The sequence below is a fragment of the Sphaeramia orbicularis genome, chromosome 3, assembly GCF_902148855.1.
Source record: "Sphaeramia orbicularis chromosome 3, fSphaOr1.1, whole genome shotgun sequence".
NCBI classification, from domain to species: Eukaryota; Metazoa; Chordata; class Actinopteri; order Kurtiformes; family Apogonidae; genus Sphaeramia; species Sphaeramia orbicularis.
In genome coordinates, this window is record NC_043959.1 from 20,902,873 (window position 1) to 21,047,051 (window position 144,179).

Below are 144,179 nucleotides of genomic sequence, written 5' to 3' on the forward strand. Positions count from 1 at the left end.
ATATATCATATTACCAAGAACACATACTTCTGAATTTGTTCCAATGTTAATTCCAAGAAATGTCTGTATTTGAACAGAAGTCCTGAATATTCTATGATCAGTGGAAACATGTGCAAAATGGCTTTAGTTTTGGAACCTGAATAATCACACATATGAAATTTATTTATGATCATATATGAACTTCTACGTCACTTATCTGATGTTGCAAGATTTTCTTTTGTATTGTAAAAAACACCACACCAAAAAAATTTTCCCCCTTTAAAACTGATCAGTTTTATGTTTTCAAGTTAACCCATAAAGACCTAAACATCCACCGCCGACTGAAACATCTACTGATGTAAACCAATACCTGTTGATTCATTAATCCTATCAATACATGTAAATAATTGGTGTAAAATACAGTTATCCATCTTTTCATGGTCATCAGATGTGACCCATCTGGACATTCAGAGGCTCTGTAGTTACTGTAGAAACATCATCATCTTCTACAACATTGATTCACCAGTAAAACCTATGGATTTGGATCAATGACAGCGGATGGAGACACTGTGTTGATGTTCTGTTAATGATATATTTGAAGGTCAAAGTCACTTTTCCTCAGTTTTTTCTCTTTTCATAAAATAACCTTTGAATTTGCTCTGAGCTATCATGAACATCTACATTATCAAGTGAATTTAATGTAGGAAAATACAGGATTTCATTTTTTAAAAAATGCAAAATGCAGAGAATAATATAATAAATGATGATAAATCACTTAGGAAAGGTTAAATAGAGAGAAAAATTCGTTTGGGAGCTGCCACAAAAGTCACACTGGGTCTTTATGGGTTAAACAGAACATGATATTGTGCGATTGATGATTGTTCTCCATAGAAGAGTGTTCTTGCTCTGAAATATTGGAGAAGATATAACACCAGATGGAAAACATTATGTTAGGGTTAAAGTTTTTTTTCGAAATTCTTGAAATGCAAATTTTCCCTCAATCCACGTTAGGCTCCCAGGGACTCAGTCTTTGGATGTGCATGATCCTAAATGAACGCTCTGTTATTTTCACAGCTGTTTTAATGACAGCAGAGCAATCATTAAGATGTAACACATTCAATGATTAAACCAAAGTGGCTTTAAATCTCACTCCACGGTTGCTGCTGTTGGCATCCTCAGTGTTTGTGCACCCTATGACTCCATACACTGTTGAAATCTAGGACTTACTATTGTGTGACCTGCACTTCTCACAGCCTGGAAAAGAATGTCCAGATCTAAGCAGCAGACATTTGGCCCCAGATGCCAGTTGCCTTGTAAAACCTTCTCCTGTTAATGTCCAACCACAAAGCAGCAGCAGAAGGAGGTTAGTGGGCTAAAGGGGGAGGCTTGTATACTGTGTGATACTTGTGTGTTCAGCAGACGAGAACCAGCAGAGGTTTTTTAATCCAAACCCTACAGCTGATGGAAAAAACACTTTGTCACGTTTCTCTCAGAGAGATGGATCCAACATCCCAGAGAGGCTGTTTCGTGGAACTGGCCGAGTGGCTCCGGTTCTGAGTATCCGACCCCCTGATCTCCTCCTTCTTGTGCGTCTTGTTATTTGTACTTTTGTGTGATTGAGTGAGCGCCGTCCCAGTGCACCGACCGCACATCCCATTAAAACACAAACCGGCGCAGGGCGGACGGCAGAGTCCAGCTCCAAAGGTACTCGGAGTACAAGTAAACACAGGAGGATTTATCTGCTCTTCAGTCTGCAGACGGTTAACACAGAGGCTGAAAGCAGAACTGGCTGTGCTCTATGTCTTAGATTAAAGCCCCCCACATGAGTTAGAAAACCCACTAAAAGGTATTCTACTGAAGCATACCGATAACGTGTCGGAAAAATAATATCTGTAAATATCAGTATGTTGTACCAAGAAAAATTTCTTGTTTTTACTTGAAAACTTTCACTCTTTAACACAGGTGTTAAAAGAGTGATGTTTTGGTTTTTTTTAAATGGAATTATTCATTTTCAAACATTTCCCTGTGGTCTACATAAACTGTAAATGCTCTGCTTGGGTCTGAATTCTTCATTAACTCAACTCCACAGGTCCATCTTCAACCCTATTTCTGAGTAATAACACCAGAAAGGTGGTTTGGAGCGCTGGCCCTTTAAAAGCACATGAACCACATCAGGCCCCGCCCCCTCCAGGTTGTTGGCTGTGCTTTCTGTCCCGTTCAGCCACTTGTGTTCATTGATACAACCAACAACTGAACATTTTGGGTAATCGGCTCCAAGTTTGGACATATTTTCCCTTTTTGCTACAACCTCTGCTGCTGACAAACAATTATAACGTACTCGGAGAAATGTTCGTCTGAAGTTTGTACCTTATATGTGCAAATGTTGTGACTACTAGGTATACGCTGCAAAAATCAAAATCTTACCAAGTGTATTTTTCTCATTTCTCGTCAAAATATCTCATCACACTTAAAATAAGACATAATCACCGAAAGAGAGATATAAGAACTTATTTTTAGACAATAGATCTTGAAAATCTTATGTTACGAAATCTTACCAAGATCGTTTTCACTTGTTCCATTGGCAGATTTTCTTTTTGCTTAATTCAAGTAAAGAAATATGCTAATGGAACCAGTGAAAATTAACTTGCAAAAAAAAAAAAAAAAACAACCTATCCACCGCAAAGGAGATTCCATAATTTAAAAAAAAAAAATGCATCTGAAAAAATGTTGTATCATGATGTTTCCAAAACAGACAATTGTTTAATTAAAAAAAAAAAGCCAAAACTTGGACTTTCCTGGGTCTCAGGAGGTTAAGCATGAGTTTCACATTTTTACATTATAGGCATTAACACTTTATACTCACTGAGTATAAATGCACAATTTTTTATGGATAGTTACAGATTTATTGATTATTTGGTTTGAGTTTGATGTTCAGTGATTGAGATTTATTGATTAACTAGTTTAGGTGTTATTCAGTTTTATTGATTTTATTATTATTCATATCATTTTTTTTTTTTTACTTAGATGTTGACTTCAACAGTTATCATTTACTAATAAAGCCAAAACAGATCATATAATATCGTAGTACTGACCAAATAATCAACTATAATTATTTTATTGGTCTATAAACATTCACTATCGGTCAACATCTACTTTACAGATCAGTAAATCTGCTTATATGACTGTTTTATCTTGATATTCTGAGTGCTGCGTGTTTATTTACAAGAAAAAACTGTGATAATCCTGTTTTGGGTTATTGTCCTTACCTCCATTTGTAACATCCAGATTAAAACCTGTGCTTTTGAAGCTCAGTCTGAATATTTTACTTCCTGGCTGAATGCTTTTTGAAGCATCATTCCAATGCTGCATCTCCTCTTTCTTCATACTATGTTTCTGAGCTGACAGAACTGCTGTGTTGTCCCGGCGTCACCTCATATTAACACATGCAAATGCTGTCAGGTTGTCAGGATTACTGCGGTGTTTGTCGTCCATCGTGACAGGCAGAGGATTTATCCTGTGGTGGAACTTAATTGACCTGGGATCAGTGCATGTGTACCATCAGTCTGCAGACGTATGAGCACAGTGGAGGGTGGCATTTAACGTCAGCTTGATGCTGTTAACAGCCTGACAGCAGCAGGAAGAAACACTGATGTTTACTTACTGAAAGCAAATACTGCACGGTCATATATCAGCTACTCTTAAGGTTTTTCTTTTTCTTTTTTTTTTTTTTGTCTGATCGGTCAGCAGGTCGTGTTATTGCAGCTGTTAAATTTTATACGTACAGTTCAGGACAATAAACTACACCTTCCTCAGTCCACCCACACTCACTCTGAAGGGTGTGAATGAGTGACTGATGAAGGTGAGATGGGAATTTAGGTCACTGGGTAAAACCTTAAACTGGAGGGCGGAATTTATACAGATGAAAAGAACATATGGAAAGTGAGTGAAGAACTGAAGAACAAATGGAAAGAACTAAACATTTTGTCCCAAGCAGTAAAGTACATTCATTCAACATCATTTTCCTGGTGTTCACACAACAGTATTTTTGCACACTTATTTGTCTACATGTCTTTTAATTATCATATTGATAATATTTGTCTAGTATATATTGTATAACTTACTGTTCTACCTGTGTTTAAAATGTATATTTGGTGTTTAAAGGGCTCATATTTCTCTAAACCGACTTTTATTAGTCTTTGGTTCATTTATTTGTGTATTTGGACCCTAATAGTTCATAAAATTTGAATTTGAACCCTCCAAAGTGCTGCAAAGCTATCTTTATATTCATTTGGGCAAAAATACAGTGGATTTCTACAACCTGTTTCAATTCCTGCTTAATTTATAACTAGCTACATCATGGCATTTGCGCATGTAAGGTCCAGACTTCCAACAAACATTTCTCAGAGTACAATTACTTATCAGCAGCAGCAGTTGTAAAAACTGAAAATATGTCCAAACTTTGAGCCGATTGCCTAAAATGTTCAGTTGTTGGTTGTATTAACAAACACAAGTGGCTGAACAGGACAGAGCAGCACAGCCAACAACCTGGAGGGGGTGGGGTCATGTGCATTTAAAGGGCCAGCGCTCAAAACCATCTTTCTGGTGTCATTAGTCAGAAATAGGGTTGAAGATGGACCTGTGGAGTTGAATTAATGAAGAATTCAGACCCAAGCAGAGCATTTACAGTTTATGGAGACCACAGGGAAATGTTTTAAAATGCATAATTCCATTAAAAAAACAAAACAAAATATCTTTCCTTTTAATACTATAACACACAATAATTTCCCCTGAGATTAGTAAAGTATTCTGATTGTGATTCTGATTCACTGATCCTTAAAAAATGTCTTAAATGTGATCGCGCAAAAATTAAGACATTAACCCTTTCATGCATGAATTGTGGGAACCTTAGTCAAGATTTTTTTCTTCAGTGTTTTTATTCCTCCTTAGGCATGAAAAAAAACAATGCGATCGAGTTTTTTTTCCTATGGAGTTACAAAAATATCCATGCATTTAATTTTTGAAGTAAAGAAACATATGTTTAAAACCCAATATCAGAAAGTGATATAAAAACAATGAAATAAAAACATTTTTAATGCTGCCAATCTGATGTCTTCTCACATTTTAACATATTCTAATGCTAGTAATTACTCACTTCATGGAGATAATATGCAAAAAAAAACTTCTTGTCTAACAAATAACTGATTTACACTTAAACATGTCACTGCAGATCAGGTTTATCAAGAACAGCAAAGTTACAGTAATGGTCTGAATGTCAGTGTATGGGATGGTGTGTAAGTGTCCACTGTGTTGGCTGATATGGAACTAAAACATCAAAACCCATTAATCTACAAGAGAGCAGCTGGAGAAGAACTGTCCACTGTAGTGGCCTATGGATGAAAGGGTTAATTATTGCTAAAATTGATAATTAATTCTTAAATCTGATGCTCAAAAGATCTTAAAATTGCACAAATGCAGTCAATGATAATATCAAGTTTTATAAGTTTTTTTTAATATTTTAAAATACAAAATACAATAAAACTACTTAAAATATATAGATATAAAAGATATGATATACTAAAACTGATAAAACAGATACACAGTAATAACAAAAACAGTATAAATACACAACCAGAAGATAAAATAAACTAAAAGTTACACACTTGTATTAAAAGTCAGGGGTAGAACCTCCTCATAAAGTTCTACCCTCACAGTAGCAGGTATTTTAAGTATTTTATCTCTGTAAATATCTTTATGAGGAAGATTGCAGAATATTGCCTCTGGTTTTTTTTTTTTGTTTTTTTTTTCTAGGTGTTATACTTCACTCCAGTGCAGAAGGTTGTAAAACAAAAAAAAAAAAAAACCTGCATTATATTTGACTGTATCTCAGAGAGCCTGTGATGTTCTTGCATAACTTTGAATCTGCACCATCTGTGGGCAGACAGGTGTAGATACTTTGTGGGCAGGTTTGAGAGCTGTACCTAAAAAATGAAGTGAGTTTTGCCTGGAATAGCTTCGCCAGCTGTAGTAAACTCATCATATCCAGCTACAGAAAACTCAGAACAGAAGTTGGAGCAGAAGTACAGAGTGTGCAGTGATACTGAACCCATACAGTTCGAGAACACAGTAAACTAGAGCCTTACAAGCAGCTGTAAATTACACCTCATTTTGTTGTAAATATTTGGTCTAAACTGGGCTTAATTTATTTAATTTCTGAGCTCAGTGCCCACATTTGTCTGCTACAGATGGTGCTGATTCGAAGTTATCCAAGAACATCTCAGACCTTGTGAGTTAATGTCAAATACAGTGCATTTTTTATTTTTCATTTTTTTGTTAAAATCTACTGCGTTACATGCTGGGGTAAGATGTAACAGATGGATAAAATAAATAAAAACAGTGACTACACTGTGTGATATGGTTCAAAAAGAAGTTCATAGAGATAAAAGAACTGCCACAGCGAAGGCAAGTTCGTGTAAAAACATAAGGATACAATATATTTGCAGAGGAAAAAGTTCTAAAGTACAAGCTCTGAAATGTACACAAACTGTAAAAGAAGTAAAAGAAGACGTTTTTGTGTAATTATGTCTTTTATATTGTTTTAATGGAGCAAAATGAGCCCAAAACCACAAAATCAGTGCAGACTATAGTTCTGTTTCTGTTTTCTTTCATCCTATTAGATATTTTATGTAGTTTCATTGGTTCTGTTTTGGACATTCACCAATGGATTCACAGAGACGTCGTCTTTTTTGTGTGTGATATTGTTCTATTCGTTTAATTTGAAATCAGTGTTGATGTTAAACAGTGATTATAAAGAACAATAAAGAACAATAATGGATAATTCCCCTCAGATTCATTAACAGTGGAAAAAATAGCAAATGTAAGGAGAAAGTAGAGATATTTGTGTTAAATGGAGTCAATGATGGTAAAAAGTGAAGTTTGAATTGGCATTTGTAACTTTAACTCCATATTATACATCTGAACAAAGGTTCTTCACAGTAATCCTGACTCATGTGGTTCTATCAGGTCTAGTTGACTGCTGGTTCTGAATTTGATGTGGTCTGGAGGATCACAGATCACTGTGTTCATCTTAGAGCTGAACCCAGATCCTTTACACACTGAAATACATCCAGATTCATGAATCTTTTCGTTCTGTTCTGCCCCGTAGAGGCTCAAATGTACAAATCCTTCCTTATTTTTCACATTTAGATTTTTTATTATTGAAAAATCATTCATGTTCCAACATGTTTTTGAATGTGTTTCAGCCTGAATGTGAGTAATCATTGCCTATTAACTGTTCAAGTGCTACAGTTGCAATATTGCGACAGGTGACGTAACTGAATGAAACAGACCATAGCTCCACATAGTCATCAAATGTTGTTACCACCTCCCACCAATAGATGGCGGACATGTGCCCCTTCAATCTTAACATTTCAGGGCATGTTTCTATTCAAAGAAAGGAAGAAAATCCAGTTTAAAGGCCTGGTTTAGCTGGTTTAGTAAGTAAGTAAAGGTGATTTAGTTTTAGTCTGGATAGATGAGGACAGATTTGTCTCCTCTACTGCTAGAATAAAAAGCTCCTAAAACTTACTGCATTTTACTTTCTCCCAATGTTTGAGTTCATTTATTTTAAGGATAAGATGAAAAAAAAAAAAAAAAGTTACACACAAAGAAAACTTCCATGTAAATATGTTTAAAGTTCAATTTTACTAAAAGTTACGCATTTAAATAATAAATTAGTGAATTAATTGATTAAAAAAAAAAAAATCTACGCAGTCCAATATGGCTGTCACCCTGTGATGTCACAATATGCAAATTAGATGAGTTAATTTACTCCCATCATAAACTTTGGGTCAAACCCAATATTTTTCTCATTTACAGTATGACTTTATTTCTAGACATTTCAGAGTTACAGATTTTTCAAATCAACATGAACATTTAATTAAAAAATAAATAAATAAATAAAAGCTCTGGCACCTAAATAGTTAACAAATGAATAGAAGTGAACTGGATAAAACATGAAATATGTGGTAAAAATCAAGTCAAATTATAGTTTAATATGACTGCTTTCTTCTTAACTTGGGGTTTTTCATACTGTTCCAGCTATTTCCTGTTTGGTATGTTAATGCAGTTCTTTTAACCACAGTGTAGAACATCTGTCCAGGCTCTGCAGGCGACCCAGAGTTGGTTCCATTCTGTCTTTCTTCGTCTGATGATGCATTATGCCGGGAGTAGATGTAGTGGTGTGGTTTAATTCCCAGCTCCCATCAGTCAGCGGGGGTCGACAGTGATGTTAGAGAACCGCAGAGACTCGTCAGTTACTTCACGCTGATGATGACTGATGTGGGAATATGAATCATCAGTTGTTAGGACTTCATTAGGCGCCATGACTCCTCGGTCTGTGTGGGCCGGGGTCAAGTTCAGGACAGGTCGACCCGCCATGATAGACCTGATCCGGGCTCTGTCCCCCCCCTCCCCTCTGCTAGAGCTGGAGGACACAGTTTAACAGCTGCTATTGTTTCCAGTAATGACGGGTATTTTAATGAGGACCTTTCATTTGTGATGACTGAGGAGGAGGAGGAGGGTGAGGCTGGAGGAAGGAAAAATGCAGCCACAGTGTCCGGTAAAGACAACAACAGGGATGCACTGATGTCGGGTTAAGTCATCAGAACAGTCTTCAGATCAAACCAACAGCATGTGAAGGTTGTTAGAGTTCAGGGTCCAGTACATGGAGGAGTTTGGACGATCCTGCAAAGATCTAACACTGTTTTCACACTGCAGGTCACTTTTGTGGCAACTCCCAAATGAATTATTTCACCTTTCTTAAAGGGGTCATATTTTGCTAAACCCACTTTTATTAGTCTTTGGTTCATTTATTTGTGTATTTGGACCCTAATAGTTCATAAAGGTTGAATTGGAACCCTCCAGCTGCTGCAAAGCTATCTCTATATTCATACTAACAAAAATAGAGTGGATTTCTACAACCTGTTTCAATTCCTGCTTAATGTGTTGCGTCTATAACTAGTTACGTCACAACATTTGCACATATAAGGTCCAGACTTCCAACGAACATTTCTTGGAGTACAACGTAGATGTTTATCAGCAGCAGTGGTTGGAGTAAAAACTTAAAATATGTCCAAACTTCGAGCCGAATACCTAAAATGTTCAGTTGTTGGTTGTATTAACAAACACAAGTGGCTGAACGGGACAGAGCAGCACGGTCAACAACCTGGAGGGGGAGGGGCCTCAAGTGGCTCTTGTGCATTTAAAGGGCCAGCGCTCCAAACCACGTTTCTGGTGTCATTACTTAGAAATAGGGTTGAAGACGGACCTGTGGAGTTGAATTACTAAAGAATTCAGACCCAAACATAGCATTTACAGTTTATGTAGACCACCTGTTTGTTAATGCATAATTACATTTAAAAAAAGCAGAATATCACTCCTTTAAGTGATTTAGCACCATTTGTTATAATATTATCCACAGTATTTTTGCATTTTTCAGTATAAATCATGTATTTTCCTACATTTAATTCACTGATCATGTAGCTGTTCATTAAAGCTCAGAGTAAATTCAAAGGTTATTATATCAAAACAGAGAAAACTGAAGAAAAGGTGACATTTACAGCAAAATATATCATTAACTGATCATAAAAACAAGTGTCTCCATCCACTGTCATTGATCCACCTCCATGGGTTTTACTGGTGAATCAGTGTTTTCAACCTTTATCCATCTTGTTCATTTTATTCATTACTTTGGCTGTTTTTGTTCATTTTGTTGCTTTTTTTCCTCCATGTTACTTGTTATTTTGCAGATTTTTTATTAATTTTTGGTTCTTTTATTCATCACTTTCACTGTTTTTGTTCATTTCGTTGCTCATGTTATTCTTTTTTTACTTCATTTTAGTCTATTAATTGCTTCTTTTTTCTCGTTATTTCTTCTTCTGTTTATTTTATTTGACATATAGATAAACCCAGTGTGTCCATCCACTGTCATTGATCCAACTCCATGGGTTTTACTGGTGAATCAATGTTGTATAAGGTGATGGTGTTTCCACGGTAACTACGGCGCCTCTGAACGTCCAAATGGGTCATATCTGATGACCATGAAAAGATGACAAACTGCTTTTTACATCACCACTGATACCTTTGGGAGACAGACTGGATTGGACCAGTATTATGGACAAATCCACATCATGTAAAGAACACACAAACACAACCAACACTAAAGGAAACACAAGTTTATAACTGAACTACACCTTCATGACAGATTAAAGCCTCTGAGTCTGACATGTTCAGTGTTATCCACGGTGTCCACAGGTTGGACAACAACAACTATGGTTTCTCTGACATTGATTCCTCCTCTCTACGCTGTTGTTTTTCTGTATGTGCTTGTTGTGTAAATTCAGTTCTCAACAGTCTCACATCCAGGTCTCACAGGAATAAAAACTAAGCTTCAGGCTGAGGTGTGTTATAAATACGTCCATTCTGGAAACAAAACAGGAAAGAAGAAGTAGTTTAAGGTCAAGATTTCCAGGCCTGGTTTGAATTTACCTTTAAGCACAGACTTTGTGAATAAAATAAAACGCTAAAAATTGTGAAATGTCTTATCTTAATTCAGACACAGTGTATATGAAATACGGAGCTACAGTTTACATTACCCATATCCTCCTGAGACGCAGCAATGCATTTTTGTCCTCTGTAGTGGACAAGAGTTTCACAGCTTTATTTGAAAAAAACCAAAAACCAAAACCATCCACTGCAAATGACATTTTGTTAAATTAAAAAAAATAAAGGATCTGAAATATGTGGCATCATACGGTTTCCAATCAAGGCAATTATTTAATGTAAAAAAAACAACAAAACTTTTACTTACTGGGTCTCTTCTCTTTATGTCCTTTCTGTTCATATTGCATTTGTTAGATTTCCGTGAAAAATGTCTCGTATTATTTCTTTCCTGATTATTTCTAATCAGGAAATGGGAAGGTAACATCGCTGCAGACCCCTTACACCCCAGTCACAACCTGTTTGAACTTCTTCCCTTTGGCAGGCAATACAGAGCACTGTACGCCACAACAGCCAGACACAAGAATAGTTTTTTCCCCCAGACCGTCATTCTGATAAACACTTCACACTTCATGACCCATCAAGTGTCAATACCCCCAGACTCCAATTCACCAACTCACAAACTTATATTTTGCACTCTTTATATAACTGTCTAATTTGTACTATGTAAAAAACTATATTTGCACTACAATAATTTATATATATTCACAAACCTATATTTTTACAGACTGTATTCCTGTACATATCCACTCACTGTATAAATACTTCAATTTGCACTTTCTGTACATATTACAATGTAAAAACCCACTGTAAATAATATATACATAAACATATTTTAATAGACTGGATCCACACATCCGCTCACTGTATAAAAACTCCATTTTGCACTCTGTACATATTACATTGTAAATCCGCTGTAAATCTCAACCCATTTTTGTCTCTATCTCTAGTGGACTGTTTGTCTATATTGTATCTAGGTCCACATGTTGTCTGGGTTCATGTCGGAACTGTATGTTGTGAGCAATGTAAAAACCGAAGCCAAATTCCTTGTATGCGTTAACATACTTGGCCAATAAAGCTGATTCTGATTATTTATTTATTAGAGTTATTTTTCTGTTTCTCAGTGTTAGTCAACAGTTTTAACCTGCTTTGACCCTGATCTTAATGAAATTCCTTAAAAATAGCTTTTAGGGCACTGCAATTATCCTGCTATCAGACGGAAATAGTATTCCGAGATAAAGAAACCTTGAACCTCAGCTCTTATAACCTCAAGATAACAGCTCAAACACACTCTTTCTCTGCTGTTTATTTTTCATTTCAAAGTATGATTAAAGAAACGTTCTGATTGTTCACCCACTCGAAGGCTGTAATGGCTGCAGCACATGCCACAGCGTCCACGGGGAGCCTTCTGCATGATCCGGTCTGCAGACGCGATGGCAGATAACAGACGGAGAAATGGGAGATGGGAAATTAAACGGAGCTGGACTGAACCCAGGAATGGTCGATGCCTCTCAGGAGAACATTCAGGCATCTCACTCCCCAGGAAAAATCGCTCTTTTCCAGGAACTTTGAGGGAAAATATTTATAAAGCATGCTGAAATTATGAAGCCATAAACAGTGGAGGAAAGTGCTTCGACTCAAGTACTTAGCTGTAATTTGAGGCAAATGTTGTTCTTTGAGGTGTTCATTTATGGGTCCAGTTTCAGCTTCTCGTCTCTGTTAACCCATAAAGACCCAAACATCCACTGCAAACCAAAACCATCTACTGATCTAAACTGTTTAATACCTGTTGATCCACTAATCCTATCAATGCATGTAAATAATTAGTGTAAAATACAGTTCTTCATTTTTTCATGGTCATCAGATATGACCCATTTGGATGTTCAGAGGCTCTGTAGTTACCGTGGAAACGCCATCATCTTCTACAGCATTGATTCACCAATAAAACCCATGGAGTTGGATCAATGACAGTGGATAGTGACACTTGGTTTATTTATATATATAAAATAAAATGAACAAATAAAAAAACAAAAAACATGCAGAGTAAGAAATAACAAAGAACAAAGAAGCAGATAATAGACTAAAATAAAGTAAAAAAAATTAAAAAAAATAATAATAATAATAAAATAAGCAGCAAGATGAAACAGAAACAGAAGACAAGCGACAAAAATGAAAAAGAAATTACAAAATAACAAACAACATGGAGAAAAAAGCAACAAAAACATGCAAAGTAATGAATATAATGAACAAGATGGATAAACACTGATTCACCAGTAAAACCCATGGAGTTGATGACAGTGGATGGACACACTTCATTTATATAAATGTCAAATAAAATGAACATAAATTAATAAAAAAAAAAAAAACAACAAAAAAACAAAACATGCAGAGTAAGAAATAATGTGGTAAAAAAGCAGATGGTAGACTAAAATGAAGTTAAAAGGAATAAAATAAGCAGCAAAATGAACAAATAAAGTGAAAGTAATGAATAAAAGGAACAAAAATAAATAAGAAATTGGCAAAATAACAAATAACATGAAGAAAAAGAAGCAACAAAATGAACAAAAACAGCCAAAGAAATGAATAAAATGAAGATGGATAAAACATTGATTCACCAGTAAAACCCATGAAGTTGGATCAATGACAGTGGATGGACACACTTGGTTTATGTTCAGTTAATGATACATTTGTTGAAAAAGTCACTTTTACTTCACTTTTTTTCTGTTTTTGATATAATAACCCTCAACTTTAATCAGAGCTTTAGGAACATTTACATGATCAGTGAAATAAATCTAGGATAATACATAATTTTCATCCAAAAAAGCTAAATACAAAGGATAATGTTATAATACATGGTGATATATCATTTAAGAAAGGTTAAATAGAGAGAAAAAAAATCATTTGGGAAGTAAAAGTAGCACTGGGTCTTTATGGGTTAAGCTAAACAGACTAGTTTTAACCTCAGTGGAATCATGTAAAATACATTTTAATAAAGATGAGAACATTGTGACAAGTTGACTTTTACAAATATTTGCAGAGACGCTGCAAACATATGATAATTTTACAGAGTATGATGCATTGGTCTCGATTACATTTGTACAGAAAGTTAACACAAGCTCTATATGAAACATGAACAGCAGTAAAATGAATCCAAAGCATCATATATAACAATAAAACACTGACAGGTACGACGAAACAAACAATAAAAAGGCCCCGAAATAATATAACTGTATAACTAAGAATGAACAGCAAACATAAATTCTCAACATGTAAAAGAATAACTCCTCATGTTTGGATGGAAGGAGGACACATACACTGACTATAATGGTCTAAAACTCAAATAATCACATTATATTGGATCTTACTTACTCATATCATCTCCAGTGTTAGTTAGAATATCAGAGTTTCACATCTGAATGAAACCACACAACTTTATCATCTTATATTTTTTATTTTCTTTGACTTTACTATGATTTATGTCAAATTTAAGGCACATTTATTCAGCACAGCTACGACAGGGACATCTGGTTTGTGCTCAGTAGGACTGTCATTTGTTTTCCAACAGGACAGTGACCCCAAACTCATCACCAGGGTACATAAGGACTGTTTACCAGGAAGGAGAGTAATGGAGTCTGGATCACATAAAACTTTTGAATGGGTCTGTACGTCTTTTTATTTCTCAAATGAGATGAAAATGAAGAAAATGATGCAACAAGAAGAAACTGGACTCTTTTAAAGCTAGACTGAAAACACACCTATTTAAAAAGGCTTATAACTGCTGATGTTTCTGTTTTTGGGATCTGTCCTTTTCTGCTGTAGCACTCTGAGATTCACTGAATGAAAAGTGTGTTATAAATAAGATTATTATTATTATTATTATTATTATTATTATTATTATTATTAGTGGTAGTAGTAGTAGTAGTAGTAGTAGTATTAGTATTATTATTACTAATATAATAATAATAATAATAATAATAATAATAATAATAATAATAATAATAATAATAATAATAATAAACTGAAGGAAATTATGCAATGAAAAGACAAAATGAAAGATGCAGTGAGTGGAAAATTCAGAAAAAGACATAAGAAAATGAAGGAAAAGATGCAACATGCGAAGAAAAAGGAAAAAACAACATGCGAAGAAAAAGAAAGAGTCATATCATGAAGAATCATAAAGTAAAAGACATGAGACAAAAATGAAGGAAAAGGAAAAAGAAAAAATTTAAATAAATGAAGGAAAATACTAAATATTAAAAAATTCAGGAAGAACAAAATTTTAAAAAAGGAAAAGATTAAACGAGACAAAAATGAAGGAAAAGATTAAATTAAAAAATGAAGAAATAAATTAAATGACAAGAAAAAGAGAGAAGTAAAAGATGCAATGAGAAAAAAATTAACTACAAGATGCGCTGTGGAGAAAATTAAGAGATGCAGCAAAAAGAAAAACGAGTTGAAAATTGAGAAAAATACCAAAGTGAGTGCAAATTGAAAACATAACAAACCATTTAATGACATTTATATCTTTAATTTGTTACTCTTTACATACTTTTACACAAGTAAAGTTTGTAACCTCATATCAGTTGTTGCATTTCTTCGTAGTTATGTACATGTTTTTGTGTATAAGCAATATTATGACGGATACACAATGCATTTGTGTATTGTCACTTGTTTGATATTATTATGTTATTTACTCTTTTACACAGTTGCTAAGGATGTAAAGAAGTAATTTTGTTAAATTCAAGCCTGTTAAAGGGGTCATATTTATCTAAACCCACTTGTATTAGTCTTTGGTTCATTTATTTGTGTATTTGGACACTAATAGTTAATAAAGTTTGAATTTGAACTCTCCAGCTGCTGCAAAGCTATCTTTATATTCATTTCAAAAATCAAAAATCGAGTGGATTTCTACAACCCGTTTTAATTCCTGCTTAATATGTTACGTCTATGACTAGTTACATCATGACATTTGCACATATAAGGTCAAGACTTCCTATGAACATTTCTCCGAGTACAACATAACTGTTTATCAGCAGCAGCGGTTGTAGTAAAAACTGAAAATATGTCCAAAGTTTGAGCCAATTACCTAAAATGTTCAGTTGTTGATTGTATTAATGAACACAAGTGGCTGAACCAGACACAGCAGCACGGTCAACAACCTGGAGGGGGCGGAGCCTGAAGTGGTTCATTTGCATTTAAAGGGCCAGCGTTCCAAACCACCTTTCTGGTGTCATTACTCAGAAATAGGGTTGAAGATGGACCTGTGGAGTTGAATTAATGAAGAATTCAGACCCAAACAGCGCAAATACAGTTTATGTAGACCACAGGGAAATGTTTAAGATGCATAATTCCATTTTTAAAAAAAAGCTAAATACACTTGGTAAGATTTTGATTTTTGCAGTGTATACCTAGTTATGTCACAACAGTTGCACATATAAGGTACAAACTTCAGACGAACATTTCTCCGAGTACGTTATAATTGTTTGTCAGCAGCAGAGGTTGTAGCAAAAAGGGAAAATATGTCCAAACTTGGAGCTGATTACCTAAAATGTTCAGTTGTTGGTTGTATCAATGAACACAAGTGGCTGACCGAGACAGAAAGCACAGCCAACAACCTGGAGGGGGCGGGGCCTGATGTGGCTCATTTGCATTTAAAGGGCCAGCGCTCCAAACCACCTTTCTGGTGTCATTACTCAGAAATAGGGTTGAAGATGGACCTGTGGAGTTGAATTAATGAAGAATTCAGACCCAAGCAGCGCAAATACAGTTTATGTAGACCACAGGGAAATGCTTAAGATGCATAATTCCATTTTTTAAAAAAAAAGCTAAATATCACTCCTTCTAACGTACTCTTGAGGCTCGTCAGTGTGCGCTGTGCTAAAGATTGTTTTACTTTCATTGTTCTTCCCACTCCACTGCTGACACTTTGACCTGAGTGGGGAATTTGATGATTGCTTCCATCACCGTGAAAGAGGCACAGATGATGTTTTGATTCTTCTTGTCAGTCACACACAGATTTATTCTGCTGTTCTGCTCCGAACGGATTTACTGCCAATAAAAGAAGGGGCTGATTCTAACTCTACACGGATGTGTGAGGGGTCGGGGGGATCCTCTGTGGACTGATGTCTGTGGACTAATCAGAGTATTTACTGCTTGAGATGCTCTAAATCACAGCATCGGGGGGCTCGTTGGGTTGAATCTCATCCAGGTCGCACTCTGGACTCTGTTACGTAACTCAAAGTGCTACAGCAGATCGACCACATTTCCCTCACATTGATTTGTATAAAACATGGGGCCCGCTTTGTAGTGGGCCCCCGCTGAAGGCCCCTGTGGGAAACACATCTGTCAGCTGAGTCAGACTTCCATCCCTTTTCCAGCCAAACTTTAACAGCAAAACAAAAACACAAACCTCTGGATCACTGTATGTTTCTCATTGAAAACACAGGATGGGGATCATTACATTTTCAGAGAAATTAAGATTCAGAAAACAGATACTCCATTAAAGCCCCCCCCAAGGAGAGGCTCTCTGTTGTGGAAAAAACACTTAACTCCAAACCCCAGTGGAGGAAATGGAATTTAAACAGATAATTAACCTAAGAATACTATAACTTGGACACATGCATTTGGGATAAACCCCAAAACTCTATGTTATGAAGTCGAATCAGTCCAATAAAACGTGTTTCTTTGATGATATAATGCAGTGCAATGGGTTGCAGATGGATTGAAATGCATTTTTATAAATAATGAAGCTCAAAAAGTCTGAAACAAATTAAAACCAACAAATAACTCAAATTAATACTTCTTTTTTAATTGCAGAGGGAAAATATTACATTTGCAGTGCAGTGTTACACATTTATGGCATCAGCTGTTATGTGCACATTCAAGCAGAAAAGAACACGTTTCGTTGCATTTTTTATGGCAGTAGTAATAGATTACCATTGGATTTATTTAATAATTCAATTCCAGACATCATGGAATGAATTTTTCCTTGATGCCACATTGGAAATTTAGCATTTTTTGGTATTATATCTATTTTATTTCATTCATGAAATAAAACAAAGACACAGAGGAAGAACATCTGCCTTTACACAGAAAAAAAATGTCAGCATCATGAATGAAAAGGAGAAGAAAGAACAATCATATTTTCTGCTGCTCTTTGCCCCAGAATTGTGAAATCAGCCTCTTAATTCAATATCTGCCATTGCTTACTGCTGTAATTAATTATTTACAATTCTTTTTGTCAATCAAGACATCATTGTGAGATTATATATATGGCTCAGGGGTTCAATATATGCTACACCAAACAGATAGAAATTTCACATATAATTAAAATAAATCTTTGTCTTATCTATCTGTGACAACTATCTATCTATCTAGTTAGTTAGTTACTTAATTATTGCCGTATTTGTTTGCAACAAAGAGGTATAAATCACCTGACTGCTCCTTTAACAGAATAAAATGACTATTGAATGTAAATGCTACCACCTGCTGGCCAGCAGACGTCATTGCTGTCATATTTATGGCTGTGTTGAAAGCTGATTTCAGACCAGTTTTAGCAAGCTGTGGGCGGGGTCAGAGCCCATGAACCAATAGGAGCCCGCCTGGAGCGTTACCAAGGAAACAGCGTACGGGGTTGTGAGACGGTGGGAGGCTAGTCGGCTAGCTAGTTAGTGGATAGTCACCATCGGGTTGATGAATAATTAATAGTCTTTCACGTTAAAAATTAAGCCGTCGGCTTTTGATTTGTGACCCGCGGTCTCCACTGGGCGCCTGCCCGTCTGACGGGGTTAGCCGCCTAGCATGGCTAGCGCCTGCTGCCTGTAGTCTGCCTTTGAGCAGATTAGCATGCTAACGAGCTACTGAAACAAACGTGTTAATCTTCACACCCGAGTTATCCGGATAATATTTATTGCAAACCATCCGCACGCAAGCTCAGCAGCACGATGGGAGCGGTTACTGGTTAGTCGTTGTTGGATAAACGTCTCTTCATTCGGAATGGATGAATGCTAACAGCTGGACGAGGGCTGGAGTTGACTGTGCGGAGTGTGTTGGACAACACCGAGCGGTTGTTCTCAGCAGCCCTGGTCCTCCAGGCCGGGACACGGTGGAGCTCCACGCCGCCTGTCAGGCCCAGAACCTGCACTGAGATGACATGCAGCGGACAGAAGGGCCATTCCGCATCCCGAGTCCCGTTAACCCGTGATAAACAGGTGAGCCGTTTCTCCTATGTGGGTGTTACAGTTCTGGGAACATCTCTGGTGCAAATTTACACCAATGAACACAGAACGCAAATCTAATTGATAACCAAATCTATTCAGCTTTGGGAATAATTTTACATTCGCTGTGACAAAGCAGGGGAAAGTGTACTTGTCATTTCAAATAAAATCATAAATCAGATCTGTAAACCCATCAGAGGTTTTTTGTGTGCAAATGTGAGGCAAAAATCCTATGAAATACACATGAAATGTTCACTTTACAAATTTACAAAATGAATAACATGTATTTAATGTCAACAAATGCCAATTTGTCAGTAGCAAGTAGCTCATAATGTAAATTAAGAGCATCTGGTGTTGAAAAACAATCTTAATCCTGCAAGAACACTGCCAAAGGCTCCTGTATTGGATTTCAAGTGATCTAATAATTATATCCAAAGCTGTGGAGATATCACAAGCATCCTTTACTTTAAGTCAAAGTAGACCTATCCCGTCATTTTCAACCTATTGCATCTTTTACAGCTTTTGGTCTGCTATATCATTCTCATCATGTGTAATAATGATGTTTTCATCTTGTTGTGTATTTTTACATCTGTCATTTTTTTCCTGTCATGTCTGTACTGTTCTTTTCATTTTGTTGCTTCTTTTGTGCTGTTTTCATCCGTATTGCATATGTTATGTCATTTTCATTACGTCTTATGTTGTTTTTGTTCTGTTAATCTTTTGTATCATTGTTGTCTTGTTCTGTCTTTTTCATCCTTTTTGTCTTTGTTTTTGCCTTGTCAGTCATATTTCTCTGCTTACATTTTTACATCATCTTGTTATGTCTTTTGCAGCTTGTTACATGTTTTAACTCAGTTCCTTCTTGTTAAATTTGTCTTGTGATGTTTACTTATGCAGTGTAGACTTGTCCTGTCTGTTTGTTCTTGTCCCAATTATTTAAAGTGAAATCAGTTTTTAATGCAGCCAATTAAGGACCATGATTTGAGATTTGTATTGAGTAGTAATTACAAAGAAAATCTGATATTATTTGAAGATAAAACTGTGCATTCATTTTGACATATACATATGTGTAGAGTATAATTGCATTTTCCTAAACATAAATAGTATTTTTTTGGGGGGGGTCTAACAATAGTACAATAATATGTTTCTCAATAAATAATACACATAATTTTGTGCCACTATTGCTCTGTTTCTTTATCTGTGCACAGAAATTGAGAGAAGTTAGGGCAGATAATGAACGACCCAAAAATTTAAGAACAAAACTTGCTGAAGAGGTCAATGGGGGCCAATCACAACCATTTGGTCTGGAAAAGTAAATTTGATTTAGTTGGTGCCCAGAATGTCTCGGGTGCCTAAACCCCTGCAGGTTATCTACAGTGAGGCTCCATCCACACAAAGCAGCCTCTTATGCAGCTTCACACTCCAGCTGATCTGCTTTGTCATGTGATGGAGACCAGTGACAAACAAAAAAGTATGCACATGTCTTTGATTTGCACCCAACCCAAGGCCTTTCTCTGTCTGTGTGCAGACGGCCGTCCTCCTCCTCTATGGATGTGTGCAGCAGTAACCCGAACCGCACAGCACCGGTCAGCGAGGAAGGCCCACAACGAGCAGATGTCCCCCTCTGCTCTCGAACCAACGGCTGGAGCTGGCCGCCACATCCCTTCCAGATGCTGGCATGGCTGCTCTATGCCTACTTCGCCATCACCGGCTTCGGCGTGTTCGTCCCCCTGCTGCCTGCACACTGGATCCCCGCCGGATATATCGTATCCTTGTTTCAGAGTGGAAACACAGCATGACTCACTGAGCACAATGACAGCAATCACATCATTTTTAACCAGCACTCAGTTAACACACAGGAATTTAAACCTTGAATTGAACTGTTTTCAGTGCTAATGTAGTTTAATGATAAAGTAGGATGTTGAGTTCTATTTTGACAGTTTTGGTTATCATTCTGTTTTGTTTGGTAATGGAGATCTGAGGGAAATACGATGCTTCCCTAGGCAGCAGCTCAACCAATGAGTCATCTCCCTGTCTAATGCTATCAAAGATACTGTGGAATCAAACACAAGGTGGACAGGGACAGCTCTTTTATTTCTAACCGCTCACCATATTACAAAACCTTGCACACAGAAGTAATTCAACCAGGGTATTCATTAACTCCGCGACAGAGACATCAGAGAAACAACTTAAACACTTGTTTAACTTAGTTATTTTTTAGCAAACAGTTAAAGCAGCAGGGCTTGATAGTTTTTTTTGGCAACGCTGGATATAGTGTTTTGATGGCAAACAAGAATTTTTCCCTCTTCTCTGGTCTTTTTTTTCCCTGGCTGTAGAAAACGTAGCTTGTGACAGGAAGTTTGATTTTTTTTATATGTCTTGCTGCTCGGAGGATAATCAAGGAAAATACACAGATTTTTCATTGTGAAATATGTGTTTTTTCAGCTTAAACATACAACCTAAGAAAAGCATAAAAGTGACAATAAATAATCAGTGTAGTTACTTTTATTTCATGACATTTCATCACACAGTATCACTGACACTGAATCTGTAATATCAACAGATACAACTGTTGAAATTCCAACTGCGATTTCATTACTTTTAGCTGTAACTGACAGATGTAATCGCTGATCACTGTTTTGGTTCAGTCTGACACATTTCCACTGCTCTGCGCCATGGAGCTACACACAACCTGTGAAAAATGGTGTCTCTTTATCACAGTGTTCAGTTCAGACAAATTTATTCTTCCCAAATGGGCAATTCATTTGCAGCTTTTTCACATGCATTAAGAGACGTCTATCAGCTCATAAAATCGTCAATCAATAAAAATCTACAAACAAAATTCAATGAATGAAACCAGTTGACTGAAATCCAAAAATCCATCTAAAAAATAGTTAATTTTATCTAAAAGGTGTCTGTGTTTAAGAGCTTAATAGCAGAAGCAATAAAAGACTTTACATAGTGATTTGTGAAAGATTTGTTTGTTATATTTGGAGTAAGAGGCGAGAGCTGCAAAGGGAGTATTTGGATCTTCAAATCATGGCTTTTTTTCTCTGGTTTGTGTCCTGGAGCTTTAAAGGGAACTTATTTATCTAAACCCACTTTTATTAGTCTTTGGTTCATTTATTTGTGTATTTGGACCCTAATAGTTCATACAGTTTGAATTTGAATCCTCCAGGGGCTGCAAAGCTATCTTTAAATTCATTCCGGTAAAAATTGAGAGGATTTCTACAACCCGTTTCAATTCCTTCTTAATTTGTTACGTTTATAACTAGTTCCATCATGACATTTGCGCATATAAGGTCAACATTTCTGACGAACATTTCTCAGAGTACGCCATAATTGTTTATCAGCAGCGGCGGTTGTAGTAAAAACTGAAAATATGTCCAAACTTTGAGCCGAATACCTAAAATGTTCAGTTGTTGGTTGTATTGATGAACAGAAGTGGCGGAACGGGACAGAGCAGCATGGTCAACAACCCGGAAGGGGGTGGGGTTATGTGCATTTAAAGCGCTCAAAACAACCTTTTTCGTATTCATTACTCAAAAATAAGGTTGAAGATGGACCTGTGGAGTTGAATTAAGGAAGAATTCAAACCCAAGCAGAGCATTTACAGTTTATGTAGACCACAGGGAAATGCATAATACCATTTAAAAAAGCAAAATATCACTCCTTTAAAGCAGTGTGGTTCTGTTTGGTTGTGTTTTTTTTTTTATTAAATGGACTGTAATCTAAATATCAGTATCAACTCATAATGTTGTTTTACTTGTGCCTGTTTCATTAGATGCATTTTGATAAACATGATGCAAAAAAATGTGAGCTATTTTATGGAGTTGGTGAAATACTGGGGCTGTTTTTATGAATGTCAAAGAAAAGCAATGTATTTGAAAAATGCCTTTTCAGTTGCATGGATCGGTTCCCCGTACCTATTCTAAAAACATCTTCTATTCTATAAATGGCTGAAAGACAAATGACTAACAGCGGCTATTCTAAAAATGTACAAAACAGCGTTGTACATTTTCACTGTAAAATGGCATCATGAGACGATAATGGATTTTGATTATATAATCAGAGTGCTTTGACCACCATTTTCTACATTGTACATTTGTGGAAGGCCTGCTATTTGTCATTAGGACTGACTTTTTCTTTTTTTTGTTCCCTTCAATCTACTGTCCAAGATTAGCACCTGGTTTTTCAGATGCTCATATCATTACTTGTACTGTTTTGTGTTTTTAAGCTACTGCATCCTTCACTATTGACATCTTCTATTCTGTTGATTTTGCGCAGTATAAATCTTCTCTATTGTAGAATCTGAATGGCTGTTATTTTTGCTGCCACAGTGAATATTTTCAGAGGTTTTCTGTCAAATTCCTGTTGTATCTTCTCACAGTCCTTCTGTAGCCCCAGAATTTGTGGTGTGATTTTGCAGATAGTCAACATACAGTAGTAGTATGATGATTTGTGACATGTGGTTACATATTTCCTGAGCTGCTTCCCAGTGCACGGGCATCATGTTCGTCTGTCATCTGTGCGTCCATGTGATGGCTGTGTCCATCGACCCGGCCGACTTCAACGTTAGAACCAAAACCAACAAAGGCCCAGTACCGGTGTTCGACCGCTCCAAACACGCTCATGTCATCGAGAACTGCCACTGCTATCTCTGCCAGGTGGACGTGTGAGTACCATCCACACCTCACAGTAAACACACAGGTTTTGAGACCATCCTTGTTTTCTTCAATTTCTTGTTCATTTTAATGCCTGGTACAACTAAAGATACATTATTTTGGACAAATATAATGACAACAACAAAAATAGCTCACAATAGTTTAATTTCAGAGCTGATATCTATCCATTTTCCATGGTTTGTTGATAATAACCAAAATCACTTCAGTTTTTACATCAATATCTATGGCATTGTACTGACAAAAACAGTGCTTCTAGACATTCCATGTTTTCTTTTCTGTCTGTTTTAGTCAGATGATACACACAGGAGTTAGTACTTGATTGCATAGCCATTGTTTCTGATGACTTTTGATGGTCTAATAATTTTTTCCGTGACTGTATAATGTAAAATTCAGATCAGCGTCAATGAGGTAACAGGAGCCATGACTGTCTAAACCATGGGTGTTAAACATACAGCCTGTGGGCCAAAACCGGCCTGCCAAAGGGTCCAATCTGGCCCGTGGCATGGATTTGTGAAACGCAAAAAATACACTGAACATATTAACAGTCCAGGGTGTCAAAATCATTTTAGTACTGGCAGGGTCACATACAGCTATTTTTTTCTTGTATATTTTTACCTCCACCAGGAGGTATTGTGATCGCTTTGCTTTGTGTGCGTGCATGCATGTTTGTTTGTTTGTTAACAAGATAACTCTAAAAGTTTAAGATGGATTTTCTTGAAATTTTCAGGAAATGTTGATACTGGCATGAGGAAGAAATGATTAAATTTTGGTGGTGATGGGGGGGGGGGGGGGGGGGGGTGTCACTCATCTGCCTTGGCAGAGGTCTGCGCTCTCTGAGTGCTTTTCTTGTTTTTATTATAGTTTTATTCTACTCTACTTACCATTTATATGTTCTATTTTAGATTTTATTCTCTATCTTCTTATGCAATGACAATAAAACTGAGTCTGACCAGTAAAATACTATCATAATAGCCTATAAATAATGACAACTCTTTATGAACTAGTTCTGCCGCGATTAGTGGACTTAATTAGTCTACGTAATCGACCATGAAAATTAGACAACAGCCATTTTTTTAGTGGACGTGTCATTTTACTATTGACCGCCTATTTATTTTTGGTCTCCCTCCTGTCTCAAATGCAGTAGGAACAGAATCTCCCTGTGACCGCTGCCAGAGACAAGCCACAGGTATGGCCTTTGTGCTACGGGTATGCCGCGGCACCTGGGCAGTGCATGCTGGCATTGGCACCTGCAGCTGTACGACCGTACCTCAGAGAGAGAAAGAGAGAGAAACCCCCGTCTTATAAGCATCTTAAGTTTCATTCCCCTGCCCGGTCTGCGGATACATGTGTACCTCATTCATTCTCCCTGTTCTCATATTTTAGAAGCTTTGAACGACCAACATTTGGCTTTTTTGTCTGAGAAATTAGAGCAGAAATTAGCAAAAAAATTTAACCTTTGCCAACTTAGTGAATTAAATTTTTGTCAACAATTTTTGACAACAAAAATTTAATTCACTAAATTGGCAAAGGTTAAATTTTTGTTGTCAGTGAAATTTTCATCCCAGATTTGCTCATTTTAATTTTTCTACCAATGAGGAGGAAAACATCATTAGATCATCAGCTAGTGCTTATATAATACATTTGCAGTTGCTTGCTTTGCAGAGTCTATAATGATCCTGAGGAAGGTCACTAGCTGAAACATGTTGGGCTATATTTAGAGTGAAATGAAGGTGTTTTAAACAACATGTATTCAAGAGTATGACATATGATGTTGGACTTCTGGACCTGAGGCAAGTTTTTCTCTTTCTCTATACACTTTATTCCACTAAGTCAGTGCACTTGTGCTCATTTTTGCCAGAACATTTTAAACATTGAAAATGCTGTTTTCAGGGATCCCTTGCCTTTTCAGAGACTATGTGTAGGATTTAGAATGTTTTTAAAGTCTGATTGAGTTAATGTCTCATCGCCCAAAGTGACATTTTTAACAGTTAAACACCTAAATAAATCTAATAATCATATTTGAAAAAGAAAACAATCCCATCCACTTTATTTATATAGCACATTTAAACAAGAACATTTCCAAAGTGCTGCACATAGAATCATAAAAACAATAAAACAAATAAAAGAAAATACACTAAAAACAATAAATAAGTTCACAAAACTAAAATAATAAAATCAAATAGTTAAAAGTAATAAAATAAATAAAAGACACAGAGGACCACACAACTCACACACAGTACATCGTTGTGTGTGAGAAGCTGCTCTGAAGTCGTTCCAGCTCGGTGTTTTCACTGGAAGCATCACTGTTTCTAAGCTCCATATCCTCCAGAGTGTGACATTTGATATCCCGACTGGGTGTCCTCTGGTGAGGGACGCTGTCTCCGCTCACTGTTTACATCATTTACATTAGTCGTAAGTCATAATTGGACCTCCTGTTGTTTAACTTAGATAAGAAACCTTCCCGCACAAACAGTATCTGGCCTCTTCAGCCAATCCCTGAGGATGCAGTCCTTATAACCAGATTACATTTCCCATCAGGTTGCGTTCTGTTCTAAGATATTCCCACTGTGTTTGTTTGACAAAGTTGCGTAAAGTTAATACAGGCTCTGCACAGCCTTGATTTTTGAGAACGTAATACACAAAATGAAAATTGAGGAACTTGCATAATGGTGTTTCTAATCCCATCCACACACAGTCACGGAAAAAATTCATAGACCACCCCTTGTTTTCTTCAATTTTTTGCTCATCTTAATACCTGGTACAACTAAAGGTACATTTGTTTGGACAAATATAATGATAACAACAAAAATAGCTCATAGTAGTTTAATTTCAGAGCTGAAATCTATCCATTTTCCATGTTTTCTTGATAATAACCAAAATCACTTCAGTTCTTACATCAATATCTATGGCATTATACTGACAAAAACAGTGCTTCTAGACATTCCATGTTTTCTTTTCTGTCTGTTTTAGTCAGATGATACACACAGGAGTTTGTACTGGATTGCCTAACCATTGTTTTTGATGACTTTTGATGGTCTAATAATTTTTTCTGCGACTGTACAGAAACATCACAAAATAGTCAAAATTCTCTTTGTATATATGTAGGCTGGGGTATGCTTCAGAAATGTTCCATAAGTACAGATACTGATAACTTGATTTTGTTAACAGTATGTATTCTCTGTGTTTTTTTTTTTTTTCATGCTGACAAAAACTAAATTACTGTTGACATTACAGTATAAATCTTTAGGTTTATTTGGCAGCAGCCTGGCATTTTCCCACTCAAAGTAACATAAAAAAAAACTATTTATGACAGCTTGGAGTTACCTGTTTAAATAAAGTCATTAACAGAAATATATGAGAAAGAGTTGTGCATGCTATATGTAACGATGCTAATGATATTTACTCCATATGTGGTGTTAAATTGTATGTTTATGCTGCCATTTTTAGATACATTCATTGATTTTTGGAAATGCTTCAATAACATTGTTAAAGAGGCTCAAAAAACTGTTCACATCTATAGCACTGTGCAAAAGTCTTAGTCCACCTTTATCGTATTTATTTCTCTTCTGTTTTCTTAAAAAATACAAGAAAATGTATAAATTAATGCAATAAATCTCATTGTCTGAACAGAAGGGTTAAAGACACATTAAGTGGAGAGGGAGGTCACGCTAAATACAACCACTTTGGTTTATAGAAGCTGTTTTTAACCTGAAACTGTTGTTTTTACTGCGGTATATACTTCACATATATCAGATTGGATTTAAATACATAGACAAATGCATATGTGCGGACATTAGAACTTCACAAACAGAATGTTAGACTAGGACTTTTTCACAGGACTTTATATTCAGAACAAAGATGGACAGAGATGTGGAACAAGGTTATTATTGTAACGAAAACTAACGAAATGACAAAAACTAGAATTGAAAAACCAACCAAAAGAAGAAGAAGAAAAAAAAAAAATTGAAAACCATTTTCGTTAACTGAAATAAATAAAAACTATAATAAAAAAAACGATAAGAAGCTGAAACTGTATTGTGTGCTTACATTTCTAACTAAAACCTATTAAAAAAAATTATGGATAAAATTCCCTTCGTTTTCATCTTTGTCAATGTCAGATTGATATGAAATCGATTTATGTCGCTCAAGCAATTTTAGGTGGTGGTACCATAGGCCACTTGTCTGTCCGTCACTTCTCGTCACTTGTCGTTTAGAGTCGGCTTCTCGTCCCCACTATACCTGGCAACATGGAGACTAAATTTGGGGGAAAGCAACAGAGTCCTGTATGGGATTTATTTGAATATGATGGAGAAGAAGAGAAAAGATGAAAAAAACTAATACTAAAACTAAGCATTTAGAAAAAAACGAAAACTAATAAAAAACTAGCAAACCTGCTCTAAAAACTGATTAAAACAAACTGAATTAGAGAAAAAAAAAGTCAAAACTAAATAAAACTAAACTATAAAATCCAAAAGTATTATAACCTTGGTGTGGAATATGAGCTGTCATTTCAGGCATGGCTAAAGAGCTAGATATTGATAAAAGAACATCAGAATCTGCACTGATCTGTAAACTGAAGGATCGCTGCCTCTTGCTTTCCACAAGGAAACGGCTCAGACTGCTCTACATGCATAATGCAGCATCATGTGTAGTATGTGTGAATAAGTAAAGCACACTGAAGGCCTCATACTCCTAGATCAGAGGCTGTCTGGGAGAAAACAGGTCAGTGGGCTGTTTTCTCCCAGCAGGCTGTGGGGAACTGGGTCAGATGAGTCAAGAAGTGGGGGAGGGGGTGTGTGCTCCGTTCCTTCTTATTCTTGAGGAATCGTGTTTTCCTATATATATTTTTTGGGTGGGAGGTGCTAAATGCAACCCATGAGCTTCAGCAGGTGAATTATTGAGGCGTCAATGAGATCAAAATGTAAGATGAGGAGGTTCAAACTAGGGCTGCACGATAGAAAAAACTGACATTGCGATTTTTTTAACCCTGCGGTATGATAAAAATATTCAGGAGGATATAATAGCTGTGTGGTGCCGACGTAAATAGTCAAACTAATTAGCTGTGTTACCTCTTGTTGTGGCCACAGGTAGAAAGCATTGTCAACACAGAACACGTGTTTCAATATCATCCTTCTTGTAGCCAAAATAATTCCAGATAACTGATGTTGCTTTTCTTTTTGGCACCACACTGCAAAAATCTAAATCTTACGAAGCGTATTTTTGTCATTTCTAGTCAAAATATCTCATCACACTTAAAATAAGACATAATCACCTAAAGAGTGATTTGTAAGTGAGATATAAGAATTTATTTTCAGACAATAGATCTTGAAAACGTTATTTCAAGAAATCTTACCAAGTTAATTTTCACTTGTTCCACTGGCTGATTTTTTTGCCAGAATTAAGCAAAAAAATCTGGAATTAAGCAAAAAAAATCCAATGGAGCAAATGAAAACTAGAAGCACTCGGAGAGCGCAGACCTCCGCCAAGGCTGATCAGTGCCCCCCCCCCCCCCCCCCCCCCCCGTGATTTTGATGAAATTTTCAGGGTTTGTTGGAAATGGGCCCCCCCGTGGGCCCCCCCAGCCCCGATCACCACCAAAATTTAATCATTTCTTCCTTATCCCATTTCCAACAAACCCTGAAAAGTTCATCAAAATCTGTCCATAACTTTTTGAGTTATGTTGCACACTAACGGACAGACAAACAGACAGACAGACAAACAAACAAACCCTGGCAAAAACATAACCTCCTTGGCGGAGGTAATTATCTTTGCTGGATCCTTTAAACCAGACCAGAACCATTAAACTAGACTGGGTCCTTTAAGCCAGACCAGAACATTAAACCAGGCTGGATCCATTAAACTAGACTGGACCATTTAAGCCTCTTTAATAGTTTTTAATTTTGTCCTCACAGATTGAGGTAAAACGTTTCAAGGCAGTGGTCATTCTGGTGTTGGTGACGTGTATCATATGTGACCAGAGTCAGTCTGCTCAGCTGTTTAATACAGAACTAGATGCCTCTACTTTCATGGCTCGTAAAATCATATTTTAACTTGACAAAGACCATATGTATCTTCTGTCATTGACCACCGTTGGTATTTTTCCCAAAGTTAGCTCACATGGGGCACAGCAGAAGGGGCGGGGCTTCAGCTCTCATGGATCTCAGGCTAAAACTGTAGTTAATACTAAGAAATTAATTTTAGAACACAGTTAACTGACCTTTGTGCTGACGATCGATCCAGGAGATTTTCACGTCCATCAAAACTGCCCAAAAATTGCTTCTTCTACTGTAGTTCATTATCTGGACTGGTCTGTCTTTACCTCAGAGTTTGCTATTTTTTATTTTTGCTCATCTGAAGTATCTGTTTAACATGTGGACTTAATGTACCAGAAATTGTGACAGCATAACTACTTTCATGTGGAAATTTAAAGCCTTGTTTATACATTGAGAATACAAACTGATGGATTGGAAGAGATGTCTTTTTATCTGTTTTTAATAAGTGTAGAGACCATGGCGTACACATGAAGGTGTTTGGTTGTGTTAGATCATTTCCATCGTCAGTGCTGTTTATGAATAAACCTCCTGTTTCTATGCCACGCTTTTATTCTGTTTCAGCTGCAGTGTTTTTATGATTCATCTGTGTGTGTGTGTGTGTGTGTGTGTGTGTGTGTGTGTGTGTGTGTGTGATGCGTCCCATTGACGGACTGTGTTGTGTTTTGTTGAAGGGGGCCCAAGTCAAAGCACTGCAGTGTGTGTAACAAGTGTGTCGCCAACTTCGACCATCACTGCCGATGGCTCAACAACTGTGTGGGGAGCAGGAACTACAAGTGAGTGTCATTTTGGATGTTTCTTTGCTTCACTTTAAAGGGGTCATATTTATCTAAACCCACTTTTAGTAGTCTTTGGTACATTTATTTGTGTATTTGGAACCTAAGAGTTCATAAAGTTTGAATTTGAACCCTCCAGATGCTGCAAAGCTATCTTCATATTCATTCCGGCAAAAATCGAGTGGATTTCTACAACCTGTTTCAATTCAGTTCAATATAATGCCTCTCCTGTTACAGCAGAACAAATATACCCAAAAGTACAAATACAGTTACCTTGACCTTGATCTAGTGTTGTATCCCATTACTAGTAGAGGACACATAGTAACTGTGTATTTTGATGTAGTAATATTCAGTTTACCTGTAGAATTCAGTTTATCTGTTGTATTCAGTTTATCTGTAGTATTCAGTTTACCTGTAGTATTCGGTTTACCTGTGGTATTCGGTTTACCTGTAGTATTTGGTTTATCTGTACTATTCGGTTTACCTGTAGTATTCAGTTTACCTGTAGTATTCAGTTTACCTGTAGTATTCGGTTTACCTGTAGTATTTGGTTTATCTGTAGTATTCGGTTTACCTGTAGTATTTGGTTTATCTGTAGTATTCAGTTTACCTGTAGTATTCCATTTATCTGTAGTATTCAGTTTACCTGTAGTATTCAGCTTACCTGTAGTATTCAGTTTATCTATAGTATTCAGTTTATCTGTAGTATTCAGTTTACCTGTAGTATTCGGTTTATCTGTAGTATTCAGTTTACCTATAGTATTCAGTTTATCTGTAGTATTCAGTTGATCATTTGTTGTGTTTGTGTTGCAGGCTCTTCCTCCACAGTGTGATCTCAGCTTTGTTGGGCGTCTGTCTCGTCCTCAGCATTGCCTTCTACGTCTTCATCGAGTTCTTCTTGGACCCATCCAAACTTCGCACTGACAAACACTTTCAAGGTGAGCTGTGACCTCTGACCTTTTAAACCATAACAGATGTCCTTATGTCTGAACCTTGGTGTCATTTTTATGGTTTAAATCTGTCTGGTGACTCATGGACTGATGATTGCTTATTCATTAATTCTCTTTTTTATTTGGTTTTCTTTCTGTCTTTTCATTGACCTGATGAAAAAGCTGAATTTCTCCCCAGGGATCAGTAAAATTCATCTGTATCTGTATTTTCAACCATTAACACATGAAACATCACAGAATGTTGATAAATGTTAAAGCATCAGAAAGTTAAAATAGAAACACAGTAAGCTTTGTACGGAATCTACCGTTCATTGGTTGTAATTCATTAGTCATTTATTGTACTTCCCTCTACCTATTGAAACTCAGTGAACCTTAAAATGAAACTAAATGCCTCAGAGTGAAACTAGAAACCCTGGTTAATCAGCACAGATGCAGTTAATATGTCCACAAGATATAAACAACATGATATTGCTGTGGGGTTTTTTTTCCTACTTAAATTTTTGACAGAGACAAAAGTTTCAGTATGTGTTGTGTAGGAAACAACAAATAACATTAAAGAACTGTGTCATGTTTGCATCTCTAGATGGTGTGTTAATTAAGTAAAATGTACAATTGTGTTTAAAAGAGTGAATGAGTGCCTGATACCAGTGAAAATTAAAAATGCAAGAAAATGCTAGCATATTAAAAAGGAATCAGAGGGCTGTATAATGACAAGTGATTCCCTTCCTTTGTGTTACAGAAAATCCTTGAAAAATGTCTAAATACTTGTGTGACCAGGCCATTGTACCTGTCCTGATTACATTTCTCCTGTTAATGACGCTTTTTTGACGTCTGAACAGTGCTGATGGGTGTTGCTATTTTCCCTCACGAGAAAAGATCAACCTCAGAAGAACTGTATTGTATCAGCTTTCACCTAATATGGAAATGGGATGACTGTCGACTAAACGTCTTGCTGTAATGAAATCTCCCCGTGAGTTGTGTGTAAGTGTGTGTTTTGTGTGTCCTGCAGTGCGTAATGAGACAGCCGTGTGGTTTCTCTTCCTTCCGGTGGCACCGGTCAGAGCGACAGGGGCCGTGATTCCAGGCCTCGCCGCCGTCACCATTGCTCTGGGTCTGCTGTCGTCCATCCTGCTGTGTCACCTGCTCTGCTTTCACATCTACCTGAGTAAGACCCAGCACCACCATCTGTATTTTTTACCTGTCTGTGTTGTTACCCGTCTGTGTCGTTACTTGTAGTTTTACCTGACTAAATGCAGTACCTGCTTTGTACTGTAACTTCTGTTGTTCTGGCAGTAACTCTGGGGTGTGTCCACTTATTTCCTGAGAGAAAATATTCATGTCAGATTCCGCAATGTGCATAAATTACATACAGGGATCATTTCAGTGCTGGGGCGCAGACTGTTTTTATCATCAGAGTTTATTAACTGAGTTGACCCTAAATCATACACACATGACTTCCTGCAGTCGCACTCAAGTGTTTTAAACTTATACAGCAGGTTGAGAGAAAAAAACAAACATGAAACATGGCTATGAAAACTGTGGGTCTTGCATAAGTTAAAGACTTACAATACGTAATTTGTGCTCTGTAAAAGAAATTAAAACTAATAAGAAATGTACACCTAAAAATGTTAGATTTCTTTGACATTTAATCACTTATTTGTAAAATACATTTCACAAAATTTGCTGAAACTTGATCACAATTCAGAATTTATTCTATAAAAAAATATAGTTCACACCATTGTAATCTTTCAGTGTATTGTAATTAAAATAATCGGAATTATGGAAAACGTTTATTTGCTTTCTTTCTTTCTTTCTTTCTTTAAATAATAAAAATAGAATAAATAAATGTAAATAAATAGATTTATAGGATACATCACTGTGGAATAAAAATAGATTAGTTCAAACACAGGTGAATAAAGAAAACAGCTACAGTTTGGTCAAATCTTATACATAATTGGATGGTCAAGTTCAATTCTGTATTTAACTGGTTTGGAAAAGTGATGATGGGTTAGAGCTTGAGATCGTCATCAACTATACCAAGATTTTTAATGTAGTAGTAGTAGTAGTTTATTCTGTCATTAATTACTTTAAAAAACAAACAAAAACAACATATCCATATCCAATGTGTGTATTTTTTTGGACTCAAGGTAAGCCCTAAGCACTGGCCCATCTTTTTTTTTTTTTTTAATTGTATCTTTATTTGGAATAAACAAGTAAATTCACCAGCATATCCACATTGGTAAAAAAGAGACAAATGTCATTCCAGTTTTTCTTTTGAGTTCAAAAGATGCACTTCACCAGCCCATAAGACAAACGAGTCCCAAAAATGAAAAGGCTCTGATCACGGAACAAAGTTTGTTCGTCATTGTAGTGACCATTCTCCTTCATCCTTCTATCTTAAATTTCACAGCAATTGCACTCAGATAACCACAATGGATATACATGATCAGCCCGTCTTCTTTATTGCCAAATAATAAATCACTCATATCTTTATGTAGTGTATGTGAGGAAGTTTTATTGCATATATCGATAAGATTTGAAACAGAAAGATGTCAGCAGAGGCAGGTGCAAAGAAATGACCTCAGTGTATGGGTATAAGATTGAGTTATTGGATGTACATAAATCCGTTTACAGTAATTTCACACTAAAATGTAGGTGACATTGTGTATATATCATTAAAACTCATGGTTAAGACTTGTTTTAAAGTGTGGGTGAGGTTAAGGTTAAATGAATGTAAGTGATGGAATCGTGTCTGTGTGTTCAGTGTGGAACAGACTCAGCACCTATGAGTACATCGTACGACAGCGCCACCGTTTGGACAACAGAGACAGCCGTAAAGGAGGGTCGGTGAAGGAAGCTGCTGTCCCTTCAGTGAACCTCATGAAGGTAAAAACTGCTCCTGAACTCGGAGAACACAGATATTTCAGTCTGTCTCAACAGTCGCCGTGTCACATCAGTGGACTTTAGACTCGAAAATGATCACTTGCGTCTTCTGTGATGTTTAAGACGCCACTCACAAGCCAAGAGATGCTGGTGAGTGACTTCATGAAGCAAGAATGTAAAAAATGGCATCTAATGTACAGTATGTATGTTAGTAGACCATTCTTCAGTTTGATTATGCACATACAACCTACAGACTGTCAAAGAAATGCTTCAGACAGTCTATCCCGCCCCCTTCAGAACACGCCAACGCCGTCTGTATTCCCTGGTCAAATGGCCTTTGTTGGATACTGATTCACTCATTTATAAAACTGTTTTAAGATGCTAAGCCTGTCATTGAAAAGTACAGTACACAGCGTTCTCTATATGGCTGCTTCTATGAAACTGGGTTCATTTTGGTACCTGGCACTTTATCAGCTTTTTAGACCCAATGATGAAAGAGAAATTTAGACATATTTCTCCCCAGGATGTACCTAATGATGACCCCAGATAAATGCACAAAAAAAAATTAGCTATCCCAAAATTAATACATTTTTAATAAAATGTTGAGGCCAAAAATAGGACCCAAATTGGGACATGAAAAGCTACCGAGGTGTCATTGTATTTGATCTGAAAATATGGCTGTAAATGGTCTTACATAAACTATAAATAAAGACGCCGTGATAAATTTGACGATCCTAGTGGTTTTTCTAATCCAGACATGTGAGTTTTTCATGAATCGGCAGTCTCATTCGAGGTTTTGTATGTAACCCATCGTGTCCACTGGTGTTACACGCAGAACCTGCCCATTTAAACGCATATAAATCGTGACTGATTTTGTAACAGCGGACATTTTTGTGAAACACTCTGGCTTACATATTTACTTCGATTCCCGAAATGTACCTGTAAGAGAAAAAAAGATATTCAAAAAAATAGTAGCGCATAATTTCCATGTCCTTTTTACCGTGTTACAAGCAGATTTTTGTATAAAAGAAATTATATTAAAAAATATAAAAATGTGTTTTATCTGAAAAATGGTTTCTCTTTTATCTCAGTAAATATTTATTTTTAAAATAGACCCAAAGTGCTTCCAAACTTGCTTCATAACATTAGTCTACCTCTGGTTTGAATTTTTAGCCCCCATGTCCTGATTTAGGGACCTGTTTCATAGAAGCACCTATATGCCTGTTGTCTTTCTGTTATTATTACTATTATACTTGATCTTATTTTTTCTAGTCCTGAATGTCTTTGCTTTTTGTCCCAGCAGGAGGTGAACTATTCAGGGACGCTGGGCTACACCAACCCTGAGCTGCAGGTGGAGGAACCCACCACCGTGGCTGCACGAGGAGACACAGAGTAAGAGTAGCAAAAGTAACATTTTGATATCAGTCGATAATTATCACAGCACATGTCAAATCATTATTTATTTCCCGTTTAAAGGGTGGATTTGGTCTTGAGTGAAAGCTGAAAAAGCATTTTTGCACTTTACAAATTCATCCTGCAGGCCAGATTGGAACCTTTGCCGGACCGGTTTTGGTCTTCAGGCAGAATTACAGAGTTAGTAAAAATAACTACTTTTCATCTGCAGTCCCTAGGCAGGTGACAGAAACAAGACATAAAAAAAAACTACACATAATGATGACATTGACATCACCAAACAAACACATAAACAAAAAGACAAATAGACATAGGAATAATACAGGGGCATTAGCCTGTACATTCACCACTATACTTACATACAACTTAACAGAGAAAGTGTATAGGTGATGAAATGTATGTCCATTAAAAGTGAGTGCATCTCTGGTTTTCTAGGAGCCACTGTTTTAAGTGAGTTTTAAAAGCTTTGTATGTTGGACACTCTTATTAGGAAGGGCAGGTTATTCCAGAGTTTACTTCCTACTATTGACAGTACATTTTGGCCACTACACCTACGTTATGTTTGACAACCCTGAATTAACCCATTAAGGTGCATGTGTTTGGGTAGTGGGAGGAAGCTGGAGTACCTGGAGGGAACATCCAAACTGCACACATTTTCATTTCATTTTATTTTATTTATTTATTTAGACAGGGACAATGCACAAAATACATTAACCTTAAAAAGGATAGGTTGCCAGGTTGTAGCACTATTCCTAATTTCCACCTGTAGTCCCTGGGCAGACATATGTTATCATTAAAAAAACAGACATTAATAAAAACTAAAACATACAAAAAGCAGTAAAAATGCATTTCTATAACTCCATCTATATAAAGAATTCATTCACACCCAACCAATGTGTGATAGTTTGTAATTGTTAGTAGCTCATGTGTTGGTCATGTGTTCCACTGTCGCATGGCCACACATGAGAACACGGAATTAGCAAATGCTGTTTTGTGCCTCGGAATCCTGCACTCGCTGTGAGCTGTTGATCGGGTAGTTCGAGATGTTTTTCCAGAACTCAAAGGGATAAACCTTTTAAGGGAGGAGCAGCAGATTTATGGATAACTTCAAACAAGAGACACACATTTGTATACATGATTACATTTTCAAAGCTCTTATATTTTGACAAAATTGGGCAGTGATAAAATGCTCATCTTTTTACCTCCGCCAAGGAACGGCGGAGGTTTTGTTTTCATTGGGGTTTGTTTGTCTGTCTGACTGTTAGCAAGATAACTAAAAAAGTTATGGATGGATTTGGATGAAATTTTCAGGAAATACTGATACTGGCTCAAGGAACAAATGATTAAATTTTGGTGGTGATTGGGGGGGGGGGGGCAGGTGCACACTGATCTGCCTTGGTGGAGGTCTGCGCTGCGCTGCTTGTGTAGTCTTGTCATGAATCTTGAGAGAATATTTATACAATGACTCCAGAGGCCTTAGGGCAGATTTACAAGCCTGTGACCATACATAAAGGTCCAGGCTCCAAACTACTGTGAGGCCACAGCACTAACCACTGCACGAATGAGGAAATGAAACCGCCAATCACAGAGCTCCTTCAGGAAACCTGCTAGTGAACAGATTAGCTTCACAGAGCAAAGTTGCTGCAGTTTGGAGTTGAACTATACCGTCTTTGTGAAACCAAAAACCTGGAGTTTCCCTCATTTCGTGGTAAACAGAGTTTTCACCAAACCCCCTTGGCCCTGGTTTGTTTGACAGGAACTAAACTCACTCCTCATTACAACTGGCAGCTGTAATTGAAAGCAGTGGTCCAGATAAAAGCTGATGTGATGTTCTACTGGGCAGGCAGTGATGCAGAGCCGTTAAACCGTTAAAGCGCCACCGCAGAAGCAGAGGCCGGCCGCTCACCGGTGTGTCGGTCCAGTATGAGCCCACAGTGTGTTGTGATTGGCTGCAGACTGACCCGGTCCCGACATGTTTCACGAGGCATGGTCCGCAACAGTCATTTCATAACACAATGAGCCTGGGCTGCGTCGCCATGGACACCGTTTTCTTTGCCTGAAAACAAAGTGTACGAAATGAAATTCTTTGGCTGTGACTTCCAAGAGGCAAACAAAGTGTGTATTGTGTGTGTTTTAGTGAAGCCGTGGGAGGAGAGGAGTCGGGTGTATTAGTCTAACAGAAGTTCCTCATAAATAACTCCACAGAGCCTCGACCACTGCGTCAGGAAGAAAACTTTATTTATATGGCGTGGTGAAGGACAGTGACGTGGTTTACACAGGGGACAACCGGAGGAGGAAACGTTAGAACAGAACGTCTGTGACAGATTCTCTGATGAATGGACCAAGGACCAGCTTTAGAAAAGATACAAATAGCACTGGTGCATGCATAAAGGTGTAGTCAGAAGGATTTAGAGATGGACTGAACAACAAAACGATTCATATAGATATCAATTTATTTTGATATCATTGCGCTGATTATACAATTTTCTTTTTGTCTTTAAGTTCAGTTTGTTGACATTATCACCTAAAACAGTTAAGTATCCTGGAGTGTTTTGTTGTTTTACTTAATATTTCTTATGCATATTTCATACTGAACCAACACTTCAATGGTGTTGAAGACTTTACCTTGAAAAACATAACCACCTTTGTTGAATAAAAGTACAGATGACACTGATTTTCCTTATTTTTATTTAATCAAATAAACATTTAAAGGAAAAGAAAATCAACAAATAACCATTAAATCATGAAATGTGTCTATAGGGGACTTTTTGTCTTCATTAGTCTTTTAGATAGCTCTCATCTTCATGTTATTTTCATTTTGTTATGTACCATCTTTCTTCAACTTCCACTCAGGACCCAAAACTCCCTCTTAAAACCTGAAAGAATGTCTTCTGATACTTACTGATATGTACTGTGTGGTTGTGTGAGGAGTCTTTTACCTAAACAGCCAATATTTAGTTAAAGCTATACCTACCGATATGGCATTTCTCACAGCACTTGGTAAAAGTTTGAACATGAACAACCCGCCTCCCTCCAAAGCCCCGCCCGCTCATCCCAAGTCGTCAGAAATGGACGCATAGTCAGAGCCCCGTTCGGCACTATTTGACGCAGGGGGTACCCCTTCCGCGTCGGATTTCAACGCGGAGGGCAGCCTGATAGAACTGCATGTAAATCCCTCAGTGTCGTTGCGCTCTGATGCTCCCCTTCTCTTACCTGATGCGCATGATGGAAGCGAAGGTGGAAGTGGAGGTCCGGTCCGCTTTGGCGTGTCCGTGGACCCGTCCCTCAGTAATCAGATAAATCATCCACCTGCTGCGGCCCCTGTTCCATCAGTAGACCCTGAATTGAAGGGTCTGGTCTGTGCAGCGCTGGGTCAGTGTCTTCAGCTGATGAGGTGCCCAGCACATGCACTGTGAACACGCGGCCTCCGCGAATTTTCCGTGGACATTTGAGGTTTCATAGTCCATACATTTATCATCCTACATAATCCTACACTGTGTGACACCAAGTACATGTACCTGTATGAGTCCCACCGTCATAAAAGCTGAGCTTTATGCAGACCTGTTCAGTCCAGTACAGCTGACTTCCGGACTTTTATCTCCATCCTTCATTCATCAGACTCCTGTTTGTTGCCCTTAGTTGTTGTTTCTGTTTATAAATCCGTTTTTCCCTTCCACATGTGCATGTCAGTTCTATCCAAACACATCCTAAACAGTAGACTGTGGTCAGTGTCAGGAGGAGCAGCGCGAGTGAAGCGTCAGATTCAGAGGGACACATATGGGATGCGGAGACGGCGATAATGGATCGGATGCAGGACGGCCTGAATGGATGATTGACAGAAGGCTCAGCCAAGTTCGGCCAATTATTTCATTCGGACCGACTAAAATGATTGGTCAGACTTTTATCAGAACTACATGAGAATTAAACATTTTTGAGTTTCAAAACCTGGTGGATTTCTTTTATATTTTAGTTTGACGCATGCTTATTAGGAGCATTTTAAGATGACAAAAGAAAAGTGTAAAAATGCCACATCGTACGGTATAGCTTTAATAGTTAGATCAATAATAATATAAAAGACAAAACTAAATCAAATTATTAGCGTGTTTTATACTGAAAAGTAATGCAGAACATTTTCAGACTGCCTTACACTCCCATTTTTGATCTCCTTTATGCACTTATCCTTGTTGAATTGCACTGCCTTTAGCTCTGATTACAGCTCATATTCACCATGGTATCATCTCGATGAGCTTATACGATCTCACACTTTCTAATTATAAAAAAACACACATGTTCATTAAGATAAATAATCATGACAGGTCCAAGAGGATCTTCACACCAATCGTTAATACAGACTTGAAGTGGGTGATAGTGTGTATATAACTGTGTCATCTGCATAAAAATGTACATTTGTAAGATTTATTTCATTATTTTCTGAAACATCCAAATCAGTTTGATGAGCGATGAACACCCTTGCCGGAAAAAAGTCCCACACTCTGTTTCGCTGAACTATCTGTATCTTTAAATACAGCATCATTTTGATAAACTTATGCAAGGTCACAACATTTATTTCAATCATTTTATGGACTTCTAACATTGTGAACCTAGACCTGAGCAACTGAACCAACCCCAGATCAGAACACTGCCCCCACAGGCTGGTACTGTAGGCACTAGGCATGATGGGCAATCATTTCATCCTCCTCTCTTCTCACCCTGAGGGACCATCGCTGTGGAACAGGGTCAGTCTGGACTCAGACCACATGACCTTTTTCCATGGAAACACCACTCTTTATTCTCTCCACAAACTGATGGTTGAAATGAGAAGCTCCTCATGCAACAGTGGGTCAATCAAGGGTTAAAGAACTGAAACATATTCATCACTGCAGTAATTATCCAATGGAAGGATCTGAACTGTTTGATTAGTTAAATCCAAGGGGGACTTTTTTTTTTTTTTTTAGCTTTGTTGTCTGTACAATGTAAAAAATGCAGATCTGCAGCTTGTGAGTTCCAAAGAGCAGCTGAGTTAACACAAACACACAAATCCATCTGCTTCCACTGAACCAATCAGATCCTCCCGTCTGGAGGCGGATCCCTGACACCAGATCAGATCTAACCTGTGCATGTGTTTTTTCTGTCCGTCTGTCTGTCAGGTTTATGGCCAACGGTAGAGTGAGGACGGTGTCTAGTCCAGTCGTGGAAGAGGAAGCCCCACCCACCATCTCCACAGAACTGAAGGCAGCAGCACACACACACCGCCGCACACAGGTGAACACACACACACACACACACACACACAGTCAGCTGTCGGTTGCCGGGTGGAGACTGGTCCGTTCAGGACAAACTGTCCAGTCTCCAGGACACAGACCCACTCCTGTTCTCAGGCCATCTTCATAGGATTATTTCACCCCAGACCCTGACATTTAACCTTTTTTGACTTCTTTAGTGACTCTAAAGAGAGGTTTAAGAAAGAAAAAAACATCAATAATAACACTCAGGATTCATAATTAATAAAAATGCAAAAGATGACATAAGATACTGTACTTTCTGGTCTATAAGCCGCTACTTTTTTCCACACACTGTGAACCCGCAGCTCTAAGATGATGCGGCTAATTTATGTTTTCTGGGCTGACGATCGATCCGGCTGACGAAGAGGGAAATAGAGCTGCTGCACATAAGCTTGGCATCAATGAATCGATGGTGAGACGTTGGAGACAGGGTGGGTCCGGCTTATAGTCAGGTGCGGCTTATGGTCCAGAAAGTGCGGTAATTAATAAGTATTCAAGTCTTTAAGTCTTTACAAACAAGGAGCTGTACAAATAAAGGACAAGAAAATACAAAATAGTCACACAAATATTTAGCATCAAACTGGTCATACTGGCTTTGATATTAATTGGTGAGAGTTGCAAAACTTGATCAGTAACAGGTCTGAATAGATTCATACAACTCATTTATCATAAATGGTCATAGATTCAGTGACTTCACTGTCTCTTTTCTGTTCTTTTGGTCTAGTTGTTTGACCACACCACTCTACACACTGTCCTTCACAAAATTGTCTTGATCATTTTTATGTCTTTATTGACCAATCCTCTTGTTGTTGTGGTTCTGAAAAAGCTCAGAAAAGTTGACCTTGTTCAGAAAAAATATAAATGAAAAAGGAAGACATATTTGTGTTCTTATGACATACACATTTTTGAAAAAATTTAAATGTATGAAGATCATAAAAAAGTGCTAGAACGGTAATAACAGTGTTTTTTTACACATACTGCTGCAAAACCTCAAACAGAACAAATGGGCTAAATCACTTTAGGGTTATTGTTACGTCTTTCAACCAATCTGTGTGGTTTAGGTGCATAGTACCCCAATTCTTTTACCTCATTAAAGTGATACACACTCTGTAATTCACTATGTGTGTGTGTGTGTGTGTGTGTGTGTGTATATATATATATATATATATATATATATATATATATATATATATATATATATATATATATATATATATATATATGATGACTGAGATTAGCCTCATGTTTTTGTGTTTTCACAGAAAAAAAAGAAGAAGGTCCGTAAAGTGCCAGCTGAGGTGACTAGGGAGCACTGCCCAAGTACAGGCCCGACCGGTAAACCAACACAATCACACAACAATCACACATTGCCTTTACACGTGTTTATGGGGCTTTTCATTGACATTGCTTGAATTAAGCAAAAAAAGTCTTGAAACAAGCCAAAAAATCTGCCAATGGAACAAGTGAAAATTATCTTGGTAAGATTTCTTGAAATAAGATTTTCCAGATCTATTGTCTAAAAATCGGTTCTTATATCTCACTTACACTCTCACTCTTTAGGTGATTCTGTCTTATTTTAAGTGTGATGAGATATTTTTACTAGAAATGAGAAAAATACTCTTAGTAACAGTTAGATTTTTGTAGTGATACTCTACTGCTCCACCTGTTTCTTCACTATGCTCACCATCAAAAACCACAATAAACTCTTACACATAACATGGACTGCCACAAAAATAATTGGACTACAAACTCCAAATCTGCAAGATCATCACACGCATCGCACATGCAGTATCACAGGACACCACACACACAAACACACACACACACACACACTCACCTGTCATTTCCCCTGCCATCTGGAAGGAGATTCAGCAGCATCAGATGGAACAAGGCCCACTTCAGCAGAAGCCTCATACCCTCAGCCCCCTCCACCTTAAACAAAACAAAACCATACACAAAACGCACTTTACATGCTTCCCCCGTCTGTTTTAAGTGAAAAAAATGTCTGTCTATGTTTATATGTCCCCCCATATCATATGTCCCCCTTGTTCCTCCCTGTGTGTCTATGATATGTGTGCCTTAACCTGCTGTCCTCTATGTGCCTTTAATATGTATGTCTGAGTCTAATGATACATGAATGCACCGAGATCTCTGTCTGTCTAATATGCCAATGCAAAGCCAGATATGGAGATCTATAAGATCTGTGAGGATGAATCTCTCTAAGGGGACAGTAAACAATCTAACTAACTATCTTAACACCCTCTAGACATTTCATAATTTTTCTGATACACTGCGTACATGGAGATAATTATCATAAATATACAGAAAGTGGCGTAAGCTTCGATCTGGGATATGTGATCATATCCAAAAACCTGTTAATATTCAAGTCTTTGATAATGTCATAAATAACATGGGTGTTTTTCCTCTTTTTAACCAGAAATATGGACTTTTATTTCTATTCCAGCCTCAAAAACTGTGTTTGGTTGTTTTGTGTCTGTCTCACAGAGACAGAGTCTCAGACCATAAAAAAAACTCCAAAGACTGATCCTAAATACTCAACGTCTGCATATCCCACATCCTCAACAGAAAAAGCGACATTCAGAATAAAGCTCAGTTCATAATCTCCAAACAGAATATGATTAATAGTGGAATATTAGGCTGTGTTCATGCTAATATGTTTTTCATTTCCCTTCTTCCATTTTCTGAACCTCGTAGTCCTCCTGAGGGTTGTGGGGGTGGGTGATTCTGTCCCAGCTTCCATTTCAAAACAGCATTTTAACAGGAAAACTGTCTTGATCCACGAACTTTCTAGCACTCCCAAGATTTTATCACATGACATTCCCCTTTTCCTGTTGTCGACGAAATCAGTGGTCTCATGACAAAATGCAAAGGCAGATGCTTTGACTGTTCAATACAAAGACTTTGCTCCTTTTTTAATTATTATGCTTATCAAACACTCATGGAATCTATTGACACTGGTTTCAGTGATGACACAATAAATGCAGCAGCAATAATATAGAGCACAGATGAAAACTCTGAATACAGCTCAGTCTAGATACTTGGATGGATGTCCCGACCAACTGACCTACATTTAACTGAACGATGTGTGATGACGGTGTACGCAGCACCAAAAACACACACAAAAAAAACAACCTGTTGTGTTTAGGGTTCCTGCATATTTTAGGAACGGACAAAAAACAAAAACAAACAGAGACATTAAGGACTGAATCACCTGTAATGGGTATCTGTGTTGAACAGCTAATCATCACAGACAACGTCTTGTTTTCTTCCAATAAGGGTCAATGATTCAGGGATGGAGATGTAGTTACTGACAGACACTGACAATGTGGTTGTCTTTACTGTTTTTCTTCCAATTTCCTAAAGTCTTCGTTATAGTTCATTTTAAACATTTAAACATCATCTGTTTTAAACATTCTTTTATCCCTTTCTCAATCAAGCTCATTAAAGGTGGGGTAGGCGATGTTTTCCTGGAGCATTTTTTACTATATTGTTTAAAATCCCCTTCACACCCCGATTGCAACCAACTGATTAAATTCTCTAACACAAAAATAAAAAGATTTAGTCACCTGTGGAACGGACAGGACTGAAAAAACACCATCCAATCATTTTAACCGGCCCATCGAAATGGCTGAATGGTGGCGGTCGGGCTAATTGATGCTGCGCAGCACTCGTGAACCCCCATGGAACAAGCAATGCACATTCTGGTACTCTGGAGGCGTGGCTTCAGGGGGGAGTTACTGCATTATCTATTTGTCGTGGTTTGATGTTAAAATTAGGAAAATATTGTTTGACTCTTGTATCAAGTTAGCGATAGAGGTGTAAAAGCACTGAGGGGTAGGATTAAATAAGTTCATACTTCTTCCTACTCCTTTTCGACCATGCAAAATTCAGACTTGTATGTGCTTGGAGATAGATTCTGTCCATTTGAATGTTTTATTTTGTTTTTATTTTGTTTTTGTTTTTTTTTTTTTTGTTTTTTTTGCATGTTTGAAATAAATAAATCAAATCAAATCAAGTCTGAAAAAAGGGGTGTGGACTTTGAATTGTGTATTTTCCAAATGTAGCTTGCTCGAACCGTTTTTTCAGGATCTCCTACCCCACCTTTAATGAGCAGTTAGTTGCAGGAGGAGGTAGACAAATGTTGAGTATAAAGGGATGTATACAGGGTGGGGAAGCAAAATTTACAATATTTTGAGGCAGGGATTGAAAGACAGTGTATGACCAATTAGTTTATTGAAAGTCATGAGAATTTATTTGCCACAAGAAAATTTACATAATAGAAAATGTTTTTATTCCATGTGTCCTCCTTCTTTCTCAATAACTGCCTTCACACGCTTCCTGAAACTTGCGCAAGTGTTCCTCAAATATTCGGGTGACAACTTCTCCCATTCTTCTTTAATAGTATCTTCCAGACTTTCTCGTAATAGTTTTGCTCATAGTCATTCTCTTCTTTACATTATAAACAGTCTTTATGGACACTCCAACTATTTTTGAAATCTCCTTTGGTGTGACGAGTGCATTCAGCAAATCACACACTCTTTGACGTTGGCTTTCCTGATTACTCATATGGGCAAAAGTTTCTGAAAAGGTATGGATAATAGTGTTAGGTATGATTATGACATCAATATATGTTTGGTTTCAAAACAATTGACGTAGTGCCTGCAGAGAAAAAACAACTAAATATTCATTGTAAATTTTGCTTCCCCACCCTGTATAGGTATGGGGGGGGTATTTTAGGTTTTTTTCTTTCTAATATTTTTAACTTATTTTAATGTATTATATATGACATATTTTATTTGTTTTTAGTAGCATGTGTTCTGTTTTATGTGTTGTAGTGCTGTTTGTTTTTGCCCTTGTCTAAGCCAAATTTCTCCCACTGGAGACAATAAAGTGAACCTTGAACCTTTATAAGAATCTGAAAATGTTGGTGTGGTGTGGACACTAGATGTAAACAGAAAAACATGCATTTTAAATCACAAATGTAACATCATGAACCAGGCCTTAGTGAGTGTAAACGTGGTCATTCTGTCTTCTGTCCTCCAACAGAGCTCACCAATGTGTCGACCGTGTCCCTGGGCCAGCGACTTCCCTTCCCATCATTCCCCCTGAGGGCCTCCCTGCCCCCCCTGGCCTCCGGCTCGGTCCCTGTCCAGGCCGCCGCGCCCCCTGCTGAGTACAACTCAGAGTCCGCCGAGTCTCTGGAGGAGATCCCGGTGGCTCTGGCCAAACTGGGCTCCTCATCCTCTGCCGCCGCAGCCAGTGGCGATGCCTCCACATCACACAGAGCCATCCCAGCATTCCCCCTGCCCTCCCCCCAACCCAGGACTAAGAGGAAGGTCTCTTCACGGGGCAATAAGGGCACGGGGGAGCTGAGGTTTGAGATGGCCTCCACACATCCTCCGACTGTGTTTGTCAGCAGAGCCAGCGGCGACACGTCGGAGCCACGAGACGAGGTCTTCAGCCTGAGCAGGAGGATACCGGGGTCCAGAACCGGGTCAAGACCGGGGTCCAGGACGTCGCTGGGCTCGGCGGCAGCGTCCTGGATGGAGCGGTAACCTTCACTGACTGAAACAAATAAAGTGTGTTTGTCCTTTCTACAATCACCTGAAGCCATGCACAACAAGCTTTTATTTTTTTGTATTTCTGTGTGTATTTATTATGTTGACAAAGAATTTTTAATTTTAAATGCCAAAGGTGAAATCTTGTGCACAATCTTTGTAAATGAAGGAATATGTTAATTTCTACAGTGAATGGACTGGATTTTGCAGAAGTGCGAAGTAGCTAAGTATAAATACTTCATCACTGTATTTAGGTAGATTTTTCAGGTATCTGTTTTTGACTTGAATATTTATTTTTCTGACACCTTCTCCCTTTCTCTCCATCCAATTTATTATAATATCTGTATGTTGTACTCTTCAAATTTTCTTTACTTTTCATGCACTTGAGGGAAGTAATTGATTATTTATGTTTTGTATCATCGCTCGCCTTGGTGTATCCATCTGTAAAAACAGAACAAGGAATCAGTGACATGAAACAGATGTAACAAGACTGAACGATGTAAAATCTAACAAGACAAACACCAGACGTGAAGGGGAGAGTGGACTGCAGACAAAATGTGTCATACTGTTTCACATTCAGTTGCTGTCATTGAAAACTGATTTACTACTTTTACTACTTTCTACTTTTACTTTTTGACTTTGACAACATTTCAGAGCCTGTACTTTTTCACTTTTACTGCAGTAAAGATGTTTAATCAGTACAACTTTCACCAGAGTCTTTTCTACTCGAGTATCTGTACTGTTACTGGAGTAAAGACAGTAGATTTATACCATTTCTGGAACTTGGTTACCAAACCTATGTAGTATTTATATATCAAACTCTGACCAGCAGGGGTCAGTCTGGTACCAGGACACACTTAGGAGCAAAACCACCAACGAATCAGCCCCATGTACCCACAGACTGAATCAGTCACTGAATAAAGTATAAAGCTCATAGTTTCCACACGTCTGTATCATAGTATCATCAAGTCTTCCTCAAACTAAATCTCATAGATGCGTATTTTGACAGTCACGCAAAATAGTTTCTTATAGTGTTGATAAGCTGCATCAGCTGATAGTTTACATTATAGCTCTGTTAGCTTAGCTCCGTTTTTAGACTGAAAGCAGCCACAGTAAAACCACTAATCACATCTGGGTCCCTGTGGTGTTGGTTTTCTTCACCATGAGAGATCGGCAGAGTGACTCACTACTCCCTCTAGTGGACATAAATCCCCCACCCCTTCACTGTAAATAAATTCAATTCACATCTCTACAATCCAATACATTGGCGTTTTTGGCAGAACTTCACAGGTCCTTATTCTAAACACTAATGATTATTTTAGGCAATTTTTAAAAAATATTTGCAAGTATAAATATTACATATAGACCCTGTAAGGTTTGATTTCTGCTGGTGTTTTCATCGACAGTTCCTTTGCTGCCCTCTGTGTTCAAAAGGGAAATAAGCAAGTTTTTTTTTCTTTTGTCCACTGTGACTCATCTGTGCTGTGCTTGAGCTCACAGGTCTGTGTTTCCAGGTGAACAGGTTCAGCACGATGAGCATCTCCTCCAAAGCATCACTTTGGTCTCTGTGGTTACGATGAACCAGAGCGACAGAGCAGAAGAAGTCATCGCCGTGAGCATTAAAAACACAGACACATCCAGTGACAGACAAATTAGACTGAACCAAAACTGAAGCTCACGTGGATTAGGGAAAATACATAACATCAAACAGTTTGATTCCTATGTTTTCCAACAACTTAAAGCCTGAAACCCATCCAGTTCAGTGTTTCTAGCGATTGCATTTTTTTTTAATGTTCTAAAAACTTGACGTGTACATTCACACAACTGACATCATGCTGCTGGTGTGTTCAGCTTTAACTGCAGGTTATTTACATCGTGTTGCCTCATTCTGTTTCACGAGACTATATTTATTGATGCTTTTGGTTCATCCTGCATTTTGTTCCTGTGAGATTTAATATAAATATAAACCATTAAGGAAATCCGTGACAATAGAGTGAATGAGTAACCTCTATGAGAATCAGAATCTGCTTTATTGGCCAAGTTTCTGCTCACTAACAAGGAATTTGACCCCAGCTTAACCTCAGCTTTAAACCTCACTAACTTAGTAATATGTAAACAACAGTGTTCTAGATCCCAGACTTCATCATTGTCAATACCAAGTGTGGGATGCAAAAATTTGCATTTGTCCAGCAGTCACTGCCAAAGCGTTAACATGATTCTGGGCATAGCAACATGAATGTAAGGCTATTGTATTCCAAAATTACTAATATCTCCCAAAATATTGGTCCTATCAGCTTGCTGTTTTTGCTAGTCTGTTCCTTGACCAAAAATACATAAGTATGCCAAACTGCAGCAGTCAGCTCAGTACAAATGTTATGTGATGCCCAAGACACACACACACACACATACATATACACAAACACACACAGACTCCACTTCTCTTTTAAAATATAAGAAAATATAGAATAAAGAATAAGAATTTTTCACAAAATTGTAAAAATAGTGTAAGACCAAACAGTAAACAATAGACACAGGGTTTCAAAGCAGACTAGGCTCTTCATACTTGTTTTTTGAGTCTTAGGCTAAATCCTATTTGTTGGTTTAGTTAAGTTCTAATGTCCACACAAATGCATTTGTCAGTCTGTGTATTTAAATCCAATCTGATGTATGTGAAGTATGAACAGCAGGAAAAACAAAAGTATCAGGCAGAAAACAGCTTCTATAAACTAAAGTGGTCGTATAGTGTGACCTCCCTTTACACTTAACATGTCTTTAACCCTTTTCTTCAGACAAAATAAGATTTATTTCATTGATTTTCTGATGTTTTATACCAGGTGTCATTCAACACGTTAGCAGTGCTGTAGTCCAGGGTATACGGAAGTATACGGAGTATACCTACTTATTTTTCAGTCAACATTGCGTATACCCACTTCTAAATCCCCCTGATGCAGTAGTATCTGAGCTAAATAGCCCATGTTCTCCCCTAGGATGGTGAAGCCATGACACGCCCTACTCTGCCTCTAATTGGCTAGTACTCACTACCTTCACTGATCAGATTGGTTAACTTTAGGCATGAGGACTGATGAGCCAATCAGAGGCAGAGTAGGGCGGGTCATGCTGAGGAAAATATTGCTAACTTAGCACCAGAGCCAGGGCTCTGCTTAGCGCTGTCCACCTCTAGAACCTGATTGGACACCTCAGGTGCCAGTGCCAGTGCCATCGCAGTTGATTGACAGGTCACTGCATGTCTCGTTGAAAGATGTGCGATTATTGGAAATGCGAAAAAGAAAGGCAGAATAAACGTCTTTCAAAAGAGTGACACATCGCGAGAACCTACTTTCATGGAATACATAATTCTGAGGTAAGTTTTACGGTGGTTTCAGAATGAGTCACTGTTTTAAACTACTGGTCATATGACTGCAGATTTAGAGGAGAAGAGATTTTGTCACCAATAGTTAAACTGTGTGAGTTTGCTAACGTTATGAAAGGCTAACATTATCCTATGTTTGCCTCATGTTGAATCCATTTCCATTCATGCAGCTGCTTATGTGTCCATTAAAACTACAAACTGCTCCTGATCAAGTCATGATCATTTTAGAATTGTGAGCAAATACCACTGATGGATTTTTAGGTAAACTAAATAGAGTAGTCTTATAGGGTTGGACAAAATAATGGAAACACCTTCACCTCAAGATGATAATGCCCCAATCCATACAGCTAGAATTGTTAAAGAATGCCATGAGGAACATTCTAATGAAGTTGAGCATCTCGTATGGCCGGCACAGTCCCCAGACCTCAACATTATTGAGCATTTATGGTCAGTTTTAGAGATTCAAGTAAGACGTCGATTTCCACCGCCATCGTCTCTAAAAGAGTTGGAGGGTATTCTAACTGAAGAATGGCTTAAAATTCCTTTGGAAACAATTCACAAGTTGCATGAATCAATACCTCGGAGAATTGAGGCTGTAATTGCCGCAAAAGGCGGACCTACACCATATTAAATTATATTTTGTTGATTTTTTAAGGTGTTTCCATTATTTTGTCCAATCCCTGTACATGTCACTGTTTCTAAAATGGAGTTTTTCTGGACTTAAAAAAAAAAAAAAAAAAAAAAAAAAAAAATTGAGAGTATACCCACTTCTCCAGGGACCACTACACCATTGCACATTAGATGTTTCTAATTGTTTGTGCTGCTTCTTGTCATGGATTCAACCTTAACAACAAATTTCGTTCAGTTTTTTTGTGTTTCTTTTAAGGCTGTGCATATATTTCCTGTGTTTTCTCTTGTATAAATATGTACGCTCATTTCAACCTTGAAAAAACAACAAAGATAACAGTGGAATAAGACTTTTACTCAGGACTGTACTTTCTACCTCCACTGAATGAACATGTTGGTTAACTCGTTACCATGGTGAACCATCAGCTCTTAGCTCTATTAATAATGACTTTTTTCATTCACCAGTCACACATGAACATACTCCACGATGACTGAACCGACTATGATCGGCTGTCAGGATTTAGAAACAAAAAGTTCCGGTTCAGCGATGAGTTTGTTAGACCTGCTTTATGGAACAGGGCCCTTCTCTGAGTAAGACTTTGCTTTGTACACATGACATATTGGAAGCAAAGATACAGTAAACACAGCACAGATCTGAGCCCATGAGTCAAAGATTCTGAAGATGGAGCGTAGTGGCTTGTGTTTGAAGCCACGACCAGCAAATCTGCATCCACATGCAAACAATACAAGAATGTAGAACAGATGTATCTGCATGTTCACGCCAATTTACAACCACTGTAATCATGGCCCCTTCAATTTTCTACATGAACAACACTGTGATTGTGGTCTGGGAATGATGAGTAGAGGTCACTTTAACACAGGGGTCTATGGGGATTGACTCTGCCTCTAGTGGACATTCAGAGAACTGCAGTTTTTGACTCTTCAGCATTGGATTCATCTGCCAGCCAGTGAGGATATCACTTGGGTTGGACAGAGATATTATCTGCACTCACAGTCAATAAAAACTTTGAGACCATATTTTTCAATATAATTTTTATTTTGAAATCCTAAACTGGAATTTTTTCATATGAATCATTTGTTTAGGATATTGGCATACAGAAACAAAAATCTAAAGTTTCAAGAATAATTTCAAAACGAAAAACTTAGCAAAAGAAAATGGCACCTGCCAAACACAAAGTCACAACAGTAGCAGTCCTGGTCTGCAGTTGCCACTCTCTCTCACCCTGGACGCGGTCTATTGTCAACAGATCCTGTGGTGTTGTGGCGTTCAACCAGGTTTCTGATTGTGGGTTGGGAACAGCCCATTCATAGGCCTGGCTATATCACTGTAGCTCAAACCGGCCTCCCCCATACCCAGTGCCCGGAGACGTTGTTCACGTGATAGACATGGCATGATGCCGTTCACTGGACCAACAATGGTGGCCTTTTTTGGGCCTTTACATAGGCCTTCAAAACCAATCCTCAAATTGTGCAGATACCCACTGAGTATTGCTCAATGTGTATTTGGTCCACTTTTGCAAAGAGACCAACCCATGTGTAATGAACCGTGACAACATGACAACTCATCATTATCTCAACTACCCGAGCACTAAGTCATCCATAAATCCACAATGAATAATTACAACCCCCCTAAAAATAGAAATATGAATACTGTGGCATGTTTGCCGCAGTGCATTATGGGTAGTGGGTACTATGTTGTAAATGTGTTATTTTTATGCTCAAAAATTCAGCGGGGTTATTGTGTTAGTACTAGTTTTGACTTAATATGTGTATGGCAATGCTTATTGGACTTGTTGTTTATTACCTCCGCCAAGGAGGTTATGTTTTTGCCAGGGTTTGTTTGTCTGTCTGTCTGTTTGTTTGTCTGTCCGTTATTGTGCAACATAACTCAAAAAGTTATGGACAGATTTTGATGAAATTTTCAGGGTTTGTTGGAAATGGGATAAGGAAGAAATGATTAACTTTTGGGGGTGATCGGGGGTGGGGGGGCCCACGGGGGGGCCCACTGATCAGCCTTGGCGGAGGTCTGCGCTCTCCGAGTGCTTCTAGTTTTTTCTGTATTTTTGTAATTTGTAAAGTTGCACCCTGAGTGAGAGCCATTGGCAGAACAATGGCTATCCTGTTGTGATTGTTCCAGTTTTGATCTTCCTGCCTGTCAAAATTAAAAACACAACTAGTGCTCATACCTGTCATTGAGCTAACTTCCTGCCCAACTTCCACCTACGCTACATTGGTGTCAAAAGTCCAATAAGCATTGCCATACACATATTAAGTCAAAACTAGTACTAACACAATAACCCCACTAAATTTTTGAGCATAGAAATAACACATTTAAAACATAGTACCCACTACCCATAATGCACTGCGGCAAACATGCCACAATACATTTCTACTTCAAACTTTCTATAAACTGTCGGTATATAATAGTCTTCTGCTGAAGTTGGTGTATCCAGACACTTCCGAATAGTTTTTACAGATTTTGGTCACATGGGAGCTGGTTATAAATGCAGAGGCAACAACATACATTCATTCCATGCGTTTACATGACAACTTTTATTCCTGGTTTAATCTGAATAAACGTTAGATCCTATTTAAGATGCCCATGTAAACACCTTATTCCAGTTGAAAAAGAATAGTTCGGAATAAATTTAAATCCGAATAAGGTCACTGGTTTAATCCCCTTTTAATTCCGAACTAAATTATTCCTCGGACATGTAAACCCTTTATTCTGTTTGGACTTTATTCCTGCCATTCTGCGCATGCTCGTTGTCTTGTCCTGTCGCGATGACGCACACATTCTGCGCTGGTGGAAGAATATAAAATGCAGTCCAGTCAACCCAAACCGTTCCAGTGGGCTATTCTGATGGGATCTACCAGCCTGGAAGACCCTGAAGGAAGAGTTCACCAATTGTTGTTTATTAATTCATTTGTCATGCACTAATGAGTTCAATAAGTGGGCAAATCAGTTTGCACTGCAGTCCTTCCGTTAGCTTAGCTTAGCCAAGCTTAGCATAATCGCTTCATTCCTATGGTCAGACGTAGCCAGGCTTTCATGGGTGATCCGTAGTATTTTATGACTGATTTCGTGAAATTCAGTTCTCCCTAATCATTACTTTAGTCCGCTGGGGTCAATATGATCACAAATTGAGACTCAAATCATGGCGATGTGACTTACTGCAGTAAGAAGATCTTGGGGAAACAAAAACTAATGAAAAGCTAAAACAGTAAAGCAAAGCTAGTTTAGCGCATGCATCCCTTCCAATAAAAAGATTTTCCAACTTTCGTCAACACAACAGTCCCAAGATTGTATGAGTGCAGTAAGTCGCGGATCTAAAGAAATAATTAGGGAGAATCGGATTTCACAAAATCACTTACAAAAGACAACAAATCACCTTTAAAAAACTGGCTACGTGTGACCATGGGAATGCAGTGACTATGCTAAGCTAAGCTAACAGAAGGGCTGCGAGAACCGAATAAACATTTCTCATGTAAACCTTTATTCGGGTTTAACATTTCCATGTAAAGAGGAGAAAATACTTTAGTCATGAATTAATTTCTTCTAGAAAAATAAATTGGATTTAAAAAACGTCATGTAACCGTACCCATTCCCTCCGGTCTCCATCAGACCTACAGCTGAAAAACAGTTTGTGACAGTGTCAGTTAAGCATCAGTGTTAGTCTGTGCGCCATTTTGCATTGAAAGCCATTCTCAAAAATCTCCATAATTTCCTCTCTTCTCTTAGTCTGTTTGCTACTGTCAAAGAACATTTAACCTACTTCTAAAAACTGAGGCCTAATCTTATTTTTTCTTTTTTTTCCCCCCATGGTATCATCAGTGGCACTTTATCTCCACTATGATGGACTAAAATCCATTGTCACAAAAGTACCAGTTATACCTCTTTGCTTCTCTCTCACAGTGTTAATTTAGTTAATTCGCACTATTAATTTTACGATACGACAAGATATGACTTAATTTATCCTACCATGAGGAAATTTTACAGTTAACGGCAGAAAAATACACAAAAGTGCAGAGAAAGACAGGTAGAAAAACAACAAATGAGTGAAAAATCAAAAAGAAAGAGAAAAAAAGAAATCTGGTATTTATATGAATATTTATAGAAATTTTAATTCAAGTTTATTTTGACAGAAAAGGCAGATCTCTGATGGGTTGTAGCTGAAGCAGATTAAACCAGCTAGATCTTTTTCTCTTTACAGCATCCTGTTTTGGTACAGCTGTTTAAAAACTGAACAAGAATGAATAATTACACAATAGTTTTTCCTGCTTTCTTTCCTTTTATTCTTACACTTCAACTCCATCTTATTTAAACTGACTTTGACTTTCTGTCAACAGGCAACAAGGACAGTTTTAGGACATTTAGACAGCGAAAATAAGGTTTTCTCCTCCTCTGTGTCTGTTTACATCAACTCTCTTCCAAACAGCTTAATAGAAAACATGTGCTGACCCTTCTGGTTTTTAGTTAATCAGTGTTAATGTCATTAAATCTGCCTCTCACATTTTCCACCAAACTCATGACATCACTGTTATCTGCTGTTTCAGGTCTGACTGTGCAACACGGTGGTCCAGAACGTGATGTGACCCTGAACATAAACCCGGTTCATTGTCGGCGATGAGGGCAGAGGCTCATTGTTATCCCACTGACGACTGATAATCTGATAACGTCTGTGTGTGTGAGCGTTTTGATCTTGTTGTGTTATTAATACATGCCATCAGCCCCCACCTACTACCACCCCGCCCCTCCAGGAAGTGAGGAGGAGAAGGAGGAGGAGGTGGAGGGGGTCACCACGGCAACGAGCCACTAAAACATCACAACAGCGTCAATCAAAAGGAGCAGCGATGAGAAGTATGTCACACACACACAGATTTGTCCTCATGTGGTTCCCGTGGCGACACCAGATCGCTGGGAGTAAAGAAACGAACACACACTCAGTTCTTTATTCAACGTTTCATCACCTTCCTGCTTCATGTTTCACTGGCAGACGCCCAGTTCCACCACAGCTGCTTCAGGACACCATCATCAGAGGCTCTGCAACTGTTAATAGATGGTTCAATTCAGACCAAAATCAGCCGGTCACTCTTTACATAGTTCACTGTTTTAAGTCAGTTTTCACGCAAAAAATGCAGAAATTTTGCAGCATCTAAATGTGAGATTTCTTTATTTGTCTTTTGGCAAATTATGCAGAGTAACTTCTTCTTCCTTCAGTTGAATACCAAGAAATTAGAATCATAATAGCCTTTGTTGTCATTGTATGTGCAGTGAAAGTGCAAGTCAGTGAAACGATATGCATAAAAAAACAATGTCAGAAAATAAGAATAGAGCAAATACAAAATTACAAAGAATAAAAAGTAAAATAAAAAAAAAAACAGAATATAAAATTGTGCAAAAACTAAAATAATAGAACTAAAAGTAGAATGACATAAAACCAGACATAAAATATGAATAGACACAATATTAGCAACATTATCAGTATGTATACCTATGAGCAAGTCTATAAAAATATGAACTTATTGCACATAATTCACATTATACGGGGTTATTGCACATAATTGGAAGTGATTGCACAAGGATACAAAACTAAAGAAATGATCTATCATGTATGAGCCAGCAGGAAAACACATAAACAAATTGCTATAGATGGTCATTTTATTGAAGTTGTAAATAAATACATGTATTTATGGACCCTATTTGCTGTGGGATTTGAATGCTAATTTAATGCACAAGAAGAGGGTAGAACACTTTTGCTTCTTAGAAAAAGATACTGATTCTTTTTTTTATTGATCATTTATGTTCAGTATTCTAACCTTTTGCTTCATTGTTTGGTATTCATCATCATCATCATTCAGGCACTTTGGCCTGCTGTAAAGTTCTTAAAGTGCTTTATAAATAAAGTTGGTATGGTATGGTATGGTATGGTATCTGTAATAAATAGGAGCAAAATCAGTAAGACTGTTAAAGGTGGGATAGGAGATCCTGGAAAAATGGATCGCGCAAGCTACATTTGGAAAATACACAATTCAAAAGTCCAAACCCCTTTCCTCAGACTTTCCCCCGAAGCCACACCTCCAGAGTACTGGAGAGCACTTTTCTTGTTCCTGAAGGTTCATGAGCGCTACACTGCATCAATTCGCTGTAATCTGTGCATTTTATTGTTATATTCAACATGATATCACGAATTACATTACATTGTTTATATTGCATTATAAGCTTTCACCTATTTCAGTATATTTACACCACATAAAATAACACACCATTAGCATGATTAGCGGCCAGCGGGATTATCGGTTAGGGTTAGCAATTAGCGCAATTAGCGATTAGAGCAATTAGTGGCTAGGATGATTAGTGGTTAGGTTTAGGGTTAGCAATTAGCTCAATTAGCAGCTAACGCATTGACATGCCATCAAATGGTGTTAAATAACATGCGAAAGGATGAAAATGCGTACGTATAGCACTCCAAATGCAATAAACTGGCGTCATATACAACACGATTTCATGAGATCCGTCTGTTATTACTTGTCAACAGAACAGCCCCAGTTCATACCTATCGGGCTAACGATACATTCCCTAGTGATTTATGTTAGTGACAAAACAACTTGCTGGCGAACTTTCCATCCTAATATAGCTAACATAGCCAAGGTCTGGCTCTGGCTTTGTTTCCTGTACAAGTGCTCCAAGCCTCTGGGAATGTGCGATTCGTGCACGAAGAGGGGTACGCACAGAGGGGGGAGGGACAAATGGCAGTTGAGTTTGATCGACATATCATCATTCAATCATTCCGATTGGCCGCTTAAAATGATTGGATGGTGTTTTTTCAGTCCTGTCTGTTCCACAGGTGACTAAATTTTTTTATTTCTGTCTTAGACCATTTCATTAATTGGTTGTAATCAGGGTGTGAAGGGGATTTTAAACAATATAGTAAAAAAAATGCCTCAGGAAAACATCTCCTACCCCACCTTTAATATGTCCAGCAGGATCAGTGGTAACACAGTGTACGTCTTTATGAGTTCAGAGTTGGATGGGAGTTAGTGAGAGGAGTGGTGAAGGGTGGGACGGGTGTTTGGGGATAGTAGCCTGATGATTCTTAATAGATTTATTCTTGATTTTCCAGTGGGAGGATGAAAAACTGAATGTGAGGACTGATTCCATGTGTGACCACTTCCAATCCCTTCAAAACAACAACTCTTTCATGTGAATAAACTGAAATGAGCACTGAGTTCATGGTTAACCCTGTAAAGCCTGAACCATTAAATCAATGACAGAAAATTCCAGTTCTTTGAAACTGGAGCCTTTATTGGTCCTTCTGAACAACCTTTTTTTTTTTTTTTAACCCTTTCATGAATGAGTCATGAGAATCTTCTTTCCTGGGTGTTTTTAATTCCTCTTTAGGTATAAAAAAAAAACAACAATGCGATTGAAAAATATTTTATGAAACTGTTTTACATGGAGTTGCAAAAACTGTCCACTCAGCATTTGATTTTTGAAGCAAAGAAACATGTATTTACTAATATACTGTGTGAATACTATGAAATAAAAACATTTTTAATGCTGCTAATCTGATGTTTTGTCACATTTTAACATAATCTAATACTAATCATTACTCACTTCATGGAGATAAAATGCAAAAAAAAAAGTAAATAAGCAATTGCTTTACACTCAAATATATTACTGCAGATCAGGTTTAGCAAGAACAGCAAAGTTACAGTAATGGCACTGTATGGGATGATGCAAGAGCGCCCAATGTGCTAGCTGATAGGGAACTAAAACAACAAAATCTATGAATATACAAGAGAGCAGCTTTGAATCGCTGTCCACTGCAGTGACTGCTGTGCATGAAAGGGTTAATTTTCACTTGTTCCATTGGCAGATTTTTTTTTTTTGCTTAATTCAAGATTTTTTGTTTTTTGTTTTTTTGCTTAATTCAAGTGAAAAAAAATCTGCGGGTGGAACAAGTGAAAATTATCTTGGTAAGATTACTTGACATAAGATTTTCCAGATCTGTTGTCTAAAAATCAGTTCTTATATCTCACTGAAAAGTCTTATTTTAAGTGTGATGAGATATTTGGACTAGAAATGAGAAAAATACACTTGGTAAGATTTAGATTTTTCTAGTGCTTTTATGTCTTTTCCTAAAACTTACTTCTACTGGGGGTCACATCTTGGTTTTATCCGGCTTTAGCTCTTGCCAGTTGCAGAAGCCAAGAGACTGGGGTTCTGTCTAAAATCTGATGATATTATGATCGCTTTGTCAAACTAAACTAAAAACCCATGACAGACTGTGCTGTTTGATCACATGTCCTGTTTGGACATTTAAAGCCACAATGAATGAGGATGAATGGATCCAAATGGTCCACACTGGCAAACTATGGGATGTTTTCATCTTCAGTTCAGGCTGTTAATGCGCTCAATCTAACGCACCGTTAAACAGGACTCGGACCTCCCACCCTCTGCACACCACCAATAAACCCTCCTCTAAATCAACCCCAAATTACATTTACCAAGAGTCTCAAACTGATGCTGTAATTTCTGACACATGAACATTTATGACATGATCTAATGGTGAAGTGCTCCAGCTCTGACATAAGCTCATATCCTGCCGTGGACTCTGAGCGTTGGTGTTTGTCAGTAAATCTCTCAACACGCTCACACACAGACGGTTTTCCCAGCGGACCATTGTTCCCATTCACTTCAGAAAAGCTAAACAAACTATTTACGCTGTGATCCGACCCAGTATGTGTGTGTGTGTGTGTGTGTGTGTGTGTGTTGTTACAGCCCTGCCCTGACTCTGACCTCATCGGGGGCCGGGTTCACATCAGTCACATGTAACGTGGACAAGACCTTATTGTGACCAGCCCAGAACAAACACACAACTCGGTCGTCACGGAAACGGGATGACACAACTACATAGTACTACCGTGTAAGTGGTAAGAGACAGAATACTGATAGAGAAATGTAAGAGTGATTAAGGTGACAGCAGTTTGAGTTTTCATTTCCGGATTTTTTATTTTTATTTATTTATTTTTTTAATTCAGATTTTGATTCCCCAATTTCATCTTTCACAAGTGTATATTTTCACCCTGTCTTCCCTGCACTTTATTTTTGTATTTGCTGCTGCCAACTGTTTTTCGTTTTTTTTTTTTTTTTTTTTTGTCATTTAAGTTTTAATTGATTTTATCATATTTTCAGACATTTACAAAGAAGTAAAAAACAAAGAGAAAAAAAAGGAAAGACAAAAAGAAAAAGAAAAACAAAAAAACCCATAACTTAAAAAAGGCAGCTGCAAAAAAGATTGTTTTTTTTTGTTTTTGTTGTTTTTTTTGCTGCTGCCAACTGTGAAATTTCCCCATGGTGGGATCAATAAAATCTTGTCTTGTCTTATCTTATCTTATCTTATCTTAACCCTTTCATGCATACTGGTCACTACAGTGGACAGCTATTCTACAGCTGTTCTCTCGTATTTTCATGGGTTTTGTTGTTTTAGTTTCGTATCATCCAACACAACACCATCACATACACTGCAATTCATACCATTACTGTAACTTTGCTGTTCTTTATTAACCTGATCTGCAGAAATATGTTTTAGTGTAAATCAATAACTAATTGTTATTAAACTGTAATTTAAAAGTTTTTGTAATCAAAAAGGTTTTTTTTTTGCATATTATCTCCATGAAGTGAGTAATAACTAGTATTAGAGTATGTTAAAATGTTAGAAAACATCAGATTATCTGCATGAAAAATGGTTTTATTTCATAGTTTTCACTTTCTGATGATGGGTTTTTTTGCCTCAAAAATTAAACGCATGGTGTCCAGCTGATTGGACATTTTTGTAACTTCATGAAAAATACATTGATTAAAAAAAAAAAAAAAAAATCAATGGCATTGTTTTTTTCATGCCTAAAGAGGAATAAAAGCACTCAGTAAAAATCATTCATGCATGAAAGGGTTAATCTCCAGTACACTTTTTTTTCTGAAATAAGGTCTCATGGGACACAGCTGGAAGGGGCGGGGCTTCAGCTCTATATGACCGGATACTTGTTTTGTGGTGACTGTGACCTTTGACCTCTGCACTACAAAATTCCTTCACTTCCTCCAAGTGAATATTTGTCCAAAATTTGACTCTGTTGAACCATTTCTAAAATATCATATTTTAGATGTGACAAATGTCCCAGTAGAGATGCATGGAATCTTTAAAAAAACACATCAGTTACATCAGTTCAGTATAGAATAGAATAGAATAGAATAGAATAGAATAGAATAGAATAGAATAGAATAGAATAGAATAGAATGTTTTTATTGTCATTATACACATTCAGCAAAACTGTGTGCAGTCCCATTTGTACAAGCAAGCGTAAAATATCATTTCTGTAAACATTTAAGACCCAGTGCCTAAAATGTACTAAAAATACCACCACATATGCTCAATACCTTAACATGAGATCCTCCAGTTTTCTCTGAATAGTTTATTCTCTATTGTTTTCTGCTTGTCCTCGCACAGATGTTTGACCCGCTTCTCCTTCCTTTGTTGCGTTTTAACGTCCACTGAAACCCTGTGTTTGCTACATGTAGAGGTGTAATGAATGAAGGCGACCTCTGACCTATGACCTTTTACCTGCAGCCCAGAGCGCTGACAGACGCCATCACCCACCCCCACCCCCCCACTCGCCGTCTCCATCCCTCATCTCTGCTCCATCCCTCACCCTCCCTTCGTTTTACTGCCCTCCCCTGATGTTAGACAGGATGTCGTCATGGTGACGGGATAAACAGATGATAACAAGCCCTCAGCGCTTTAAAGCTCATTTTAATGCAGCGGCCACAACTAAGAGAGAGAGAGAGAGAGAGAGAGAGAGAGAGAGAGAGAGAGAGAGAGAGAAGAAGAAGAAGAAGAAGAAGAAGAGAAGTCCAAGACAGAGGCAGAGGTGACGAGGACAGACAGAGGACGCACAGGTAAGACGCTGCACAGTGATGCATGTTTGTATTTTTAATATTACTGAGAAGAAATACATGCAATGGATGCAAAATGTAAAAAATAATGTTGGTATCAGTGTGGAATGAATTTAAAATGTGAATATTCCAGTTTTCTGCAGCTTCAGCTTCTACTCCACAACATTTTGGACTTTTTTGCATTGGTGTTGCTGCTTGAGATTCTTTACAGTGTTTGATTTACAGTTTTCCAGGCTGGAAGAAAAAATATTTCTCCAATTTTTAATGATTTGAGATAAAATGAAGGCTGAAATTTTTGCTTTATAGACTGAATTTCACCTTTTCCTCCAGAAATGCACTAAAGTCTGTTAAAACCCTGTTGGATTCACTGGAAAATCCATCATCAGAAAACTGAAAATAGACTAGTTTGTTGATATTTATGAAACATTTTTAGGTTACATTACATTACCTTACATAGTGCATTTGATTTTACACAATACAAGTAGGATTTGTTCATATTACTGAGAAAATTTTCTTCTATGCTGTAATATTTTACAATTTAATAATGACTTTGAGACTGAAGAGAGTATGTCTTTACTTCTACTACTCTTAGATGGTGTTTTCAGTGAGTTGTGTAGCTTTGAATCAGTGTGCGTGAATATATTTGTTTTTGGGGTTTTTTACGATGTTATCAGGCCAATAGAGCAAAATTGTGTTTGTTCTTTGGGATTTGCAGTGAAGTGGCAAATCATATTGTCAGTATTTGTTTTTCTGGTGAAACAGACATGTCGGCTGTTAAATGAAGTGTTGACTCAGGCATGAATGCCAACACACCCATGTGTACATATTACACGCTGAATCTGAAACACTCACAGGCTGTGGGTTTGTGTGGATCTGCATGTGGATCTACCGGTTTTATTAAGTCAAGGAGAGCGGGAGGTGAAAATTAAATACAGTTTAATTATTGTGTTATTAGTTTGTCTCTAATATGATGAAGTCAATTCACAGTCCAAAGCTTATTTCACACAATTTATTAGTTTAAGCGTCAACTTTAATTTTTATTGATTAAATTTTCAGAATAGATTTGCTTGATAGATGTAAGATTCTATACAGTTAAGTAAAGTAGAGTAAAGTAAAGTAAAGTAAATTTCAGTTCAGTTCAGTTCAGTTTAGTTTGGTTTAGTTTAGTTTTGTGTAGTTTAGTTTGGTGTGTTTAGTTTAGTTCAGTTTAGTTTAATTTAGTTTAGTTCAGTTTAGTTTAGTTTAGTTCAGTTTAATTTAGTTTAGTTTAGTTAAGTTCAGTTTAGTTTAGTTTAGTTTAATTTAGTTTAGTTCAGTTTAGTTTAGTTCAGTTTAATTTAGTTTAGTTAAGTTCAGTTTAGTTTAGTTTAGTTTAGTTTAGTGCAGTTCAGTTATTTTAATTTAGTTTAGTTTAGTTTAGTTTAGTGTAGTTCAGTTATTTTAATTTAGTTTAGTTTAGTTTAGTTTAGCTTAGTTTAGTTTAGTTTAGTTTAGTTTAGCTTAGTTTAGTTTAGTTTAGTTTAGTTTAGTTTAGTTTAGTTTAGTTTAGTTTAGTTCAGTTCAAGGTATGACTTTCATCACACATCTGGTCAAAAAAAATTATGTGAAAACACGCACAATACATCAGTACAAGTACCTATTTATCTGAGACACGCAGTAAGACGTGATGAAACACTCGATTGAGATGTAAATTCGCATCATTTTCATGATTTGAAAATTGCGCCGTCTTCAATGTTTGTTTATGAGCTAAAAAAAGCCGAGTGATGTGAGATGTGACGTCATTTTTGAAAACGAGGGCGAGATTTGGGGCAAGACCAAAACAAACATGGAGACAACGAGCACTGGAAGCGTGTCCGCTAACGGGTCAGAAGAAATGGAAAGAATCATTGTAAGTCAGCTCTCATCTTATAATACAGAGTGTGTGATCGTGAAAAACTTACATGTCAGTTTCATGGCATTTTCAGAATATGTCATAGTGTAGTTTTATCATACACGCCTCACAAGCATACATTCCCATTCCTACAATGCACTTTGCGACAAAATTTCCGAAAAGGCCTGAGTGACGTTTGGTTTGTTATGTAAACAAGCGGACTGTGTTTATGACGGATTCATCTTCGAAGTTTTTCACCGTGACGGAGGTGATTCAGGAGCGTAATCATGCAAAGACTAATGGATTAGTGACAATTAGGATATCACTGGGGTTTTATAAATTAAAAAAAAAAAAATGTGTGATGAAAGTCATACACTGCTTTAAGTTAAGTTCATCCATAAAGACCCAATGCTACTTTTTGTGTCAGTTCCCAAATATATTTTTTTCTCTCTATTTAACTTTTCTTAAGTGATTTTTCATCATTTATCATATTATTATCCTCTCCATTTTGCATTTTTTCAGTGAAAATTCAGTATTTTCCTGTATTTATTTCACTGATCATATATTTTAATCATCATGCTGATATTACATTTGAGGGTTATTATACCAAAAACAGAGAAAACTGAAGAAAAAGTGACTTTTTCAGTAAAATCTATCATTAACTGAACATAAACTAAGTGTCTCCATCCACTGTCATAGATCCAACTCCATGGGTTTTACTGGTGAATCAATGTTGTAGAAGATGACGGTGTTTCCATGGTAACTACGGAGCCTCTGAACGTCCAAATGGATTATATCTAATGACCATGAAAAGATGACCAACTCTATTTTACACCAGTTATTTATATGTATTGATAGGATTAGTGGCTCTAAAGTTATTAAACGTTTTAGATCAGTAGATGCTTTTGGTCTCTGGTGGATATTTGGGTCTTTATGGGTTAAACATATATTTATGAATACACAAATACATTAAGTTAAAATAATGTAATGTGTCTGTATGACTATGTCGTCATTTATTCCAACAAGTAAAGTTAAAAAAAAAAAAAAAATCTCAATAAATTCAGCTATACAAGTCTATGAAATAACTTTTTTGATATCTCACATCATTGACACAACAGAAAAACATCCAAATCAATGAGGCAGATATTGTCCAGTCCCAGTGTGAGTGATCCAGCCTTATCTGATGCACCATGATGCTGATTTTACCAGAACAATCATCCATAACTCCTGATATTCTCCTTTATGACAAAGACGAGCATCAAATCTCTACATGTGGGCTCTCTGTGAGTGTTCTAACTACTGTTGACCCTTTGGATGTCAGACTAAAGCTCCAGTGTTCTTCCTTCTCATATCAGATTCTGTCAGATGACTAAAAACAATGCCAGCTGCCAGAAATGAAAACAGTGTGAAACCTGAACTTCTCAGAGGAATCAACTCGACGCATTAACTCTGGTGGTTATGGACGTCTGTTGGTTTTATCGATGTCATTTTGTTTTTGGGTTGTATGATTCGTCAGTGAGTAATAGATTCCAAATGTATTTTCATAGTGACTATTTGACCAATGTAAAAGCTACTGAGGTTCGGCTCCTGTAAGAGCAGGGGTGTCAAACTGATTTTAGTTTAGGCCACATTCAGCCAAATATGATCTCAAGTAGAATAATAACATAATAGCTTACAAATAATGTCAACTCCAAAGTTTTGTCCATCATTTAGTGTGAAAATGGTAAAATTACATTATGAAAATGTTGACATTGACAAACTGTCCCTTATAAAATGTGAATGACATGAACAACCACGAACAACCTGAAATTTCTTCAGAAAAATAAGAAATAATAAAAACAAATAATAAAAACAATATTCTGCCTCAGTTTATCGTTTACACGTGTGCATTACAACTTCCAGATCACAGTGGAGCTACAAATTCACAAAACATTTAGTAACAGGCAGAATATGGTGAAAATTGCATTTATTTTTCTGAAGACATTTAATGTTGTTGATATTTGTTCAGGTTATTCACATTTCTTGTGAAAGTATAGTTTGTAAATGTGAATCTTTTCATTTAATTTAACTTTTTTACACTAAAACAAGGAGAAAATGTTTGAGTTCTCATTATTTATAGATTATTATGATTGCCTTTTATTAGTCCAACCCATTTTAAATCAAATTGGTTTGTATGTGGAACCTGAACTAAAATGATTTTGACACCATTGATTATTAATATCTTCAGTATGATTTTTGTATTTCACAAATTTTTCCCATGGACCAGATTGGACACTTTGGCCCACGAGCTGTATGTTTGGCACCCCTGGTCAAAAGTTAAAGCATGCTTTGAACAGATCTGGTTCATCAGATGGTGTTTCGTGCCCTGATGAAGACTTTGTGTAGTCAACACATGTTGTCCATGCTTTTGTGACATTAATTGTTGGTTATTTTTTACTCTTTTCTTTCTCATGCACCTGTTTTCTTTATATACATCTACATTTTGTTTTTTTAACCCAGTCAAGCGCCTACTATTTCTATTTTTCTTGTCATTAGAAGTTGGATTTATCATAAGCTTATGATCATTTACTTAAAATACAACAGATCAGATTCCACACAGACGATACATATGTTAGCACATCATTAGCACATTAAAAATAACTTTAAAAAAAACACTGTTCACCTCCACATTCAGCTGCATCTGTTGCTTCTTCTCTCTGGCTTCATTTAATACACTCATTAACTCTGGGAGTAGAAGTGCCACATAATGGTCAGAGGTCTTTAACTGTGAAATCTTTTCTAAAATGTTTAAAACCTGTTGATTCACTAATTAAAATAAAATACAGTTTGTCATCTTTTCATGGTCATCAGATATGACCCATTTGGATATATTTTGCAAAAAAAAAAAAAAAAAATCACTTTTTATTCATTTTTTTCTGTTTTAATATAATAACCTTTAAATTTACTCGGAGGTTTAATGAAAATCTACATGATCAGTAAATGAAATATAAGAAAACACCAGATTTTTACTGAAAATGCAAAATACAGAGGATAATATTATAGCCAATGGTGAAAAATCACTTAGAAAAGTTAAATGTAAAGAAAACTCCATTCAGAAGCTGGCTGCTGTTTTAAATCAGATTAATAACCACAGATAAACCTGCTAGCACCCCCTAGAGGCTGCAGTTATTTTACAACAACCATATAAACCTGCAGTAGCTCACGTCCTGCCGGTACTCATTACCGTCTCCAAATAACCAGCTATTTTATGAGGGCATGTGGATGTCTGTACCGTTTTCTACCACTAACCGTCCGACAGCAGCTGCTGAACACACCAAGCTGAGACGCCGCCAGGAAATCCCACTGCCCGCGAGCCGGGCCACCGTCCAGCCTCTTAAACACAACACACTCTGCTTTGACAACTAATCCCAACCTAATATCAGGCCTGTCTGGTCCGCATTTGATGCACATGTGTTCTGACACCTGGGAACAAGCTGGTCGCTGTGTGTTTTACTGTGTGTTGTGGGTACAGTTGAACACACCGAACTGGAGATCTGACCCTTAGGAGAGTGTCCATCCAGATGAAGCAAAATTTAAATGCAGTTTAAATACAGTTGTCTTTTCACTGTTGTTATGAGTTTTACTAATATTACCAACTTACCCCACACTGGACTGTCCTGCTGTTTCAACTAATGCAAATGTCACCACTGTGGGCCAATAAAGGCCTTACCTGACCTGACCTGACCTAATCTGACCGAATCTTATCTTATCTTATCTTATCTTATCTTATCTTATCTTATCTTATCTTATCTTACCTTAGTCACATAGGATCAGAAAAGTTTGTGTACCTTTTGTGAACTTTTATTGGTCCCTCTGAACAACCCAAAACTTTTTTTTTTCCAAATATCAATTTCCATGTATGACTTTCAATTTTGAATCATATTTGATACATCAGGTCTCAATGTTCAAATATTATTTTGAACAAACAAAAACATAAAATAACACAAACATGTATAACAAATTGTTAATTCCTTTTCAAAATAGTCAAAGTTCTTCCTCCTTCCTCATTAATGACAGTCTTGTAGTGTCACTGGAAAGGCCTTTGGTGAATGAATTCCTCCCCCTGGTGGATTATCTGTGTATTGCATGTATCTAATTGTATACATCAGGTTTTTCAAGGAAAAAAATATCACCCTGATCATGTAGAGGGCTTCAAAACTCATGTATCAAATATAATACATTTGGTGTTATAGGGTTAAATACAGTTTTCTTTATTAGTGACTCAAACTTTGTTAAAGTTTCACTACTTTCATTTTACTTGGAGATCAGTGTCATCACATACATGGAGCCAAATGTGGACCAAAGATTTTGTTGATCAGGGAAATAAATAATGAACACTTGCTTGAATAGGCCTATACTTTTGATTCAATTTGATGTTAAATATATTTTTATACTGGCATCTCTTTCTAAAATAAATTGATAGTGATGGAAAGACGTGATGCAAGATTAGGGGACACATTTGATTGAACTTATTAGTTTTTGATTTATTCAATAGGATTTTTCAGTTGTTTTTTTTTTTGCTGTATCAGTGGCTTTCTAAGTGTATTTACTTGTTAGTGTTATTGTGAAGGTATTTAATCTTCCTTTAGTTTGACACACATTCATGTTTCCCATCAAAGAGAAATTTCCTCAGGGTAACGAGACACTTGACTGGGAACATAATATGATGTTTCTTGAAATTTGCTGCTCAGTATTAGTTTTGTACTGAGATGATTTTACGTAAGAGGCTGAAGTGATGATGTTGCACAGAGCTGCTGCTTTCTGAGAGCTGAACCCACTGAGGTGAAGCTGTAAATGTCCCGCCGGTCTGGAATGTGACGCCTACATATGAGTCTAAACACACACACCTTAATAAATGTATGTGAGAGACTCTGAACTACACATGCTCTCGGCTTTCTTACAGAATTTCAATCTTCTCTTCGGTGTTATTAACAAACTAACAGTAACACCAGTGAGTCACTGCAGCTCTGATTAACTTCTTGGCGGTGAATCTAGAGAAGGTAATTGAAAATACGCACATAACAGGGACGTGTGCAAACTTTACTTCTTCTTCTTCACTGTGCTGTTAACAGAAGGAGTGGTTTAGACTTTGAAAGACCTCATCATCACACTGAAAACACGACAGTTTGGACAGAAACACATTGTATATAAGCTGTAATTTATACATGTAAAAGGGCACAGGGACTCAGTCGCCGTGGCAACGGGTGTTAGGGATTGCATCAATGTGTGTGTAATCACAAGTCTGAGAAGCAGAGTGAGGTCATGTCTCACACCCCTAAAGGGAGAAAACACCATGTGTCCAGTGGGTTTCTAAACCATAACAGCTGGATTTACACAGAGGCGTACACAGAAGGTAGAGAAGGTAAAGGTGGTTCATTCAGAAAACAGAGTAAATGGTCGACACAAGTGCTCATTAGAGTGACCAGAAACACAGAGTGAATCAGATTTTTAAAAAAAACAGACAGAAAATACAGGAAAATAACACAGTAGCGGAAAAAAAAAATGATTAGACCACCCTTGTTTTATTCAGTTTCTTGTTCATTTTAATGCCTGGTACAACTAAAGGTACATTTGTTTGGACAAATATAATGATAACAACAAAAATAGCTCATAGTAGTTTAATTTCAGAGCTGATATCTATCTATTTTTCTTGTTTTCTTGATAATAACCAAAATCACTTAAGTTCTTATATCAATAGCTGTAATGATCTTCTGTTCGTTTCCAAAAATCACGTATGAGTAGTATTCTGACGCAAGTGACAAGACTGTAATCCGTTCCAAAAATGTATTAAAACAAAAAGGTTAATTTACTTCATGTCAGATGGTAGAAAAAACAATATGCTCATAAGCTCTGTAAGCTTTCTTTGTCCTTACTGCTGAGAGGTCATGCCACACACATACACAGTGAAGGTGCATTAAATAGCAACAAAGAAAATCAGAATTTGCAGCTTCACACAAATAAACTTAGAAACATTCATTCTTATTAGCCATCATCTTTTGGCTCTTACAATATCTATGGCATTGTACTGACAAAAACAGTGCTTTCAGGCATTCCATGTTTTCTTTTCTGTCTTTTTTAGTCACATGATACACACAGGAGTTAGTACTTGATTGCATAACCATTGATTTCGATAACTTTTGATGGTCTAATAATTTTTTCCGCGACTGTAAATCTGTCATAATGAGAAGAAGCTGCAGTAGAAGTACAGATACATGCACAAAAAGACCTGATTCAGCTTCTTGAGGCTCTTATTAACATGGACAGTAAACAAAAACGGACACTGTGGGATTATTTATTTCTGTTTTGTAGAAATAAATCCAAATCTCACAGTTACAGAAGCCGCTGTGAAGTTTGTGTGACATAGTTTGTGTCCCGAGTCAGTAGAGACTCTGAGATGTGAAGCTCAATGTCTAGTTCAATGTCTAGTCGCTTTGCCGTGCACAAAAGAAATTATCTCAAGGAATGTGAAATAAAAAGTTGTCCTAAATAAGGTATTATTTTTTATTCTTTTTTTTTTTTTTTTTGGGTCAGATCTCAGTTGTAATGAGCATAAAAGCATTCCCCCCTGAAGGGAAGGCAAGGTGTATTGTTTTTGGTTCAGTTTGTTTGTTTGTTAACACTTTGGCAGCAAAACTATTGGTTCAATTCATACCAAATTGGGTTTACAGGTTGCCAGTGACCCAGAATAGATGCCATTACATTTTGGGAAAAGTAGGTCAAAGTTCACATTTTTTATGATTTTTAAAAATATTCCCATTTACTTATAATGGGTGAAATACATGTAAGGGGCGGGGTTTGTTGTGCCTGGCACCGCTTATTGAAATTATAGCATCTGTTCAGGTTTTCGTCCTTAACTGCTAAGAAAAAAAGTAGCTTCCTTCTGCTGCAAATGCATTTCTGAACGATGTGAGCGACCTTCAAAATATATTTTTTACACAGAACGTAAAAGTGACTGTCATTGTGATGCTGACAATCTGTCCTGTGGCTCTTTTTTTTTTTTTTTGCATCTGTCAATCATCCATTTTTACAGTATTGAATAACTTAACCAAAACAGATGCATCCATTATCCTTACATCCAATGAACGTTTGTGCCTCATTTTTTGTTTCTGACATATTGCATTGTAAAAACCGACAGAAATAAAGTTGAAGCATCCTTGACCTTTGACCTATGGCCACCAAAATCTAATCAGTTCTCCCCTAAATCCAGGTAAAGGATTGTGCCAGATAATAGAAAAGCCCCTCAAGTGTTCCTGAGACATTACAGTGAAAATTACAAGGAACACAAGGTCACAGTAACTTTGACCTTTGGCCATCAAAGACTTTTCACCTCATTTCATTTCATTCCTTCCTTGAATCCAACTGAACATTTGAGCCTGATTTTGTGTCAAATCATCCTTGAGAGATTGAATTACAAAAATGGACATAAAAATGGACCCTTAACTACCAAGATTTTTTCAGTTTATTCTTAAGTCAAAGTGAACCAAACAACTAGAAAGATGATCATCTGAACAAAAATTGATGAAATCTCCATGAAGACAGAAAACAGCTCTGGTTAAAGAAAAAAAGATTACGGTGCATTTCCTGTTTTTAGTTTCATTTTACTTTTAGAAGTTTTCACTTTGTCTCCAGATTTCTTACGCAATATGATGGCATTTTGTTGTTGCTATTCATTTCATTTCTTGCCTTATTTGACAATAACAAGCCTCATTAATTGATAGAAATGCAAGAAACTGTAAATGACTCAGAGTTGGACAGTTGTTTCATTTTTCAATATTTTCATTTTCATTTTTTCATCTGTTTGTCGCTAGTTTGATATAATTTGATTAAAAACTAACTGTAGTTTTGCCTCCTTTTGGACAGATATCACAACATTTACGCATTAGCTGAAAGAATATAAAACAAATCTGCTTAATGATGAAGTTGTCCATGTCTTTAAAAATGACATTAAAACCCAGATTACTGCACAGCCCAGTGTCTGCAGCCACTACCAGCCAATAACAGTCTGTTGTAGTTTCATATATAATGACAGATATCACTCCTCTCCTCTGACTCTTAAAATACAGTGAAAAATGATGTTGTTGTGATGCAGATATTTGCCGTCATGGCGGAAAGCATGGACATGGAGCAGCTCCTGGTGTCGTTTAAGAAGTTTGCCATCCACGGAGACACAAAGGCCACTGGGAAGGAGATGAACGGAAAGAACTGGGCCAAACTCTGCAAAGACTGCAAGATCATCGACGGCAAGAACGTCACCAGCACCGACGTCGACATCGTTTTCACTAAAGTCAAGTGAGTCTGCGATCATGTTAACGCAGGTTTTTGTTTGAGTGAAAGGACACAAGTGGATAAACCTGTTATGTTTACCCTTTAGGCGTGTTTTTCTTTTTTTGTTGTTTTTTTTTTCAAAAATATTCAATTTTGATATCAAAAAACAGTAGTTTGCAAGTGGTTATAGATAAAGGCATACTGGAAATGTAAAAAATTACTGGGTATGACCTAAAGTTTGAGGTGGGAGTTAATTTACTCATCTAATTTGCATATTGTGGTGAGGTGGCGGCCATATTGGATAACCTAACTTTTAGTAAAGTTGAACTTTGAACATATTTACATGAAAGTTTTCTTTACATTTTTGTTTTTTGTCATCTTATCCTTAACATAAATTAACTTAAACATTAGTAGAAAGTAAAATGCAGTAAGTTTTAGTAACTTTTTAGCCAAGCAGCAGAGTAGACAAATCTGTCCTTATCTATCCAAACTAAAACTAAATAAACTTTATTTAAATAAATAAACTTTACTTACTTACTAAACCAGCTCAGGACCATGCCTTTCAAACTGGATTTTCTTCTGTACTTTGAATAGAAACATGTCCTGAAATGGTGTTAGGATTAAAGGAGCACATGTCCGCCTTCTATTGGTGGGAGGTGCTAACAAGATTTGGAAACTATCTGGAGCTATTATGGTCTGTTTCAGTCAGTTATGTTGCTTGTCACAATATTGCGACTTTGGTGCTTAAAGGGTTAATAATGTGTCATGTTCTATCTTTATTTCTAATTTATTCTACTTTTAGGTCTTCTATTTTCTTATTATTTTCTGCCTCCCTGAAGCCACTAACCTTCCATTCCTCCCAGTCGACTCTATATCTGCAGCATTCATTTCAGAAACATCCATAGTTCACTGTCATGTAACAGTATGTTTTCTGTGTCCTGTTGTTTTTTGACAGACAGAAGACGTCCCGTGTCATAACCTACGAGGAATTCCAGAAAGCTCTGGAGATGTTGGCACCAAAGAGGTTCAAGGACCAGAGTAAAGAGGACGCAGTGCAGTCCATGTTCAAGCTCATCGAGGGTAAAGAGCCCACCAACGTCGGCGTGACGGTGAGACCAGTGATTTAGTATTTCCACAGCACAGGTTTCATAATATTGTGTGATTCAGTATCTGTATTTGTCAGTCAGTCTACATTTAACCCCTCACTAGATGAACATGCAGGAACACACCACATACTGCAGACTCGGAGCAGTGAGGTTTTATACTCTTGTTTCCCTATTTGTGGAACATTTTCATTCAGGAGCTGAAATAGTTTGGAAATATTAACCTCCTGAGACCCAGCCATGAGTTGTTGTTTATTGTAGATAAGAATTGTACAGCTTTATTGACGAAAAAAAAAGCTGTCCACTGTAAAGAACATTCACTGAAAAAAAATTAATAAAAATAACTTTTTTTTGTCTTTTAACCTTTATTTAAAAAGAAAAAAAGATCCCATTGAGATAAAGAACCTCTTTTCCAAGGGAGTCCTGGCCAAGAGGCAACATGAAATACAACACACAGTTACAACACACAGTTACAGTTACAACATACAAACATAACTAAAAATGTACTGTAAAAACTGGGTCTTGGGAGGATAATATTAATGAACAACACAATTTCTAATATGAAAATGGGGTTGATGATAATGATAATAACACTTTATTGTAGGACTGCAAAGATTACAAAAAAAAGTTTACTCTGCAATATGTTTTCTGCTATATACTGTATATTTTGATATTTGAAAAATACAGAGATTTTGACCAGATGTGAATGACTCTGGAAAGATTTAATATTTGCAAATTGATTGGAATGATTCATTATGGATTGCATCTTCCTAATTTTCCTTTGAGTTGAACCACCCATTGGTGAACATGGAGTTGTGATCAATGTGTAAATACATTTTTACAGAAAGCATTGCATTATGGGTTGTGTGCAGCTGTAATGTTGCTGGTTTAGCCAATGTATTTCAATCTGTTGGCCTTAAGAGTCAGTCCACCTTAACCTGCAGGAGTTGATTTGCCACTGAGGAAGTCAGCGAGACCTTTACCTAAGCAACGGCACAAAACAACATCCTCAGAGCTCATTAATCTTATTATGAGAGGTGTGAAAATATTTTTGGTTCATTATGAAACTGTGGAGAGACACATTATCACTGTGGTGTGGTGCCACGCTTTTGGTAATTACAGTAATGGGAAACACTGATGTCCCTCAGCAACAAACTCTGTATCCAACCAGCTCTTAATCTGAGTAAATAATGTTAAACCAAACTTCTCTTGTACATTAGGTGGAAATTTGTGAACTGTGAGTTTTTCTTTTGTATCAGGCTGCAAAACAGTTGTGGTGTGACAGCTGCACAGTTCTTATCATTCACACAGAGTTGGTTTTCTGAATCTTTGTACCACAAATAAAGGTATTAACATGTCTAGTCATATTAACTTGTCTGACATTTTGCGATTCCACCCCACTCTGTTGTAAATATGTATATAATCTGTGTAGTTTCATTACTTTTATTTTTATTATTATTTTAGATTGTTTTTTGCACTATCTTTATGCATAAACACTTTTTCTTGCACTTTATTTTCTTGCTGCCTTGACCATTGAATTTCCCCATTGTGGGATCAGTAAAGTCGAAACTAATCTAATCTAATCTAATCTAAATTTAACCTCATCTAATCTTTTTTTTTTTTTTTCTCTTTTAAAAGGCTTTTTAGTCTCCCACCTGACCCAGGGCCACCACAAACTGATTACACTCTATGTATTCATCATAAAGTACTCCATGTGTCGTCACCCCCCCCCCCCCCAGTCTCTCTATATCTCTATCGCTCTCTCTTTTCTCTTCCTTTACTCTCTCTCTTTAACCCCAACTGGTCAAGGCAGATAGCCATCCTTCAGGAGTCTGGGTCTGCTCGAGGTTTCTGCCCGTTAAAGGGAAGTTTTTCCTCGCCACTGTCACCAGTCACAAGTGTTTGCTCCTGAAGGATTCTGTTGGGTCTCTGTAAACTTAATTTGATTCTGATTTGAATTGATAAAGCACTTTGTGACTCTGTCTGTGAAAAGTGCTCTATAAATAAAATTTACTTACTTACTTACTTTTATGGGCTCAGCTGGCTGACAGGCAGCTGTCTGTACTGATAAGGCAGCAGCCGACACCAACTGTATTCCCAGTCATCATTGCCCATTTTTCTGACACCTTTGCTTGTGTATCCTCTTTTATTTGGACATTTTACCAAGGAGTATCTCACACTATGGTTTTTTTTTTTTTTTTCCTATTTGTTTTGTCCAGCATCCTAACAGCAGAATGGTAGTCTGGCTCCTTTTGGTGCTGAACAAATTTGTTTTGCCAAGGGTAACTTCGTAAAGTATATGAAGCGCCCTTTGATATTCTACCTAATCTAATCTAATCTAAAATTATCTAATTTAACCTCATCTAATCTAATCTAAAATAATCTAATTTAACCTCATCTAATCTAATCTAACCTCATCTAATCTAATCTAATCAAATTTAATTAAGCTTGTCAAAAAAGGATATGAAGTCACAGCGATGTTTGACTTTACCTTGTTGAGTATGAAAAATGACACAAAAATGATTACTACAATGATGGAACAGCATCAACAAACAACTAGACCTTAAGAATAATGAGGAGTTTCAGTAACATGGACGTCATATGAAACAGTTTGCTTTGCTACACAGCCCGTGGGCCAAAACCAGCCCTCCAAAGGGTTCAGTCAGGCCCACAGGATGAATTTGCAAAGTAAAAAAACTACACAGAAGACAGTGACAGTCAAGGATTTCTTTGAGACTTGACAAGTTGTTTTGATCATAAAGTTGAATGCTTTTCTATTCCAGATACCTGTTACTAAATGTTTTGTGTATTTGTAGACCCACTGTGATCTGGAAGTTGTCATGCACAAATGATAAGATGAGGAATAATATTGCTAAAATTGCTTTTTTTTTTTTTTTTTTTTTTTTGAAGAAATTTCAGGTTGTTCATGGATGTACAAGTTATTCACATTTTTTGTGAAAGGACAGCTTGTAAATGCAAAAATTTTTATCAAGTAATTTTACTTTCTTTGCACTAAAACAAAGAGAAAAATTTGAATGTCATTATTTATAGGTTATTATGCTAATATTTTACTGGTCTGACCCGTTTGAAGTCAAATTGGGTTGAAATATTGTGGCCCCTGAACTAAAATGAGTTTAACTAAAGGGTTAAATCAGTGTAGTAAATTATCCAGTGGAAGGATTCTACATACTACAACAAGCCAGACAAAACTACCCAGCATGCCCTGTGTGTGTCTGACTGCAGGGAATTAGGTTGTAAATTGCTTGTTGTAGCTTTCATGTTTCCCTAAATGTGAGTATTTCATTCATTGTTCTGAATGTTCTGTGTGAACGTTGAGTGAAAGGCATTGGATGAGTTGAAGAGCTTCACCCTTGGCTCCGTCCAAAACTCGCTCTCATGACATCATCGTCATAGTAAGAACCCACTTTCATCTGAACGCCCCGAGTGTCCAAATATTTACAAAGTGCTCTGGGTTTTTAATTAAGAGGTTACGATTGGCTGACAGCTGCGGTCATGATATATGAGCAGAGTAATGAGCGTGTCGGAGGAGCAACTCCGGACTTGTTTCCTGTTAAATGAGTCTAAATGATGAAACATGAGAGACGAGCCAAAGGTGATGTAACGTTGAACTGCTGTTTGCTGACTGTAGTGAAAGCAGAGTGAGCCACTATGTCTCTATCTTCTTTTAAACGTCTGCGATTCTACAAGCTTGGATTTCTAAAATACAGACATTTTCCCACATTTTCTTGTGCACGAGACAAAGAAATCCACTTCCAGCTGGTATTAAAAATGTATTCTGTATCCGAACAGATTATTGGATACACATTCAATTTTGCCTTTTGAATTTCCTGTTGGTATTTTTAATGTGTTCTCGCATCTTCCTTTGGGTCAGACCTCTGTCCTCCAGAATAAAACTTACATATACCACATTTAAAGGCATGGAAAATGATGATATGAGGCTGCAGTAACATAATCATGTTGTAATAAAGGCACTTTTTAACCCATAAAGACCCAAACAGCCACTGGCGACCAAAAGCATCTACTGATCTAAACTGTTTAATACCTGCTGATCTACTAATTCTATCAATGCATGGAAATAATTCATGTAAAATACAGTTTGTCATCTTTTCATGGTCATCGGATATGACCCATTTGGACATTCAGAGGCTCCGTAGTGAACGTGGGAATACCATCATCTTCTACAACATTGATTCACCAGTAAAACCCATGGAGTTGGATCAATGACAGTGGATAGAGACACTTATTTTTCCATTCAGTTAATGATATCCTTGCTGAAAAAGTCACTTTTTCTTCCACTTTCTCTGTTTGTTTTAATAACCTTTGAACTTACTCTTAGCTTTAATGAACTTCTACATGATCAGTGAGTTAAATATAGGAAAATACATGATTTTCACAGGAAAAAATGCAGAATACGGAGGATAATATTATAATAAATGGTGATAAATCACTTTAAAAAGGCTGAAAAGAGAGTTAAATTCATTTGGGAACAGATACAAAAGTAGCACTGAGTCTTTATGGGTTAACTTAACATTCGCAGCATTACTGACCTTTGTCATCTGATATCATGTTCATGTCATATGAGCTGAATCCACTCTGCTATATGTAGATGTACAAAGACAAACTACTGTTTTAACCCTCAAACACCCAAAACCATCTACTGACCCAAAATGTTTAACAAATTTTTTACCTCGAATCCAGTTCAGTGAAATAATGCAAGTAAAATGCAGTGTGTCAGCTTTTCAGCAGCATGATATATCTTTTTTGGATGTATCCATAATCTCTGTAGTGAATGTGGGAACACCGTCATCTTCTGTAACATTGGTTTCACTAATAAAATCCATGCAGTTTGACAAATGACAGTGGATGTAAATGCTTGTTTTTATGTAGAAATTAATGATATTATATATTTTGCGGAAAAGGTAATGTTTCTTTCAGTCTACTTTACCTTTGAATTTACTCTGAGGTTTTATTAACACCTACATGGTCAGTAAATTAAATATAGGAAAAGACATGATTTTCACTGAAAAAATATAAAGAATAATAATATAATAAGTTATGATAAATCCCTTGGTAGTGGTTAAATGTAGAGAGAAACTGATTTGCAAGTCACCACAAAAAATGGTTCTGAGTCTTTATGGGTTAAAGAAAGATTTAACCTGAAGTTTAGAATTATTTATGTAACACACAATTCTATGCTCGTTTCTTTTGAGAAGTTTGTCCCTTGGGGCTTGCTGTTGAGCTGCCGTAAAGTATGTTGGTGATTGTATTGTGGGTGTGTTCTGTCTGTGGGTTCTTTTACTGTTTGTACTTGACTGTTGTGGATCCCTTTGATGGGGTTATTGTTGTTGGTTTTTTGGCCCTTAGGGTTCACAGATGAGCTGCCGTAAAGTATGTTGGTTGTTGTGTTGTAAAGTGAGGAGAGAAAGAAAAACAGTAAAACGGGACTCACGTTTTTTGACTGATTGATTGAAATCTTTATTTTGTACATGTAGAGAGTGAAATCAAAACAAAATCAACCAATAAAATATCAGTAATGATCCATAAAAGGTTGAAAAATAAACAAAAGAAAAAAGAAATAAAATAAAATAAATGAAATTAAACATGCTCAAAAAGGAGTAGGAAGAAGTAAAAACTTATATACTCATACCCCCAATCTCTATTCCTTATGATCTCTATATAGCAATTATTATTTTATATGAATATCAATATAATAATAATAAATTTCAACTTATACCCAGCATTCATGGTGTTTTATTTATCACAACCACCTATATCCAGTGAACCTTTAGTACTCAGTTACATAAAAAAAAAAAAAAAATCCTAAATAGTCTTGTTTTCTTTTCCATTAGAAAGTGGCGAAGACGGCGGCGGTGGACCGACTGACCGACACGTCCAAATACACCGGATCTCACAAAGAGCGTTTCGACGAGACCGGAAAGGGCAGAGGTCGCGAAGGCAGGGAGGAGATCGTGGAGAACACGGGCTACGTGGGCGCATACAAGAACGCCGGGACGTACGACACCAAAGTGAAGGGAGAGAAATAACGGGTGGAGGGTGGAGCCACAGGGGGGCGCCCTACTGCCATCCTACAGGAAGTTTAGCTCTTCTACAGCACTTAGTTCTGGACCAAACCTTGAACTTTGACCCCATAGCTGTGTGTACAAGTGTGTGCGTATGTGTGTGTGTGTATGTATGTGTGTGTGCGTGTGTGGAGGTTTGGCGGGCGGCTCTTTGTTTGGAGGTCAGAGGTCAGATCCTCCTGGGCTGAAACTGGACCTGCTGAGCTCACCTCATGCTCAGTGTGAAGTCTGAGATGCACTGAGGTTCTGATCCAAACAGTAAACTCAACGAACAAACAGAGGTGACAGGATCCATTCAGCTTCACCTGTAACCAACCAAACACAACCAGGTGTCCATGTAGAGCCAAAGTCTGACATCACTTCCTGTTCAGCCTCTGTCCCTGCACCTTCCGACTCATATACTGTCCACGTCCCTCCACTACAACACTAATTAACACAACATGAGTATTATTATAGCATCAAAAACTACAGCTTTTACACATATTTCTCATCTTTTTCCTGCCTTCATGTATGTATTTTCATTAATGCCTCTAAAGACACTTTTACACAGAGATCACGGGAAAAAAATGAGATGGTGATCCCACTTTTTTTCCCACCATTGTCTGATCTCCACATCCAAGCCAAAGGAGTAACAAACAGAGGTGAGACAGGCTGGACTTTTACACAGTGGACCTGCATTCCGGAATCAAAGGGGCGGTGACACAGCGTTTAGTGTGACGTATAACTTGCGCGTCAGAAATACCCCAAGCATAGCGGTGTTGCTAACCTCTACAGCACGGGTGTCAAACTCATTTTAGTTCAGGAGTCACATACAGCCTAATATGATATACAGTGGGCCAGATCAGTAAAATAATAGGATAAGAACTTATTAATAATATCAACTCCAAAGTTTTCTCTATGTTTTTAAGTGAAAAAAGTAATGAAAATGTTTACATCTATGAACTGTACTTGAACATAACATAAAAATATATGAACCTGAAAATTCTGAAGAAAAATAAGTGCAATTTTAACAGTATTGCACCATAGTTTATCATTTATACATGTGCATCACAACTTACAGATCACAATGGATCTACAAATACACAAAACATTTAATAACAGGCAGAATATTGGTAAAATTCCACATAGGTTTCTTAAGACATTTCAGGCTGTTCTTATTTGTTCAGGTTGTTCACATTTTTTGTAAAACGCTAGTCTGTAAATGTAAACATTTTTGTGTAATTTTACTTTGTTTACACTAAAACAAAGAGAAAAAATAGTTTTTTTCATTATTTACAGGTTATTATGATAGTATTTTACTGGTCTGATCCACTTTAGACTGAATTGACCTAAAATGACTTTAACATCCTTGACTGTTAATATCTTCAGTGTAATTTTTGCATTTCACAAATTTATCCCATGGGCCACAATGGATCCTCTGGTTTTGGCCCCCAGGCCACATGTTTGACACCTGTGCTCTCCAGAGTCAGCTGTCTTTCACCGTTCCACAAATGTTCGCATGGCTAGAGTCCTCCGCCCGAAGCGATAACACCTCGCAGTTCAACATCTTTCTGGTCACGTTGATATGTTTGTTTACTGTACACGACCCGCAGTCATTTTTAAATCCACCTGGCACTTGGATCGCAGTCACAGTACGTCATCAAAACGTCACACCTTGGTTGCAGAACGAGAGGTGTTCCTTTTACATAGCGTTCCAGAATCATGATTCCACCTTTATCAGGGCTCTGTTAGTACCTCCAGAGCCGTTACAGAGGTGGGACCAAATGATCCACCATGTCATTTACTCAGATGTTGTTACGGAATAAAGGTGAAATATTCCCAGAACAGAAGTGCTGTGGAAAAGGGGCTTATGTTTTGATGTCAGTTCCCCCAATGGTCAACTATGGTACTGCAAAAAGAAAAGCTCAAAAATTGATTTCCACAAAGAGCAAAATGATTATCTTTACATGCACATAATATTCCAGTTTTTCCTGTATTCTGAAAAAGACCAAACTCTTAAAAATCTGCTGAATTAAATATAAATGTAAATGTAAATTCCACTAGCTTTTAGATTTCAAATAATGCCAAGAAACTTTGTTCATATCCATTTTTAGTCAATACAGAACTAATGTTTGTAAATCAGTACGTGGCAGAAAATCCTTGCTTTTCAGACACAACGTCCGTACATTTTGTTGTATTCTCCATCAGTCTTTCTCATTGCGTTTGGCTGGTTGTTTTATGCCACTCTTAGATCACATTCCAGTGGTTTTCCATGGGTTTTAGAGATTAAGGCTGGTCTCTTCATTTTTTTAAGTACATTAAATTCATAGACTGTGGAGAAAAAGGAGGGCTATAACCTCTTCTAGTCGTTGTGCAGTCTGCAGGGTACATGTTAGAAAGCTGAACCAAAGACTGTTCTTGGAAGGAAAACCAGCTGTCACCTACAGGTGCCTCCTCTGAAAAAATACCCTCAAGTGTTTTATCCAAAAAAAGGCCACTGATGTGAATCCATCCTCCCACTTTCATTCTACAAACATCCTCTTGAAAAGGTCGGCCCATCCATGTTTGATCAGATCCAAACACCTATTGATACCCTCACGTTATAATATTTAACAGAAGGTTTGTTTTTCCTTCCAACCAGATGTGGACATTTCTTTGGATCTTTTTCTCGATTCCAGCTGTAGCTGACTGAAAACAGGGGTTGAAACCAGCTGTTAAATTCACACATGAGCCACATATTCCAAATGTTCTGTATATGTGTCCAAAGGATCATAGTAAAACCACAATAATATCACCATATGCCACATCATATTTGTAAAAAGGCAGAACTCAGAATCCAAACAGAATGTGACACCTGTCAAACTCACCATATTCTGAACTAATGGAATATTAGTGTGCATGTAAAACTCACTGATTCCTGTGATTACAAACAAGGTCAGATAGTGTTTATTGCGTTAGTAGCAGGGTTTTTTTTGCCTAGAAAAGAGGTTTTAGGATCAGTTGTCATCTGACTATGTCCTTCCAAATGTTAGTTCCAACCCCTTTAAGAATATCCACCTTGATATGGGATTGCTTGTGGCTTGGGGAAAGTGCTGTTTTCAGTATTAAAAAGTGTAAATACAACATTAAGAAGGAAAAAACACTATTATATACTAGGAAGATGGATGAGCTGAAGCTCAGTGCATACTCTCACTGGAAAAAATCAAAAATCAAAATCATACCAAGCGTATTTTTCCCATTTCTAGTCAAAATATTTCATCACACTTACAATGAGAGATAATCACCCAAAGAGTAACTTTTCAGTGAGATATAAGAACTTATTTTCAGACAATAGATCTTGAAAAACTCATTTCAAGAAATTTTACCAAGGTAATTTTCACTTGTTCCGTCGGCAGATTTTTTTTGCTTGAAATAAGCAAAAAAATCTTGAATTAAGCAAAAAAAAAAATTGCCAATGGAACAAGTGAAAATTACCTTGGTAAGGTTTCTTGAAATGAGATTTTCAAGATCTATTGTCTGAAAATAAGTCCTTATATCTCACTGAAAAGTTACTCTTTGGGTGATTAGGTCTTATTTTAAGTGTGATGAGATATTTTGAAATGAGAAAAATACACTTGGTTAGATTTTGATTTTTGTAGTAATAAGGTCTTATTTTAAGTCAACATTCTTATTCTTGGAAAAGCCCAAAACTCACGCACAGGTTTGGTCTCACTCTGGCTCTCTATAAGCTAAATACCCGAAGGTTCTAATGATGTAAACACCAAAAAATAGAATAAAAAGCTAAACTTTACTATTTTTAGAATCTCTCTGCAAAAAACAAATTCAAGTTAAGACTGTTTTTTATTAATTCAGCTCATGTTCATGTTACTATTATCTGAGCTGTTCACTCAACTAGAGGAAAACTGTCACATACTGGATTTATCTGGACACCTGGGAGTTTCCATAAAGCATTTTATATATATTATGTATTTTTTTGGTTGTTTTTTAAGTCTATGCATGTATCGACTACTGCTACTTATCGCTAGTGCTCGAAGGACATAATGGGATTGACTTTTTTGACCAAACTGATGCAACAACTGCAGCATCTGCTGTTTTTTTAAACCGAAGTCATGTTGTGATTTTCTTCATTGTTTCATAGCCATGTTTTTTGTGATGATTTTTGTTAACTTCCTCCATAAATTCAGCATTTGCTGCAGATGAGACTTTCAAACTGTTTTTGCTTGCATTTATGCTGGCGCTGGAGTTGAATAAAACTTAAAACTGTGTTCTGTGTTCCCTGTTTTTGTCTGCTGAATGAGAGCTCAGAAAGTTCAATATCACCGTCATGTCAGTTGGTTAGTGAAGTTGAGATTCATTCAGTGTCAGAGAAAAGTGGTAAAAGTAATGAGAAGATCATTAACATGATCATCATGATCATGACATCTTTCCAGTTTAGTTTAGTTTAACTTAGTGCTTAATAGAAACAACCAATCTCTCTAAGTCCACATGTCCATATGTTGGAAAAACTAATTTTAACTTAGTGACTTATGACGATTAATTAACTGATATTTCTGAAAATTGCCATTAATGTCTCATCCACATCAATCTAAACCAATAAAGACCCAGTGCTACTTTTGTGGCGGTTCCCAAAAATAATTTTGCCCTCTATTTAACCTTTCTTAAATGATTTATCACCATTAACATGATGCCCTGTATTTTGTGCTTTTTCAGTAAAAATCAAGTATTTCCCCATATTTAATTTACTGATCATGTAGATGTTCATAAAAGTTCAGCTTAAAGTTGATTGTCACAATATCAGAAACAGAAAAATGAAGAAAAAGTTACTCTTTCAACAAAATCTATCATTAATTGAACATAAACCCAGTGTGTCCATCCACTGTCATTGATCCTACTCCATGGGTTTTACTGGTGAATCAATGTTGACGGTGTTTCCACGGTAACTATGGAGCCTCTGAACGTCCAAATGGGTCATATCTGATGACCATGAAAAGATGACAAACTGCATTTTACACCTATATTTTTTTTACATGTATTGATAGGATTAGTGGATCAACAGGTATTAAACAAATATAGTTTTTTCTTTTGTTCAGACAAGGAATAGTTTTTAGTTTTTAGATGTTACCTGCTTGACAGTTTCGACTGTGACTCCAGTCTTCCTCAGAAGCGTCATCCGACGTATTGCTGATGTGTTAGATGACGCTTCTGAGGAAGACTGGAGTCACAGTCGAAACTGTCAAGCAGGTAACATCTAAAAACTAAAAACTATTCCTTGTCTGAACAAAAGAAAAAACTATATTTACATAAACAGAAGATAAAATGAACGTCTTTAGCCTTAGGTATTAAACAGTTTAGATCAGTAATGGTTTTGGTCACCAGTGACTGTTTGGGTCTTTATGGGTTAATTTGTCTACATTTGAGCCTCTCATCCACACATAAACAATGTTTTAGTCACAAAAACTGAGATTTTTAAAACTCCATATGTTATATTTTCTAAACTGTGCTTTTTTTAATATTTGTTTGTTCAGGGAAAACAGAGTGTTAATCAGTGCCGTCTCACTTCATTTTCCTCATGTCTATTATGTGTTAGTGTGATGAAGATCCACTTGAAACATCAAATCCAGGTGTATAATCAGTGTATGACCTGTAGATGGAGGTCAGCATTGGGAGATGAACCCGACTGGACCGGACCAGCGTTATGGACAAATCCACATCATATAAAGAATACACTTCAACAACCACAACCAACACTTGAGGTAACACAAGTTTACAACTGGACTACACCTTCATGTCAGATTAAAGCCTCTGAGTCTGGTACGTCCAGTATTATCCACAGTGTCCACAGGTTGGACAATAACAGCTATGGTCTGACTTAGACTTTGAACCAGCATGGAGTTGATTTTGCATGGTTGTGTGGACAGAAAGAAGAGGAAGAACCTGGTTAGAAAAATATCCATGTTAATATGGACAGGACATTAAAGTACAGTTAAGGAGGGGTCATACTGTATGATATACAATTAATTTTCTGATGAATCACATTTAGGTTCTTTGTGAAAAACCCATTACAATCGTACAATTTTCAAAACAAGTCTCTCACCTGTAGCGTATATTGTTAGAAAACTAAATTTTATGTCATAAAACCACCATGAAATAATAAACAATTGAAAAAATGTGTGTAAAAAGTAAAAAATTTACTTCTATTGAATTTTTTTTTTTTTTTTTAAGTTTTAACCATAAATCCTAATTAACCATTTTAATCAGTTAAAATTAGACTACACCAGATCAATATGAATGATAATAAATACATACTTCAGTAAATAGATATAAATTTGTTTTCACAGACTGTCGTACACCCAACACAATACATATTCAACACAATAGACATATCACACAAAAAACTATTTATTACATTCAACCTTCGGGTGTAAGTGATGGACAAAAGTAAAACAAAAAAATGTATTACTTTAGCCATCTAAATCAGGGAAATAATAATAAAAATAATAATCTGGATATAATAATTCATACACAATATGTTCTTTCCTATTTGCACCAGTGTGGTAAATATTATAATGAGAGAGGAAAAAAATAACTAAATAATTTGTAACTATGGATGATGTAGCACTGAATCTGATAAACTACTCGTAACAATCTTAAACTAAACTTTTCTGGACAGAACAAACACTGTATAAGAAGTCTTAAGTGCTCGTCTGTTGCTGAGCTGAAGCTGGATATCGGATTTATTTTAAGACTTGTGTTGTGTTTCTGGCTCTTCAGCTTCAGTCACACTTGAACTCCCTCAGACTGGACATTGTGTGTTTGTGTGCATGGATGTGTGCGTTCCCAGCCTCTGAAACAGGAAGCAGATGCAGGCCCTTGTTGTCATGGCAGCCGTGGAGTACACAACAAAACAGTTGAGCACCTGGCTCTGACAGCTCTGCTCTGTTTGGATCCTTCATGGTAACCCAGCGTTGTTGTGGAGCTCTAATCAGAAACAGATCTCTGGCTCAGCAGACACCATCAAACTGTTTACTGACCCGTATAACGCACCACAAATCATCCACAGGGGGTTGATATGACAGTTTAACAACGCAAGCCATTTAGTTTAATGAGTATATATATTTGATAAGCATGCAGTAGGAGGCAGGGGACAGCTGGATAGATACTGTCATGGGAGCAGATGGCCATCAGGGGGCGCCAAAGCCAGACACAACTCTATATCTATCACATTTCAGATACCTTCTTGTACAAACATTAAATATTCATTACCCTCGAAATGCAACAGAGATTTTTGTGATGATTACTGAGCACCATTTCCCACAGGCCTCTTTGCAGTGGTGGGAGTTAATGGAAAAGCATTGGAACATTTAATAGCGACTGCAGATATCTGTAATTCTATTCTTCCAAGTGAAAATGAATATAGCAGATACTCAAAGTTATGCCTCCTACGACAAATGATGTCACTTTGACATTCATGTGTGAGCCACTCTAAACAGTGAGTATAGAGGGAATGCACATACGTCACTTCCCCCCCTGGGCCACACCTCTCTAAGTCAGACTGAGTGGCAAAAGCAAACCGGCTCAACATGGCGGAGCATAGCAGTAACTACAGCGAGACCGGGAAAAATGTGGAATATGACATGAAATTAAGATGATTGGACTGGACATGGATCCTTATAAGCTACCGAACAACAAGTGGTCTACGAACATTGATATGTGGACAGAAATCACGTATCCTGACATTTATATGTACCAGATTTCAACGCCAGGAAAATACCCAATGCAAAGCCTGACAGCATACAAAAGCCAAAGAGTTGTTGACATCCTCATCATCGTTAATTAGAGGATTACAGCTGGTGAGTGCTTTCAATTCAACATACTATTGTTTTGGAGGTTTTATCTCAGTGCAGACGTATTTTCTTGGCGGTGATTGATTAAATAAAAGAAATATTGATACTCTTTGTTCTTTTTGCAGCAACGCAGAGGAAACAATATGTCATTTATTTTGGGATTACACCTACACACATATATTTTGGATTGATTTAAATAATTTTATAAACGAACTTTCAACACATTTTATTTGGCCTATCACACATTGATAAAATAACTCCAGAAAAAAGATACATTATTGACCTTTTGATTATTTTTGCCAAATTTCACATTCATTGCTCCAAATTTGCACATCAACATCCAAACATCACTGTTTTCAAAGCCCTTTTTTCCCAATTACGTGAACAATTTGAGAAACAGTATAAATTCTAAAGCAAATAAAACAAAAAAAAAGTCAAATGTATAATCTTATTCAATTTGTATAATTTTTATTTATTCCTCAAGCAACTTTTTATATTTATTACATATTTTTTTATTTATTATTTATTTATTCATTTTTATTATTATTATTTTTTTCTTTCCTAATGTTTTTACTTACATGTATTTCTCTATATAATGTAAAAGATTTTGTGAATTATGGAATTTTCTACCCTTGTTGTTGTATACTATTATGTATATTTACTGTTCAATGTTAATTGTTCAAATAAAAAAAAAAAAAAAAAATGGCCCAGCAGTAGTGCTCACAGTTCACTACTGATTTACTGGAGTTAAACCCTTAGTACTGACCCAAGTGAGTGGGTGATCTACTGGTACTGCGGAGATTTAAGTAGAGTTAACATCAAATACATGATCCAACACAGCTACAACAGCTTTGTGCTAGAGTACCCCCTTATTTGGAAAACTAGGTTAGCCTCAGTTTAAGCTAGTTTACAAATCATGTAGAGCACAAGGTTCAGAATCACACAACTGAAGACAAAAACGTCTCAGTTATGAAATATAGAACTAAATGACAGATGCTAACATTAAGAGCTTTACTAAGAAGTAACGTTAGCCAAAACGATATGTAATTTAAGGTATGATTTTACACAAGAATACAGCATAAATTAACGTTACCTGACACAAATCCAGGTTTCGTTGTCTGGATTCCAGTTACTTCTATGAATTGCTGCGATTCATCTGCTTCTTCTGTCTTTGGCTTTAGGTCGCCACTAAAACGATAGCTCTGAGTGCTTTTTAAACCTATTTGTGCAATCAATGGCACAACAGCTATTCTCCATTTTTTAGATTGTTCTTAAGTTTTCACAGTATTCAAGCCAAAGCTGCTACTCATCTCCCTCTTTCTGCCACTCAGTGGGCGGAACCGCGGTGACTTCCGCTGGCGGTGACGTCACGTGCATACCCTCTATAAACGTATCTTATTTTCATCTTTTTGTCATCTGCAGTACCTATATCCAGGCCGGCAGAGGGCAGTAGTGGCGCAGTAAGGTTATGTAAACAATGGCATCTCCCGGTCAGAGAGCGAACAGCAGAAGACAAACTTATGCACAGCTAGCTAAAATCAACATTAAAAATAAGAAAAAAACATAAGGTAGTCGGATAAAAGAAGAGACGGCACAGTAAGATGATACTTGTAAGGTTTTTGAGCAAGGCCCACGAGGATACTTTACACAAGACTGTTTATTTCATTCTCCGGTGAGTGAAGTGTTTGTCATATTATGCTAAGCTAACAATGCTAAGTCAGTGAAATGTTCATCTTTAGTAAAACGTTATATTAGAAAAAGAAAAAAATGTCTGTTATAAACACGTGTCATTCAGCCTTGTGGTCATGATTCAAGTGTTTAATCATGTGGAAAATTAATTTTAAAAAAGAAAGGTGAAAAAACATGAGTTAAATAGTTGACATGCATATAGCCCAGGCAAGTCCAAAGTCCGGCCCGGGGGCCAATCACGGCCCGCGGTCAGATTTTATACGGCCCACAGCTTGGGTTTTATATTATATTATTTATGGCCCGTTTGGACTGTTGAACTGAGTACATGAATCATAAAAGGTTCAAAATGCAGTTTCTCCTTTCACCTCATGGTGGCAGCACCACTCTAACTCTATCTGGCTCTGTGACCTTGCCATGAACCTTTTTCGCTAATTTCTAACCATGGCGCCTGTAAATAAAAAAACGAAAGTTGACAGTGAGGGCCGCTGCTTCCAGGAGAGATGGGAATTACAATTTTTTTTCACTGAAAATCGAGGTGATTGTGTTTGCCTAATTTGTCAAGAGACTGTTGTCTTGTTTAAGGAATTCAATGTAAAGAGACACGAGCAGACAAAACATGCTAACGCATACGACAAGCTAGCAGGGAGTGAGCGCTCCGAAAAAGTGAAGCAAATTCAAGCTGCTTTAAACTCACTACAGTGACTCTTCATGTGAACCTGGGAGTTCAATGAATTCGCCACCAAGGCAGGCTACCAAGTTGCCAGGTTAGTTGCCTCTAACTGCTGGTGTTATGTACTTGTAGATGTGACACAGAATATTACTTTCTGAATGATTTTGTGAAAGACAAGAGTAAGAGTCATATGTTTTCATCTGAAATGTTAACAGACTTTGCATTACTGAGTAATATATGAGTAATGATTACTCATATAAGTCATGTTTAAAATGAATGTGGGGTTAAGATTTTTATCAGCTTGGAAGTTTAAGATACTCTGTACAGTTTGCTCTATGTTATCTGACTCCAGATGTGAAAGGAAGGCAGAACTGTTTTGTTTTGTTTTTTTAATTTGTTCACACCTGAGTGGCTTAGATTTGGTTACATTGCCATTTAAAAAATGATATTGTGACAATGAAAATAAAATTGTTGTAGAACAGCGCATTTATATGTAATTTTTACTGTTTAAAAAATGTCTGAAGGGACCGCTGGCCCCTGGCAATGTCCACATTATCAGATCTGGCCCTCTTGAAAAAAAGTTTGGACACCCCTGATATAGCCTAATAGTAAAAAATGAGACAGGATGCTCACTTGCTGTTTTAATTCCATGTTTGTTTGTTTTATGGTGTATCTGTTAAATACAAGGTGTCTGCAGATCCTTTAAAAGTATTAACTGGTATTGTCCTAAATTAAGGGTTTTAACTATCCTTAAAATTGATAATTAATCCTTAGATCTGACACTCAAAGGTGTTAAAAATACCACATACACAATAAATGATAATACAATATTTGCTTTGTAAACCATTCTCAACCTCAAAATGACATATAACATGTGATAAACATCAGTGTTGAAGTGGAGTCCAGGAACAGTTTTCCAAGAAGACATTAAATACATCCCCAATGAGAGACTGTTACGTGTTGCAGAAGTTAAGTGAGGCTGGGATTTCAGCCAGTGCTAAAGACGGAAATTGTCCTGCTGGTCTTTGGTTTTTACAGCAAAGTTTATACAGTAATGACAGACATATTTGGGATAATTACATCTTTTATTTCCAAAGACTTCCTGAATCTATACAGAGGTAGTTTTCATTCCCTTTAATCTCTGTTAGCGCCCGAGTTTTTTTAAAAATACATTGTCATGTATTAACTAGAGTAGGACCAGAGAAGGAGGGGCGCTGTGCACCAAAATGTCCAGTTAAAATGTTCATCTGGTTCAGCACGTATTTCCTGTCTTTTCATGTGTAATGCATAAATATTTCCACTGCAGTTAACTTTAAACAAATAAATCTCAAATACATATTTCTCCACTTTGACATACATTTAGCATCAATGAACGTGAAGCTCAGACTAACTTCACCTTCACCCCCAATGATAATGAATAACATAAGTATTAAAGATAATCATTTCACAGTCCCATGCAATAATGGAAGACATATTTAGAATAAAGATACAAAAATCACATAAGAAACATCTCCAATAAAAACAAAGTTTACAATTCCAAAGTCCTAAATGGTGCCAGCTGTCCTTCCATGTTGTTCAGTTTTGAAAAGTGGAAAAGACGTGAAACCAGATTGAATCTAAGGGTCTTTTGACACCACAGAAGGACTTTTCTTTGCACAATAGTAAGTAATATCCTGTCAATGAATCCTATTAGAAGCTATGTTTATACACTCCAATGCTTGTTGGAACATAACAATGACATGGATCATATTTTGGTCATGCCAAACAAGGATAAATACTGTTTATTGATGCACACTTGAAGATTCTCACCTGGTCACAGTTGGATGGAAGTAAAGTGTGAGAGTAAATCTTCCTAATAGGCCCACTGGTGGTAAGTTAGCATCTCAGACTTATGAATGTTTGAGGATAAAAGCTAAGGTTTCCACTGCTTGTACAGTGTTGCTAATCATTCTTTAACAGCACTAATAAGTGGAGGTTAATAAAATCAGGATGTTCTAAAATATTTGAAACTGAATGTGAACGTGTAGGAATTTTCAAATTTTGCCTGTTCTCTTCATATTGTGAAAAAATGTCCTGAGTTGGAGATGGAAAGTTTCCACCAGGAGTTTAAAGGGAGTCTAAAGTTTTGTTAAGAATCATCTGATGCTGTCAGTTTTTTCAATCTGAGCATATTAGAAACCTGTATCCACATAATTACATTGGATTTGATTTCATTATTATGGAATTAAAAGTTGGTATTTCACATTGTTACTGTTAATAACTATTTACTAAAGCATACAGATCTCTCTAGATTATGTCTGTTCATAATGTTCTCATCTGTAAATATTGTGTATATGGTGTGGTAGAGTGAGTGAGTGAGTGAGTGAGTGAGTGAATGAGTGAATGCCTCATATCATAAAAATGCAACACTGGATTATTGAATTGTATGGTATGATTGTTTAAAATGATGTATATTTTATATTGTACTGCAATGTTGTGGAAGAGCCCAACCGGGGACTAGAGTTGAGAATTAGCACTGGTTATAAACTCTATATGCATTACATCAGCTGCAGCTGTGTTTGACTGCATTGTCCCTGTCAAATAAATAAATAAATAAATAAATAAATAAAATAAATGTCATTTCACCTGAGAACCAGAGACGCTTTAACATTCACTGGCCATGGGCCCATATAACTGACTAAAAAATCTGAAGTGGAGTTTTTCAATGCTGCAAGAAAGAAAATGTGAATGTAGGTGTGTTTCTATTAACTGGTTTGAAGTGACTAAAGGTAATAAATGGAGTAGACAAATACAGGTGGCAAAAAAAGAGTAAAATGAGGTATAATTTGGTCTCATGTTATAATGTAGTACCATTAATAGCCACTAGCTGCTGGTTCTAAAAAGCCCTCACTCCCATAGACTTACAGTCTCTTTAAAAATACTAAGTCAATAATTTTTCCAGAAGTTCTCAGGTTTTCTGGTCTCATTGATAATCATTGATAAGTGTTGTATGTGCCTATCTTTACAGTACTGCTTCTTTAAGAAGATTTCAGGTCAAATGCAAGCTTTGACATCTGTGTCAGGCTTTGATTGACATGTTTATGACAGCTAGACTGTGGCTGAGTTGTACTTTGGAGTGTTTCTTTTTATTGAATTAAACATACTGTATTTTGCCTGATCTCATCTCTCTTGTAGATGTGGTTGTAGTTATACTAATAAGAGAATCAAATTACTTTTTTTCTTTACTCAGATGTTAATAGATGTTTACTGTTTACCTTATGATTAAGCCAATATTAGCATTAGCTCACCCATAGCATCTTGTGGATAGCTTTGGAAAAAGATTCTCGGGACAGATGAAACCAAGATGAACTTGTACCAGACTGGTGGTCAGAGAAACCTAGAGAAGGACAGAATCAGCTCATGATCCAAAGCAGACCATGTCATGGGGCTAACAAGGTGGAGGCAGTGTTATGGCTGTATTTATGGTAGTGAATAGAGGAAATATTACAAAATTTGTGTCACTGTTTCAATTTGTATTGACATGATGATATACTGGAAGTATCACAGGAGCTTGAAGAGCTGAATCTGCCCAAAAAGGTTGCTTGATTTGTCACTAGGTAAACATTTTGATTTAATTCCTAAAATGGCATTAGAAAACCTATCAAGAAAACCAAGTTGGCAACACTAGTTTATTCTTGTTGCTTTTGCTTGTAAAGACCATTGTTAATTGACTTGTTCATACTGCAGTTTACTGAGTAAGTTTCTGCTGGTGTAAAAGGTTTGAAGAGGTCAGATGTCTCAGTCTGAGTCTTTGGGCTGTTGACTTCCTGTTCCACCACCGAACGCAGCCACCAGGTCTTTGACGCTGCTGGCCGAGCGTGGTTTGTCATCGCTGTCCTTTTTCTTTGTGCGTCCCTTCCTGGGGTTTGTGTTCAGACTTTTTGACCTCAGCGTCGGGTACATCCTGTCATCTGCCATCATCACATTTTCTGAATCCCCCTCCTGGTTGTCACGGTTACCGTCTCCTTGATCTCCACTGGACTGTTTGGATGTTGTCCCGTCAGCGTCCTGATCACCAGTTTCTTTATCACCAACCCTCTCCACTGTCACTGTGGGCATGTGACCAAATGGGGAAGGATGAACTTTGTACTCAAAACAAGACCCCCAGCGTGGCATGCTGGGAGATTTTGTTCCCTGTTCTGAGGTTGACGGTGTGAAACTGGCCGCCCAGGTTGCCTCTTCATTCCGATCTGCAGGATTGTATGCGATGGTGCTCATGGATCTTGGGCGGGATGTTGCCGATCCGCTGAGAGATGGTGAGGGTAAATACTGCATCACCTTTGACGTGTCCAGAGGATACGACACTGCGGCTTCCAGTTTGGTTTTCTCTGCAGACTCCTCGGTTTTCTCTGCAGACTCCCCAGTATTTTCAGGGCTGGACTCAACGGGGATGGGCTGAGGTTCTACTGGCATTGAAGGGGCCTGGTCTGGTTTCTGCTCTGAGTCACATGGGGAGATCAGGATGTCGACGTTGGATACAGACTGAGTCCGATCCTTTGCTCTCGTCACTTCAAGGGTCAGCCCATACTCCTTCACAGGGGGGTTTCCATCTCCTGTGAATATTAACAAACATCCAACAGAAGTGCAGGTATGTGAACAAAACTGAGTATCAAAGCTAATTTTTTTTGTAGTTGTAGTTTATATTAATCATTGACATGCAAAAAATGGTGGTAGGTAAAGACGCTTTAAAGCTTTTGAGACATTCTGGGTATTAGTGGACTTCGTGGAAACTACGACTATGTATTGCACAGTTTGCCACAAGTTTGAGACCAAGAAGGGGTAAAATGCCATAACAAGAGTCAACATCTTGCTAGCATGGTAGCTAAACCAACAACAGTTAAGAAACATAAAAATATCTTTAGTTTTTGTTATTTGAAGCCTCTAAATAATAACGATAAAACAAGTTCCATAGCAATAAGCATATTCCAGAAAACACAAAACCTTGCAAGTGCCTAAAAGCCATGTAAACCCCGTTGGAATAAATCTGTTCTTGGTGTTCATGTTTTTTTCTGTGTGGGGTCAATATTTGGTATCTGATGAGACTGAACTTCTTTTTGATGTTTCAGTGGTTGAAAGACACCATACAAAGGTCTTAAAAGATGAATGACGCTAGACTCCATCGAGCCATTACATTAGACACTTCTCATCAATCAGATTAGATTATTTTAATCTGGCATAAGAAATATTGTCAGGCTAGTGTTGGATCCTGTGTTGCCAGTCTAAATATTGACAGATTGACATTATTCTGTGTGAAATAATTGATACTCTTTATTTCTGGTAGTATCTCATCTGGTTCTTTCTAGTCCTACCTGATGCTCCCTCGCTTGCGTTCCCTCGTCTCTCTGGGCTGAGCTGGTTTCTCTTCTCGTCTGCGTCTCCAGGCCCGTCATTGTCCAACTGGTAGCGGTAGAGGCTGTAGCCGTCGCAGCTGTTGATGCTGCTGTGGCGCAGTAGAGTGCTTGGTTCACAGATCGACGAGCCTCTGGAATGTGTACGTACAAGCTCGGATCGGTCGATGCCCGCCAACTTTTCCACCGCATTCATCATTCGGCCAGAGAACTCCTCCAGCTGAGATAGGCGGAGGTCAACAGTCTGCAGAGAGGCCTTCATGGAGTGCTCCCTCTCATTCACCTCCTCCAGGCGCATGAACATGTTCTCCACCCTGAGGACACACAAATGGTATTTGATACATGATATTTGACCTTAACATTTTGTTGAAGATTACAGGATAGCTGCCTTTGTTATACAAGTCCTTACAAATCAATGCTAAGTGACCACAAGATATAACACCATCTCAAAGCATGGTCTTATCTTAACCCCAATCAAACGTAAGTTCCAGAAAAACATGAGCAATGGTCAATGGAGGGTCATGAATTTTTTTTTTTTTTCTTTTCAGAAATAAGGTCGTGTGGGACACAACCAGAAGGGATGAGACTTCCTCTCTGTTATATTTGCACCTACACCTGACCAAACCATAAGTGTTCCAAACATTGTGCATGTTGTATATAGTTAATTTGTTATTGTAGAAATTCTCATCCCTTACATAACATCTCATGTTTGACTAAATTGTTGCAGCTGTTTCTGTAGTGACAGTAATAAAATAGTACATGGATGGCATCAGGATGGTAAAATTATTGTACAAATATGAGTTACTGTAGATCTGGAAATGCTGGAGAAATGCTGCCAAACCTTTCACATGTCACTCTGATTCGTTCATTGTTAGACGACTGTTTTTCGTCATCTTTTTCACGGAAATACTCCTCCACACACTGTTCCTCAAACTCATGGAGACTCTTCAACTCCTCTGCATTCAGCACCAGCTCTGTTTGGAAGAACATTAATATATTTTCTTTTTATTCTTACTTTAACAACTCAGTAGAGATTTGAGGTTACAGAAGGAAAAAAATTATAAAAACTGTGACCTGTTCAGACTATCCAGGTGTAAAATATTTAAGTGAAGTACTAACATCTAGAATTGTAAATGGGATCATCCCACCCCCCTTTTGATATCCCTCCTAAATGCATCCTTACGGAGTCCTCGCTCCCGGTCGTCATGTTCGCCTTCCTGCTTTCGTTTGCAGTGACAGCACAGACGCTTGAGGACAATGTAGATGTGAGGGAGGATGATGAGCGGTGGAGGAAGAATGGGACGGTCGTGGAAGGTCATGATGAGCTGGTATCGCTGGAACTTCCAGACCTGATTGGAGATGGACTTCACTTCGAAGAAGGTGTTGCTGTGGAAAATGTCAAACATGACTGAGTTACTTTAGAATGAATTCGCTGATAGTAAATAAAATGTAGAGGAAGGTTGGGTCTACCTTCAATCTGTGTGGATCACTAATAGTTGAACAATAATTTTCAGTATAATTAAGAATATATTAAATGAAAATGCTAATATTATTAGCTTCTAATGTATAGATGTTTCCTGCTTAAAAGTACATTTTCAGCATCTTGAACTGATAGCTTCCAGATTTTCTACTTCACACTTGTAAAGGCTGTAAACTATCAATCAGTCAATCAGTTTATTGCAAAATTATTACAATTAAAATTGACAGTTCATTTACAAGATCCATTTTGTAATAGGACACCCCAGAAGCAGTCCTCAGCCTATAAACTATAAGCCAAACTAGGCCAACATTCGTCTCAAAATCCCTTTGAATGCGGATCTTTTTTGAAAACAGAATTTTTTTTTCTGTTCAGCACATAAAGTTGAGAAAGCTTGTCAAACTCAGAGATCATTCTGCACAGTGAAAGTCAAACAAACTGTCAAATACTGTGAGTGGAGGGAGTAACGTAAGCCAAAAACCCATCGGATTTGCTGCAAAATGCATTGTCACACAGCTATAAAGAGCCTGTTTGTTTCCTGAGCTCATGAAAACTGGACTTTGTAGAGATAAGTTCTCTCAGCAGTGGCACTTCAAACAAATAATGATCTTATAGAATAAGATGAATCGCTAAGGTTTTGCATGGCATAAGTGGTGGAACGACATTCAATTTTGCATAATTTTTGGCCCATCTTATTGCAATCTTTCGGAGAAAGAAAAAGCAAAGATGAAGTCAACAGACATTTCTAATTTAGGAAATAATAGATCCATACTTCAAAAAATCTCCAAAGTCTGTCAGAGCTAAATAAGATAATGAGAGTTTTTTGTTTTTGCAGTGCTTCATAAAAACGCTACAAAGTCTAAGAATGTTACAGAAACACTTTTTGTTGTTATAAAGGCCATATACTAAAGGCCAACCTTTAGTATTTGATGTTTTTCTTTCTTATTTCATGTGATAAAATGAATACATATGGAAAAAAGATGATCTGAATTGACATTATGGACAAAACCAGGCAAATGAATTATTTAAATTGACAGTCCTGTAGTTTCATTAGTTATATTGACACTGGAACATGTGGGGTTACATTTACTGTCTTACTTTAATTTACTATTTGATTAAAGTGCATATTATGATCTAAATCCACAGAGTAACTAAAGCTGTGAATGTGGAGTAACATGAAGTACAGCATCGTTATTTTTCCTCCACTACCGGAATAAAAACTACGAATGAGAGTGTCAGACGAGGACTGACTTGAAGACAGCGATGAGCAGGTTGACCAGTAGGATGTTGGCCACCAGCAGGTAACAGGCCATGATGGCCGGAGTGAGCCAGGCTCCAGGGATACAGGGTGGAAGCTTCTTCCCATCCTCATCGTACATGTTCTCTCCACAGGGAGCTTGAACACAGAACACGACAAACCTCAGCCCACTCGTTAATGCCTTTACCGCAGACACAGGAGATTATTGAAGACAGAGGTGTCAAACATACGGCTCGCAGGCCAAAACCAGCCCATCAAATGGTCCAATCTGGCCTGTGGGATGAATTTGTGAAGTGCAAAAAATTGCACTGTCAGAGATGTTCAGGGGTCCAATGTAATATCAAGTAAAATAATAGCGTAATAACCTGTGAATAATGACAACTCCAAATTTTTTCCTTGGTTGAGGGTGGAAAAAAGTTACATTATGAAAATATTTAAATTTACAAACTGTCCTGTCACAATAAAATATGAATAACCTGTAAAAATGTGAGAAACCTGACTTTTTTAAAGAAACATAAGTGTAATTTTAGGAATATTCTGCTTGTTACTGAATGTTTTCTGGATTTTTAGATCCACCCTAATCTTTAAATTTTCTTAATAATAAGCTGATAATATAATATAATATTGTTGAAATTACAATTATTTTTTTAAAAGATATTTCAGGTTGTTCATGGTTGTTAAGGTTACTCTCATTTTCATAATGTAATTTAACTTTCACATTAAAACAAAGAGAAAAAATTGGATTATTATTTATAGTTATGTTATTATTTTACTAGTCCGACCTGAGGCTGAATGTGGAATCTGTACTAACATGAGTTTGACACCCCTGATTTAAAGAGAAGAATGTGAGAACTGTTTCAGATACGTACGGTTGATTTCCATGGCATAGACTGTTCATCAGCAGCGTAAGGAGAAATGAGTGAAAAGACATTTTTAACAAAGGAAACAACAACAATATTAATGATGAACACCAGTCAGCAGGGAGGAACGTGACTTTATGATTATTTATGTACGTTTAAGAAATATCTTCTGAACTTTAACACAAAAACGGGGAAAAAGTAAAGCTAAAAAAATGCATTTTAAAAGAATTTTAGAGGGTTTAAAACAAATATTTATGGGTTATATCATTTATTTTAACCCTTATTATTCTATTTGTTAAGACGTTTAAAAACGGTTTATCTGTAGGTTAAGCAGATCATTAGATTTCCATTATATTTTTGTGCTATAAAGTCACAGTAAATAAAAATCCAACAATTTATTACAAAGAAAAAAATACTAATCATGAAGAGGATTTCACGAAGGATAATCAGTGACTGTCTGCCTCTGCTGACAAACGCCATTTAAAAATACTGAATGTGACTAAAATTGGTTGAATTTTGACACAGAAATAATTTGAGCTACGAGTTATTTGTCAGCAGATGGAGCAGTTACACAACACATCAATCACTACATCACGAACACCAACAGAACTCAGTGTGTGGTTTATTTCCCGTCTCAAACCGTCAAAATGAGAAAATCTGTGCCTTCTGAGGATATTTTGACGACTTTAAGAGACAAATAATTCCAACTGTTTATTGTAAATTCTTCTAAAAATAAGTGCATTAATACAGACAGGTGACAAATAACAGGAATTAATGTAAAGTGTGTTAGTCATGTGTTATTCAAACCTCCAGAGCAGCTTCACGTCTGTTTAGCATTGATTCTACAGATGACATTTCATAGAACAGCATTTGGTAAAACAGATTTTAATTTGTTACTTGTTCTTTATGGAATAATTTACACATTTTTGAAGATTTTATGTCTATTTTTAAGTAATACTTTTAATTTAGAATTGATTTCATACCTTATCTTTTATTGTTTATGAATAGATACTGTGTATTATTTATTTACAGTGTATTAATGTTGATTGTTTTTTCTGTCTTGATTTTTATAACTATGTTTATGCTGCTTTATTAGCCAGGTTATCCAGGAAAAAGAGATTTATTGGGAGGATTTATTTCCTGTCTCCATACTGGTCCATATCATGTGTTCCTGGTCAGTATTTTTTTTTATATATATCAAATGCATTATTGATTGTCTTATAAAGTGGATCTGTTTGAAATCACTTGCATTCATTATTTTTCTTTACTGTTTTTCAGATAATTCCTTTAATTTGCCACTTGTCTGTATATGCTGTGTGTAATTTAGTGCTACTTTAAATCGACTGAAAAGGAATTTTTAGAAGGTAATTTTCATTGACTCATTTTCACAGTATTTATGTAGATTTAGATTTCCTCTGATACGTTTTTCAGATCAGAGATGAGGACGAACAGCTGACTGACTGGAATTCTTACTATGAATTCTAGTCTTACGGTCTATGGAGTCTGCAAACACCTCGCCGTAGATCATCCAGTACGGCATGTAGAAGATGTTTCGAGCCAGACGCCAGGTGGGCTCTTCGTCCGGGTGAAGGATGGCCTGTCGCGCCACACCGAAGCTCATCAGCACCACCAGCATGATCACCACGAAGTACAGCATGTCAATCATCTGGACACAGACGTAATCACAGTTAGTCAAAGAAAAAGAGACATACACTATATGGACAAAAGTATTGGGACACATTGAATTCAGGGGTGTATTTTCTAACCAGTCTGGGCTACAAAACAAAAATGACAAGTGTTATAATATAATTTTATATTGTGATAAATATCATTGCATTGCATTGGTTAAGGAAATTAGTTTATAAGCTATATGGACAAAAGTATTGGGACACATCATGGCTACAGCTGTAAGATGTCCTGTTCATTCCTATTTGAGGTATAAACATCAATATTTACTTAATTGTGGGAGCTTTTTCCGCCTAAGTGAGATGTGAAGAAAGTAGATGGTTAGTTGTGGTAGAAAATTATTATTTACAGTCAGAGAATGAGAAATGTTTTAGAAATTTGGAGGTAGAACATTTAAAATCATAGTCATGGAAAAAAAAAAAAAAAACAATGTTCAGAGAAATTAAGTAAAAACCATCTTTGAGGCATTCTGGAAGCAAAGATAACAATGTAACAGAACTAACCAATGCAATGATATTTATCCCAATATAAATCTATATTATGACATTTATCATTATTGTATTGTATCCCAGACTCCTGTTTGAAAAGAAACACCTGAATTCAACATGTCCACATACTTTTGTCCATATGGTGTACTGAGATAATGAAAGAATAAAAACAGAATTCCTTCTACCATTTTTCCGATCATCATGACGTAGGGACCCAGGTACTTGTTGACCCCGAAGATGTCAAGGACGCGGATGTACCAGAAGATGATGTCGACGCAGTAGATGACGCGGCCGTAGCCCATGTAGGGCTCGCTCTGCAGCCGAAGCAGCAGACCCATCAGGAAGACGGAGATGGCTGCCAGGTCGGTGATGTTCCAGTAGTCCTCCAGCCACACGTTGATCTTCTGCTTCAGCTTTCCAGGTTCAGACATCAGGATCTGAGGGAAGTGGGAGGAAGGACTGTTTAACTCCGCCTCATAAGCACATAATTAAAATTACACACAATATTTCTGCACACTTATTCATGTATATGTGTTTTACTTATATTGCTTATATTGCAGCTACAACTGCATTTGCAACTGCAGGTCTTAAGAAATGTAACTTAAGTTTAACTTTAGTATGCACTTAATTATGTACTATGTGTAGGAGGGAACTTTCAGGAGGACTCCCTGTGGTGAGATGAAGTCCTCCACAGCCAACATGATGCATAAAAACTGACTTTCAATGGATCAAATGAGCACTAGGAGTTTTTGTCTTTACCTGTCGGACTTTCTCCAGTCCCAGAGTGATGATGTACGAGATGACGATCCACTCCTGCAGCGACGGCCATCGTTCCATTTTTACCAGGATGATGTAGTTATACAACATCAGGTAAACCAGGTACGAAATCTGAACAGGACAGAGGATTAGAAAGATACAATTATTATGATGAACACATTTATGTACTACTGGCATTCTTATATACTTTTATAGAATTTAATTTATCCGAGTTATCCCAATCTGTTCTTTGTAATTTCCAACTGAAAGAATATGAGGATGTGTACAGTTGTTTATGTACATACATTATTTTTGTATATGTTGTAGAATATTTACAATAAGATAAATAAAAGTCTACTTACCGTGTTGAACCAGAACTTGGTGAAGGGAGCGTTGTAAAACTCATAAATCTTCTTTCCAATAGGAATCCTCCTCTTGTGTTCCTTCTGGTTTTCCTCTTCATCACCTTTCTTTGAAGTAGTGTCGACATTTGAGACTGCATCCTGTAAGAAATATAATTATTTAATCCGTTTGTTACCGGGTCACTAACCTGAATTTGCATCTGGGTGTTCTCTCATACCTTGCTGGACTTGTCATCATCTTTTCCTTTTCCGTCTTCATTCTCCTTGGAGGATTGATGCATGGCCTCATCTCCAATACGGAAATCCATAAGGAGGATGCCAGGTGGGAAAATGATTCCCAAAATCACCTGGTGGGGGCGTAAGGTGGAATAAAAGGCATCTTTAATGTCATTGTTTGGCTTTGTGAGAAAAGTACAGCCCTGTGACGAACTGGAGACCCTCCCTCCCAAGGAGTAAGTGGTTCAGAAAATGAATGAATGGTTTTGTTGAAACTTTCATACATAAATTGGAGCACATCACAGATATGCGTTTGTTCACTGCTGAAACTGACTCTTGACTTTCTTCATAAATCTGGTCAGTTCTGCAGACTGGAAACCTTTATATTCTAATTATTTTGACTCTCTAGCTCAGGCAGTGGCTGACTGCTTTTGCCATCCCACATACTGCTATGACTTATGTTTATGGAAAATGGTCATTTAATAGATGATGGCATCACTCCCCTGTTCATTCATTTTCACAGACTGAAGGTCTCATTCAGGCTCAGATGGTGTCGTACCTTGAGGCTGTTGCTCTTGCCCATCCTCAGGCAGCCCATCCACATGTCGGTCAGCAGCATCTGGCTGCACGTGTGAGCGATGAAGTCTCTGTGCTTTGCTGCCACGGCCAGCTTCAGGCAGGTGGAGTTACTCCAGTTCTTCAGTTGGTAGGTGAGCAGCTTCATGGCGACCTGTTCATCGTGTTTGTAGGACTGATCCAGCAGCTCGTAGGCTAACTGACCAAACTCCCTGTAAAAACAGGAAAACCTTTAAGTGTGCTATAGGGCTGCAGTGACTATCTGACTAGTTGACAAAAAGTCAACTACTAATATGTCAACAACTAATTTAGTAGTTGACAAGTCGTTAATGACATCATGTACTTTGGTTTAAGGGAAAAAAGTATTTCATTGCTGCTGCCGTATTTGTTGAATATTGAAATTAATATTTGTGACCATCTTTGTAATACATACTAATTGTGCACCAAATGTTCATGTTGAAGGAAAGAAAATGTATTGTTGCATAAATATAAATAAGAAGCATTGTTTTTAGACTAGACTAGTTGACTAGTTGTTACAGTTATCGATGACTAGTCAACTATTGAAATAGTCAGTAGTTGCACCCCTAGTGTATTATCATTAATGTGGTGGAATAATATCTATATTATATCTAATTATCTATATTATTATATATATTGTTAAAAAATTGGCTTTTGTAAAAAAGTAATAATTCAATTGTGCTATTTCTGCTTTTATTTAAAGGTTTCAGTACAAACTGTCTACTTCCGAAATCCTCAAGATTTTGCTTCTATAAAACACTATAACACGTTGGTGTGTGGAACCCACTTGGAGTTGTTCTCCAGATCCTGGTAGATGTCGTCCACCAGTTCGCTCTGAGACGACTCATGGGCCATGGCCTTGTAGAGCTTACAGGCCACCAGGGCTTTGGCCATGGCCTCCTCGCCCCGTTGCCACAGAAACAGCGCCATCTTCTGACGTTTCATCAGTACAGCCCACACCATCAGCTCGTGGAAGGGGTACTGGAAACGGCTGACCTCAGGGTCGTCGACGTCAATGTCAATCTCCTCCTCTTTCTTCTTGTTTTTCTTTCCTTTACCCTTCGGGCGAGGTTCATCATCCTGGGAGGGGGAGTTTAAATCAGATGTTAATATTATATTTAAATCATGTCATGTTATTGCACATTTTCACTTATGTCTTGAGGTATTTTATGTTTTTATACATAACCTACCTCCATTCCCAGAAGTTTCAGAGCTTTAGGCTGAAATAAAATGAAAACGGAAACTAGATGAACAACAAAATACAGATTTAAAAACAGAGAAGCCATGATTTCTCATATTTTTTCAAGGAAATTAAATGGTTTATCCTCTTTTACACACATTTATATTCATTTTTACTCATTTTAATCTACACACAGGTTATAAACCATCCAGAAGTAGCACTACACTGCCATCTAGTGGATTCTCACTGTACTGTTTTAAAATAGATGAAACTCAATAAATATTCTGTATCAGGGTAGGCAAGAATAAAAAATATATGGAACTGCAGCAGAACCTCAATAATCAATTTTTTTTTTTTTTTTTTAAAAAGGGGGAAAGTGGTGGAAAAAGTTGTTACAATAGTTATTTATAATTTTACTTTTGCATACATTTTTTGCAAAAATAAGTAACATTCATTTGCTGTCACTTAATGATTAAAAGGTGTATTGAAACAAAGTCCTACTTGTTACATTCAATTATTGAGAAATTTGTAATAGAAGGACATGATAATGAATTAAGAAATAGAAGACTGGCAATGAAAAAAATGGCTCAGGCCCAGGTTTACTCTCATTTATAAAAAATGATGACTGTTATTGGGTATTGTGAAGACATAAAATGGATTTATTGCTTCATGGATCTGCTATGACATTCACAACAGAAACATTGTGGTGACGGTGTGTTTTATTCCCTTCAGGCTGGCCTTCCTCCTGTTTACTCACTCTTTTCAGGCCGTACAGGTTGTTATAAAGGGTCCGAAAAGTCTTCCGGGTGTAATTACACCGATAGGCCCCGCCCATCAGGAACTCTAGCACCAGGCCGATGTCAATCAGTGTGATCTGGTAATCTGGTGGCAGATTCCCCTGAAACAAATGATATGTTTTTAATACAAGGCAAATATTAACAGGCTGCCCCTTTTAAAATTACAGAAAAACAAATGGTGAACTATGGACTTGCTACAAACAGGACGATTCAGAGAGGTGGTGTAATGATGTAAAGACTGTATTAGTCAGGACTCCATCTGAGCAGCTACCTGTGCTAAACAACACACCGAAGGAGGCATTAAATGCAAATACTGTCAAATTAAGATTTTTCTGTCAATTTTGTCATGCAATTTATCACCTTTTTCACGTCTCTGACCACAAAGTGCAGGGTATTGGCTGGTCCCAGCTTCTGTAAACAGAAATCACAAACAAAACAGAAAACATCAGACCTAATTTATACATTTAGAGAGTTTTCCCTTTTGTGAAAAGGCGTTAAGACCCCAAATCAGTAGAACAACTGTAGAACATAAGTAGAAACAAAATACTAAGGTGAATGAAAGCCAAAGAGAAACCACAAATTTAAACAGAACATCCCAGAGTATTGAAGGCAATAAGCCAAACAAACAGAAACAAAACAATGTTCAATCTCCTCATTGTGGTTCCTCAAATCTCCATAACTAACATATACAATCCATAAAAAAAGAACAGGTCAGTACTTTGTTATTGGAAAAGAGCTCAGGTTATAACATATAGAAAACATAAGAGCACAAAACAATACAGCTGTATTTCCTTCTATAAACACTCCTATTACCATCCTGGGTTAAACTGCTGTTCCCTATCTATATTTCTTTAAAAATTGGGTTTTATATATTTCTTTAAACCAGGGGTCACCAATCCTGGTCCTCGAGGGCTGGTATCCTGCTTGTTTTAGATGTATCCCTCTTCCAACACACCTGATTTAAACCATAAGCCTATCATCAAGCTCTCCAGAAGCCTGATAACGACTGTCAGGTGTGCGGGAAGAAGGAAATATCTTAAACATGCAGGATACTGGCCCTCGAGGACCAGGATTGGTGACCCCTGCTTTAAACTGATTAATGTGTTTACTTTGTTTCATTTGTTATTTAAATATAATACTGAATTAATATTCCTGTGTTTTGTGGTCAGGTTCCTCCCTGGTGTCAGTGCTTCAGATCCTCCCCTGGGCAGGCTGACTCAGTGGGAGTTTGGCTGTTAAACTTGCTTTTAATTGGCAGGCTGATGAGTGCATTCAGACACTCACCGTGTTGTAAAGCTCCTCCAGACGGGGAATAGTGAGGAAGTGGTGGATGTTGACTCCATTTTCTATCAGCAGTTTGACAAAGTCCACCCTGTCCAGCACCAGAGCATCCATCATGGCCTGTTCCAGAGAGTTCACCTGCAACCACATGAAAACATCACTGCATCACATCCCGACAGTCCTGACTCAAAGATGTTTGAGTGTTTATGGTCGGACAGTGTTTCTCACCCAGTTGAGCAGCTCCAGTTTCCTGGGGTCGGTCTCTTCAGGTGGTTCAGGTTTGGCTTTGGCTCCTTTTCCCTTCTTCCCTTTGGCTTTCCCTTTGGGGGCTGCTGGTGCACTGCGCTGAACGGCTGTTGGGCTTTTAGGTCGATCAGTGGGCTGCGCGGTCACAGGCTGTAAAATACCACACAGAAAAAATATGTCAACTAACATAGTTTTAACCCACATAGACCCAGTGATATTTTTGTGGCAGTTGCTAAATCTTTTTTCTGTCTATTTAGCCTTTTTTAAGTGATTTAGCACCATTTATTACAATATTATCCTCTTTATGTTGCATTTTGACAGTGAAAATCCAGAATTTTCCCATATTTAATTTACTGATCATGTAGATTTTCATAAAAGCTCGGTTCAAAGTTGAAGGTTGTTGTATCAGAAACTGAAGAAAAAGTGACTTTTTCAGTAAATATATTAATAACTGAACATAAAACCATTGTGTCCATCCACTGTCGTTGATCCAACTCCATGGATTTTACTGATGAATCAATGTTGTCGAAGATGACTGTTTCCACATTCACTACGGAGCCTCTGAACATCCAAATGGGTCATATCTGATGACCATGAAAAGATGACAAACTGTATTTTACACCAATTATTTACATATATTGATAGGATTAGTGGATCAGCAGGTATTAAACATTTTAGATCAGTAGATGCTTTTAGTTTCCAGTAGCTGCTTGGGTCTTTATGGGTTAAACTCTGTCCACATCCCCTTTCTTCTGCATATGTGACAAACAAATGACTGAATGCTCCAGACATCGTCCGCGTTCTCAAAATGTAAATTAAATTTCAATATATCAACACAAACTCTATAAACTCACAGGCCAGTGGTGTCCATAGACAAAGATCTGACTGCGGGCGATGTCCACTCTGTTCCAGGCCAGAGCCAGACTCAGCTGGTCCGATGCAGAGGCGTTTGTACCTGGAATCGCATCAGAAAATCACTTGGGATTTTTCACGTAAGCAGGAAAATGTTATTTTAACTCTGCCCTTCAGTGAAGCACACGCATGGAAACATAGTCTGATACCAGCTCCATTTACATTAACACTGATATTTCATTATAATCAGAATAATAGTAGAAGAAAAATGCCTCATGTGACCTCGTCATTCAGAATTGACGAGACTGACCCGATCATACAGAATTTCCAAACTTTCATCATCTGTTCTATTAGAAAATATTGGTAGCAAATAAACATGTAAACGCTTAAAGGTTCAGATTTAATAGGATGTAGAAGGATCTAAATACAAACACTGAATATAGTGTTCATAATTAGGTTTTCATTAAAGTATTATGTTTTCATCAACTTAAAATTGTTTATTTCCACAGAAGAAGCACATCCACCATGTTGCACTGCCTTATTTCTATAGTCAGAGCAGACATCCTCTTTTTTTCTGTTTTATAGCATTTGGAATCCAGTGTCAAGGATTTCAACTGCTTCTAAACAGAGAAGACTCTACGCATCACTATCAGCTCCTATGTTCAAGTGTAGAAAAATGTTATTACGCCCTAAAATAAAAATCCCAGAATGGACCAAACACAATATCAAATCTAATGAGGTACTTTCTATATTTTTGCAGTGTCCATTGAGTGAAGATTATAACTTCCATGAAAATCTCAAGTAGGTGATATTTAATCTGATCTAATAAGGTGATTGAATGATTTATGTAAAACCACTTATTCAGTCCAGAATGTTTATTCCTTTTACTTATATTTGTCTTAATGTTTGTGAGAGTTGTTGAACTTTCTCTCAGTGGAAATGTGAGCTGTTGTTACCTTTAAGCAGAGCGGTCAGGATGGACATCTCAATGTCCTGCTGTCCCTCTGAACCCATACGAAACACTGTGATCTGCAGCACAGACACAACAGTCACGAACAGATTTGAGCTGATCATTTAATGGGGATCATACGACTCCCATTAGCCCTGTGGCTTTGATGTAATCCTTTAAGAACACACAAAACACTGGAGTAGCTGGCATGATTGGAGCCAGAGGAGGGAGGAGAAAGGAAAAAGAAAGGGTAGACACTGAGGATGGCAAACATGACATGAAATTAAAATGAAACAAAAGCAGGAAATGGAGTGAAGAATGAATGAACAAGGGTGTTAGTCATTTTAGTACATAAAATGTTTATCAGATTTTACAGAAATTGCAGAAAAGTTGAAAAAGAAAAATGCTGATGCATGGAGATAAACAGTAGGAGGTGCTGATTCTCTAGAGAATCATAAATGGTGATAAATCACTTAGGGAGGGTTAAATGTAGAGAAAAAAATCATGTGGAAGTCACCACAATAAGTTCTAGGTCTTCAGGGGTTAAGTACCAAAGTTATTTTACTGGTTTGATTTTGGAACCTCTAAACCAGAACCGTAGTGGAGCTGCAGGTTAGGATATAAATGTAAAAATGATCAGTGATGTGGTTACTTATTGGACATTCCAAATAAAATAGATGACATTAGAATTAGTCCTAGAATTTGCGGGAAAAATAATTATTTAGTTAATTTTAGAGAGAAGTTCAATATAAGTCCACGGGAGCCAGGGCTTTTGGGGCATCATCTAGTGTTCATCAGTGGTATTACAACTTCAAGATTACTCCATCATTAGTTGCTTGCTAAAAGGTAAGGAATATTGTTTTATGGGTGTCTTTCTGTGTGTTTCCGTGTTTTACATTGCACTAGAAGTCACTTATGGCTACATCTGCTTTTATGAAAATTGTTTTGTATATTATATTAGTGAATATCTGGAGTCTTGTATGATTTTTCTGCTCAGAAATAATGAAAAAGTCTTTGAAAACTCGTCACTAAGAAGAGTAAAGTTGTACTATTAATACTAAGAGTTTTATTACCTTTGCCACAAACTACAACTTTCTTAACTCATAGAATTATCATTAAAATTGACAACCATCATATGTGTAAGTAGTGACACAATTAAAATGAGATTAAGACTCATTTGTTTGCTGTCATTGACTCCTATTCTTATTTTTTTCTGAAGTTAGGTCCCATGGGGCCCAACCAAAGGGGCAGGACTTGGACTCTATTTGTGACACATTTTTGGTGATGCCTGGTGGTTGTAATCTGCAACTTCTTGTCAGCTATTAAATAGTACACCCTGCATGTATTTATGTTAAGAAGTCATGCCCATGTACACTATGACATGCACAGCCACACTCAGTATAATCTAGTCAAAGCAAATCATTGAACTGGAACAAGTAATATGATATAATAACATTCTCCAGTCTAAAACATGCTTTCCCCCCCCCCAAAAAACCATCTGATCCCAAGGTGGAGAACCACTGATTTATTCTGGTTTTTCCCACAGTGTGTTGATCATCCCATATGTGATTTTTACCCACATTATCCAGGTGTTATCCAGCTGTTCACAGGATGACACACAATGATCCGTGGATTAAATAAATGCCAACCAGGGAACAAATGCTGGTCAATTCTAAGCTGAAGTGTTTTGGATCAAAATGCCGCTCAGGTCAATGTGAAGAGGTTACGTGAATATTAAGTCCTGAGTGTAAGTGAAAAGGTTTAATGGATTTTCCATAAATGTATGGTATAGAAGGGGTCAAATACAGAAATAATGTACAGGTTAGAGGTGAAGGCTGTGGTCTCTTAGCAAAGGAAAAGAGCAGATGGTGCATTTAGGTCACCCTGTATGTCATATACTATATAAACAATACAGTCTATGACATTCGTTAGTGAACTGTAATATCAGGTATGGCTTCGGCTAAAGTTTACTTATGTATGTCTAGTTAGTCTAGATGGTAATAGTGAAAAAAAAAAAATAACTTGAAAGATTACATGAAAATGTTTACATCTGCAGACTATGCTTTAAAAATGTGAAGAACATGAACAACTGCAAACAAGCTGAAGTTTAAGAAAAATAAGTGCAATTTTAACTATTATACCTCAGTTTATCATTTTTATACGTGCATTACAACTCACAGGTCACAGTGGATCTACAAATGCACAAAACAGTAACAGGAATAATAGACAGGAAATAAAATAAAACTTCACTTATCTTAAGACATTTCAGGTTATTCACATTTTTTGTGAAGGGATAGTTTGTTAATGCAAACATTTCCATGTAATTTGACTTTTTTACAAAGAGAAAAAAACTAGCTGTCATTTATTGGTTTTTATGACTAGTTTACTGGTCCAACCCACTTCAGAACAAATGGAGTTTCAGGATTTCATGGCTTCAGACCTGAATTTTAAAAACCACATCCAAACAATTACAAAGTCAGCTTACTATCACCTCAAGAACATTTCTAGGATTAAAGGACTGATGTCGCAGCAGGACCTTGAAAAACTTGTCCATGCATTTATCTTTAGTCGAGTTGACTACTGTAACAGTATCTTCTCTGGTCTGCCTAAAAAGTCTATCAGACGACTGCAGCTGATCCAGAATGCTGCTGCTCCAGTCCTCATTAAGACCAAGAGAGTGGACCACATCAGTCCAGTTCTGAGGTCTGTACACTGGCTCCCTGTCTCTCAGAGAATAGACTTTAAAATTCTCTTGCTAGCATATAAAGCACTGAATGGTTTAGGCCCAAAATACATCAGAGACCTTCTAGTCCAGTATGAACCATCCAGACCACTCAGGTGGTCTGGTGCAGGTCTGCTCTGTGTTCCCAAAGTCAGAACTAAACATGGAGAATCAGCGTTCAGTTTCTATGCTCTGCATATCTGGAACAAACTACCAGAAAATATCAGGTCTGCTGAGAGTCTGAGTTCTTTTAAGTCCAGGTTAAAGACTCACCTGTTCACTGCTGCCTTTGACAAAAAGGCTTTTGACTTTTTAAATTTTATATTCGAAATGCTGCACTGCAACTCTTACTTTAATATGTGTGTGTTTTTTTATTTTTATTTTTTGGATTTTATGTCTTGTTTTCTTACTTGCTGTTTTTAATCAACTTTTACATGTTTGTTTTATGATGTTTTAAATGTGTTTCTTTTCCCCTGTCGTTGTATTTCAATGTCCTGTGTGAAGCACCTTGAATTGCCTTGTTGCTGACATGCGCTATACAAATAAACTTGCCTTGCCTTGTGGCCCCCCGAACTGAAATGATTTTGACATCCTTAGCTGTTAACTATCTTCAGAATAATTTGTGCATTTCACAAATTCATCCCACAAGCCGGATTGGACCTTTTCATTTGTTGATTTTATTGGCCCATATTAGGGCTGAACGATATGGACAAAATTTCATATCTCAATATTCATGCCAGATATCTCGATATCAATACGATACGATATGACTACGGGTTCGGTGAAAATCAAGCATTTTTCAGAAAAATACAAACATCATAATACAAAAGAATGTGGACAGTGCAATTTTATTTATAAGAACTCACTGCCAGTCATCAACATTAACATAAAGTATGAATAAATAAAATTTGTTGTGACTTCCAGAGCTGTACATGCAGGGCGAGCGCGGGGGAAATCTATATCATTTATATCGTTGCTTTTTCGATATTAATATCTTGAATGTTCATATCTAGATATCGATACGATAACGATTTATCTTTCAGCCCTAGCCCATATGTCTCTACACAGACAGACTCTTAAGTAGTTCAGGTAAGTGTAGCACCACTCCAGTTCAGCAGGTGGCGGTAAATCAGAACTACCGCTTCAAACATTTAAAAAGAGGGAAACGTCCCGATAGAAGTTTAGATTGGACCCTTTTATTTGATGATTCCATGGGCTAATATGTCTCTTAATGTATGCGAGAATGTTGCAAATGAAAATCCTACTAAGTATTAAGATACAATCCTGAAGTGATACAGACTCTCTACAGCAGTTCAGGTAAGTGTAGTACCACTCCAGTTCAACAGGTGGCAGTAAATCAGAACTGATTTAAACCAGGTGGAAACATCCCGCTAAAGCTTCCCTTTGCTAGCTGTAAGATGTACACTCAACAAAAATATAAACGCACCACTTTTGTTTTTGATCCCATTTGTCATGAGCTGAACTCAAAGATCTGAAACTTTTTCTGTGTACACACAAGGTTTATTTCTCTCAAATATTGTTCACAAATCTGTCTAAATTTGTGTTAGTGAACACTTCTTCTTTGCTGAGATAATCCATCCACCTCACAGGTGTGGCATATCAAGATGCTGATTAGACAGCAGGATTATTGCACAGGTGTGCCTTAGGCTGGCCACAACAAAAGGCCACTCCAAAATGTGCAGTTTTATCACAGCACAATACCACAGATGTCATAAGTTTTGAGGGAATATGCAATCGGCATGCTGACTTCAGGAATCTCCACCAGAGCTTTTGCCTGTGAATTGAATGTTCATTTCTCTACCATAAGCCATCTCCAAAGCTGTTTCAGAGAATTCATGAAGAAGACTGTGCGAGGAAAATGGTGGTCACACCAAATACTGACTGGTTTTCTGACCCCCCTGGACCACCCAATACAGTAAAAGTGCACATTTTAGAGTGGCCTTTTATTGTGGCCAGCCTAAGTCACACCTGTGCAATAATCCTGCTGTCTAATCAGCATCTTGATATGCCACACCTGTGAGGTGGATGGATTATCTCAGCAAAGGACAAAGGAGAAGTGCTCACTAACACAGATTTAGACAAATTTATGAACAATATTTGAGAGAAATAGGCCTTTTGTGTACATAGAAAAAGTTTTAGATCTTTGAGTTCAGCTCATGAAAAATGGGAGCAAAAACAAAAGTGGTGCGTTTATATTTTTGTTCAGTGTAGTTAGCACATTACCCAGCATCCCTAAATTAACTAAAGATAAAAAAAAAAAAAAAAAAAAAAAAAAAAAGACCGAATGACCTTATGTTACAAGTAATTCTGTCATCTGTTGATACAAATAGTCCTACAGGTAATAAACCTTTACAGTGTGTTTATTAACCCTTTCATGCACAGTGGTCACTCCAGTGGTCAGTTCTTCTCCAGCTGTTCTCTTGTATATTCATGGGTTTTGTTGTTTTAGTTCCAGATCAGCCAACACAGTGGACGCTCATGCATCATCCCATACACTGACATTCAAACCATTACTGTAATTTTGCTGTTCTTGATAAACCTGATCTGCAGTAACATGTTTGAGTGGAAATCAGTTGCTAATTGCTATTAGATTGTAATCAACATTTTCTTTTTTACAGATTTTTTTTTTGTTTCTTTGCATATTATCTCCATGAAATAAGTAGTAACTGGTATTAGAGTATGTTAAAATGTTAGAAATCATCAGATTAGCAGCATTAAACTTGTTTTTATTTCATAGTTTTCATGTTTCTTTGCTTCAAAAATTAAACAGTGTCCAGCTGAGTGGACATTTTTGCAACTCTATGAAAAATAGGTACATAAAAAAATTTCAATCGCTTTTCTTTTCTTTTCTTTTCTTTTTTTTCCATGCCTAAAGAGGAATAAAAACACATAGGAAAAAAAATCTTGATTAAGGTTCTCATAATTCATGCCTGAAAGGGTTAATGTAAATGAACACAGTCATAAAGGTGTGTTTGATGACGTTTTTTTTTTTTTTTTTTATGTAATTTGTATAGAGACAGTTTATTTTTTCGTATTTTACATTTCTTACATATTTTATCATTTCTTGTATTTATAATTTACTAGATAGACAACATCTACCGGCAAACAATTCCTCGTATGTGTGCACGTACTCGCTGAATAAAGATGATTCCCGTTTTTCTTGGTGGATCTTGAACTCACCACCAGCTGCATCACCATTGCCTGTTTTTTGTTTTTTTTTAAATGATGTTCATGTAGATCCTGTGAGGTTCACGCAGTGACGTTTCCACAACTTTATGGATATTTTCAAGGACAGAAACTGGACTATATTCGTCCATGGAGGCTATGAGAACAACAGGTAAGAGACACATTTTCTTTCCACACCGTTCTGTTTGTTCTGTGTGCATATGCAGTGTTAGATAAATGTATTTGTAAACGAGGGATCTCTGTCATGTGGAAAAAATAATCCATGTAGTTATTCTTTATTTTGTGCATCTTGTCTATTAGCTTTCATTTGTTTCTGCTACCAGTCTGCACAGGCAGCTGCAAGTCGCAAAAAAGTTTGTTCCAATGCTGTTGAAAATGCATGAAAAGAAGCTAAGGCATTTACATTCGGGATTTGGCGTTTCTTTTTGCACATTTTTATTGTATTGCATCATGATCCCTGACCTAACAACTGAGATATGTGCGGAATTGTGAGTGCATGTGTGTATCTTGACCCCACTAATATGTAAATGCAGTTCTATGAGAAGGCCTGTGCTGCTGGAGAATGAGATGAGGTGATGATGATGATGATGATGAGAGGTGACTTGAAAGACAAATGAATGAAACAATGCAAGATATAGATGGACAGTTTTATTGATGCACTTAAAAACATAGGGCGTGAAATGAATAGCAAAGCCTTCTACAAAATTCACACATAACTAGAAAATAGATGATATGATAAAGTGGAATATATTCCAAACACATTTACCATTGCTTCTGACTTCATTAAATTAGTGAATGCTAGATCTTATTAATGAAACCCATCATATAACTTATACTGAATGGTAGAGTCAAGTTGTCCAGCTCAACCTACCAGAGCCTTCTTCTTCATGCATTCCATGACCATGAGGAAGATCTGCTGCGCTTGGCTGCGGCTGTAGTTGAAGGTTTTCTGGATGGTGACCAGGAGCTGATCTTTAACATTGTCACTCACCAATCTGTTGAGAAAAACATCAGTTCAATCAGATGACAAGAACTATCACTATAGCAGTAAAACTCATCAACCAAACCTCATATGTATGAGGAATAAAATAAAGAGGAAGCCAAAGAAGACATCTTTCCATTAATTTGTTTTGTAGGGTTTTGCTTTCAGATTTTTGCTTAATGTGGGTTTTGACTCCTTCAAAAAGAGTTCATGTGTGCAACATTATGCAGCATAGTTTATAGTAATGCAGATATTCATTCATTATCTGAACCCGCTTTATCCTGTGGTGGAAAAATTTACTTTTTATGTTTTATACTCTTTATATTTTATACTGTTAGTACATCTTCTTTAATGCTGAGTCATTATTCATTATGTGTGATGTTTACCACTCTGTAACACCCTCAACCCAGGAACGGAGTTCTTGCCTTGAGTTAAAACCCAAACACCTAAATGTCTGAATGTGTAGATAGAGGATGGCGCCTGCACTCCAGATTGGATCCAAGCAAGGTTAGAGTGGAGAGGTCATCATGACCTCTTCACGGAGCAGAGAAGGAGTAGTAGGGAGTGGTATGATGTACGTAAGGAATGACATCATAGTTTGAGGGGGTTGGATTTGGTTCTATATAATCTTTAGTTTTCTCTTGTTTAAGCAGACTTCACTTACAGAGTTTCTCTGTGATTGACTTCTCAATAAATGCATTTATTTATTTTAACTCTAACTTTCTCTCCTCCTCTTTGTGTGTGGGTTATCAGTTGAACATTTCCATAACAATCCTCACTAGGGTCACGGGGGTCGCTTGGAGCCTATCCCAGCTACATAGGGGCGAAGGCGGGGTACACCCTGGACAAGTCGCCAGTTCATCGCAGGGCTGAACATATAGAGACGAACAATCACTCTCACATTCACACCTATGGGCAGTTTTTAGATTAACCAATTAACCTATCAGTGCATGTCTTTGGATGGTGGGAGGAAGCCGGAGTACCCGGAGAGAACCCACGCAGACACGGGGAGAACATGCAAACTCCACACAGAAAGGTCCCACCACCCCGTCGACTGGTGTTGGAATGGAACCCAGGACCTTCTTGCTGTGAGGCACGAGTGCTAACCACTGCACCACTGTGTCGCCCTAATAATGCAGATGATGTTTTCTTTTTTTTTGCAACTTATCAAATACTGCCTCAGTTTTTTTTTTTTTTTTTTTTAGTTTTATTGCAACAAGGCAATTATTGAATGAATTGAAATGGAAAATGCATAGATGTAAGGCTGCATAGAAAAATTTGATTTCCTTGGATATTTTTAACTGCTTAACAGTAGCTCTTGTTCTGTTGTTGGTGGATGAGTTATGTGCAAAAAGTACATGTGAATGTACAGCCTTGTCTTTACGCCGTATCAGTGATTAATTTGTGTGACATGGAGAGAACAGTGATTACTTTATACTGGTTACTGAGGAGTTAAGGCTGATGATGATGAACATGCTTTTAATCTTTGTCTTTCGAGGTAGGATTGGCATCATAATGGAGTGTAGGCTGATTTGAAACCAGGTCTATCAGATCCGGTAACATCTGCCATTTGATGTCGTACATAATCCACACACTTTTACAACAGAATTGTCCAACACTGATCCTGGAGGACAAAAGCAGCATTCGTAATAGTTTGTCATTTCCAGAGATGTCTGAGATTCAGCCGAACATGTGCCATTTTGCTTTGCAGAACACCAAATTCAGTTTTAATTAGATTACATAGCCATGTACTTACCCATCCTCCTCACAGTATCTATGTGCAAAGGAAATGATGTCCGAGGCTCGTCCACTACCGTCACAAACCACCACAGGGACCGGAGGCTCCTCCTTCAGGCTCTCCAACACAATGGAGATCACATTGGGACCACCCTCCAAAATCAGACACACCACGGGGACTCCTTGACCCAGACCTGAGACACAAAATCATTGCAATCTTAAACCCTACTTTTAGGGACATTATTTCACAGCTTCATTATTTACTCCAATCATTTCACTACTTTCATTTCAAACAATTACCAGCTGTTTTGCAAATCAAAGGCTTTTCCTATGGTAAGAAGTACACATTTTCTGATTTGAGCTTCATAAATTTGAGTATTTAGTGGTTTTGTTCATCCTTTGTCACAGTAAACTGAATTTCTTAAGGACCAAACAAGACAATTGAGACAGCAGAAATAAAATCCCAACAGTTTAAAGTTTGGAGTTGCACTTTCAGTCTGTTATGTCCAATGGTTCTCAACATGAAATGAAACAGACACATAATACATGTACAAGACATCACTCAGTGTCACGGTGGTGGTTGTTGATCTGGTTCCAGGTGGAGGGTTGAAGTGAGAGGTGACGGCTGAGCCTCCCTTTGCTGTCCCTGCCTTACTGACAGCTCCAGGCATAGGATGACAAAGGGAAACCCACAGGTCACATGATGGGTCACATGGATGCTCACATGGATGGGGAATTGGGGTCTTAGTGGTAAATATTCAGACAAGGACTGTGTTATTTCGGAAAAGCTATTTGCAATGTAGGAACCTATTTGCTAGATGTGTTATGGTTTAGTGCTGGTTCTCTGTTCTGGCAATAGTTTTTGGACTTGATAAAGTGACTCACGTGTATTGATTTTCTGGAGGGAAATGTGTTTCTCCAGCTGGCGGCGAAGCCTGACCTCAGCTCCGTACTTTCCACACGTCCCATTGTCGGACAGGATGAAGTGAGAGTGGCTGCTGTTGAGGACTGACAGTTTGCTGAGGGGGTTGGACATGGTCTGGTAGGGCCGCGTCACCTGCAATGAACAGAGTAGGCCTTAGGTAGGATGGTCTACAGTGGTCATGTAGTGATTAAAATGTCTGCTCATCCATGCATCTGTCATTATTTTGATTCTGTAGTGAAACTGGAAAACCAATTTGCTGTACCAAGCTCATTTCAGTTTATTGTTTTGCTGCTTTGTGTGCCTTCCGACCAAGGCTAAAATTCTTGGCTGATACCAGTATTTGTTCAAAACCTTGATAAATCACTAATAGATAAACAAGGGGCCTGATAAACAAACTACTTAGGACTAAAAAATTTGGTGCAAACTAACATCAGTATCTATTCTTGGGAAGGCCGGTTGAGTTCTTTGGCTGGCAGTCACTTCTGATGATCAACCTGGTGGAGGACTTCTAGGATTAAGTCTTATTTTCCATATGCTCTGTAATAACTGCAGGTGAATGTAAAAGTATAGATGCATTCCCCAAATTGATTTACTATATTTTCATTGCATTGCTGTCTAGTCTGAAGTTAAGAGAGATGTAAATCCAGAATCAAGGAGGGAAGGTTTTAAAGTAATGTCACAGAGGTTCAATGTCAGGTACCAAGTAGGGGCAGGTGGGTTTTTAGTGAGAAAATAAGTGTTTTTATGAGGCATGGATGTCTGACAAGGCAATCAAAAGAGGAAAGTTATCTTCTGAAGAATGATATATATTAATTTACTTATAATTTGTTAAATGCACACAATCATCTGGTTTAACTAAGACAGCAGTCATATAAAAATAACAAAAACAAAATTAGCTAGAATTCATTTTGTTCTACTTACATCTTTTCCAATAAGATCTTCCTTATTTTCTATGATCCCCCATGGTGCAATGCCAATAGCGCAGACCTTCCCTCTCGATTTCGATGAGTGATCTTTTAGAGCATCCCCAACATGGCGGATCACCCCTACAGCGTCAACAAAGACAAAATTATGTTAGTGATATTTCAAAATTTGATGAGTGGACAGTGTAAGGGTACTTTGATCCGATTGGTTTGGTTTCTGTGTTGGTTTTCAAGTAATCACCACACAAAGATCTGCCAAATGAAGCCTGCCCTGTGGATTAACCGGATTAAAGGACCAGTGATAGTGGCAACATGTTCATAATTCTCCACCAAATTACCCCAAATCAGCTTAAACCAAGACTAACACTTTAAGCTTATCTTTAATGGTATCCATTAATCTAGCTTTAGCGGCTACAGTCTTGCGATAACAGTTAGTGTGCTCTTAGTATGTTTAAGTCTCAACACTGTGTTTAAAGACGATGCCTAATGCTGTCCGGCCAATTGGATTCAGGGTGAAATCACAGCAAAACATCATCTAAATTGTCTTAATATTGTAAGTCTGAGAGTGGGTACCTGTGCTAACTCCACCAGTGAAAATCCAGGCTCCGGTGGTGACACTAGCCTTGATCAGACCCTTCCCAAACACCTGTTTCAGTTTGGGTGGTAGGTCAAAGTTCTGCAAGCCTCCATGGACAGAGATGAGCAGTGTGGGGAGCTCCAGCTGCCAGTCCTTGACCATCAGGTGGAGCAGGTTGTCAGGTTTGGAGTCGTAGGCAACTCGGATGTACTGCAGAGAGTGAAAGGTGAACACAGAGCCATTACTGACAGTTAAAATACACACTTAAATGTCAAAGTACGGTCTGTGAGAGTTGTATACCATGGCTTTGTTGACATGGCCCCCTCCCTGAAACTCCACGACCCCGTATGCATCGGTGGGCAGGGCCTGGGTGTGTTTGAGGGCGCTCCAGCGTTCTGTAGGAGGGGCCTCGATCTGAACCAATGGAGCGCCATCTTCTTTAGCTCCAGGTGGGAGAGAAGTGTGTTGTGTTAACAGCTGACCACAACTGCACCTGAAACACAAAATGGGCACAGACAATTTACTTTAATTTCATCTTGGCGTTAGCTCTTCACCAGGAAAAAAAAATTGAGAAATATTTGGTGTTTACGCATAAAAGGTCCTCTACAGTATATGACATACATATGATATTCTCAATAAGGGAATCCAGTATTAATATGATTTCTTTACACCAATAACAACATTTGCAGTGTAGGGGAAAATGCTGTGGCACTTGTTTGGACAGCAGGAAGACTTTAATAAATGAGACGCTCCATATACTTTGTGTTGTCATTGTGAACTTGTAATTAGTATGGGTGATATATATGATGTTGGAAATGTGTCCAATGCTTGAATTGTTAGATATCCCTCAGTGTCTCTGATCTATGCTGTGTAATGTGAAGAATAAGGGCTGGACTGAAATCTTGCGGTTCTTAAGTGTTCTTGTGATTGTGGATCTAATCTTGCAAAGTAACACGATTTGGGTTGAATCACAGCTTTAAGTGAAGCCAGTACAGAGGTATTTTAAAGTGCAATACCACTGATGACCACTGGCTGCTTGCTCTAAAAAGGCCCGGCTCCCATAGACTTACATTTAAACATTTATTCTGAGGGTCACGCTTCTCCTCTTGTTTTCACCTTCTAATAACTTTTAATGGTCTTTCTTTATAGTATTGCTCCATATCAAGGAAAAAAGAAAAATTTGATGTTTTCTGTATAAGCTTTTAGTGTAATTGACAACTCATTAGCCTGCAGAGTTGGACTCGGAAACTGTTAAACAGTATTTGTGGCTAATAAGTTACAATAACAACCTCATAAATTGATTTTATTATGAAAATGTTTGTTTAGATTTACTGCTTTCCCTGTCAGTAAACTAACTTTTAGCATTAGCTCCTGTATCATCCCTCACGCTCCCCCTCCCTATTTTGTCCATATCTGAACTTCCTCTCACTTATGGCTCCAAAAAACCCAAGTTGCCACAACTAAAATGTGTATCACTTTTTCATCATGGTACATATTTATCATGAGCTCATCATAATACAACAATAGAATGGTAGTTTATGTGGTTTAAGATCTGCAGATGTATAGGCAGGCTGTGGACATTTCTCTCAGCTGTATTTTTTGAGTCTTCGTGCACATGTTTCTCTTGTTTTTTTCTTTAAACTGCAGTGTCATGTAGGAAACCCAGCTAGACTTCTGCACTTTCTCACACCTCAACAGTTGTCTTGTGATTTCATGAGAGAAATGGAGGAAATAGTTGGTGTTTGTCCAGAGTTTTACATAAAAGAAGGAAATTAGCTGAAGTCATGGAGCACAGAGGTCGCTTGAAGCTTTTTCTCAATGGAATTTATAGAACAATTACTCTACATCGATAAATACCATTACTGTGGCATGAAATTACATTTAAGTTTTTTGATTTTATTATCCATCTCCCGATTTCTACAGATACAGAGGAAAAATCCGAGTACCTGGTCACGTCTTTGCTGGGAATAATCTGGATACATTCCCGTTTCTGGAAGGTTCTCTCAATCCAGGCTCTATGAATCTGCAGAGGCAAACAAAGAATCAAAAAAAAAAAAACATGCGTGAATTTCTCAAATGCTGTAAAAAAAAAAAAAATTAAGATTAGGGTGAATAGATACATTGTGAAGAAATAAATCCAACATTTACAAATATTTAGTTGAATTTAAATCATTTATTGTCAAATTTCATTTGGAAAAAAATATGACATAAAAAAGATTGAGGAAATTAATTTGTTTTACTCATTTTAAAGCCATTAATTTTAGCTGCTGCTAAACTGCTGGATATATACACATGGAAATATAGGTACAGATAAGATATATTTCTAAAGATCATTTTTGGTTTTTTTTCATGCTTATCATCACATCCCAATATTTTATCAGGCACTTGGGGAAAAATACAAACATATTTTAAGTCTCATAAATCAAAATGTCTTGCGTCACTAAATTTTTATTTCTTTTTCTCTGAGCTTCACAATAAATGGAATTGACCCACATCCATGACGCATTTTCTCCATATCTAGGGGCTGTTAATGCATCAATGTATCTGGCTAATTTCTGAGAGAGTGCAGCTTTTCCATTTCTTTATGCATCAAATCCTCTTTTGTCCGTCTTAATCCTGGCTAAACGCTGCAGCACAGAGAAAATGCACCAGTGTGTCCACGTCTAAATCCATACACTTCTAATGACCCTGTATTATTCTACTGTGTATTATTGCAGCGCAGTGATTAACCAGCATTGCTCGGAGGCTTGTGGCTGCACTTTGGAAAATACCTTCACTCTGGATAATGGCAGATTAAACTCAGCTCCTCACATGAGTTCCATTTGTTCATACAGGCACTGCATTCTCCTGCGTTGTCTTTATCACGTGAACATTGCAAAAAAAGCCGCTTTCATAACACGTTCGTCATCACCCCATCACTTTTCCAAATGAAATCAGTCTCATCGCTAAATATATTTAATATTAATTCAACTTGGGTATAAGATAAGAACAGGCTGTGTGTTTCAACCTCTAATTGAATTCAGTTGTGTGTTTTTGGTTTCAACAAATGATGCAGCAAAGTGAGACACTCTCCAAAACACAATCCCATTTAAAATGCACTTATGCAACGCTAGTAGTTAGTCTGTAGTGCATTTTGGGGGGAGGGAGGTCACAATGCACTCTGAGATTATGAATGATTTTAACGTCAGATTGAAACACCAGAAAAGGGCCATGAAACTAGTTATGAACGACAATGCTTAAGCCCGTCCAGTTGTATTTATTGAGCATTTTCATCAGTTCATGCAGCTATCTGCTGATTATTATTTTTTATGATTCATTGTTTGGTTCATAAGAGAGCTGCATAAACTGGTCCAAAAGTCATGGGGATAATATTGCAATTTGAGTCAATTTATTATTTGAGATGATCAGATTACTGATCATTGTGAAAGTCATACTCTTTTTACACTTCGTTTTGTACTTTTTCTACATGCCAACTTGAACAAATATAAAAAAGACAAAAACAGAAGTAATAAAATGCAAAATACAGCTTACAAAAATGTTTTGAAATGTTGTTAATGTTGCATGTTGTATTCTTTAAGCCTCTCACTGAATCCAAAATGTCACAAAACACACATTGCGGCCATAAAGTGCTGCCTCCAAAAGTAACGAAAACATTTCTGAAAATCACCTCTTAAAATTTCAAACAGGAAAAAAATACAGGCTTCCAGTCAAGAAATTGAGAACATTTTCAGATTTTTTAATGGCATTTTGTGCTTGAAAATGACCAAAAGTAGGGTTATTAGAGTAGGAGCAACGAATCAATTTGGTGACCAGGAATAAAAGTAACTATGTTTTAACTGATTAATTGGTTGATTTATTTTTCGGTACCATTTTATGTGCAGGTATGTCCAATTTCCTTCCAGAGATTCACTTAAACCTTTTTTTTTTTTTTTTTTTTTACCATCAGTTGGATTCAGTTGTTTGGTGAAAAAAATCTCTGGAGACGTCACTTTGGGCAGTAGGAGATTACCAGGGCCTTTTTTGCCCACTGTTTTAACTTTTTACATCATTAATCCCAGTAATAATCTGCATAATAATCCAGACTGGATATAAAAGGTAGTTGCGTGCCATTTTTTTCCTCCCATTTGTAGACATTATTTGACTTGTAGTTGTTTTATCGTAATTATCAGGCACTTGAACATTGTCACATGACACCTCCGCCCTGACATGAGCACAAGTGTGGTATGATCATCCTCTGGCAAATCTTTGACAGAGGACTTTTGTAGAAATAACCGTCTTCATTTATGGTTAGGGAAGAAAAATGACTCTTCTGACCATGATTTGAGGGTGAATGTAGAAACCTGCGAATATGTAACATTAATCTAATAACATTGCAAATTATCTGTAAGAAATTTGCATCTAAAAGGTTACTGTTTTGAATGAAGACTATTCTGTAAAGTGTCCAAACCTACATTAAGAATAATTATGACTAAACTGAAAAATAGCATGTCTTGACATCTTATTTAAAAAATTGTCCAAATCTTTCAATATGTAATGATTTGAACAAGGTCCACCTCTAGAAAATTCCTGAAATTACTTTGTGAATGACAACCTCTCAGCACATGGTAATTTAATTACTTACAGGAAACAAGTCATTCCTACAATTGAGTTATTGTAGAACATTTTAGAATTTGTATCAGTGAAGATTCTTCTTTTTTGTTTCTTCTTTAGTTTTTGAGGTTAAAACTCTTGTAGTTTTCAATAAACTATTCTTTACCTAATGTTTTCCTGGCATTTAGCGCTTCAGCTGTAAAAAGTTTGTTTCACTGCTCAAGTAAATCTGGAATAAAAAAACACAATAAATCAACAAAGTGGATGAGTTCACTGATTCATTCAATGAAAAAGCATGTTTCCTCCTCTTCATCGAATAGTTTTCTACAGATTTAAATTTTTTACCCCTTTGTAGGTGCAGTTTCCATTGAGTTTTTCTGACTTTTAACACACCTTTGTGAATCCACATCTTCCAGCAGTTTCTCATCTTGGAGCAGTGACACTTCATTTCCACCTGAACCTCCATCTGTGCCTTGGCATCCCGCGTTGTCTCCAAAATACCGCCATCGTCCGTGGACTTTCTTCCATTCCACCTCTCTGCTGCCAGAGCCACAATGAAGCTCACAAGACATGCTACTAGTTGACTTTATGCAGCCGAGCGGGTTCATATGATGAGCATGTGAGGCAGCAGGGCTCTTTGTTCAGGCCGGTCTCATGACTCCAGGCCAATATAATCCTTCTGGGAGTCCCATGACCCGTCTTGCTTGAACACTGGGTATTTTCATCCACGGCTGGAGCGAGGCACAGCAAATCTACTTTGAGAAATCCGCCCCAAACTCCAGCGTCCCCTTTCTTTAATCTCAAAGAAACACACAGCTGATTGCATTCTTCTCACTTTCTGCTGCTGTTGTTGAAAGTGAAGAAGCACAGGTTACAGCTTACAGTGATGTAAGTTCTGTACTTTTCCTGGAGTTCCTCTGTTTTTCACTTTCCTTCCACATCTCAGAGGATAAGACTGTACTACTTTAGTCTGCTGTAAAGGAGCAGATAGAGGTTTCTTCACATATTCAGATTTTTATATTTTTATAAATGGGTTCATAGGGTTTAGTTCTGTATCAGTGAGCTTCAGAATAACATACACTTATGCTCTGTGAACACTTTTTCAAATGCTTGGGCTCACATACTTGGAGGAAGTTAGATTGGAATAAGTGTTATATCTGTATACCAGTGACTGTCCTCTGCCTCTGCCCCTCTGTCTTTAAGTAAGGACTGGCTGGTTAATTAATTAGTTAATGACTATACACATCTGAGCCTTTGTTTTTGTGTTTTAACATAACTGAAAACTGCAAAATAAAATATATACAGGGTGGGGAAGCAAAATTTACAATATTTTGAGCCAGGGATTGAAAGACAGTGTATGACCAATTAGTTTATTGAAAGTCATGAGAATTTATTTGCCACAAGAAAATGTACATAATAGAAAATGTTTTATTCTATGTGTCCTCCTTCTTTCTCAATAACTGCCTTCACACGCTTCCTGAAACTTGCGCAAGTGTTCCTCAAATATTTGGGTGACAACTTCTCCCATTCTTCTTTAATAGTATCTTCCAGACTTTCTCGTAATAGTTTTACTCATAGTCATTCTCTTCTTCACATTATAAACAGTCTTTATGGACACTCCAACTATTTTGGAAATCTCCTTTGGTGTGACGAGTGCATTCAGCAAATCACACACTCTTTGACGTTTGCTTTCCTGATTACTCATATGGGTAAAAGTTTCTGAAAAGGTATGGATAATAGTGTTAGGTATGATTATGACATCAGTATATGTTTGGTTTCAAAACAATTGACACAGTGCCTGCTGAGAAAAAACAACTAAATGTTCATTGTAAATTTTGCTTCCCCACCCTGTATATTTATCTAAAAAATAATAACATACACTTGCATTCTGTTTCTTCATTTTGGAGTTGGATGAGTGTAAAAATGGCCCAGTGATTTGTGAAACCATCTTATTGCACATGGATAAGGAAAATGGGAAAAAAAGAAAAAAACAATGAAAGAATAGAAAAAATCATCCAAAGATCAAAATGAGTCAGTAAAAACAGAAATTACTCCAATGAGAAACTAAGGAGTGACTACATTATAAAGTTGTCAGTTATTACAAAAGCTCCAATATGACTGTATGTTCTGAAATGACTTTTTAGTGGTGTTGAGTTTTTGAAACATGCCTGTTGTGCTCCTTTAACCAGATATCGATACTAAATACAGGTGTAGGTTTATGGCTTTGAGCTTTACTTTTGTTTTCTTTGAGTTACTGTGTTCATCCCTCTTGTAAATCTGGGCGGAAAGTAAAAATAAAACTACATACGTCCATCTTTCTGCTGCATGGTGAAGTTTAGCAACGAGGTACTAATGAAATCCATGCGCTCGACGGTCTCATGAGGAACAGGTCATACTTATTAGTGAGACTTACAAACCATTCACACAACTGATACGGAAATCCCACCGAGGATAAAGACCTCCACGAGGAGGCCGGTGCAGCATCAGATTATAATGTCTTTTCTTCCTTTATTAACAGTGTGTGATTTATTAGAAATTGTTTCTTAGCACAAAAACATTGTCTGAAACGTCTGAATGCCATCTCAAATTAAGGCCGCTGAGCAACAGGAAAACAATAAACAAAGGTACAATCACTAAGCACAAATAAAGTCCAAGGATTTGGCTTATGGAGGTTTTGGTTAAATAATGAGATTAGACCTGCTTAGAAGTGAACTAGTTGTTTGCATAATGAGCAGTTATATCATTGTGTTGGGTTTTTTTTTCCCAGTGTGATAAAGGCTGGTTTGTTAGAATAGATTACAGAATGGGAACACACATCAGCTCTGACCAATTGAGATGAAAAGTGAGAATTAGATGGACTGTCATTTAACTGGAGGGAAGTAGAAAGAATAAGTAGCAGAACTTTTGACAATAGTACTGATACCACTTTACAATAAGATTACACTTATAAAAGATTTATAAATAGTTTATGATAAGGCTATTCATTTGGTTGTAAATACTAAATAAATAGTGGGCGGACCCTCTGTAACCCACCCATGGTTTTGTGTTCTGCTGTGTGTAGCCATACTGTTTTTTTTTTTTGTTTTTTTTTTGAGGGAACAGATACCCACATGTAGATCAAGTGGGTGGAATAGTAGAAAAAGCAGCAAAACCGAAACCCACTGAAAACACCAACCACATCCACTAACAGTGTAATAATAGACACCATTAAGTAATTTCAGCTATTTAATAAATGTTAACACATACAGTTGTGTTGATAACAGTATAAATATACAAACACACTAATAATGGCTACCTGAGCTAAGTAGCAGGCGAGCTGATAGACCATAGAATTCAGTATGAATTAATGCTAACATCAGCTAATGCGTAGATATGCTGGTTATTGTAAACAAGCACCACTAAACTGCATGATAGAAGCTTCTGAGCTCTTGGTGTAACCCCTTTCATTGTCTCCATGTTTGCATTTCTCTTAGGTCATTCATCACCTGCACAGTAATCCACAATGGTCAGAAACCAAGATAAAGTACACACATACAACAGTGTTCCAGGTACGATCAAAGCTCCAATACAGTATCCCAGTTTCTTAAAACCAGAATACGGTCTTATCTGCGTCACTGAAATCAAGATGATGTGCACATGCATAAACATAAAGACAGGATACATCAAAAATCTACAATATCCTGGACACTGATATACATTTAAACAGTCAGTAATTGTGACCTTTAACCTTTTAGGCACCAAAGGTCATTCATTTCATCGCAAGTGAATGTTTGTGCCAAATTCCAAGCTTTGTGGCAATCTGTTGGCTCATTCCTGAGATGCACCTTTTTACTTAGATGCTGCATCAGTGCATCTAAAATTATATGCCACAATAAGGAGAATTATAGTGATTTTAATGTATGTTGTTAATGTACTAAACATACAAGATGTTGAGCTATTAATGTGCTTCTTATAGTTTTGTTACAAGTGGTATGAATCAACTCCTCAATCAATCAGTACTAATAATCCTATAATTTAAATTATAAGGATATACAGGGTGGGGAAGCAAAATTTACAATCAACATTTAGTTGTTTTTTCTCAGCAGGCACTACGTCAATTGTTTTGAAACCAAACATATATTGACGTCATAATCATACCTAACACTATTATCCATACCTTTTCAGAAACTTTTGCCCATATGAGTAATCAGGAAAGCAAACGTCAAAGTAGGGCTGCACGATTAATCGATTTTAAATCGAAATCGGATTTTTTAATAAGGACGATTTTTAAAAATGAGAAATCGTCAAATCGATTTCATCTTACTTGCTAAATTTTTCATTCACAAATGTACGTTCTGGAACACAAAACCAAATATTATTTATTTTTTAAAAGATGTTGAACTTTATTTAAAGCTGTTAGATATATCTGGAATCAAAAAGGCTCTAAAAAACCATCAGTATTTGCTCTGATGACATTTTATTGTAGTGTATTCCCCCTGGCAAACTTATGTTATTTTCTTGTTGTATACATTGTTTGTATACTCTACTTCATTCAATATAGATTTAACGAAGGAAAAAAAAACTTCTGTGGGTTCATCATGTGATATCATCACAGATTTGAGGTCGGAGCAGTGGCTTGCATTGCGGGCTGCTCACAAAAACGACATGCTGACTTCTGTTGTCTTTTGTAGTTTTACCCAAAAATCGAAAATCGAGTTTTTAGGGGAAAAAATCGGGATTTTATTTTTTGCCAAAATTGTGCAGCCCTACATCAAAGAGTGTGTGATTTGCTGAATGCACTTGTCACACCAAAGGAGATTTCAAAAATAGTTGGAGTGTCCATAAAGACTGTTTATAATGTAAAGAAGAGAATGACTATGAGCAAAACTATTACGAGAAAGTTTGGAAGATACTATTAAAGAAGAATGGGAGAAGTTGTCACCCGAATATTTGAGGAACACTTGCGCAAGTTTCAGGAAGTGTGTGAAGGCAGTTATTGAGAAAGAAGGAGGACACATAGAATAAAAACATTTTCTATTATGTAAATTTTCTTGTGGCAAATAAATTCTCATGACTTTCAATAAACTAATTGATCATACACTGTCTTTCAATCCCTGGCTCAAAATATTGTAAATTTTGCTTCCCCACCCTGTAACTTAAGACATACTGCGGCTTATTACTGCATAATATTCGTAAACAGTAAGAAAAATTAACTACTACTTAAGTTTTTGTAGACATTTGTATTTATTTTACATATACAGCACAGTGTAAATCAGCCCAGGCTTTACAAACATACTATATAACTGTTTTTCATGTTGTTTTCAGTGAATTTATCAGTGCATGTTTGTCCTTATATGAGCTGTGAAAATAAAAGTGGATTGTGTTGATGGAGCAGAGTCACATGGAGTCACTACGCTGCTGATTAAGGCTGAACAGATCAGGTCACATGGTTTGAGGAAGAGGAGGAGGAAGAAGAGGAACAGCTGCAGGCATTTTTACTGTTGAATGTTTGAATTTAAATATAATGGATTTAATTCTTATTTTAGTTATTTTATTATAGCTGCAAACTGACTCTGTAGGCTTAAAGGATAAGTCTGTGGATTTCAGTTACTGTCGATAAATCCTATGGAAAAAGCATTGAAATTGTCCTATAAAATCTCAGTGTATGTGATTTATGTTATTGATCTGTGGTGTAGAGTTTCATTGCTGACTGAAAACAATAACACAGCGGTGAGACTTATCATTACAGTTAATGACTTGTTGCATACTGGTACAACTGAAGGGGAAACAGCTGGGCAGGCTGCAGCATGAATGAATGGACCCAGTTATCTGAGGGGGGGGGCATTTTCCCTCCTTACACTTATACGTTTTAGGCCACAGATGATGTCCTTAAGTGACTGAAAAATTACAGCACAATTTATAACTATACTATATTTTTCAACTTAGATATTTTCTTCATTTTTTTTTTCAGAATTCTGTCCACATGACCTTACTCCTCCAAAATATCTCTGTCCACATGACAACAGAAAACCGACTCCAAATGTGTTTATAGTCTCAGACAAACTATAGTTGTTGTCCAACCTGTGGACACTGTGGATAATATTGGACATATCAGACTCAGAGGCTTTAATCTGTCATGAAGGTGTAGTTAAGTTGTAAACTTGCGTTACTGTAAGTGTTGGTTGTGGAAGTGTATTCTTTACATGATGTGGATTTGTCCATAACACCGATCCAGTCCGTCTCCTAAATGTATTGGTGCTGGTCTCGATCTACTGCGGGTCATACACTGATTTATACACCTGGATTTGATGTTTCAGGTGCAGCTTCATTGTTTAACTTTGCATTTTTTGTGAACACATGGACACATAGTGCTGTGCTTGTGCTAGGAAAATGAAAGATACAGCCACTGTGGCTACATTAGTTGAAATGAGTGTAGCCAAAAAAAGCCACAGCCAGCCTGGGTCCCTGCAGCGGGGCACATAGTGGACCGTGGTGACGAGCATAGCTCCACTGGGAAATTTTGGGAAAAATTAAGTCTTTTTCCTGCATTCTGGTGCATTTTGAGCTTAAAAATATGTTCAATCTGGCTTCAGTTTCATACAAAAAAAATCATAAAAAATTAACTTAAGTCAACATTTTCATCTAAACTAATTTTATTTCTAATCTAATGTATAACAAAACAATAAGTGATAGACTTATAAATACAATTATTCTGACCACTGATGTTCATGAGATTCAATATGAGATTCAATATAAAATAAATTTACCAGTGAGACATGATTTATCATAAAGTCATTTGGTAATTAAATATGGACAGATATGGACTCTTGAAAGTACTCCTGCCTAGACTAGAATGTACATGGACTGACTGCCGATACCGAGTACCGATACTAGTACTTAATAATCCCATTCCAGTTCTTAGTTCCTTTTGTAAATGTGCTTTATTGTCGTTGTCATTAGTCTGACTTGAAAAAAGTGCTGCTACTGACATTTAATGTGTTGGAATGAGCGTTTCTCAATTAATCCACCAGGGGGCGCCGCTCTTAATTAACCATACTGGACAAATACTACGAAGAGGAGTAAAGTTTTTTGAGAAGGAGAAGAAAGTCAGTAATAACAAACATGGAGATGACAGAGGTAACACTAATGTGATACTAATATTGAAGCGTTTTCGCTGGTAAGGTTTAAAAGCGAAGCTTCAGCAGGTAGAGAAATGAGCCTTAAGTTTCGTTTTCACTTCTGCTGGTGGCGGTCCGCACCGCTCTGTACCCCTCTCTGTCTGGGTACTCTGTCTGGGTGTGAATTTGTAAAAAATCGGAAATGTTCGGGTGAGTTCGATCGCTCTTGGCAGCACTCTTCAGTAGTGGAGACCGCATTTGTTATTTTCCTTGGTTATCGCTCGGACATTTTCGATCAGAGATGTAAGTTGGTTGATTTTACTAAAAAATACCTTCACTACTGTGGCTACACGGGTTGAAAACAACTTCGCCACAACCAGGAAAATGCATCGCTAATGGCGATGTGGCGATAGGCTAGCGCAAGCCTAGACACACAAACCAGAGTTTCAAAAATGTACACAATGGAAAAGAGTTGGTAAAAATCTATCTCTGTAATTTGTGACACTGTTTAGACGTGGACATGAAGCCTGAAAGTTGAAAAAAATATCGGTTTTAAAAAATACCTGAGTGCTATTACTCAGACAGGCTGAGATTTCTTTCTGATGATAAATTATTATAATCTGTGGGAATGAACCACAGTGCTTTGCAATCATAACCTGTCATAGACAAAAGACATTTCTGTGTTGGACATCTTTGATTTTTAAAAGCAAAACTACGTAAATGTAGGTATGAGGGTGGAGCTGGAGAAGAATGAAATGAAACTCTGAGTGCTAACCTACTAAAAAACACAGACCACACTGACAAACACATATCAGGTCTCTATTCAAAGCAATTTATGTTAATTTCCTGTCACTACTGTTATGTGAGTATCAAGAGCTGGTTCATGATCACCAGCACCATCACAGTGGTCAAGTTTGAACTTTAAAAGTAACATTTTAAAGTCAGTACCAATGTATTAACTAAATCTGTTTTCATTGCATTTAATTTTTATGAATATACAGGGTGGGGAAGCAAAATTTACAATATTTTGAGGCAGGGATTGAAAGACAGTGTATGACCAATTAGTTTATTGAAAGTCATGAGAATTTATTTGCCACAAGAAAATTTCCATAATAGAAAATGTTTTTATTCTATGTGTCCTCCTTCTTTCTCAATAACTGCCTTCACACGCTTCCTGAAACTTGCGCAAGTGTTCCTCAAATATTCGGGTGACAACTTCTCCCATTCTTCTTTAATAGTATCTTCCAGACTTTCTCGTAATAGTTTTGCTCATAGTCATTCTCTTCTTTACATTATAAACAGTCTTTATGGACACTCCAACTATTTTGGAAATCTCCTTTGGTGTGACGAGTGCATTCAGCAAATCACACACTCTCTGACGTTTGCTTTCCTGATTACTCATATGGGCAAAAGTTTCTGAAAAGGTATGGATAATAGTGTTAGGTATGATTATGACATCAATATATGTTTGGTTTCAAAACAATTGACGTAGTGCCTGCTGAGAAAAAACAACTAAATGTTGATTGTAAATTTTGCTTCCCCACCCTGTATATTTTCCACCTTTCTTAAAGCAGCGTATGACTTTCATCACAATTTTTTTTATTAAATTTGTAAAACCCCAGTGATATCCTAATTATCATCAATCCATTAATCTTTCCATGCCTGCACCTGATTGACTTCCCTCACTATGAACAACTTCGAAGGTGACTCCATCATAAACACAGTCCGCTTGTTTACATAACAAACCGAAACGTCACTCGGGCCTTTTCGGAAATTTTGTCGCAAACTGCATTGTGGGAAGCGAAAGAGAGCTCACAGATTCAGCATGAAAAGGAGCCAGATTGCTACAACATAAAATTCTAGAGTCCACCAGGGTTGTTTTACAGAATGAGTATAGTCGGTGGATGGAGGTAAAGGCCACATTTGGATTCGGCACTCACCAAGAGACAGACAAATTGCTGCTGTATGGAATTCCCATTCCCACAATGCACTTAGCAACAAAATTCCCAAAAAGGCCCAAGTGACATTTTGGTTTGTTATGTAAACAAGTGGACTGTGTTTATGATGGATCATCTTCAAAGTTGTTCACCGTGAGAGAACTGATTCAGGTGCATAAGCACAGAAGGACTAATACATCAGTGATAATTAGGCTATTACTCAGGTTTTACAAATTGAAAAAAAAAAAAAAAGAGGGCACTGATCAGCCTTGGCGGAGGTCTGCGCTCTCCGAGTGCTTCTAGTTTCTACTGTGCAGGTGCATAATTTACCACGGGGCGGTCTAAAGTGGACTTGAGTCTGCGAGAGGTTATTGCTCTGTAGTGTTTTCAGGCAGATCGTCCACCCACGTCCAGTCTGATCACTCTGATTAAATTCCTGTGAGATCAGTCAAATCCAAAAACGTGACCATGCACACTCACAGCTCATCATTACGGCGGGAAACAGGAACTCACTGCAGCTTAATCACTTTAGGCTGGCTGCCGGATTCAATCAATGACAGCTGAGGAAAACTTTAATCTGTCGCTGCATTCATAAAAGTGATGTGAGGTTGTGGAGCATTCACAAATGAAACTCGTACAGGAAACCTGAGTTGATCTGTCGTGAAGAAGTTTTCAAATACTTTACTTCAGCAAGATACTCCACCGCAAATAAAACGTCTGCAATCAAAACCTTACTTATCATGAAAGTATATAAGCATTATGGGTAAAACAGTCCCTGCCAGTGTTTTACCATGCATGTTTTTGGATCTATTTTACTGCTGTATACATGTACAGATGAAATTATTAAATTAAAGTATTAAAGTTAAAACAGTGCTTTAATATCTGCAAAAAAGAGATCATACCATTTGTTCACCATGTGACTATGAATCTGCATCCAAGATTTAATTACAGCCTTGGGTTTACATGATGTTTATACCAGGATGGAATATTTAAGCACTAATCATTTCTAATTAACATTCCACAATTTTGTGTCCTTTTCTTAAATTATACTCAAACATAATCAACCATATACATCAAACCAGACCAATACACAGCCTGTTCCATGCTCTTATATTTAGCCTTTAGCTTTGATTAACAGACACATTCACCACAGTGTCGTTTCAGTGACCTCACTACATTTTTTCCCCGTTATATTTTGGACCTAGACCTGACCAACTGAACCAACCCCAGATCCTAACACTGCCCCCACATGCTGGTACTGTAGGCACCTGGCATGATGGGTAATTGCTTCATCCTCCTCTCTTCTCACCCTGATGGACCATCTCTCTGGAACAGGGTCAGTCTGGACTCATCAGAACACGTGACCTTTTTCCACTGACACACAGGCCAGTCTTTATACTCTCTTTAACCCTTTCATGCAGGAATTATGAGAACCTTAATCAAAATTTTTTCCTGAGTGTTTTTATTCCTCTTTAAGCATGAAAAAAACAATGTGATAGAAAATTTTCTTCTGAAAAGTAAATAAAAAAATAAAAAAATAAATAAATAAATAAAATAAAAATAATAAATAAAATAAAAATACATTAAAAAAGTAATAATGACAAAAAAATTCTTATGAATCTATTTTTCATAAAGTTGCAAAAATATCCACTCAGCTGGACACTACACGTTTAATTTTTCACACACAGAAACATGTATTTACTGATAAATTGTGTGAAAACTGTGGGGAAGGCTTGTGATTCTGGGGGTTTATCCTCAGGAGAGATCTATATAATGTTACCAATTCATGTCAGAAAAGATATGTAGTGTCTTAAAACTTTAATAAAGATATGTGTAAAGAAAAAACAAAAACAAAAAAACAACCAAAAGAACAACAAAATCCATGAATATATAAGAGAACAGCTGTAGAATAGCTGTCCACTGTAGTGACCACTATGCACGAAAGGGTTAAACTGATGGTTGATTAAGAAAAGAGAAGCTCCTCATTCATCAGTTAAAGGGTTAAACAACTGAGACAGTCATCACTGCAGTAATTATACAATGGAAGGAAACAGCACAAAAATAGAAAAACTATTTTCTTTCCTTTACACTGGAGAGAAAAACAGAAAAGACACTAAATTGTTTTGCCTTTTTTTTTCTAAAGAATAACCTGTTTAAAAATATATAATCCTTTTAAATCGGTTATCCACAAAACCATAAAATGGGAATTCTGTGCTGACGAAATCAAGAATTTGTTTCATATTTTACATCCTTAATGTTACGTTCTTCATTTCTCATCATTTATGCAGTTTTACATAATTTTTTCATATTTTTCATATACTGTATGTCATGTGCATCATTTGTTCACATAATTTTTCATCGTTTACGTAATTTTTCATGGTGTTTTTTTAATCATTTAAACCAGTCAGGTCACTTTTGTCTTTAATACTTTTTGTGTGTTTTTGTCCTTTTCATTTATGCCATTTATATAACTTTTGTAATGTTTTATGTTTTTTCATTAATTTTTTTCATGATTGTTTTTTGCATTTTCATCCCGTTTTAATCATTTTCCATCATAAAATCCTTATTTTTCGTTATAAATGCATTTTTACACCATTTTGTCTTATAAAAATTAAATACATTATATATATATTATAGGCTGAAAACTGTTCAAAATGCATTGTTTTTAGTCAAATAACATGTAATTGTACTCTCAATGAAAAGGTTGTTGTTTTGGGTACTTTGCCCTGGGTGTTAACTGTCAGGTTCGATCTCAGACTGACCAGACTATTAGCTGTATGTTATTCCTCTTCTGTCTTTCACATTTTTCCCACCACTATTAATGTTTTACTATCAAATAAACCAGATACAATCATGAATATGTACAGATCTTAAAATATCGATGTATTATAATATTACAACAAGAAGACAAGAATAAAAAAGACTGTTTACATGCATGTGTGAACTACGCAGGAGCTGCTCCAAATCATGCCTTTTTACCAATATGTGAGATTTCACCATGTCCTTGTTTTCTTTTTCTGTTCTAATAAAGATTCACATATTTAGTGTTTTAGTAGATCATTTTACATCTTCTGTATAGATATTAAATATTGCTGCTTCTATAACTCTATGTTAATGTACAAGTACCCTAAATTTGTCAGGTTCTTCACTTAAAGTTATAGTTAGATTCACTCCAATACTTCTTTTTATCTTGAATAATGAAATTTTGACAGAAACTAGACAAGATATTTCCTTATAGAAAAGAGGGAAAAATTGAAAAAGCAGACTCCTTTCTTTAAACTAATCACTGCTTCTCAGTATTACCCTTTTTTCACCTTTGATTCATTCAATGCTAGTTACAAAAATGTAACAAACCTTTTTTTTTTTTTAATGTAAAAGATTGTCCCCAAGCTTGAAGGAAATAAAAAATTATGTCACCTTTGCAGAGCAGTAACAAAAGTTGATGCCCGTTTTGGATTCTAAATGTCATTCCCCAGAACACTTTTCTAACTCTACAAGTTTCACAATGAAGATGAGCTAAAAACATTTTCCAAACGTACCCTCTGTGATCCGGATGATGCGCTGCGTTTGATGGAGGAGCGTTTGATGGAGCCCCCGGCCCCTCTCTTTCCCATCAAACCTCTGCTCTCCATGGTGAAGCTGAAGTTCAACTCTCCCTCAGTTTCATTGTTTTTCCATCCTCACTCCCACAGGTCAGACCTTCAGAAACCAGTCCACCCAGTCCTCAGAGAGTCCAAACTACAATGCGCATCATCCAGTCTGTGCAGAAACATTAAACGGCAGGATGAGGCTCCGTGGCAGAGACCCCATCCTGCATCCCTCTGCCTTTTTCTCTCCATAATCAGGATTAACGGACATGGCTGAGGACAGAGGGCAGTGCTCTTTAATGGATGGAGATTTAATAAATGGTGATTGAAGGTAAATCTACTTTAGGACAACTATGGCTCCAAAATGAATTTCACACACAAGATGGCAACAAAACATAAAATATTGTTGATGTAGGAAGGTTGTAGCGGAGAGAAAATGTTTATAGATTAGTGGGAAATGGTTTTACAATGATTTTAATCCTGTGTATGTGGAGGACTGATGCTCAGTGAGTGGCTTTTTGAAGAAGCTCCATATGAGCCTGATGCTCTAAAATCAGATTTAGACAAATTGGACATCGTGTAAGAATGACTAGTGTCAACAAAGGTTTAAAAACTCTGTACAAGGACTGGCTAGTTAATTAATTAATTATTCAGTTGTTACACACATGTGAGCCTTTGTTTTTGTGTTTTTACATAACTGAAAACTGCAAAAATAAACTTTTTTACATATATACACACACACACACACACACACACACACATATATATATATATATATATATATATATATATATATATATATATATATATATATAAAAACTATACCAAGTCCAGACTCATTGTAGGAATCATGAGTGTAAGCTTGAAATATGAGCTTGAAATATGTTTTTCATTGAATGATGATATATTGCGTTACGTTGGAACTACTGATTTTGAAAACCATTATGTCATAATGTGATGACACAGCTGGTGCCACTGGTTAAAGAATAAAGCATAACATTCAGATTTGTTATTTACACATTACACCGTAGATACATATACAAAATGGATAAAGCACTACGAATACAGTAAACAAGAAAAAATAATCAATAGAAAAATAAAATAAACAAATAATGTGCTTAATAAAAGCTAATAAAAACTATATCAAGTTCAGTGTTGCATTTTATGTTGCTGTATATCACTGTATTGAGTCTGGTGCAAATATTCTATAGTTCAGTGTCGAGTCAATTTTGCACCCTGTAGCTGAGATCCACTCAGCATATTGTATTTTATTCTTAACATTGCATGTGTTATGTGGTGTTTGATTTCGGATGTTTATTGTCTAATGGCAGTTGAGTAGAAGGTGTCCTGGAACCTCACTGTTTTGCATGTCAGGCTTTGATATTGTCTTCATTAGCAAGGGAGAGAGAACAGTCCATGACCAGGATAAGGGATAACTTGCTTTATTATCCTTGAGGGAAATTCGGTCTATGCATTTTACATGTTGTCCAACATCTGAGGAGCATCTTGGAAGTACGTGCTTACACTTTAACATGTTATCCTTTAGAGTCTCATCCATCCATTTTCTGAACTGCTTAGTCCTCATGACGGTTGTTGGGGATGGAGCATATTTTTTAATTATCATTATAACCTTTATTTAACCAGAAAAAAAAAAAAAAGTTCATTGAGATTAAAAATCTCTTTTTCAAGAGTATCTTGGCCAAGACAGCAGCAGCAGAAGTTACACAAAATGGACATCACAGCCATACATCCAAACTAAAAATATTCATAAACACAATGAAAGTCAGTACTAAAAACAAACTTAAAACTGATAAGAACATACATCTGTAAAACTACACACATTCATTTCTATTAATGATTTTAAACATATCATGGAGAATGCAGTGAAGGAGAGGAGGAATGTCACTGTTTTTCTTGATGCCATTATGGTTGAATAGTTGTTATTGTGTTTCATTGCTTATTGTGTATCATGTATGTGTTTAATGTTTTTTGGTCTTTGTATGGCTGCTACCTTGGCCAGGTCTCCCTTGTAAAAGGGATTCCTAATCTCAATGGAACTTCCTGGTTAAACAAAAGTAAAATAAATAAATAAATACATATAAAACATCACCATTATTTTGAAAGGTACTAAAAGTATTAAAACAATGTTCCTTGAAAGCATCTCAAAGCCCGGTTACTGACAGGTTAAGGTGCGGTTCACCCTGGATGTGTCGCCAGTTCAGCACAGGACTGACATACACAGATGAACAACCATTCTGACAGGAGAGAAAAACTATGCATTTCGGTTTCTGATGACAGGGGAACAGCTGGGCTATGGGTTTGATTACCCATAGCCCTCTAGCTGTGAGTCAGATGTGCCAGTAACTGCGCCAACTCACCGTCCATATGGTCTCCATACCAGGTCCATCTGCCCAGTTATGCAGGTCGTCCACATAGTTTTCTGAGGTTAATAGTAATGCAGACTGATCTCAAGAAATGGCATTGTTCAAGAATGGCAGTTCTTATGGCATTCAACATGCTGTACCTACACATTTTTGACCTTTCACATGTTCAACGCCATTTGATCAAATGTCAATTTACGCCAGGATCTCCAGTTTACATACCCCTAACAATAAATAAAACAAAAATGAATTAGATTAAACTGAAGTAAACTGTGGTTGACACATTAGATGCCATTATTTTACATTGTGCAACATGTTGGTACTGATGATAGAGATGGTTTGGAGAATATGTATCAGGGTCTTTCTTCACTTCCATGCCATGTGGATGTCAACAACAGCTCCACGCTGTTTCTAAACATGTCTAATCCGAATGATAGAAGTCTTTACTGAATATCTGTAATGAAATTCACTATAATACTACCTCCACTCGAATTAAAGCCTTCACTTTAATATTGAGTAACGGATCTGTTTCCTCCTGTTGTGTCCGCAGTGAAAGACGTCGGCTCCAGGGGGAATCCAGAGAGAGCAGCTGCTGGATTAGGACCGAGTATCACGTTAATCTGGTCTGGGTCCATTTTCAGGCGGGTTACAGGTTGATTAAAGCTTGTATGGTCACACACATTAAATCAGAGCTGTTTGAGATGTGATTCGGTAATCAAATAAACACACATAATGGGAAAAAGAACATAAATCCACACTGAAACACGAGGCTCATGTCAAAGGATGACGAGTCGGAGCATTCTGACATGTTATTACCACACCTGTAGACACTAAACTCTGAAGTTACCGCCTGTCACTATGCTCATTTTTGGCTCATGACCCCATTTTAACATCATAAATTTCAGCGACACCAGACATTCCTAATAGAGACTTTTTTTTTTTTTTTGCTAAAATTAATTTGTTTTTGATCATGTAATATTTTGCTATACTATGTTGCAAATAAATGTTAATTTTAGATGACATTTAGGCTATATAATGGATATAATGCACTTTTTTGGTGTCTGCTTCTCAGTTTCTCTTGGAGATGTCTTATCAGGGCCAGGCGGGTGAAGAAATCTTTCCATTTTCTGTTCGGACGGGTTTTCTGATTGTGACTGTGTTGACACGTAGTAACGCAATTGGTCACATGATCGGGTCAATTGAGATATGCCCTCTCAGATATTATATCCTGCATTTTATTTAAACCTGATTTTTATTAGGTAAAGTGTGTGGTGTTTTAATTATAATGACATACATATACATACTACATATTGAATTTATTTTGTTATTACTAGTGTACATGGCAACTGCTATTTTGTCTTGATCATCTTTATTTATTAATGTATTTCGCTCTGATATTAGTTCCTTGTACACAAAAAATGTTAGATTTTTTCTTCTGCTCAAAACAAATAAATGAATGGATGAAAATATATATTGAATCATTAAAAATATATTTTATTATTATTATTCTATTTTTGTATTATTCATTTTTTAGAAATTTCAGGCAACCCCATTTGAATTCCAGGCGACACTGCTTTAGAGGGAAATTAATGTTTTGTTAGTTTGTACAATACTGACCTCTACTGGATGTTTCCAAACACATCTCATTTAATCTCAGGTTTTTCATTAATAGTTTGTAAAGACGTGAGTCAATATGACTGTAGTATTTTTCTGCAAAAAAAATTTCCTCTTTCTCTTTTTTCTCTTCTTTCCTGTTATCCTTCTTTTTCTCCTTAGTAGTGGTAGCAGTCAGCTTTTAGAGGGAAAATTAATGTGTACTGTAAGTTTGTACAATGCTGCCCTCTGCTGGATATTGCCTAACACATCTTCTCTTTAATCAGGTTTTTCATTAAAAGTGTATTGTTTTTTTTCTGTTTGTATGGGACTGTTTCTGTTTATATTCAGTGTAAAACCGTTGTACGATTGTTGAACAGCTAGAGCACATTACTGTTCTTCTCAACATTTTGACCTACAGGTTGTATCGTACATTACATGTTTTTACAGTTTTTAACCTGTTACATGCAGATGAATTGTCAGAGCTGATAAATACATCACAAGTAATTAACTAAATACTCCTCACAGTCATCAGAGGGATAGTTTCTGTACACTGGTTATTATCACCTCTGTTTTCTTCACTGTGTTTTCCCTCTGCTCTCAGTGGGAGCTCCTGCTGCATTCAGGGTGTCCTTGGAAACTACAGCTTCTTAAACAGGAGGTAGTGTATGCAACATGTGTACCATATTACATCTATAATTTAACCCCTAAGAGGGTGAAATGCATCTGTTTCAGGGAGATTTATTTTCTTTTTTAATTAACAGACCTTTGGAATATACACAATCCTGTGTGGTGTTTAAATGTCTAAGGATACCGTATACATGAAGAAGGTTGTGTGTTTATTTGATTTTTTTTTTTTTTTTTTTAATGATTGTTTAACCCCCCAGTGTGACATACATTATTTTCAAGTCTTCCCTGAACATCAAAATTAATATATTTTTTATTGACTTGAAAATACAGGAAATAATCTTTTTTCCCCATTGCATGCCTTTTTACTTCTGGGTACTTTTGTGTTAGTAGTTTAACTATCAATGAGTAAATTGTATTGATTCTTTTGCTAAGAATCAAACAATGATAAATGTAATAAACTGTATATGTCATGAATTATATATGTTGTGGTTAACCCATAAAGACCCAGCATTATTTTTATGTCAGTTACCAAATGAATTTTTCTCTCTATTTAACTTTTCTTAGGTAATTTATCACCATTTATCATACAATTATCCTCTGTATTTTGTATTTTTTCAGTGTAAATCCTGTATTTTCCCATATTTAATTCACTGATCATAGATGTTCATTAAAGCTCAGCTTAAAGTTGAGGATTATTACAGCAAAAACAGAGAAAACTGAAATAAAAATGTCGTTTTCAGTCCAATTTGTCATTAATTGAACATAAACCAAGTGTGTCAATCCACTGTCATTGTTCCAACTTGATGGGTTTTACTGGTGAATCAATGTTGTAGAAGATGATGGTGTTTCCATGGAGCCTCTAAACATCCAGTTGGGTCATATCTGATGACCATGAAAAGATGACAAACTGTATTTTACACCAATTATTGACATGGATTGATAGGATTAGTGGATCAACAGGTGTTAAACAATTTAAAACTGTAGATGGTTTAGGTTAAAGGTGGATGTTTGGGTCTTTATGGGTTAAGAGCAACAAAGTGAATCTAATACACAAATATCAAGCTTGTACTGTTAGAAGAGACTCATGACATACACAAGACTTTACGTTTAGATTTATAATTGTAATATTGTGTATAGTCTGTTATGATGTAAAAACCACAATTCAGAATGTGTTCAACTCTTATCTCTGAAAATAAGAATTTAATGCATTCTGTGAACAAAAAACTTCCCATCTGTTTTTTTTTTTTTTTCTTTTTTAGTGGCATGTCTGTGATCCTTGTAAAACATATTCCCTTATTTAGTCTTTCATTGATGAATCTTTAGAACAACAGGATTATTTTTACCCACAGGAAACGCGTGGTTTCCTAAACAACTATCAGTTCGTAGACAGCATAAAGAGTAGACATCACCAGGATTCATTGGGATCAAATTGTTAAAGAGTGGTTTATTTTACACATGCATCGGACACCAGAGAGTCCAAACCTGAACCGCATGGACAATCTCTGGATGTGATGGAGAAGACTTTACACAGCGGTCCAACTCCACATCATCATCACAAGATCTAGGAATCAAACAAATGCAACTATGGATGGAAATAAACATTGTGACCTTTACTGTGACTGTGGCATAAGCAAAGTTATTTTGAATGTGTCCTGTAGATGACTCAATGCAATATGGTATGTGGATATTTTTTTTTGACCAGACTGTATTTTTAGATTATATTTAAGGTTATATGTCTTAATGTTAGAAGTGAAATGCCAAAAAAAAATGTTCTGGCACACATACACAATCAGGGAAATGACCTAAATCCAAAAGATTTTATTGGATGAGGTTTTGTAAAATACATCAATGTTTATTTTCTGAGATTTTTGTAGATGCTTTTTTGAGATATTGACATTACCTTTATCTAGAAAGTGAAGAATTGTCTTTAATTCCATGCAAAGAAACAGAATATACATTAAAAAAAACAAAACAAAACCTAATATAAGTGTGGAAATGTTGAATGTTGTCAAGGTGTATATGATGATGCTTTATGTGTCTTTTATTCTTCCATTGACACTTTTCTATGCTGCTTTTTTAGGTATTTATGCCATTTCTTTCATATTTTCAGTTTTAACACTCTTATATATATTATTTATACTTTAATGGCGCCTAAAAAGGATTGCACATTCAATTTCGTTGTACCTGTGCAATGACGTTAAAGACATTCTATTCCAGGGGTGTCAAACTCATTTTAGTTCGGGGGCCACATTCAGCTAAGTTTGATCTGAAGTGGGCCGAACCAGTAAAATAATAACATAATAATATATAGCTAAATAATGTCAACTCCAAAATTTTATGTATGTTTTACAGTGAAAAAGTAAAATTAAACAATAAAAATGTTTACATCTATAAACTATCCTTTCAAACAATGTGAATAACATGAACAAACTGAAAAAAATAAGTGTAGTTTTAACAATATTATGCTTCAGTTTATCATTTCCACATGTTCATTATAACTTACAGATCACAGTGGATCTACAAACACACAAAACATTTAATAACAGGCAGAATATTGTTAACATTGTACTTCTCTTAAAACATTTCAGGTTATTCACATTTTTTGTGAAATTATACTTTGTTTTAGTGTAAATAAATAAAAATATTTATATTTACAAAGAGAAACATTTGGAGTTGTAAGTATTTATAGATTATAATGATAGTATTTTACTGGTCCTGCCCACTTGAGATTGAATTGGTTTGAATGTGGAACCTGAACTAAAAGGATTGTTATTATCTTCAGTGTAATTTTTGCATTTCACCATATGTTCACTGTTGTTTATGTATATATTTCCTTCCTTGAGTTAGTTATTATTTGTTTATTTATTCGCTAGCACAACTAAGAAAAGCATTGGTAAAAGATTATATGTGTATTTGTATGTGTGAATGTATAAATGTATATATGTGTATATGGATGAATGAGTGTGTGTGTGTATGTGTGCTTGTATGTGTGTGTGAATAGATATATAAATATAGAAGAGTAATGTAAAAGGGTTCATGGGTCGTTCCACGTTGGTGGAACGTTCTACCGAGCACTATGAGAACAGAGGCGTCCCTGCCTATCTTCAAGAAGCTCCTGAAGACCCAGCTCTTCTGAGAGCACCTTCTGTTCTAGCACTGTCAGACATTCCATTTTAAATATTTTAATAAGGTTTTTCCCAGGATTATCACAGATTTTCCCAGGATTATCTCTGGACCTGCTGCGGTGGTCCTGCCTCTCTCCTGTCTTCATCATCATCACCACTCACTTATCCTCAACTGCCTCCATGTGTCTCCTCCTACTCCCTCAGTCTCTATCTCTATCGCTCTCTCTTTCTCTCTCTCTTTACTCTCTCTCTTTAACCCCAGCTGGTCAAGGCAGACGGCCATCCTCCAGGAGTCTGGGTCTGCTCCAGGTTTCTGCTGTTAAAGGGAAGTTTTTCCTCACCACTGTCACCAGTCGCCAATGTTTGCTCCTGGAGGATTCTGTTGGGTTTCTGTAAATTGGCTTAGAGTCTGGTTTTGACCAACTCTATATATAAAGTGTCATGAGATAACTTTTTTGTTGTGATCTGGCGCTATATAAATAAAATTTGATTGATTGAGTGATTTGATTGGTTTTCCCCTGTAAGTCGCTTTGGAAAAAAGCGTCTGCCAAATGCATAAACATAAAAGGAAGAGGGACATATATTATTAATAATATTGTAGGGAGGAGAGGAGGTGGGATTAAATAAGTTATACTTCTTCCCACCCCTTTACGGGCATGTAAATGGAATTATTGTGCTTTTCCTCTGACTAAGATTGTTATGATTGTTATATTGTTATTGTTCTTGATATTTGTATTATTATGTATGTTTTGCAAGTGCATATATGTTAAATTTCATTGCATGTTTGGAATAAATCACTAAAATCAAAAAAATTCACAAATTCATCCCAAGGGCCGGACTGGACCCTTTGGTGGGTCAGATTTGGGCCCCGGGCC

General features: G+C 36.9%; 3 protein-coding genes across 4 annotated transcripts; 2 read left to right on the top strand and 1 right to left on the bottom strand.

Moving 5' to 3' along the window:
• Positions 1-18,155: 18,155 nt before the first annotated feature.
• zdhhc1 (zDHHC palmitoyltransferase 1) lies at positions 18,156-47,071 on the top strand. 2 transcript variants are annotated; one of them, XM_030130542.1, is made up of 11 exons: positions 18,156-18,746; positions 20,281-20,518; positions 23,252-23,427; positions 30,162-30,263; positions 31,077-31,201; positions 32,223-32,378; positions 33,978-34,099; positions 35,397-35,488; positions 40,657-40,771; positions 42,054-42,126; positions 45,859-47,071. In XM_030130542.1, exons 2-11 carry the CDS (start codon positions 20,300-20,302, stop codon positions 46,365-46,367), a joined length of 1,689 nt encoding a protein of 562 aa, XP_029986402.1. In that variant the 5' UTR covers positions 18,156-18,746; positions 20,281-20,299; the 3' UTR covers positions 46,368-47,071. The 2 variants fall into 2 exon arrangements, with proteins under 2 accessions (XP_029986402.1, XP_029986409.1); XM_030130549.1 differs by having other exon boundaries at positions 35,400-35,488.
• Positions 47,072-61,213: 14,142 nt separating this feature from the next.
• On the top strand, positions 61,214-79,456 carry tppp3 (tubulin polymerization-promoting protein family member 3). The gene is made up of 4 exons (XM_030160090.1): positions 61,214-61,345; positions 71,341-71,540; positions 72,472-72,625; positions 78,490-79,456. The coding sequence occupies exons 2-4, from the start codon at positions 71,353-71,355 to the stop codon at positions 78,682-78,684; spliced, it is 537 nt and encodes a 178-aa protein (XP_030015950.1). The 5' UTR covers positions 61,214-61,345; positions 71,341-71,352; the 3' UTR covers positions 78,685-79,456.
• Positions 79,457-91,841: 12,385 nt separating this feature from the next.
• LOC115439430 (transient receptor potential cation channel subfamily M member 1-like) lies at positions 91,842-135,841 on the bottom strand. Its single transcript, XM_030163269.1, has 28 exons — positions 135,528-135,841; positions 120,311-120,387; positions 118,665-118,857; positions 118,361-118,574; positions 117,786-117,910; positions 116,825-116,996; positions 115,959-116,133; positions 114,092-114,215; positions 107,299-107,371; positions 106,345-106,445; positions 105,473-105,640; positions 105,248-105,382; positions 104,324-104,374; positions 103,924-104,064; positions 103,177-103,206; positions 102,774-103,066; positions 101,952-102,180; positions 101,395-101,523; positions 101,177-101,317; positions 100,818-100,946; positions 100,244-100,495; positions 99,376-99,550; positions 97,894-97,914; positions 97,018-97,162; positions 95,473-95,675; positions 95,131-95,263; positions 94,251-94,603; positions 91,842-93,494 (listed from the first exon to the last, which is right to left on the bottom strand). Exons 1-28 carry the CDS (start codon positions 135,618-135,620, stop codon positions 92,680-92,682), a joined length of 4,890 nt encoding a protein of 1,629 aa, XP_030019129.1. The 5' UTR covers positions 135,621-135,841; the 3' UTR covers positions 91,842-92,679.
• Positions 135,842-144,179: the final 8,338 nt, after the last annotated feature.

What these genes read in the sequence shown, in the direction of transcription:
- tppp3 (XM_030160090.1), top strand. Translation starts at nt 71,353, where the DNA reads ATGGCGGAAAGCATGGACATGGAGCAGCTCCTGGTGTCGTTTAAGAAG. An exon ending in ATCGTTTTCACTAAAGTCAA is followed by an intron (nt 71,541 to 72,471) that starts GTGAGTCTGCGA and finishes GTTTTTTGACAG; the next exon opens with ACAGAAGACGTCCCGTGTCA. An exon ending in CCACCAACGTCGGCGTGACG is followed by an intron (nt 72,626 to 78,489) that starts GTGAGACCAGTG and finishes CTTTTCCATTAG; the next exon opens with AAAGTGGCGAAGACGGCGGC.
- zdhhc1 (XM_030130542.1), top strand. Translation starts at nt 20,300, where the DNA reads ATGGATGTGTGCAGCAGTAACCCGAACCGCACAGCACCGGTCAGCGAG. An exon ending in TATCTCTGCCAGGTGGACGT is followed by an intron (nt 23,428 to 30,161) that starts GTGAGTACCATC and finishes GTTTTGTTGAAG; the next exon opens with GGGGCCCAAGTCAAAGCACT. An exon ending in CTGCTTTCACATCTACCTGA is followed by an intron (nt 32,379 to 33,977) that starts GTAAGACCCAGC and finishes CTGTGTGTTCAG; the next exon opens with TGTGGAACAGACTCAGCACC.
- LOC115439430 (XM_030163269.1), bottom strand. Translation starts at nt 135,620, where the DNA reads ATGGAGAGCAGAGGTTTGATGGGAAAGAGAGGGGCCGGGGGCTCCATC. An exon ending in GACTGGAGAAAGTCCGACAG is followed by an intron (nt 100,496 to 100,817) that starts GTAAAGACAAAA and finishes CACTTCCCTCAG; the next exon opens with ATCCTGATGTCTGAACCTGG. An exon ending in CTATGCCATGGAAATCAACC is followed by an intron (nt 97,163 to 97,893) that starts GTACGTATCTGA and finishes TCTGTGTTCAAG; the next exon opens with CTCCCTGTGGAGAGAACATG.